A 143,257-nucleotide genomic window follows, 5' to 3' on the forward strand; every position below is an offset into this window, starting at 1 on the left:
TGGGGGGATGCTGGAGCATGACCTCCTCCAGCCCCCTCCACCTCCCTCTCCCCACCCCAGGCCTTCAGCACTCTATTGTTTGTGTCCATGGGTTATGCATATATGCATACAAGGTCTTCGGTTGATTACCTCACCCACCCACCCTCCCCTGCCTTCCGTCCGAGATTCTGCACTCTGTTCCATGCTTCCACGTCTCTGGATCCACTCCGTTCATCAGTTTGTTACTTTGGATCCACATGAGTGTAATCATGTGATACTTGTCTTTCTCTGACTGACTTATTTCACTTACCATGATACTCTCCGGGTCCCTCCATGCTGTCTCAAAGGGTAAGAGATTCTTCTTTTTTATTGCCCCATAGTATTCCATGGTATAAATGTACCACAGCTTTTTCATACACTTATCTACTGATACACTGGGTTTTGAACCTAGGCCCTTCTGTCTCCAAAGTCTGTACTCTTAGCCATTATGCTTTGCAAGTAGCCTATGTACGTTTTGTTTACACATAATTTCAAATAAGTAACTAATAACCTATATAATAAAAGGCTAGTATGCAAATTGTCCCCACAGACGGGAGTTTGACTGACCGGGAGTTAGATGTGCGCTGACCACCAGGGGGTGGCGTGGAACATGGCGATGTGGCGCTGTTAGCAGGTGGCAGTGGAGGCACTGCCGGCCCTGATGGGCCCGGATGAGAGAGGGACCTCGGCAGGATGGTGGAGCAGGTGAGTGGGCGGCGCCAGGCCAAGGCAGGTGCAAGCGGGGGCCCGATCACCCCACTGGTCGCCCCACAGATCGGCCCTGATCGCCGGCCAGGCCTAGGGCCTCTGGTATAAAATAAAACAGGGTGCAAACTGATGTAAGTTGTACTTTTTAATATAAAAGGAGGTAAGTCTAGTGCATAGAGTAAGGTATTTAGATAAATGCTTGAATACGAGGAAGAAAAACATCAAGAAAGGATGAAGTAGGAACACACACAGATAAAGATTGATTGCTTGGTTGATTGAGAGGAAAAGAGAAACTGGGCAAAGAAGTTGGAAGCAGTCAGTGGGAGGCGTGGGGACCAGAGCTGCAGCCCTTCTCACTCCTGCCAAGAGTCCAGTCCATCTGGGACTCTCCAACCCAGCCGGATGCTCATTTTTTCTGGTACTCTCAAAGCCAATGTTGCCTGTCCTCCTGGACTAAGAACTGGGACACATGAGCACCTAACCTTCCCCCTCCCGCCCCCCCCCCCCCCCCCCCGAGGGCAGCCCTGGGTGAGCAGGAGCTGTGAGTGAAGAGGAAGGCATGTCTCAACATCTGTACTGCCCCCAGAGAGGCTGGGAGGAGAGCAGTGGGGAGCACAAGAGCCTGGAAGATGGGACGGGGGAGAAGTGCCTCACCAGACTGGCCCATGGTCCTTTCTGTCCGGGCTGAGCCAGGGGTGGCCATGTGGGTCTTAGCTGACAGATGTTAGGGCAGTCCTACTGGCAAAGGGATAGGGATGCTGCCACCTCACTCTGCCTCAGGAAGTGCTGCACAGTTAGGTTCTATGCCAGTTAGCGTGACTACCCACATGTGAGCATGGGGTGGGGGCAGGGAACCGCTGGAGACTGAGATGAGGGTGGGAGGGAGCATGGCAGAGATGCCAAGAGAGTGGAGGCAAGATCGTGACATGGGTGGAGGAAAACCCCTTTTGTACTTGGGTGGTGGCACCATGATAAAAGGGATCTGAGTCACCAGGGAAGGCATGGAATAACTGGGATGGGTTTATACACCCAACTCCCTCACTTCCTTTGGAGTCATTTGGTTATTTTCAAATTCTCCACCCGTTGCCGGCTCCCCATCTCTACCCGTCAAATCTGTTCTTGTGTGTGTGTGTGTATATGTGCTCAGCTGGCTCTAGGTAAGAATAAAATGAGCTCAAAACATAGAAAATGGTGACTGACAATTTTTGATCTATAAAAACGTTTTGATTTTTTTCCATATGGTTCAACATGAAAGGGTAAATTAAGTATCCAGGTAGAAACCCTTCATAAATGAATGAGTTGATCGTTGCTCCAGCTCTGTAATTGTGCTTCTGGCAATTAATTTCAGTCAGAGGCTCTGTTTTGAGACAACTTCATTGCTATACCCAGGGCGACAGAGGATTCAAGACAGTGGGTCAAGTTAGTCGCCGTCCCACAGATGGCTACCATAGATTTAAGGACCAGCTACGTAACTTATTGGGCCTGGTACAAAATGAAAACATGGGTCCCTTGATGAAAAACTAACTGAATGTGGGACCTTGTGTGACTGCACAGGTTGCATGGCCAACAAGGTCAAGATTACCCATTTGCTTTTCCGATCCAGCCCCTAACCCCTCTACCCCCCAATTGCTTTCCTCAGGATCTGACTGATGGCATATGGAATGGCAAGGAACTAGGGAAAGAATTTAACTGTGGGTAAAGCAGGGCCAAATCAAGAAAGCAAGCTTTGGCCTGGCCAGTGTGGCTCAGTGGTTGTCAGCTCATGAACCAACTGCTCGATTCCTGGTCAGGGCACATGCCTGGGTTGTGGGCTCGATCCCCAGTAGGGGGTGTGCAGGAGGCAGGCAATCGATGTTTCTCTCTCATTGAGGTTTCTATCTCTCTATTCCTCTCCTTTCCCCCTCTCTAAAAATCAATAAAAAAACATATTAAAATCTATTAAAAAACATATCGAGTGAGGATTAAAAAAGTTAGAAGGTTTTAAAAAGTCATTCCATAATGATGCCTAAATAGTTTAAATGATTTAACACCAAAACGTGGGGAAACGCTTAATGAGTGTCCCCAGGCCTGACGAAGAGTTGGGGTCACAGGTGAGCAAAGTTCTGAACTGCCCTCACCTTCTAGGTGCCCTCACTTGGCCTCCTATGAAGCACCAGTGAGGAGCCCACTAGGTGAGCTGCCCAGCCCAAGGGTGGGTGGCCAGAATCCCAGGGTTTCACATATGCAGAATCACTTCCAAGCAAAACACATTTATTCAGTACCGTACCTTCAGTTTCAAGTTTACTGACAGATCTGCCAGAGATTGACTTTCTTATAGGAATTGACGCCCCCTGCTGGCATGCTACTAACTAGCATGGGTACTAAATTGTTCACTCTCAATGTACCCAAATTGGAAAATACACACTTGGGATTTAACCTTGAATAAAAACCAGTGAAAACAGCATGACTCATGCTGCTATGAGTTATATATGGATTCGGTAATAGGTTGAATTTTTAAATGTTTCATGACTCCCAGGCTCCTAATAAAAATTATTCTTTCAGTTCTTTAGCTCAATTATAGAAACAAGGTTAACATTTTGAAATTCTGAATGTCCTGATGGAATATTCCTCCCATTTCAGAATGGAGTGGTCACAGTAGGCTTTACAGGGAGGTCACGTGGTCCAGGGAGAGGATCCAGGTTTGGGGATCAGACAGCCTACGTTGGAATTCATTTACAATTTGAGTGACTTGGAGTAAGTCTTTTAACTTGGAACATGTCATTTAAGTTGCCACCTCCTGATCAAGGAGGGTAAAAATATCCACCTTCAAAGTGGACACCAGGGCTAAAGATCATGTGTCCGAAGCACATGGAAGCATTCAGCTAACCATTGTTTTTGTTACTATATTATTCAGAAGTGGGTCTAACTTGGGCTTCAAGGGATGGGGCTCCTGGACCCAGATTCTATGTTCCCAGAGGACAGAGGCTGCATCTGGAGTCCTGTGTCTGATTCAGAGAATTCACCCCTGGGTCACAAGGGCAGGGTTCACATTGGGCACTTGAGTCTCTTTCGAACCACACAAACATGATCTAGGTGCTGTCGTCATGCAACATGCCTCTCGCTGGGCATATCTGGATAATTCTACCTCTAAAAGGTATTCCAAGTTCCTTTATTTCCACCTCCATCCTGTTAGCCCAAGCCATCATCATCTCTCACCTGAACCAAGCAAAGCTCTCGTCTTTCCACTTCTACTCCTGCCTGCTCAAAACCAGAGGGACTTATATTAAAAAAGATAAAATATAATCTAATCAGGCCACCCCACCTCCTCCTGCCTGCCCCCCACCTTGCTTGTAATGCCAGTCCCACCTCCCAGCTCAATGCAATTTGTTTTCTCTGCAATCACTCCTTATGCCCTCTTCTTCCTCTGGCTACTCCTACCCATCCTCCAGGTGTTGGCTCACACACTCAAGGAGGGTACAGGAAATACCCCATTTCCTTCAAGTCTTTTTGGCCTCACTGTACAGTGCTGAAGCTGTAGTCATGGAGTGTTTCTTTCTTTTTTTTAACTTAAACTTCTTTTTTAAAAATATATATATTTTATTGATATTTTTACAGAGAGGGAGAGAGATAGTTAGAAATATCGATGAGAGAGAAACATCGATCAGCTGCCTCCTGCACACCTCCTACTGGGGATGTGCCCGCAACCAAGGTACATGCCCTTGACCAGAATCGAACCTGGGACCCTTCAGTCCACAGGCTGACGCTCTATCCACTGAGCCAAACCGGTTTCGGCTGGAGTGTTTCTTTCCTTCTCTTAGGGTCTCACCAGCATTTAGGATGCTCACAAATGACCTGGAACATGAGTGAGGACCTCTACTGTCTACCTGGGTCACTGCTCCTGTCCTCACTGCCAACGCTGAGGGGCCCTTGGAGGAGGTGACTCCAATGCTGCAGGATCTTGGCTGGAAGACTCAGAATTGAGCTTCAGGTCTCCTTTGGGGCACCCCAAACCATGAATCGCTGAAGTCCACCATGTCACTGGATACCACCAGTGACTGGGCACAGCTTTCTACTCCTCCTAAGAGGCTCCTTCTCTCCTTCCCTGCTTCCCAAACAAGGGGTAGGCTTGTTTTGGGGCATGTCTACTTTCTGCTATGGACAGGAAGCATAAGGGGCCTGGCCACTTCCTTGGAGAGTGAGAAACTTTCAGAAACACAATTAAACTTCAAATTACTGCTATAAAAGCGACTTATCATAAGATCTACCCATAATGGCCCAATCTGAATCGGGTCCCCCCAGTCACACCTTATACCCTATAGGACCCAGTAATGGGCCCAGACCTGCTTTCCCTGGTCCGTGTGCCCATTCCCTGGATACTGTTGGCTTCTCAGAGCTGCACTGTTCTCTGGAGAGCCACATCCTCTGACCAACAGGCATACTGCTAAAAGGCCTAGCCTCTGGTCTCAAAGTGGGACAACTCTTGATGCCACCACTTTCATAGCTGCTGTGGGGTTTGCCTTAGGCTAGACTTCAGCTGAAGTCACACCTTTGCTCATCTTTCCCCTTACCCTACCCTGCTGCTCCGGAGCACAGCAGCCTCTAGAAATCCTTTGCAGAGAAACTCTGCCTCAGGCTTTGCACCCAAGTGACATCCAATTTTTCTTCCTAGAATGTCACAATTTGAAATTATAGGTTTGTATGACTTGGTTCAATGCTTGTTTACCCTACTAAACAAAGTCAGAGGCCATATTTATTTTGCTCACTATTGTATTCCCAGTGAGAAGCCAGTGCCTCCCACACAGAACACACACATGCTTTCACCTGTTTGGATCACAGGAGAGTTGTTACACAAGGTTTCTATTGAAACCCCCCAAATCAGCTCACTTGTTTGTGATTTACTTCTTCCTCCTAAGAGCTAGGTAAACAGAAAGACCCAGTAAAAACAGGATGAGAAGAGATTTCAGTTACTCAGTGTTTTCACTTTTTCAATGATGGATACAGAAGTATAAGCCAGGGCTTCTTCCCAGAGTTTATAATCTAGACAGAGAACAAAGCAGATACCACTTAATGGAGGCAAATAATTCCAAGGAGATAAATATAAGTGTTTTGCAAAATATAAGTTTTCATACAAGTTATAACTAAATACTGACTCCATGGTGTTTCAGTTATACCTCAAAGGGCTCTGAGAAAGTAAATCACCTTACTAGATATAACCAGTGGTTCATCTAGCCGAAGATCCTTTCCAGAGGCATCAAAAGTGGTGGGGAGAGCAGAGGGAATGTCAGATACTGTTTAATTTAGAAATGTACCCAAGGTTTGAAAACATCATGGGGAATCTCAGGCATCCCAGCAGTCAGTGAATGGGCTTCTGAATGTCTAGTACATCTCCACACCCACTCAGACTGCTTCTCCAAGTGGGATACATGGGAAGTTAGTCATTCTCCTTAGCCTAGCTTCCTCTCTTAGCCTTTTTCTCTCCTATCTTCAACCACCTGTCACAGGACACACACAAGCAGATGGGAAGTGTTAGACTCGGACAGTAAAGCAAAATTAAAGGCAAATGTTTAACCAAACATGTTTAAACACAAGCTAACACATGAAGAACTTCAGGTTCAAAGAGCCAAATATTCTGCATTCCTGAGAAATCTCAACCCATTTCCCATTCTGGTATTTCCACATTGCACTTTGCTGCCACAAATTAAGTGGGTGTACATTTTTGAGTGTTGGATCTATCACTAAAAGATTTCAATTAGGAGACTAAAAGAAAACATTTTGTATCTCTATTAAAAAAAAATCTGTCCATGAGAAGGGAGCTAGGTGTCAGTTCCCTACGGGGGGGACATTCTCGTGCAGGTACTGTAAGGCCAAGTCGGTCCACTTCATCTCTTGTTCTTTAACTGATTCCGTGGTGCCACCGTTGTCCTGCTCAGGTTCAGGAAGCTCATTCTGAAAAGGTACAGTGGATATTCAGGACGACAGTAAATGTACATTAACAAACCCCTTAAAACTCAAGAGCACATAGGATTAAACCGAGTTCCTAGAAACAGGTAGCATAATTGGCAGAAATGTATCCTAAAGAAATAGCTGAATAAAAAGGTGTAAGGAAGTATCATTCAGGTCCTCTCCAGAAGGAATGATGGTCTTATGGCTCTAGCATTTGTGCAGGAGGCCAAGGGCACAGCTTCTGGAAGCTACCAGGATCCAAGCCCACCACCCCACCTTGGGTTACTCAGGCAAGGTATTCAAACCCTTGGAGCCTTTGTTTCCTCTCTGAAAATGAGAAATGTAGATATCACCTCCTGGGACTGCCGTGAGACTAAATACTGTGATTTAGATCAAGTGCTTAGTACTATGTAGGACATCCATGTTCAAGGAATATTTGCTATTATTAATGGCTGGGAAAACTGAAAAGAGTCTTTTTTAAAATTCTATTAAGGGGCTGCCTTAATAGAATATCACATTTGCTGGCATATTCCTTAAGCACAAGAAATGTATTAAGAAACTACCCTGCACACAGCATGCCTAGATTATAATGGAGCTAAGTGGGGAGCAGTGAAAATGTAGCATAATATGAGACTACCCCCTAGTGGTGGAGCCAGGCAACATAAAACTTGGCAAATGACCAATGCATATCCTGCCAGCATTTTCTTAAAATGGTTAAGCCATAGGCCACACTTAGTGTAGAATCTAAAATAATTTCCATATATATATATATTCATATTCCCCAGATTTATTGAGGTTTATTTTACATATAACATTCTGCAAGTTTAAGGTGTACAACATGATTTGATACACATATAGTGTGATACAATTAGCACAATAAGGCTAGTTAGCACATCCATTACCTCATTTTTGTATGTAGTGAGAACTTTTAAGAAAGTTTCCTTATATTTAAATGTAAATGTATTACTACCAGGACTCTGCTTTGTATCAGTGTTCACTGATACCAACATATTTCTTTTTAATTATCTGAATTTATGTTTCTTTTAGGGTTAGCAAACTGTTACTATCCAGACTTATGATTTTCCAGTGACTCAAATTTTCAGTATATGAATATAATGTTCTTCTCCTTTAGAATTATGTTCAGTATATATAAAATGATTTTTTTATAATATGACATGTATATGGGGATCAGATAAATCTTGCTCTATAAATGTTAAGAATGAAATTCAAACATACTGGTACAAACTGAAAGGGACTATCACTTATTGTAAAGTAATAATACACTTAAAGTTTGGTTCCAATAATTAGTTATAGCTGACAAAGCATAAAAAAGTCCTTGCTTAATGAATTATTTAATTCAGAAGTAGGCAACTTTGCTTAATTTCATCCCATCTGTGGTATGTATTCTAAAATGATGTCGTTCATTTGGTCACAATTGTCCCTTGGCAATGAATGCCAACATATAAAATTGCATATGAGCTTGGAAAACAAACACAAAGTATCATAAATGCAACCATCTATTATGGTACACTGTAAGAATGACCACAATTCTTTGCAGCTACTCTATGAAAAGGCAGTGTATTTTCCCATCCCTCACTCTCTTTCGAAGACTTTAAAGCTCTGAGCCTCTGCACAGTCCCCACTGCTGGAGTGCCCTTGTCCACCCCCACTAAACTGCTGGTCCTCCCTTATGACCAGCTTAAACATTACTTCTCTCTGTGGCTTCTCCTGCTGCCCAGCAGGCAGCGAGCCACTTCCTATACTACGGTGGCTGTTCATGACCCCCCTTAAAACCCTTATTATAATAATTACTTATTTTTGTGTGTTACCTCCCTAGACCCGCAGGGGCAGAAACTGTATCTTATGTTTATATAATCTGGCACATAGAAGGCTTCCAAAGACATGCTTGTGGAATGAAAGAAATCGAAGTTCACGGGACAGGATCTGGAGCCTCACAGACCCAGGTGTGAAGTCCAACTTATCAGCTACCCAACCCTGGGCAGGTTCTCCTCTCTGATCCTATTCCTTTCCTGTAAAATGGGGATAACAGCACCATTTTGCAAGGCTGTTTCAAGATTAGAGATAATGTATGTCCAATTTCAACCTCCGTCCATGGCATAAACCTGGTTTTCACTAAATGGCAGCTATAATTCTCATGACCCTCCCTTTTGACTATTATTCTAAAGTTGAACTAAGCTGTGATTTATTATGTGATATGTGTATTACTCATTGAACATATTATCATCTTATTTTTAAATGAAAACATTGGTGAGTTAGATTTTCTTTCTCTGTAATAGCAGCAGCATTCTATCTGTAAGCTCTATCTTATTAACAGCTCTTCTCAGGATAGTTGGCATACTTGTAAGAAAAGCATTCCTTTATGACATAAATAGGATATTTAATAAGCACTTATACAAGCCAAGCTTTTAGATCATTTATTACTTAAGGTTTAACAAACTCTTTGCAGGGCAATTTCATAGAGAGCAGACAAGTGTATTCCAGGAGCCTATTGATCCAAAGGCAAAAGAAGAAAAGCCAGATTTTTTTAAAAATTATTTTCCAGGGAACTTAGGATAGGTGTATGTTCTAAGAATGTGAGTTTTTAATAATGTCAATAAGCCAGCGATAGGGAAGAAATACCATATAGCTTATATGCCACTGCTTCGTATTCTTCCCCATCTTATGCATTAAACCCCATTACCTGGCTTACTGGCTTTGGTGTAATTGACAGAAAATGGCTCAGAAGGCCTGGGTTCCAGTCCTGAAATGACCCCTGAGAAGTTCACATCAGCTCTCTGAACCACATTTCTCTTCAAATAAAAAGTCTAGATGCTCTCCGGAAGCTTCTGGTCAGTGGACTCTACAGCTTTGATTTCTTTGCCTTACTAGTTTATCTGACCATTGATATTCTACCTCTACCAGGGCCCTCTAACCCATTCCCCTCGGCACAAATGACAGCCTACCAGCGGTATTGCCACATCCTCGTAGGGCAGCTTATCTTCTCGCCACGCATCATCAATCAAATCCAAGATCCTTCCATCTCTCTGTACTTCACTGTCCATTCTCCTGCAGCTCTGATCTTGTCAAATCTGTCAGTCAAAGAGGTTATTTCCAAAACACAGACTCAGGAGGTGATGTAATCCAGCACTAGGATCCCGGATCCCCCCAGCTTCTTAGCCTCGATGTGTCGTTTGGTATGTCACCCTGGGAAAGACTCGTCTTCTCATCTGGGTCTGGTGACAACTTATTTATATATAATCATAGTCCCTCCTTTCTGTTTCCCCTCCAGCTGATAAATACTTTGTAGCATACACTGAACATAGGACGTGGCCCAGACCAGTGTCATGTGACAGGAAGGCAATATATTTGAGGGCCTCTGTTATAAGGCCACCGCACATCTAGAATGCAGCTTTTCTTTCCTAACTGGCACATTCACCGCTCCCTTTCAGGATGCCTTTGATGAGTCCCTGACTCATAAGCAAGTTTCCTCTCCGGTCGTTTCCTGCACCATTTTGTATAAGAGTCACCACCTGCCTTGCCTCGAATGTTGGCATTCTTAGCCCAAGAAGCTAAATGATAACATTGAAGTGGGTTATACAAAGTGACCAACCACAGACCTGACAGAAATCCTCGGCTGAGCTTGTGAATACATGGCCTCCTATCTTAAGATGATGGTACTCAGGCTGGGCCCCGAAAGCAGCAATAGCGATAGGTCTCCATGCTGCTTGTTGTTCCTTCCCTTTGGGGTGACTCTTAATGCTGCAAGCCCTTCAATGCCTGGTCCAGATACTTACTTCTCATGCTGATTCCCTCTTTTTTACTTTCCCCTAAACAGATATAGCCAGCTTGGAAGGTACCTCTGGGTTCCTTGTTTCCAAGTTTGGGCTATTCTTCATCACAGGTATCACCCTATTGTGCTCCTGCTACAAAACAGCCATCCTGATGGCCTGTGAGTCAATGGCAGCAAAGGTACTCTCAGTCACTCCCACCTTTGAGTATGAAAACTCATACAAGAAACGATCTTTGGGAGAGGAATCCAACTCCTTCATATAGGCCTGTGCTTGTCTCCAACAGTATGACTGCAAGATTGCCCTGATACTTGGATAATAATTATGGAGGCTGGGATGAGGGGAAGGGTTTTTACCCCCATGACAAGGATCCAGACGAAACTGAAGCAAAAGGTGCACCAGTGAACCAGATGTCTTAATGTTTCACACAAGAATTAATCCAGTATTACCCAGTAAGTAACTCAAAACAAGGCCCCCATCTTTAGAAAATTTACACACAGGGGGTCCTTACCCTCAGTTACAGTTATGTTTCTGGAGTCCCTGTCCTACAAAAGCCCTCCCTTTTCCTGCTGCCACACCTTTGTCCTTGATGCCCTGGTCTATGGGATACCCTCCTCCCTATTCCCTGCTGTTCAAAACCTGATTTTCCCGGGCCCACAAAGATTCTACCTTTTTCGTAAATTTTTCTCAACTCACTCCAGCTTCAGCAGCATTCTGCCCTTGAACACTTCCTTCTTGTTCTTATTATCCACTAAACATATTTGGTTGGCTGTGCGACAGATTGCTCAGGGATTATCACCTCCAGTTGTTAACGTGTACATTTTGTATCAATGACTCAACACATCTTTCCCCTATTTGGCCTCAATCTTTTTTCACCTGTCACTCTTTCAAACACCTCTAACCCTATCATACTTTCTGTCCTCTACACTTCAAAGCCTCTATCCCCCATCACTAACCTGTACTTTTCCTTTCAAACTCAACGTGGGCCTAAGATCACCCGGGTCAACACCCCATGCCTAGAGTAAGGTGCTAAGGTGTTTTCCCTCTTAAGGGGCTGGAAAGCACTAAGAGAGGCATTGTCCAGGACGCGGCCACTGGCCCAAGCCCTTGCTACACTGGGCAGAGTTAACCACTACCAGTTTCCTGAACAAACTTACACGTGTGATTTGTCCTGATCCTGAAATGCTCGTTCCTTTCTTTTCCCCCCGAGCTGGTCTAAAAAACTTGGTTCCGGCAGGAGGCCTTCTTCAAGCCCCCGGCTGAGCACAGCAGGCGTCCCCTCCTTCCCCTTCTCCTAACCCCCCGCAGATCCCAGCTTCTAGCTCCCGGTGCGCACAGAGTGGTCCCCCACTGGGAGCTGGTCACACCGCCGGTTCCACACTCTTCCCAGTGCGTGCGTTCGCCGGGGCAGGGGCGCGTTTTATCCATCTCTGAGTTTTATAAATACTTAGAAGGTCAAAGCCAGAAGGTCTTTCCCCTCGCTAGAAATGACCCTCGCAGGCCACCACCATCGGTACGGGTGTGTGAGGCCGCCCACAGCACCCACTTCCGGCTTCAGGCTGGAGAGACCAAACGTGGATGCGGGGGAGGTACAGGTCCCGGCCCACCACGCAAGTCCCTTTCTACCCGACCTGGCCAGCGGCAAGGGCAGTGATGAGGAGGATGGAGTGAAGACATCGGCCTCGGCCGATGGGAGTGGAGGGGAAGTGTGACGCCGAGGAACGAGCTCGTTCCCACTCTCCAAAACCGAGGCTAAGGGGCGCGGGAAACCCTTACCGACCCACGGATGCGCCCGCTGCCGCCGGAGCCCGCCCCTGCACCACGTGGCCGGCACACCTCTTCCTCTGGTCCCCGGATGTGGGTGAGCCCATCTGCTTGCACGGAGGGGAGGCCAGGAAGGAGGTGGTTCCATTAAACGTAGGGGGGGGGGGCAGGGGGCGGAACCAACGTGCGGACGGCGGAGGCTGGACGTCGGGTCGGGCGTGACGCGCGCGCGCGCCCGGCCGCAGGTAACGGCGGGAAGAACTCGGGCGCGCGCGGGCGCGGTGGCCCCCTAACCGCATGTGCGCTCGGAAGATGGGCGAGGGGCGGGCGTGTCCTAGTCCGGAGGCGGCCCTGGCCGCGGCGGAGCCTTCGGCGGCGCGGGTCTATGGCCCCGGGCTGGCCTCCGCGGCAGCCCGCCGGCCGCCGGGCCCGCCTCCGCCGCCCCGGGCTCGCCCCGGCGCCCCGCCCCTCGTCCTCGCCACGTACGGCAAGCGGACCCGCGGAGGCGGACATGGCCTTGCCGGGCGCGCTGTCGGGGCCAGCCAGGTGGTCAGCCCTCCCCCGAGGCCGGGCCGGCGGCGGGCAGCGGGGTGGGCGAGCTGCTCCCGAGCCCTCGGCTCCCCTGGACCGTCGCACTTACCCTTCCTGCCTAGCCTGCCCCGTGTGTTTAGCTAGCTTGCTGCTGGCATTGTTGTGATTCGGCCGGTGATGCCGCTTCAGTTCCCGTGGGAAGTTTGGCAATTTAAAACAAGTGAATTCGTTTAAAAACATAAATGTTAGTACAGGAGGGTCTGAAGTTGGGGAACCCTGAACTATAGATTGCTCCATGCAAATCGTGGATGGGAAGTAAATGATAGAGTGAGGGTGTGAAAGGGATGGTTCCCGGCTTAGGGACACTTTAATAATGGAGATATCGAAGATAGTAAATGTAGGTTTGTGGTTTTTCTCATGTCCCTTACAACATAAGGGAGTGAAGATGAGTGAGAATTCAGTGACTAGTCTTCATTTTAATTGCAGTACACTTTTTTTTTTTTCACAAAGTAGTTTTTCTTGAGCCTTACATCTGATTCCTGAAACTTTAAGTGTTATTCCTTTTAATAAATCAATGTTATAGGGAAGGTACCCTATAGTTTCACATGCTTGCACTTAATTATAAGAAAAGGAAATCCTAAGGATCATCAGCTACAACATGTTACCTGCAAATATTAACGCTTAGTGTATTATTTTATTATTTGGAATGTAGATTTGGAATCATCTTTACATCGACTTTTACCCTGACCTTCTTGTCCTTTGATTATATATTCAGTGATCAATATAATCCTATATAATAAAAGGCTAATATGCAAATCGACCTAATGGTAGAACGACCAGCCGCTGTGATACTCACTGACCACCAGGGGGCAGACGCTCAATGCAGGAGCTTTCTCCTGGTGGTCAGTGCGCTCCCACAGGAGTCCTGAACCAGCCAGAAGTCCTGAACCAGGCTCACGGCCGGTGAGCGCAGTGGCAGTGGCGGGAGCCTCTCCCACCTCCACGCCAGCACTAAGGCCTGTGGGGAGCAGGCCTAAGCCATCAGTTGGAAATCCCCCAAGGGCTCACAGCCTGCAAGAGGGTGCAGGCCGGGCTGAGGGGGGGGGACCCCCCCCCCAGTGCACGAATTTCGTGCACCGGGCCTCTAATGTAGTAATAAAGACAGTGTAAAATGTGTTAAAGATTTATAAACATTGTCACACTCACTGCCCTTTAAAATGTATGTAGATTCAGGTTTTAAATTATAATAATTATTTATGTCTATTGTACTGATTCAATTTTCCTCCCGTTGAAAGGAAGACTGCTTGGTCCTTCCTGTTTTCCGTAGTAGAGGTGGCCTATGTGGTCCACTCTCAAAGCTTCCTACTTTAAAAAAAGGTCCACTTGATTTAAAGTTCAGCTGAAGCCAGCATTGATATTGGTTTCAGACACTGAATTTTTTTATTTTTATGTTATGTTAGGATTGTTTTTTTTCTCTCCAAGAGCTAGGCTTATATTTTTTAGTTTTGCAAAACCACAGTACTGTCATCCACCTATGAAAATAAAAATTCCATAATGTCAGTATTCAGTCTGGGTTCAGATTTCCCTACTGCCCCTTAAATGTCTTTTTATAATTAACTTGTTTGGGTAAAAAATCCCATAGAGATCCACTTGTTGCATTTGACTGATACACCGTTTAAAGCTTTTAAATCTAGCGGTTCCCTTGCCTCCCTTTCCCCTTAACATTCTACATTTAGCTAATTGCAGCTGCATGGTATCTTTTAACTGTTTAACATGTACATCTGTTTCCTTTATTTTCATTAAACTAGTGGATCTAGAATTATACTGTCCACTATAGTATTCACCAGCCAGCTGTGGCTATTTAAATGAGTTAAAATGAAATAAAACAAAAAATTCAGTTCCCTAGTCACATTAGCCACGTTTTAAGGGCCTGTAGTCACAGGTGCCTTGTGGCTACTGTTTGGTGTAGATAGAAAATATTTCCATAATTGCAGAAAGTTCCATTTAACAGCACTGATCTAGAAGCTTGATCAGATTCAACCTTGATTTTTTTTTGGTTGTGGTAGGAAGGGGGGGCATGAGGGAGGAAGCTAGAGGAGCGGGGAGGGGGGGCCCAAGGCCATGTCCTAGATGGTGCAGTATACCTCCTGTTGCATTAATTATTAGAGAGGCACACAACGAATTGTCTCTTTTTGTGATGTTAAGATTGAGCAGCATAGTGGGTTCAAGTGTTGTCAGCCCCATCCATTCATCATGAAATTCCCTGTGAGCCTTTCCCTTAAAAGTGAAGTCTTCATGGATTTAGATTGCCTACATCCATTATTACATTAGGAGTTTAATATGGTGATTTTATAATTGTATCATTCCTTCAGTATTTATTAGCTGGAAATCTTTCATGAAGAAGAACTTTCTCCCATCAGCTATTTGACTACCATCAGTTGTTTGAAATACAATTTGTACAGGAGAGGCAAGAAAAATGCTTAATTCTTTCCCTCTATTTTCAGACTACAGTAATGAGTTGGTGGCCTAACAACCTCCAAAGGTAACCATGAGGGTTTTTGCCTTTTTAAGAAAATCATCATGAACTTAATTGACTTGAATATATTTAAACTGTTTCAACCTATTGCAGTCATTTTTTATTTTTTGGATGCTCAAATTGTCCTGTCTTTGGCCAGTGGTGGCCCCTTTAAGTTGGCTCCTGTAGACTTTGATGTGACTCGTGGTCTCTGATAATTTCCTCATTTTCTGGTAAAACATGTTCCTGGCCCATTTATGCATTTCTGGCCATCAAGAAGCCTGGTTCCTTTGAGTGGGAGATGGTATTGAGAGACCACAGTCTGGGTGCTAGAGGTACTCTTGTTGCTAGGTTGGTCATTAGTTCTAGGTTTGCAATGGCCAGAGTTAGGAAATAAAATTTTTGAAGAGATATATACAGAATTCACACTGATATTTCCAATTTAATTTTAATTTTATAGGTTTTTTTTCTATATTTGATTTTATATTTGTATCTTTTTCTCTTTTGCTAAAAATATTGGTATCTAATGTCATTAACATAATTACTGTTTTCTTATCCTATATTTTATATATAACTGTTTCAAATTAACATCACCGATTTTATTATCAACAATATGATTCCTGAGTAGTGCTCAGGATTTCTTTGCAATTCTTTTTTATCCTTACTATATATCCCATTTTTTTTGATATATACAGTACAATTATTGCATTTTGAAAACATGAAACAATTTGTTATATTGTTAGGTTGTCAACCTGATATCTAGTTGATAGTTGGTTTATTTCATTTTGTTTTCAGTTTTTCAATCTTGCTTTTTCCCCATTTGGATTTGTTTTATTATATGTAAAACATTAACATTGTTTCTATAAAACAAGTACCTGTAAAACAAAGTACATCCCTCTTTTCTCCACCTGACTCCCTTTCTCATAGGTATCATATTTACTAGTTTTGGGTTTATCTGTTCCTAAAAACAAATGCATCACACACACACACACTCCCTTCTTAGATAAAAGATGGTATTCACATATACTGTTTTGTATCTTGCTTTTTTTTTTTCAACCTAATATATACCTTGTAGAGCCCTCCATAGAAGTATGTAGAGATTGTTATCCCTTTTTACAGCTTCATAGTATTTTATTGGTGGATGAATATTCAAATAGTTCCCTGTTGATAGGCATTTGTGTTTTTTCCTACTATTGCAAGTAGTTGTGCAGTGTATATTCTTGTGCATATGTGACTTCGTATTTTTGCCAATGTGTCTTTGGGATAGTTTCCTAGGAGTGGCATGTTTTGATCAAAGGGTAATAAATGCATGTATATCGGTTTTAGGTATTGCCAAAATTTCTATAGTAGTTGTACCTCTTTATATTCCTACATACAATGTACGTGGGTGCTTATCTTCCCATGCTTCATGAGTGTATATTGTCAAACGTTTACTTTTTGGTTACTATAATACAAAAGAAATGCTAATTCAATGTAGTTTAAATTTGGTGAGCAGGGTCAAGCATCTTTTCATATGTTTAAGGTCATTTGTCTTCTGCCCATTTTTCTATAGATTTCTCCCTCTACCCCCATTTTAGGTTCTCTATATATTTGAATAATTAAGCCTTTATGATAAAACTTTCAAATACTGTTGTCATTTGTCCTTTAACTTTGCTTATGGCATTTTTCCCATGTAAAAATGTATTTTTTAAAAACTATATTTTTATTGATTTCAGAGAAGAAGGGAGAGAGAGAGATAGAAGCATCAGTGATGAGAGAGAATCATTGATTGGCTGCCTCCTGCACCCCGCTTACTGAGGACTGAGCCTGCAATCCAGGCATGTGCCCTTGACCAGAATTGAACCTGGGACTCTTCAGTCTGCAGGCTGACACTCTATCCACTGAGCCAAACCGGCCAGGGCAAAATGTATTTTTATTTACTCAGATTTCTCAGTCTTTCCTCTTATTCTTTCTGGATTTTGAATCACAGTGTAAACAGTGTTTTACACTTTTATTTTGGAAAATTTCTTTGATATTTTTGATATTTTATCTGCTGATCTCCCCCTCCTCCCTGCCGCTCCCCCCCACCCCCCCTGAATCCCCACCTTAAGTTTAATAAGTAGGGACCTTTCTGGGCAGTGGTAAATTATAAATTATATTGATTGTCTTTTGGACCAGCCATAATATATCTGACAGAGCCATCTATCTTTATAATCATGGTAACACCAAGGCAGGTAAGGGACAGAGCATTATATTCACCTTTAAATGAGAGTTGATGGGTAGACATGTCCCTTCTATTAGTACACATTTATTTGTAATTCTACCCAGAGTTTTTTTCTTCCTGTGCCCCATTTTGTAAATAATTTTATCTTGGCCATATACTCTAGATATTTTTCCTGATCTGTAAAATGAAGAGGTTAAATTGGAGGTCTCAGATCCTTTCTAGCTCTTAAATTCCCAGAAATATGTTAATGAATTTCAAGGATTTGCCCATTATTAGTTATCCTATTTGGATTATTTCCCCATAAAATTTAAAGTGAAAGCCTGCTTCCCAGTCTTGATGAAAAAGCTTGTATTTCCTTTAATCATGCTATTCCAGATTTCACTGATTTAAAACAGCTTTGATTTCAAAGGATAGTTTTAATTAATAACTTTTGTTTGTTGATGTCTTACTATAAATGTAGAAATGACTAAGATTGCCGTGTAACAACTGTAGAGCTATACAGTTTCCATTGAACCACATTTTATGTTAGTGGCCAGGAGTGGCAGATTACCAAACAGTAATTACTTAAGTTTGTATTTAATATTATGAACAAAGAATAGTTAACTTTACATAATTATCACATGGCACAGGCAAAGTAGAAAGCAAAGTAACATTGTGCATAGAGTTGAATGAGGGTCAGATTGGTTATGAAAGGAAGTAGTGATATAGCTATGAGAAACTGAAATGAGAAAAGTCCACAGAAAATCTAAATCCTTGATGTTTACCTGATCCTAAGGAACGAGAATAGATGGTGTTGACAGCTACTCAAGCAGATTGGTGAGGGTATTGTTAAAGAAACACATTATACGTTAGTAAGATTATTTTACACAAAGAATGCTGCTGCTCCCCCTCACAACCTACCCCCACCTTTAAAAAGAAGGATCTCTTTATCTTAGACCATTATTTTGAATTCTGAAATAGCAATTTTCCTCATTTTCACTATTGTGCTACTGCCACCTGGTGGCCATGGTAATGATGTCATACTTAGTTTATATTTTTTCCTGTATTCAGACTTTTTGATTTGGTTTGATTTGGTTTATTGCCAAGAAGACTCTACTGAACCAAAATAAGATATGAAGGTATTTTAGGATCTGGAATACTGTAAAATATATAATATTATACATTGGCTGAGACTCAGCAGCCACACTACCTATGTTTGAATCCTAGGACTATACTTTGTAGTTTATCATAATCAAGTATTTAGCCCTCCGAGTCTCAGTTTCATCAGAGTAATAGCATCTGTCTTTTATGAGTGTTGTGAAGAATTATATAATATATACAAGGCAAAACAGTTGAGTACTCGTTGACTTTTTGCTTCTATTATAAATATTGCTAATTAAGTAATGTCACCCAGAAAATATATCAATGTATTATATCTAACTAAATGTGTATTATTAATATATATTACTAAGTATATTAATGTTTAAGAATAACATGACCTAATGAAATATAACTTTACTAATGATAATTTTGAATAATAGCACTTTCCTACACACTTAATAAATACCCATGTATAGTTATCAGGAGCAAGCTAATTACCCTGAACATTTAATTGGCTACTAGAATTCCATGGAAAAGCTGGAGGAAACCTTGGCGATTATAGTTCGTAGTCCTCATTTTACAGATGCAAAAACTGAAGTCCAAGGACACAGCTAGTTAGTTGCAGAGCAGGATTGCATCCTGGGTCTCCATCTGCATGGAGCTGGGTGGACCCTGCCCTGCCTCTCAGTTCCCTAGAGTGGACCAAAACAGAATCTGGGCTGTGTGGGAATTGACCATATCATGGTTTAAAAGAAAGTAGAGTAGAACATGAAAACCTTTCTCTTTACGTTTTTATTTTGTCTAATGAAGGACAAACCAACTAGAAAAAAATCCTCTCTGCCGTATTTATGTATGCATAGTTTAACACTCCTGATAGAACTTTAGAATTAGATGCAAATAACACACAGTGGCCATATTTTCCAGTTTTCTCATTTTCCTCTGTGCTTTCAGGAGAATGCCTCTTCTCTACATTTTTATTCTGGGGAGAGAATATTCTTGGTCATTTTTTTTCTTTTTATATAGGACTTTTAATTCCTTGAAAAGGGTCATATCTTTCATCACTATATATCTAGTGGTTAATGCAACACTGAATTCTTTGTTGAATGAAAGAATCCTTAGAGAAATAGAATTTTTAAACAGGGCATTAGGACAAAGAGGCAGAACCTCCACACCACAATACTTGGAAATTAACTAAAAGATTAACTCAGGACTGAGTCTTTGAAGGTTTAAGGAAAAAGCATTATCTCAGGAGTGAGAAGTGATTTGACATGACTAATATTTTGAAGATTTGTGATAATAGGGAGAAACCTACAGTAGGTATTACTACTCATGGGCACTTCTGAAATTAAAGGCGGTCTTTCCTCCTCATCTTTCTTTCTTTATGTTATCTTTCTCTTTCTATGACAGTCTCTTCTGTCTCCCTTCCCTTCTTTCTCTACCTGACCCTTCTCTGTAGCTCTCCAGCTGTGACCACTTTGCATAGGAGGATGGATAAAAGGGAGGGGAACTGTCATAAGTTCATCCTGTTGAAATGCTACACTAAGCTCTGGAGCTGCCGGGATGAATAACATTGGCTTTCTGTCCTTGAGGGATGGACAGTAAGGAAAAGGATGCGTCCCACTGTGAAAGAACCTGTTAAGGACTAGGAAGGATGAAATGTGGAGGAGGGAGGCTTTCAGGGGAGGGCGGGTCTTCTAAGAAGCGTCCAGGGTTTGTCCTCTTGAGGTTGAATAGGCTGTCCTGTGATGGACCAGGGAGTTCAAGCTCAGGGAACTGAACCTGTTTATGATATCTCAAAAAACAACAACCCCCCCCCCAAGCTACACCTTTTCTCTGACGTGTGTGACCCCTAATTTCTTATGTATGGGGGTTTATGTCAGTGTCCCTCTGCTTCTAGCACCCCACCTCTACCCTTGGCCCACCCTTACGTTAGGAAGTAGGCATACAACAATGAAGCATTTGATTTCAGGCATGCAGGAGAGTGTTAACAGCAGGTAGATCCCTTTAAGTAATTTTGTTTTGGTCTGAATGTATTTTGTCCCAATATTTTTGGAAGTTATATGCCCCTACAGTCATCCTAAGAAGCACAGCATTTTCTCATTATTATTTGTATGCGTTCATTCACATTCTTGTTAGTTGGAATGTTAGAACTTAAAAAATGAATTTTCCCCTGACTGATATTTTTCCTTTTCCAGTTGCCAAAACAAAGGGGATTTGGCGATGGAGGCTTTGTTGGAAGGAATACAAAATCGGGGGCATGATGGGTAAGTTTGCTTTTGACTTGAAGCTTCTCACTGAATTTAAACAGCGTATTTGAATGCTGCCTCTGACCATTTTGTGCTTTGGGTACAGAAGCAAAAGTGTTGAACTAAAGCTAAGCTGATTCGTGTTGTTTGTAAAGAGCGTCTCTCTGGGATGTTGGCCTCATCTCAGCAGTGTGAAGCTGGACACTTGCCTTCAGCCCTCTTTACATTTTCTACTCTTAAAAAGCAAAAGTAGAAGTACAGAGGTTTTGTGACACTAAGAGCAACTTTTTTTTTTTTTTTTTTTTTTTTTTTTTTTTTTAATATTTAAGCCTTAGTAGTTGTGGCTCTCTCTGACCATTCTTGGAAGCCTTTTTGCATCCCTTACATCTGTGTCCACTTCTGTCCCTAAGTCTGAAATATCTGGCATCCCCTGAATCTTTGCAGGACATCAGTAAGTTTACAATAATCCGATAGGTTGCAGCAAGTTTCTCATAATAAGGTGGGGAAAAATAATTGAAATAAGTCTGACTCAAGGACGAATTTCTTGAAACAGCTCTTAAAATTGTATTATCATTTTCCCAATAGCCTAGTTGCTTCCAAAACTTTTTATTTTGACTGAGACTGTGACATAAGCTGGCTGGGATTCTTCCTGAAAGCTTCCCTAAAATATTACAAAAGTGCTAGTTATTGGTTGTCAAAGTCTAACTTACAAGCCAGACTCAAAACATCAATTTTGTGTTTGACCCCAAAACTTAGGCTTTAGGTTGGCTGTTAGAGGAAGATAAAATATTTTGTGGGATAAGTCATCACCTTAATATGAACATTAAAAGGAAAGTCCTGTTCTTTGCTTCTGATAATTTATTTATTGGCATTGTTTTCCCCCAGGTAGATTTATGTCTGCTATATTTTTGCATCTGAAAGATGAAAAGCCACTCTGACATGTCTGTTTTAAGGGTCTGTTCTTATTTATAGGGGATTTTTGACATCCTGTGAAGCAGAACTACAGGAGCTCATGAAACAGATTGACATAATGGTGGCTCATAAAAAGTCTGAATGGGAAGGGCAGACACATGCTTTAGAAACGTGCTTGGACATCCGTGAGCAGGAACTTAAGTCTCTTAGGAGTCAGTTGGATATGAAACACAAAGAGGTAAAGCAGTTGATTTACTCTTACTCTTTTTGACAATTTGGCCTTTTACATTAAAAATATTTCTTAAATATTTGTTGAAGAAAGCATTTTTGTGTCTTTAGTTTCTATGTTGTCTTGTAATTCTAGTGGTTTCTTTTAGAAGAAAAATTCATTGTGAAAATGTCCCAAAATATTAATATTTATTTCAATGGTCATGTTACTTTGGTCACGTATAATAAATACATATATAACTTTTTTTTATTGTTTAAAGTATTACATATAGTAGTACATATATCTCCTTTTTTTCCCCCCATTAACCTTCCCCCAGCCTCCCCTACCCTCTGTTACATGCCCTCATCTCACCCGCCACCCCCCCCCCCAGTGTCTTGTGTCCATTGGTGTGCTTATATGCATGCATACAAGTCCTTTGGTTGATCTCTCCCCGCACCCCTCAAGACTCCCCAGCCTTCCCACTGTAATTTGACAGTCTGTTCAGTGCTTTACTGCCTCTGTATCTATCTTTTTGTTCATCAGGTTATAATGTTCTTTATTTTCCATAAATGAGTGAGATCATGTATTTTTCTTTCATTGCCTTGCTTATTTCATTAACATAATGCTCTTCAGGTCCATCCATGCTGCTGCAAATGGTAAGAATTCCTTCTTTTTTATAGCAGCGTAGTATTCCATTGTGTAGATGTACCATAGTTTTCTAATCTACTCATCTGCTGATGGGCATTTAGGCTGTTTCCAAATCTTAGCTATGGTGAATTGTGCTGCTCTGAACATAGGGGTGTATATATATCCTTTCTGATTGGTGTTTCTAGTTTCTTGGGATATATTTCTAGAAGTGGGATTACTGGGTCAAATGGGAGTTCCATTTTTAGTTTTTTGAGGAAACTCCATACCGTTCTCCACATTGGCTGCACCAGTCTGCATTCCCACCAGCAGTGCACGAGGGTTCCTTTTTCTCCGCATCCTTGCCAGCACTTGTCGTTTGTTGATTTGTTGATGATAGCCATTCTGACAGGTGTGAGATGGTACCGCATTGTCGTTTTGATTTGCATCTCTCGGATAATTAGTGACTTTGAGCATGTTTTCATATGTCTCTTGGCCTTCCTTCTGTCTTCTTTTGAAAAGATTCTATTTAGGTCCGTTGTCCATTTACTTATTGGTTCATTTATCTTCCTTTTATTAAGTTGTGTAAGTTCCCTGTAGATTTTGGAGATTAAACCTTTATCAGTGATAACATTTGCAAATATGTTCTCCCATACAGTGGGCTTTCTTGTTTTGTTGATGGTTTCTTTTGCTGTGCAAAAGCTTTTTATTTTGATGTAGTCCCATTTGTTTATTTTCTCTTTGGTTTCCATTGCCCTAGGAGCAGTATCGGTGAAGAAATTGCTTTGGCTTATGTCTGAGATTTCTCTGCCTGTGGATTCCTCTAGTATTTTTATGGTTTCCCATAAAAAAAAAGGACTTATGTTTAAGTCCTTTATCCATTTTGAGTTTATTTTTGTATATGGTGTAAGTTGATGGTCTAGTTTCATTTTTTTGCATGTATCTGTCCAATTTTCCCAACAACATTTATTGAAGAGACTGTCTTGACTCCATTGTATGTTCATGCCTCCTTTGTTAAATATTAATTGAGCATAGTGGTTTGGGTCAATATCTGGGTTCTCTATTCTATTCCATTGGTCTATATATCTGTTCTTGTGCCAGTACCAGGCTGTTTTGAGAACAGTGGCTTTGTAATACAGCTTGAAATCTGGTATTGAGATCCCACCTACTTTGTTCTTCTTTTTCAGGATTGCTGTGGCTATTCGGGGTCTTTTTTTATTCTAGATGAATTTTTGCAGAGTTCTTTCTAGGTCTGTGAAATATGCCATTGGTATTTTCATGGGGAGTGCATTGAATCTATAGATTGCTTTAGGTAGTATGGACATTTTAATGATATTGATTCTACCAATCCATGAACATGGTATGTTCTTCCATTTGTTTACGTCTTCCTCTATCTCTTTTTTCAGTGTCCTGTAGTTTTCCGCGTATAGGTCTTTTACCTCCTTAGCTAAGTTTATTCCTAGGTATCTTAATGTTTTTGGTACCATGGTAAATGGGAATGCGTTTTTAGTCTCTCTTTCAGTAAGTTCACTATTGGTGTATAGAAATGCCATAGATTTCTTGGCGTTAATTTTGTATCCTGCTACATTGCTGAATTCATTTATTAAGTCTAATAGTTTTTTGATGGAGTCTTTTGGGCTTTTTATGTACAATCATGTCATTTGCAAATAAGGACAGCTTTACTTCTTCTTTTCCAATTTGGATTCCTTTTTATTCTTCTTCTTGTCTAATTGCAATGGCTAATGCTTCCAGTACTATGTTGAACAGGAGTGGTGAGAGTGGGCATCCCCGTCTTGTTCCTTTTCTTAGTGGAAATGTTTTAGTTTTTGCCCATTGAGTATGATGTTGGCTGTGGGTTTGTCATATATGGCTTTTATTATGTTGAGGTATGATCCTTCTATTCCCACCTTGCTGAGAGTTTTTTTTTTTTTTTTAATCAAAAAAGGGTGTTGGATTTTGTCAAATGCTTTTTCTGCATCAATTGATATGACTATGTGATTTTTATCTCTCAGTTTGTTTATGTGATGTATCACGTTTATTGATTTGCGGATATTGTACCATCCTTGCATCCCTGGGATAAATCCTACTTGGTCATGGTGTATGATCTTTCTGATGTACTGCTGGATCCGATTTGTTAGAATTTTGTTGAGGATTTTGGCATCTATGTTCACGAGGGATATTGGCCTGTCATTCTCTTTCATTGTGTTGTCTTTATCTGGTTTTGGTATTAGGGTGATGCTGGCTTCATAGAATGAGCTTGGAAGTGTTCCTTCCTCTTGAATTTTTTGGAATAGTCTGAGGAGGATAGGTTTTAGTTCTTCCTTGAATGTTTGGTAAAACTCCCCTGTGAAGCAGTCTGGCCCTGGGCTTTTGTTTGCCGGAAGCTTTCTGATGATTGCTTCAATTTCTCCCATAGTTATTGGCCTATTGAGGTGTTTAGATTCTTCCTGATTGAGTTTTGGAAGGTTGTATTTTTTAACAGTCCTTTGCATTTCGGTGGGATCTGTTGTTATTTCTCCTCTTTCATTTCTGATTTTGTTTATTTGGGTCCTCTCTCTTTGCTTCTTGGTGAGTCTGGCTAGAGGTTCATCAATCTCGTTTATCCTTTCAAAGAACCAACTCTTGGTTTTGTTGATCTTTTGTATTGTTTTTTTGGTCTCTATGTCATTTATCTCCGCTCTGATTTTTAATATTTCCTTCCTTCTGCTTACACTGGGCTTTTCTTGTTGCTCTCTTTCTAACTCTTTGAGTTGTAGGGTTAGGTAATTTATTACCATTGTTTCTTGTTTTTTTGCAGTAGGCTTGTAGAGCTATGAACTTCCCTCTCAAGACTGCTTTCACTGTGTCCCATAGATTTTGGATTGTTGTGTTTTCATTGTCGTTTGTTGCCATGATGTTTTTTATTTCTTCTTTGATCTCTCTGGTAACCCAGTCATTGTTTAATAGCATGCTGTTTAGTCTGCATGTCTTTGATTTTTTTGGATTGTTTTTATTGTAGTTGATTTCCAGTTTTATGCCACTGTGATCTGAGAAGGTGCTTGATATGATTTCTATCTTCTTGAATTTGAAGAGACTTTGCCTGTGACCCAATATATGGTCTGTCTTTGAAAATGACCCATGTGCACTTGAGAAGAATGTATATTCTGTGGCTTTGGGGTGAAATGTTCTGAAGATGTCAATTAATTCCATCTGGTCTAGTGAGTCATTTAGGATTGATGTTTCTTTGCTGATTTTTTGTTTAGAGGATTTGTCCAATGGTGATAGTGGGGTATTAAAGTCTCCTACTATGATTGTATTGCTGTCAATCTCTCCCTTGATATTCTCCAGGAGTTTTTTTATGTATTTGGGTGCTCCTGTATTGGGTGCATATATGTTTACCAGAGTTATTTCTTCTTGTTGGATTGCTCCCTTTAATATTATGAAGTGGCCTTCCTTATCTCTTTTTATGTCCTTCATTTTAAGATCTAATTTGTCAGATATAAGTATTGCTACCCCAGCTTTTTTTTTCATTTCCATTCGCCTGATAAATCTTTTTCCATCCCTTCACCCTCAGTCTGTGTGTGTCATTTTTTCTGAGGTGGGTTTCTTGTAGACAGCAGATATATGGGTCATGTTTTCTTATCCAATCCGTTACCCTATGTCTTTTGATTGGGACATTTAATCCATTTACATTTAAAGTTATTATTGATAGGTACTTGTTTGTTGCCATTTTTATTCTTTACCCCTGTGTTCCTTCTTTGCTTCCTATTTCCGTTTTTTTTTGTTTTTTTTTTACAGCAGATCCTTTATCATTTCTTGCATTGCTGGTTTTGTGGTAATAAACTCCCTTAGTCCTTTTTTGTCTGTGAAGCTCCTGATTTCACCTTCAGTTTTGATTGATAGCCTTGCTGGGTACAGTATTCTTGGATTCAGACCCTTCCTTTGCATGACTTTGTATATTTCATTCCATTTCCTTCTGGCCTGATGTGTTTCTGTTGAGAAATCAGTCACTAGCCTGATGGGGGATCCTGTGTAGGTAACTTTCTGTCTCTCTCTGACCGCTTTTAATATTCTTACTTTGTCATTGGTGTTTTCCAATCCTATCTAATAAAAGAGTAATATGCAAATTAACCACCATTCTGCAACACCCACAAGCCACTCCCACAAGCTACACCCACCAGCCAATCAGGAGTGAATATGCAAATAAACCCAACCTAGATGGTTATGGCCACAGATAGGAGGAGGGAGGCTTGGGTTTCCCCGACAATGGAGGAAGACAAGCTTTCCACCTGCCCTTGCCAGCCTAGGCCTCCACTCAAGGCTACAAAGTTTCAATGATAGAAGATACATAAATCCAAACATAAATGGCCGCAGTCATGGAGCTAGAAAGAGCAGGAGGCTAGGGTTGCCCCCAGCGATGGAGGAAGCCAAGCTTTCCGCACACCCTGGCCGGCCCAGGCCTCCACTTAAGGCTACAAAGTTTCAATTATAGAAGATACATAAATCCCAACAGAAATGGCTGCCACCACGGAGCAAGCAGAAGGCTTGGCTCCGCTCCAGGCTACAAAGTTTCAATTGTAGAAGATAAATAAACCCCAGATACCAGGGCCTCCACTTGGGTCGCCAGGGTGCTTGGCCGGCCTGCAAATGACCACAGACCCCTCGCCCATGCCGCCCCACACCCTAAGGGAACCCCCACCCTGATCTGGGACATCCTTCAGGGCAAACCAGCCAGCCCCCACGCATGCACCAGGCCTCTATCCTATCTAATAAAAGAGTAATATGCAGATTGACCATCACTCCAACACACAAGATGGCTACCCCCATGTGGTCAAAGATCCTGCCTCCATGTGGACACAGGATGGCCACCACAAGATGGCCAGCAGGGGAGGGCAGTTGGGAGGGACCAGGCCTGCAAGGGAGGGCAGTTATGGGCGATCAGGCCAGCAGGGGATGGAAGTTGGGAGGGACCAGGCCTGCAAGGGAGGGCAGTTGGGGGCGATCAAGCCTGCAGGGGAGGGCAGTTAGGGCTGACCAAGCCAGCAGAGGAGGGAAGTTGGGGGTGACCAGGCCTACAGGGGAGGGCAATTAGGGGTGACTAGGCCTGCAGGGGAGGGTAGTTAGGGGCAAACAGGCTCGCAGAGGAGCATTTAGGCATCAATCAGGCTGGCAGGGGAGTGATCAGGCTGGTAGGCAGAAGCAGTTAGGGGCAATCAGGAAGGCAGGCAGGCGAGCAGTTGGGAGCCAGCAGTCCTGGATTGTGAGAGGGATCCCAGATTGGAGAGGGTGCAGGCTGGGCTGAGGGACACTCCCCCGCCCCCATACACGAATTTTGTGCACTGGGCCTCTAGTTTAATTATAATGTGCCTTGGCGTCGGTCTTTTGGGGTTAATTTTGCTTGGGACTTTGTGAGCTTCTTGGATTTGTGTGGGGTTTTTCTTCCCTATATCAGGGAAGTTTTCTTTCATTATTTCTTCAAACAGGTTTTCTATTACTTGCTCAGTTTCCTCTCCTTCTGGCACCCCTCTTATGTGGATGTTGTTTTGTTTCGTGTTGTCCCAAAGTTCCCTTAGGCTCTCCTCCTGCTTTTTAATTTTTTTTTCTAGAAGCTGCTCTATTTGGGTATTTTTTCCTACCTTGTCTTCTATCTCACTGATGCGGTCCTCTGCTTATTCTAGTCTACTCTTGATGCTTTCTATTGAGTTCTTTACAGCAGCGATGTCATTTTTCATTTCTTCTTGGTTCTTCTTCATTTCCTCTTGGTTCTTACACATATTTTCGAATTTGTCTTCCATTCTTTTCATCCACCTCATGACCATTTCTCTGAATTCTTTCTCTGACAGGTTGCTTGCCTCCATTTCGTTTACTTCCTTTTCTGGTGATGCCTGCTTTTCTTTCATATGCAGGCTATTTCTTTGTCTCCCCATGATCTCTCTTCTCTGGGTGTCTGGTTATGTAGCTCTCTCTCTCCTTATCCCGGGCGAAATCTGCCCTTTCTGAGAGGGAGTGTAGAGCTCCTCTGAATCTGCGTGCTTGCGCCACTTGGGGACCGATGTTCTCGGGTTCATAGCTGTTTGGTGGGTGCCATAGTTGTAGATTCCCAGGCTTTTCAGGCTTCCGATAACATCCACTTTCCCCTTCAAGATGGTGTGGTCTCCGCGTTTGAGCTGGGCGCTCCGGGAGGGAACCCAGCAGCAGTGGGGGGGGGGGGGGCTGCCTGGTAAGGGGAGTCCTGTCCAGCAGTCCCCCACCATCTCCTGGAGTATAGCTGTCCCTCAACTCACCAACGAATACTCCCCGTGCAAACACACACTCTCCCTTTGTTTTCTCACTCACTATCTTGCAGTCTGCTTTCCCGTTGGCAGCCATCTTCTTTCCTCTGTCCATATATAACTTCTTTATGAAAATGTGAATTATGTCACATGATCTTTGTATAACCTCCATCCTATATGTCTGTATTAACATTCACTGAATTTAGTGAACATTGTTTTTGGTCTCACTGTATGCCTAGTATGAAAAAGTAAGCCCACAATTCAATAATTTGCCTCTTTTGGTTAGATCTAAAACAAAATTCAGAAAATCCTTTTTTTTTCTTCTAAATTATATTTTCCCTTCTTCAAAATTAGGGGAAAAGAAAGAACAAAGGAAAATAAAAATTACTTGAAATCTCACCACCCACAGTTTCTGGTGATTTGGGGGAAAAGTTTAACATTTGCCTTTAGCTGGTACAATAAAAGTACACTGAATATTGGAAGGGAAGCAGAAAGCAATTATATAAGTGCAAGAATTGCCTCTGAATTTCTGGCATGGATGGCAATCTCAGAAGGATTGGAAGAGTTGTAGGGAAACACTGGTCCCAAGCCCCCCTCTGATGAACTTTACTGTCTGTGGGATCACCACTCATTAGTGCTGCTGTTCAGTTTATTCAGGTTTTTTCAGGTGCACTTCTGTGAGCGGTACACTGAAATTGTGACTCTATTGATGCCACTTACCAAGAGTATTTTAGAATATTTCACTTAGCTAGGAGAGAGCTAGGCTTGATGAAAGTATGTTATACTTGTCAAGTGACTCATTGTTTGGCCATTTGCACTTTAGGTGTAAATTTGGCCATGTCAAATTTAGCCCCTTGCTAGACTGGGATTACTTTAAAATTTGGATAGAACTTGAGAGTATTTTAAAATTACATCTCGTGCAAAGATATAGGTGGTGAAAAAGTACATGGAATCATATTTGTTTTATTGTAATTTAGGTAAGGTCAGTGCTACTTATCTGGTAAGTTGCTTTAACTACCACTTCTTTGTTCTCTTAGAGAAAAACAAAAGTAGTTCCGATTAGTTAAAGTAATAGTGATATCCTAGTTAAGAAAATCTCTCCCTCTCCCTCTCTCTCTCTCTCTCTCTCTCTCTCTCTCTATATATATATATATATATATATATATATATATATATATATATATATATATATATATATATCCAAGCCATTTATTTTGGTATAAACCCATGAAAGAAATTCCTGTGTGTGTGATTATGAGAATATTTAGTCACTTTGAAGCTGTTTGAACTTAATTCTGTAGCTTAGTTTGGATGTCCAGGGCATTATTGCTATTTTTTCATACTGTAAAGAGAAATTATAGGTTCCATGTTAAGAATTTGAAGATTACAGGTTTGTCCTGGCACATAAAAGAAATTTAGAATTGTAGCTGTCTGGTCAATTTGCCGCTTCACTGAATGGGTTGCTGAAAGTAGATTAACTTTCTAGAACTAAAGTGCTTTTACCAAACACTAGTAATGGGAATCTGTTCCATAGAGTTTGTCTGTGAAATTGTGTTGAGCCCTGGCCAGTGGCTCAATTGGTTAGAGTGTTGTCACATACCCAGAAGGCTTCAAGTTGGATTCCTGGTCAGGGCACATACCTAGGTTGCAGATTTGATCCATGGATGAGGCAACAGATAGATGTTTCTCTCATATTGATGTTTCTCTCTCTCTCTCAAAAAAAACCCAAAACCAATAAACATATCCTCAGGTGAGAATTAAAAATAAATTGTGTTGGTAATACCATGTTCATATTCTACTTTGAAGAGTAAATGACATAAGAACTAGAAAATAGGGCTGCAAGTTTTTTTTCATTCGTATTTGTTTGCCAACTGAGAAGCAGTTAGTCCTGTGGTATAAACCAGTGCTGCTCTGGTGATGGGCCCATGATGAGAGCAAAAGCTTGCAGCAGAATGTCAATCAGTGCATTGCATCCTTCACTTCATAGAAGGTTTTGCTATAGAAAAATGTCAGTTGCACTAAACCATGTGTTTCGTGACACAGTTGATTTACATTCTGCCTCAAGCTCCTGGTACCTGCTGGATTGCTGTTGAGACTAGCGCCAGCCCATCTGCAGGTCATATGTGGAGGAGTACTAGTATAAACAGCCCATTTTGATAGTGAATGCTTTATGATTTCTGATTATACTCTTGGGACTGGGTTGTTTTTCACGGACATTTCTGCTGCTGTTACTTTCTCACGCCCCACAGAGCAGGTAGACTTAATGAAATGAGTAAGGAATTTGGAGTCCTGGCTCTGCCTCTTTTCAGCTGATTGGCCTTGAACAAATAATCTAACTTCTCTGAGCCTGTTTCTTCATGTGTAAAATTAGGATGAAAACCCTAAGCCCCAGTGTTGTTGTGAAGAGTTACTGTTTAAGAAAGCACTTTGAAAACTATAATTTGTATCTAGAATCTGTTATTTCAGCTTTTTTGTCACCCACGATGACCGTTTCAAACCTTGGCTCCCATTTCTCTACCTATGCCATCCCTCACTCTCAGCATTTAACCTTTTTTTTCCCCACCTTTTAAGAAACTTAAATATTTTGAGTGCCAACTATGAGCCAGACCCTGGTACATAAATAAACAATATTTTCCATTTAATGTTTATATTTGCCATATTCTACACTAATAAAAGAGTAACATGCTAATTGACCATACCTTCATGATGCCTACCAGCCAATCAGAAGTGAGTATGCAAATTAACCCAACAAAGATGGTGGGTTAATTTGCATATGCAGGTGCCAAACGGCCAGGGGCAGGATGCTTGCATTCCACACCACCCCAGCCACTCCGGGCCTCTGGGCAGTGTGGGAAGGTGGAAAGGTGGCTCCGGCCAGAGCAAAGGTGGTGCCAGCAGCCAGGGAAAGGAAGGCCCATTCTTGCACAAATCTTCGTGCATCGGGCCTCTAGTGTATAATAAATACAAAAAAAAAAAAAAAAGATTCTACAAGGCTTATAGAGGAAAACAGAAATTATCTGCCCAACCCCCTGAACCTAGGATTTCTGCTTCTCTGAAGCAGTCATTTCAATACCTTTAATTCTTTCTTTTGTATTCTCCTCATGTTTCTAAGTAACATTTATACTCACACTAGAGGCCCGGTGCACGAAATTCGTGTACGGGGGTGGGAGTGTCCCTCAGCCCAGCCTGCACCCTCTCCAATTTGGGACCACTTGAGGGATGTCCAACTGCCCATTTAGACTCGATCCCGGTTGGATCGGGCCTAAACAGGCAGTCAGACATCCCTCACACAATCCAGGACTGCTGGCTCCCAACTGCTCCTTTCCTGATTGCCCCTAACCACTTCTGCCTGCCAGCCTGATCACCCCCTAACCACTCCCCTGCCAGCCTGTTTGCCCCCAACTTCCCTCCTCTGCTGGCCTTGTCACCCCTAACTGCCCTCCCCTCCAGGCTTGATCACCCCCAACTGCCCTCCCTTGCAGGCCTGGTCCCTCCTAACTGCCCTCCCCTGCTGGCCATCTTGTGTCCACATGGGGGCAGGATCTTTGACCACATGGGGGCAGCCATCTTGTGTGTTGGAGTGATGGTCAATCTGCATATTACTCTTTTATTAGATAGGATATCCTAGTTTTCAGGTTTAGCTATTTATCTAATGACTTTCTACTATGAAAATTAAGGGTTTTGCTCTCTTCCATGCAATTTTCATTTCCTCATCCTGCCAGGATTGTATGTCTTAATTTTTGGTTAAGTTCAGTATTCAGTATTTATGTCATGAAGATGGTAAATCCTATTCACAGCTGAGTCAGATAGTATAATGATAATTAAACTTCTTCTTGTATATTTTTTGTTTTCCTGGGAATTAATAATTGCCTCATTTTCATTTGCTTTTTAAAAATGTACCTATCATTGATTCTTCCCAAATTCTCTGATACAAATGTAAGTCTTAGTGTTTTCAGGCGTATCAGGTAAAGTATTTCTTTTCTTTTCTTTTTTTTTTTTTTTTGAGCTTGCCATTCTCAAATATGAATAAGTGACTCTCTAGACTAGCAGTATAGCTTCATCTTGGAAACTCTCTTCACTATTATTCTGGAGCTTTTATACATTTATTTCTTCATCTTGGTAGAACATACTTTTATATATCTGAAGATATCATTATTCTCTTTTCACATCTGATTAAAAGTTTGATTGGCTGTAGAATTCTGCTTGAGAAGTAAATTTCACTCGGGATGTTTTTAGTTAAATGTGAATCTTTCAGACTTCAACATTTGATAATGGCAGACTAGGCAGTTTGGGCCAGTTCACCTTCTGAGGACAAATAACGTTAGATTAAAAAAAAATGCTTGAAGTAGAGTGCTCATAAGATAGTGAAGGCCAGGTCTAGGCTGAGCTAGAGGTCCACAGAGGTGAGTTCCAGGATTTGGGGAAATTATTAGCTGAAACTAGAGAAGGCAGTTGAGAGGATAGAGACTGAATCGGTTTTTTAAATAATTTCAAGGGGTTAGGAAAATAAAGGATTTGATGTCTAAGGTGGCTCTGAATTCTTCTGCATTTTCAGTCGGGAACCTGAAAGGAGTAAGGATGGGCCAGATGTGGAACAGGCCCTCTTCAAACTGCTACCAAAGTGCAGACATTTAACTCTGTCCCAGCATCTTCCCATATACCTAGAGGTTGCTGGTTCAATTCCGGGTCAGGACACATACCTGGGTTTTGGATTTGGACCCTGGTTGGAGCACGTATGGAAGGCAACCAATTGATGTTTATCTTTCCCTCTCCATCTCGCCCTTCTTCTTTCTAAGTGTGTCCTCTGGTGAGGGTTAAAAAAAATCTCTGAATTAGTTTAAGATGATCCTAGAGTGCTACTGTCCCCAGGCAGCGCAGAGTGCTAGGGCTTCTAGGAACCTGGAAAAAAACAAACTTACATTTTCTCCAAAGGGAAGGAAAATTATCATTCTGGGTCTTGAATTATTTCTTCAAATAAGTTGCAAATATAATGCTTGATAACCACTGAGATAGTAACCTCAGGCATATAAGGAGACAGGACAACAACAATTTTAAAAAGGAGGGGCAATAAAATATAGAAACAATCCAAGACAAAGTTAGATATGGGCACTGCCATGCTTAGACTTTACAGTAGTTAGAGTTACTGTGTTCAGAGAGACAGAATATTAGAGCAAGCAATTGGAAGAATTGGAAACTATAAAAACAACCAAAATGAATATTGAGAAGTAGAATAATTGAAACCAAGGTCTTAAAGATTGAGGTAATTAGTAAACTGGAAGAAGCACAAGAGAAGATGTTTAGAATAAAGTAGACAAAATGATAGCAAATGTAGAAGAGAAAGTACAAGAAAGAGGATACAGCGAACAGGTCTAGAATGCTTTTGGAATCTCTGAAGGAGAAAAAAGAGCGGGAATGGGCAGAAGCAATATTTGAAGATAAATTGGCTGAGTTTTGCCAAAAGTGAGGAAGACCATGTATTTAAGAAATCCAATCATCTCAAGCAAAATAAATAAATATTTACCTAGATTGAAAACTAAAGACAAAATAGAAATCTGAAAAACAACCAAAGAAAAAAATAAAACCAAAAGTTATCTACCAAGATAAAAAGACATTATTTACAAACAGTTCCTAACAGTTGACTTGTCAGCTAGAACAGTGAAAACCAGAAGACAGTAGAAGGTTCTCTCCAAAGAAATGACTTATTTTCTCTGCCAAACCAGAAATCTATACCCAGAATAAAAATGAAAGGGAGATATTTTCAAATCAACAAAAATTGAGAGAACTTGTCGCTGGCAGACCTGTACCAAGGAAATACTAAAGAATGTTCTTCAGGCAGAGGGAAAGTGACCCCAGGTGGAAGCTTAAGAGATTAAGGAGGAAAGAGAAGGAAATAGTAACTATGTGGGTAAAGCTAAGGGAATATTGACTGATATAACAACAATAACCTTTTCAGTTTAACATGTGTAGGATTATGATGGCGTTTAAGTCATGTTTGGGATAAATGGAATTAAAGTATTTCTATAGTCCTTTGGTTGCCTGGGAATTGGTAAATCTACTAATTAACATTAGATTTGTTCAATCATAGACACATGAGAACCATTAAAAACACATATTAACATGTTAACAGTATACTATATCTTCCAAGCTATAAGAGAAAAATGAAATGATAAGAAGTTTTCCAAAGAAGTCAAGAAAGGAGAGAAAAAGGAACACAGAGTTTATTAAGTACAAATAACACTCAAGATACAGATGTAAATCTGAATAGGTCCATTCAATGTAAATGCACTAAATGGCCCAATAAGAAGATAAAAATTGTCCAACCTGATAAAAATAATTAAACTCCATTATTTGGGGCTTATAAAGGTACAGCAGAGTTGAAAGTAAAATGTAAAATAAAAATATATTTCATGTAAACACTTTGAATAGAAATATTATATAGGTATATTCATATTAGAAAAAGTATACTTGAAGCAGAAGCAATGAACATTACTCAGGTGAAGAGAAATCCTTCATAATTATAAAATACGAAATTTCAGTACATATAACTGTAGCAGACATTCTCTGTGGCCAGTACCACATCTTCTTTGTCTCCCTCCTGATTTCATCTTGGCTATTATGCAGCTCCTGTGCACTGCCAGCATCTCACTACACTATGCTTCTCTCTCTGGAGCCTTGGAAAGCTGCTCAGGTGAACCTTAGAAGTGTGGGGATGTTAACACTCACAGGGCAACTTTTAAGCAGTGGAGGAACTGGAATCGGTGCATAAATTCTCCAGCTTACCATCCTTTAGATAGAGGGACAATTCTGAAACACGTTCTGTCTGGTTCCCTGGTGAGTTCCCAGTGTGATTTAGGCGCAGCTGCTTAACTGCAGAAATCGACTCATTAACACACCGTTTTATTCCTTCCCTGGGTCTCCCTTTCCATTTCCTCACTGTGCTACCTGGGATCACTTCCAATACTTGCTCCGAAGTCTAAGTATCAGGCTATGTTTTGGGGGGAACTCAAACTAAGACAGCTCCCCCCTGCCACTAAGTTTGTAAGTAATAAAATAGTCTTAAAAGAAAGTTCTTTCACTCTCCTTTATCTGTATGCAAAAAGACACAGAACTACAAGGAGAACTAGGATAAGTGACAGTTGTAGCTGGGGATTTTAACCTGCTCTTCTTAGTAACTGATGGAACAAGAGACAAACATCAGTGAGGATATAGACTTGACCTAAGTTATACATACAGAACATTTCACAAGAGGACTGTGGAGTACACGCTCTTTTATAACACAAACAGAACTCTTTCCAAAATTGACCATTTTCTGGGCCAGAAAGTAAATCTCAACACACAGGGTATGGTCTCCGAACATAGTGGAAACAAATTAGAAGAAAATACCTAAAAATTAAAAATCCTTTGAAATATTTTTATAAATGGTTTTCTCAGTTTATTTGCTTTTTAACTTTAATGGGGTTTAAAAAAATAATGAATTTTTACATTTTTACATATTCAAATCTATTCTTTATAGAATTTTTACATTTTTACATAGTCTAATCTATTCTTTTTAAATGACTCAGTTTTAAGCTCAGAAAGTTTCATCCTACTCCAGCAATCCAGTAAATATTCACTTAGATCTTTATTAAAGAGTAGTTTTCTCTTTTCTATTTTATTAACTACATTTAATCATTCTTCCAGTTTGAACTTCAGAATCCCCTTTTCAAGTTAAAAAAAAACTAGAATTTTTCATTGGAATTGCATTAACTTTTTGTTCTTATAAGAATTTTTTTTTTTTTTTTTTTTACACTGAAGTATAATTGAGCTATAACGTTATATTAGTTTCAGGTGTGCAATGCAATGATTCAATATTTGTATAAATTGCAAAATGATCACTGCAATAAGTCTGCTTAATCTCATCATCATACATAGTAACACATTTTTTTTTTTGTAATGAGAACTTTTAGAATTTTAAAAAAAATTACCATTCTATATCGTATTTGAGATTACTCCTGATCCTCATTCTTCCTCTCCCTCCTCACTTAGATGAAATTCTAACTGGAAGAGAGGTCGAGAAACACTGAGGAATATTGATGGGGGTGATGGCTAGGCATGAACTAGTTGTGGCTGGTATCAAATCATTTGAAATGGGTTAGGATAATGTCCTTGCTCTGGTTGGTGGAACTGATTTCTCTGAACTGGGATACATGGGAAAGCAGGTGCAAGTCTCCTACTGTCTTTTCTGTCTGACATTACTATTTTGCATTTTGATTTATAGAACTTATTCTTTTTTTTTTAAAATATATTTTATTGATTTTTTACAGAGAGGAAGAGAGAGGGATAGAGAGTTAGAAACATCGATCAGCTGCCTCTTGCACACCCCCTACTGGGGATGTGCCCGCAACCAAGGTACATGCCCTTGACCGGAATCGAACCTGGGACCCTTGAGTCCGCAGGCCGATGCTCTATCCACTGAGCCAAACCGGTTTCGGCTATAGAACTTATTCTTGATGTCTCAGATTTTTTTCTTGTTCAATATTCTTAGTTTCCAAGGCTCTTATAACTTTGTGTCTTAATTTTTTTATGTATTGTATTTTTTTTTTATGAAAAGGGTTAGGGAGAATAAATCAGACAGTGAGAGCAAGTTTTCATCTAAACCTAGAAATAGAACAGAACAGTTGTTTGTTTTCAATTTTTTTTTTGGCAGTGTTATGGATCATTAAATAATTAGATATTTGACTTAACTGAGAAGTGGGGTAATACTGTATATAATTGAGAATTTGTGTTTACAAATAAGTACAAAGGTTATTTTCTATTTTTATGTTTCAGGGATATTGTTTCAATGCTAATAATGAACAATGCTACCACCTGTCTACTTGTAGGTTGGAATGTTGCGTCAACAGGTAGAAGAACATGAAAAAGTCAAGCATGAGATGGCCATGGACTATAAGCAGGAGTTAAAGAAACTACAAGAAGAAGTGAGATTTGATTCTGTTAGGAGTTGTATCATTTTGTCTTATTAACCTTGAGAATTTTGTTAACAGGCTAGTTTCTACTTTGTATATATTTCATGGGAGTAACAGGGGTGGGAATTGATTTCTATGTTCTTAAGTCCAGGCAAAGAATCTTGCCTAATTACATGTTTGGTACTACCTAGAACAGAGATTCTAAAATGTGTTTCTCAGTTGAGTACCTGAAAGAAATAGAGCTATTTTTGTATAATACTGTGACATATTGATACCAAAACCATACTAAATATTATTTTTGAGTTAAATCAGTTACTATATTTTAAGTATTGGAGGATCCAACAGTTTTAGAAGCATTTTGGGATAAATAAGAGAAGTAAAAAAATTCTGTTAACTCAATTTTATTCTTCAGATTGGAAAAAATTACTTTTACTTAATTCCAAAATACTTCTCTCCTGCTTACTATTAGTGTCTCACAGGAGAATGGCTCAAGAGCCTCAGCCTGGCTGCTTTTATAGGAGGCGGGATGAGTTGTGGGGCTGTTAAGTACAAGGCTTTTGTAATAACAATTAAAGTTTTGTTAAGAAAAATATTTTCCCTTTATTCTATCTTTGACTCAATGTATTCTCTAGTGTTTATGTTTTCTATGTAGATTTGAGTTGTTTTGTATTTTAATTTGCAAAGCAAACATGCTCTTAATCTACTTTCAGTAGTACTACTTAGTGCTATTCTTGCTTTCACAATACCAATTTGTTCCACCACCACTGTTTACAAATTCTTAAATTTTAAGTCTAGAAATAACTGTGTCTACAGTTAGGCAGACTGAAGAGAAGTTATGAAAAACTACAAAAAAAGCAAATAAGGGACTTCAGAGGAAACACCAAAAATCACAGGGAAGATCGATCTGAAATTGAGAGGTTAACCGGAAAAATAGAGGTACGTTCATAGTAATAATTTCTTTTTAGTGATTGTCAGCCTTCTTGGAGTAAAGTGCTGTTTCTAGTAGCATTGGTTTCTGAAATCAATTTTCTACCATTTCCAGGACTGCTGCCAAGCTATTTCAAAGGTCGGGGGTGATCTATACATCCTATCATCATATGGTTCCCTGTGGTTGACGGGGTTACTAGCTACCAGTAATTCTCCACAGGGCAGTACCACCCTTCAAGGGCATTTGGGACTATATGCAGACATTTTTTGGTTGTCAAAATGACTGGGAGTGAAACTGGTATTTAGGGGACAGGGACCAGGGACAATAAACATGCTGGGAGCTGTTCCATACAGGAAGGATTGCCATAACTAAAATGCTAATACTGGGAAACATTGACCACCAGTTACTAGCAGTCTTTGGTGGGCAGTGTCCTCGTCTTTCTTATTGATGGGAGTAGGAGCTTAGTAAATGTTGAAAGCACACGGCTCTTCTGTAGAGAGTACTCTGCATATCAGATTGTTTATCCTCAGTTCCCATTTAGATATAGTAAGCCATTTACTTCCCTCTTTGCTGACTTTATTGTATACTAGTAGCCTTGCACACGAATCCGTGCGCCAATAGCTCTCTGCCGCCCTCCTGTAGCTCTCCGCCCACTGCCCTATCCTCCTATATCTCCCCCCCACCCCATAGCTTGCTCCCCTGCCCCCTCCTGTAGCTTTTCGCAGCCCTCTTGTAATTCGCTGCCCCACCCTCCTGCAGATCCATTAGGCGGTTAGTCATTACGCCTCAAGGCATAATGGATAATTAGCATATTCCTCTCTTATTATATAGGACTAGAGGCCCGGTGCACGAAATTCGTGCACTGTGTGGGGGAGGTGTCCTTCAGCCCAGCCTGCACCCTCTCCAATCTGGGACCCCTTGAGGGATGTCTGACCACCCGTTTAGGTAGGATCGGGCCTAAATGGGCGGTTGGACATCCCTCTCACAATCCAGGACTGCTGGCTCCCAACCGCTTGCCTGCCTGCCTGCCTGCCTGATTGCCCCTAACTGCTTTTGTCTGCCAGCCTGATTACCCCCTAACCACACCCCTGCCAGCCTGATCAATGCCTGTTTCCCTGCTGGCCCGATTGCCCCTAACTGTCCTCCCCTGCCGGCCTGGTTGCCCCTAACTGCCCTCCCCTGCAGGCCTGCCCCCCCTGCAACTGCCTTCCCAGCAGGTCTGGTCCCCCCAACTGCCCTCCCCTGCAGGCCTGGGTCCCCCCCACCCCCCAACTGTCCTCCCCTGCAGGCCTGGTCCCCACACAACTGTCCTCCCCTGCAGGCCTGATCGCCCCCAACTGCCCTCCCCTGCAGGCCTGGTCCCCCCCAACTGCCCTCCCCTGCCGGCCTAGTCCCCCCCCAACTGCCCTCCCCTGTAGGCCTGGTCACCCCCAACTGCCTTCCCCTGCAGGCCTGGTTCCCCCAATCCCCCCAACTGTCCTCCCCTGCAGGCCTGGTGCCCCCAACTTCCCTCCCCTGCAGGCTTGGTTCCCCCCAACCCCCAACTGTCCTCCTTTGTAGACCTGGTTCCCCCAAACTGCTCTCCCCTGCTTTCCTGGTCCCCCCCAACTGCCCTCCCCTGCTTTCCTCATCCCCCTCAACTGCCCTCCCCTGCTGGCCTGGTCTCCCCCAACTGCCCTCATCTACTGGCCTGGTCACCCCTAACTGCCCTCCCTGCTGGCCTGATCACCCACAACTGCCCTCCCCTGCAGGCCTGGTACCCCTCAACTGCCCTCCCCTGAAGGCCTGGTCCCCCCCCAACTGTCCTCCACTGCAGGCCTGGTCCCCCTCCAACTACCCTTCCCTGCAGGCCTGGTTCCCCCCCAACTGCCCTCCCCTGTTGACCTGGTCTCCCCCAATTGCCCTCCTCTGCCAGCCCGGTCACCCCTAACTGCCCTCCCTGCTTGCCTGATCGCCCACAACTGCCTTCCCTTGCAAGCCTGGTCCCCCCCAGTTGCCCTCCCTTGCAGGCCTGGTCCCCCCCAACTGCCCTCCCCTGCAGGCCTGGTCCCCCCAATTGCCCTCCCTTGCAGGCCTGGGTCCCCCCCAACTGCCCTCCCTTGCTGGCCTGGTCACCCCCAACTGCCCACAACTCCCTCCCCTGCCAGCCATCTTGTGTCCTCATGGGGGCAGCCATCTTTGACCACATGGGGCGGCCATCTTGTGTCTTGGAGTGACAGTCAGTTTGCATATTACTCTTTTATTAGATAGGATTGTATGGAGTCCCTGAAGTCCTTAAGGGGTGTGGTGAGCTAACATTGCCAAGAGTAGATGAAGGAGCAGCATGGGGCTGACACTCTTTCCCCTGGAATCTGCCATGCCCCTCCTCTGTCACTGCCATTGGTTCTCTAGTGCACCTAGGAACCACTCAGGGCCCTCTTCAGGCTCCCAGAGATGCTAATCCAGTACTATGGCACAGGACCCAGGAATCTGCATATTATCCAGCTCCCCTAGCTGATTCTAATTTGAGAAACGTTGGTCAACATCTTTGTATGATTACTTACAATGTTTCTACTCAGAGCAACCTGTTAAATGATAATGGCCAATGTATTATTACTACCTAGAATTGCAATTTCTGTTTAATATTCTTCTATATCTCAATATTTTATACATTTGAAGAGCTTAGAATCTGAGGACTACAGAGATACTGCTTCCTCTCTGGCCCTCTGGCAGTGATACCTGGGCTTCCCTCGCCCCCCCTCCAAACGCCTCCCAGATTCCTCATTACTACTTCCTGACCAATCTCTTTTCTTTCTACCTGGAAAACCCCATCTTTGATTTTCATGTCATCAGTCTATATCACCGACCAATGTACATATAACCACAGTAGTCATACAATGAATGCATTGTCTATTGCTCTCACATTGAGTGGGGCTGGGATTTTGTTTGTTTTGTTAGCTATTGTATCCCTAACACCTGGAACTGTACCTGGCATATATGATCGAATGAATGAATGAGCGATGATCTGACAGTTGGTTAACAATAATTAACCCAAGCTAGCATGAGATTTCTGGAGTTGTAGGTTCTGGAGGACAGTAACAGAAAGACTTGAGTTTTCATTCCCTTTGATTTGCCCTGTTTTCATAAATATTGGGCTCATTTTCTTGATCATGCAACTCAAAGTTACTATTGATCTATCACTAACTTTGGCTATCATATCTGTTAAAATTTGGTACAGATTTCCCTTGTTATTCAAGTGTTTGCAGTTGTTCTGTTGAGAAAGTAAAAATTTGCATTTGAAAGGATATTGTGTTATCTGGGTCTATTTGGTTCCTGAGTTTTAGATACTGAGAAATAAGAATTGGGCTACCAAAGGACTTACCCAAAAGTTTATTTGAATCTGTTCAATTCTGGGTTTGGATATCAAGACTTTGGATAGCACCCTGGCTGGGTAGCTCAGTTGGTTGGAACATCATCCCATACACCAAAAGGTTGTGGGTTCAATTCCCAGTCAGGTCACATACTTAAGTTGTGATTCGAACCCAGATAGGGGCGAGTACAGGCGGCAACTGATCAATGTTTCTTTCTCACACCGATGTTTCTCTCTCTCTTTCTCCCTCCCTTCCTCCCTTTCTCTAAAAACCAATAAAAAAATATCCTCAGGTGAGGATTAAAAAAAGAGAATTTGGCTAGCAAGGGATATCTGTAACCATATTTTGAAATTTTAGTTATCTTAGCATCAGTTTTCTGAAAAGTCACTAAAAAATTATAACAGCCTTTAGGTGGCAGCAAATCTATGAACATCTCCATGAACCAGTATTAGCCTCTGGGTTTCATTCTCTTCACTATTAGGGTGTTAAATTTAGAAAGACAGATACCCAGACACACAGTATGTAAGGAATTCAGTATTACTCTACAGTCCTATCAGCTAAGTGAGTAATGGGGCTCCTGCTGTGGGGAAAGGTGCATGTGTACCCAGGGACGTGGGGGAAAATTAAAGGAAAAGTGAATGTGGGAGGTATGACAGCAAGGGGAAGCACTTAGAAGTACTTAATTGCCTCTTCAGGAATTTCGTCAAAAATCACTGGACTGGGAGAAGCAACGTTTGATTTATCAGCAACAGGTATCGTCTCTGGAGGCTCAAAGGAAAGCTCTGGCTGAACAATCAGAGATAATTCAGGTAGGATGTAGGCATTTTAAAAGAATGCGAGGCAGAGAGGTTTTGATTAAATTAGAACTAGCTTGATGTAATTCATGTGTGCTTACCCACATCCACTGTGTCCTCATGCCCACTTGCTCCTTTGCCTTCTTCCCTGACTTCCTTTCCCTCACTCATGCTCTCTCTCTTGCGGTCTCTGTCAACTTCTTGCATTCTCAGTCTCGCTCTATTCTCACATTCATGTTCATTCTCCTAATCTTGGTCTCCACCCCTCTCCCTCCACTTTTCTCTTTCTACCCCTGTTCTCTTTGTGTCTCTGGCTTACTTGTTCTGGCTATTTCTGGCTGTGTCTTGCTCTGACTCTGGTAGCTGGGGTACTTGAGCTGAGGTACCTCAGCTGGGAGCTTCAGCAAGCTGCCTGTTTGGACACAGTGCTAAGTATTCACACTGCATTGGTGTGCACACTAATTACAAGCAGTATCTTTGTGGCAATAGAAACACTTTTTAGAACACTGGTACAAACCGCTTTTTAATGAAGAACTAATGGCTTGAGCAAAACCAAAATATAGCCACCAATTTAGGAATATTTCTTTTTGGGACAATTTCAATTTGTTTGCTTTTTCAATTAAGAACTAAAAATATAACGGGAAACATTAAAGGAAATGAATATTTGTGACCATCTATTATGTGCTAGACACTATCCAATGCCTCTTCTAGATGCAGTTCTCTAGAATATATAGTTATATGTTATCTGTTTTATATGATAATTTGTTGAGATTGGTAATTATCTGTTTTATACAAGGAGGGAATAGACTGAATAAGTTAAGAGAACTGGAAGGAAGCTTTTTAAAACAAAAAACCTGCTTATTCTCTGATTCAAGTCTCAGTAATGTATTTTTTTTTATTGAGGAAGGGAGAGGGAGAGAGAAACATCGATGTGAGAGAGCATTACATCAATTGGCTGCCTTCTGCATGCCTCCTACTGGGGATATTGCCCAAAACCCGGGCATGTGCCCTTGACTGGGATGGGATGAGACTCAACTGGCAACCTCCTGGTGCATGGGACAACGTCCAACTGAGCCATACTGACTAGGGCAGTGGTCGGCAAACGGCGGCTCGTGAGCCACATGCGGCTTTTTGGCCCCTTGAATGTGGCTCTTCCACAAAATACCACGGCCTGGGCGAGTCTATTTTGAAGAAGTGGTGTTAGAAGAAGTTTAAAAAATTTGGCTCTCAAAAAAAAATTTCAATCATTGTACTGTTGATATTTGGCTCTGTTGACTGATGAGTTTGCCGACCACTAGACTAGGGCAATGTATTGGCCTTTGACATCCCCCTGAAGTATCAGCCTGCTGATAAACTACCACTGATGGCTCTGCTGTGAGTGACTCGATTGAGAATGTGGGAGGTAATTTATTTTCAAAGCTGCAGTAAGCTACGTAACCAGAATGAGCCAATAAAATCCTGGATGTCTAGACCTGAGTTTTTTGACATGAACTAAAGTACTAAACAAATACAAATACACATAAGATATCGTTATATTCTAATTGTAGCCTTCAGGTTGGCAAAAAAGAAAATTGAGCTTTTAATAGTTCTCAATTATTCATCTATAGAGTATACTTATTATTGATTGCAGACCCTTTATTTTCAAATTACTATTGTGATTACTCTGCATAATTAAAACTTCATTGTCAGTAAAAATGAGATTTTTATATACTAAAATTCAGCTAGGGCTAGAATAATAGGCCTTTAAAAAGCCAACATTTGTTTTCTCTTCTAAGGGTATTTGAATTATTCTTCATACTTTTATTTAAGTTAAAACATGTTCCTTATATTTCTCTTTCTCCCTTAGCAAACCAACCAAATGAAATCTTTCTGTGATTCATATGTAGCAGAGCTGTATGGTCCTCATTTAAGAAAAACAAACTTTTAAATAAACGTCTGTATACTGTTATCCAGCATTAATAGTTCTCATTTTGCCAGTTTTAAAAATATTGTGGTAAAAAGCACGTTAAAATTTGCCATCTTAACCATTTTAAAGAGTATATAGTACAGAAATGTCAACTACATGCAGATTGTTGAGTAACAGATCTCTAGAACTTTTTCAACTTGCAAAAAACTAAGATTCTGTATCCATTGAACAACTCATTTGCTAATCTTGTTTCAGCCTTTCCTACTTTTTATTTCTGGCTGGAATATTATAAAGTTTGTAATAGACATTGTCTTATTTCCCAACAAAAAGAATAAAAAAAAACCCATGCTTTTAGTATACCAGTATCACATTAGCAGAATAAATAATAACTTCTTATGTAATTTAATATCTGGTGTGTTCAGATTTCCCCAGCTCTCTTTTTACAGTTCTATGCCCAAATTGGAATCCAATAAAAGTTGACAAATTGCATTTTGTTCATTTGTGAGTTGCTTTAAACAGTGAGGTAGAAAATCTGGGAAATTAGATAAGTAGATATCAACATACTTCCCCCCAATTTAAAAAAATTTTTGATGTAAACTTTTTTCTTATGTTTCTTAACATTTAAAAGTGGAGCTCAGAATAACTTCTCACTCTTTGATTTATGTATTTGCTTGAGTTCTTTTCTTTTAGTCAGCTATTAAAATTACATAATACATGATCATTTTAGAAATGTAAGAAAATGTAGATGAAATGAGAATTAAATAAAGTTACCTATGATTTCATCCTTTAGAGATTTACTATGATGATTATTTTGGAGTAAATTTTTCCAACCTTTTCTGTGCTTATATGCAGTGTACATTGCATTCATATACATTTGGTAAAAAAACATGTATATGTATCACAAGGGAGGGATAGTGATAGCAAACTTTAAAATTTACCAAGAATGGCAAAATGGTAATTGTTGAAGATAGGTGATGGAATATATAGGAGTTCATAATTTTATTCTCTCTATATTTGTACTTGGAAATTTTTTTATAAAACAACTTTAAAACATAGAGTGCTTACTCTGTGACAGACTGTATGCTAAGCTCTTTATAATACTGTATTTTATTTTCACAAGTTGAAAAGTTTTCTTCTTTTAAATATGACATATCAATAAATGTGTGGTCAGAATGATTGCATAGAAGTTCAGTCTGCCATTAAATGTACCATAATTTATGTAACCAATTCCTTGTTGCAGAACATTTAGTTTTTTTCTTTTCCACTCTTGTAAATAGTGAGTGTTGGAGAAGATCCTTATATAAACATTTAGGAGTACATGTTTACTTATTTTCTTAGGAAATGGACCTAGAAGTGAAATTGCTGCATCAGAATAGTTGTACATTCTTAAAGATTTTAACATATATTGTCAAAGTGCTTTCCAAAGATGTATTGATCTAGACTTTCACCAGCAATATTTAAGAATGTACATTTTCTCTCACTTTTCAATATTAGGCACTATTACTTCTTTTAATTTCCCCTACCTTTAAGCTTATCTTTGCCAGTCTGTTCGGTGAAAAACCATGGTGTCTGATTATTCATTTTAATTTGTATTTCTTTAATTATGCATGAGGTTGAACATTTTTTCATCTGCTTTTGGCCATTTCCATTCTTTTTTAAATTGTGTCTTTTGCTCATTTTTCTTTTAGGATATATCTGTTGTCTTAGTCTTTACCTATTTATATAAACTTTAGAATCAGTTTGTTGATATCCATAAAGTAACTTGATGGGATTTGATTGACTCCACAGTTCACATTGAGAACTGACATTCAGACAATATTGAGTCTTCCTATCCATGAACATGGCATACCTTCCTATTTACTTATGAATCACATCTTTTTTGATTTCATTCATCAGAGTTTTGTAGTTTTTCTCATATAGACATTGTACATATTTTGTTAAATTTATACTTAATATTTAATTTTTAGGTGTTCATGTAAATGATATGTTTTTAATTCAAATTTCACATGTTCTTAGTTGGTATGTAGGAAAGTGATTGACTTTTGTATGTTAACCTTGTATCTGCAACCTTGCTATAATTGCTTATTAATTTCAGGAATTCTTTTTGTTGATTTTTTCAGATATTCTACATAGATGATCATGTTATCTGTGAACAAAGATAATTATGTCTTCCTTCCCAATCTGCATACCTTTTGTTTCCTTTTTTTGCTTTATTGCATTAGCAAGGACATCAGTGTGATGTTGAAAAGGAGTGGTAACAGGGAACAACCTTGCCTTATACCTGATCTTAATGAGAGAGCTTCAAGTTTCTCCATTAAGTATAATGTTAACTGTACAGTTTTTCTTTATTTGTTTTTTAATTCTCTTTTATTTTTCAATTACAGCTGACCTTCAGTTTTATATTAGTCCCAGGTGTACAACATAGTGGTTAGACATTTATATAATTTACGAAGTAATCCCCCAATAAGCCTACTACCCACCTGACACTATGCATAGTTATTACAATATTATTGGTTTTATTCTCTATGCTGTAGCTGTACAGTTTTTATAGTCTTTATCAAGTCAAGAAAGTTTTTATCATGAGAGGTTTTTTTTGTTTGTTTGTTTGATGGTGCTTTTCTTATATCATGAATGGGATATATTTTTGATGAGCTGATGCTTTATGTTTTTATGAAAGTAAAACTCAGTTTCATTTTAATTTTCCTTATTCATTGATTATTCTTTTATCATTTCACTTTTACCTATTGGTAATCTGTGTTTCTAGGCTCAGCTTGTCAACCGAAAACAGAAATTAGAGTCTGTGGAGCTGTCCCGCCAGTCGGAAATTCAGCACCTGAGCAGTAAGCTGGAGCGGGCCAATGACACCATCTGTGCCAATGAGTTGGAAATAGAGCGCCTTACCATGAGGGTCAACGACTTGGTTGGAACCAATATGACTGTTATACAAGACCAGCGGCAAAAAGAAGAAAAATTGAGGGAATCTGAAAAATTGTTAGAGGTGTGTTTTAAAATTGCTATAATTGGGGAAATGTGTGTATGTATGTTTCGAGAGAGACTAATTAACCTAGAACTATTCCCAAAATCTGTGGTTTCTTCCCTATTCTGTAGCCGATGGATCAGATATTGATAGTCTTATTAATATTATGCCTGTTGAAGAGCTTACAGTCTGATTCCCTGGTTTCCTTTTCTCTTGAAATAGAAAAATTGTAATAACATCTGACTTTTTATCTGAGTATTTTGTAGGTTCTGCAGGAAGAAAAGAGACAGTTGAAGGCAACTCTTCATTCTCAAGAAAATTTCATCCATGAGACAAAAATGCAAAAGGAGACTCTACAAGCAAAATTAAGAGCAACCGACATTCAACACACAGTAGAGGTCATAAGGTATATTTCATCTTATATTTCAGTTTTAATGTTGCATATTTATAAATTTGTGTTTGATTATATTATGAGTTTTCTTAGTTTTAACCTTTTGCACTTGGATGTTGAGATTAAAATTACTCTTTGAATGTATCAATAATTTGAAATATAAAAAATCCAAATAAATAAGTTTGTATGAAAAGAAACTCCAGTTTTTTATTCTACTGCCGCGCTTTGTAAAATCTGGGGTATTTAAAAAATTAAATCCCGAGTAGAATAAAGGAATCGAGAAAAAAGCAAGCGAGTGCAAAGGGTTAATTTCTGAGTTAAATTTTTGTAAAATATTGTGTTGTTAATCTTTTCTGCCTTCAATTTGGGTCCATAACCTAGAGACTCTGATGTTTAGAAAGTTAGGAACCGCTTGGTTAATCTGTACCCATGGCCAAACTCCAAATATGAAAGGAATTATAGGCCTCATCTCTTGGAAGGCCTCCCTTCCTTGGTAGATTAGGTCATGATTATTAGCTGTTTATTATCGATAAGCCAGCTATTGAGATGGCCCTTTGAAATTTTTTCTAAAACTGATTTTATTTCTGAAATGAATTACTGCTGTGATATTTGCATTGGAAAAGATATAGAAGGAGCTGCGCTCATTTGGCTTGATTTAACTCTGGTGTACATTTCTATTCTTGCCAGAACTCTCCAGTAATTTTCTAGTTTCTTTGACTCAAGGTATCAAGTGTCAACAAAGTGATTTTTGTCATTTTTTCTTTTCCCCTTGAAAATCAGGCCAAGTTCCAGTTGGGAAAGGAGTGAACTGTTGCCGACATTTTTGAGAAGCATATCTCTTGCCTCTTTACTCCTCCAGTGTCCTTTTCCTAAAGAGGAAACAAACTGAAGAGTCCCAGAGAGTTTTGTTACCATGAACAGTTGGGAAATGTGAACGTGTTGCGTGTTATTTTTGTTTGCAAAGATAAAAGGCCTTTAATAGTCCTCTTGTATCCCTCCATAGGTCACTGGAGGAGTCTCAGACTGAAAGGCAGTACACCACGCATGAGCAGGACTTAGACAACGTGCTCTCCCAGCTGGATTTGACCCACACCAGTGAGGAGCTTCTGCAGGCAGAGGTGACTCGTCTGGAAAGCAGGTGGATACTCGTATACACATTTCAGAAATGGCCAAGTTGTTAAAAATGGTATTGATCATCATATTGATAAAGTACTAATATAACAGTGAAAACACAATTTTTTTCCCTCTAGCATCCACAAATGGCCTAACTTCTTATTTCTTTGAGAAAACAGAAGCAATTAAAGGAGAACTTCCTAACCTTTCTGCCACCAAATGTACCAGCCTGCCTGCATCTGTGCCCATAATCTGTTGCGGTGGCTTAATTGATGGGTGACATGTCTGCTCCTAAGACTCCACTTGTGTACTGTTCACAGTTTTTTCTCTCCTCTTTGCATCATAAAGTTCTTCTCTGATAAATATTTTTTCCAGTGGTATAAAATATGCTTTAATATTTCCTATCTTGGGGGAAAAATTTAAACTTTCCTTTAGTCTTATATCCCTGTCAAGTTACTTCCATATTTCTCTGCTCTCTTTCAAAACCAAATTCTCAAAAGGGCTGTCCGTGCTGACTGTCAGAACTTCTTCACCTTCCACCTATGTGGAGCCCCTTCCTCTCCTCCAGCCAGCTCGTGGAACTGCCTTGGCGAGGCACACTGGACACGCGTGTTCCTTCTGTCTGTACTGAAATGCTGTTGGTATTTCCCTGGGTGTTAATTTAATCCTGACTTGTGTTATTCCATGCCCAGCTCACTTGTATCATTGTCACACTGGTGAACTCTTTTGTTTGTCATATCTCTAGACTTTTTGACTGGGGAGAGTTTGATATTTTATTTTAAACACGAATCATGGTCATTTGTACACTAACATTTTCTGTATCTAAAAGGTAAAATATATAAACTATTAGCTTTTAGGCAAACAAACGTCAGAAAATTATTGCTTTACCCTTTTAAGTTTATCTTTAAGTAAGACATTTTTTGTTTTTACTTTTATTTCTGTTTTTGGAAACTACCAAGTATTTTCTTTACATATTAAATATACATGCCTACACATATCCATGTAGTTTTTGCTTTATTTCTTTTTCACCCTGGAATACTTAAGACATTGCTGGTTATCATTATTGAGGTGTTTATGTACACTTTAGATTGAATAAAATAAACGAAATCTTCTTCTTTTTGACAGTAGAACTAATTTGACATTTTTACTGTAGCTTTTCCAGTAATTGGCTTCTGAGCAATCTGTTGCATGTATGTGTGTTTTACTCTGCTCTCCTCTTGCTCTGACATGCAGGGTGACCTGGGACACTTAGCCTCTGTAGGCCCTGACTTCCTCACCTGTACAGAGGACAAGGGTGTCTCTGATCTCTCCAACTCAGTGTTTGACATATCAAGTACCAAATAAGTGAGCACTGTAGGATTTTCAGAAATAGGTAAAATTGGAACGAATGGATACAAACACCAGTGTTCAGTGCTCAAACACTGGATTTAAAAAATTCTTTTTTTTTTTTGTATCTAAAGGCAACTAGAAAAAAGAAACCCTTTTAGATAATTTGTGTTGTTCAGTTTGAATAAAATATTACTTAATTGGAGGGACTTAAATAATTGTTTTTGTATTATTGAATTTTAAAGATTGTTTTTTTAAATAACAGCTTATCTAATAAGTTGGCTTTGTTGCTGAAACACTCTAGGTAGTTATTAAGCACTTATTGAACAGTCTGGAACCAAACGATCCAGGCGCTGAGAGGATGGTGGGCAAAGCCAGAAGAAAATAAGAATAAAAAACATTATTTTAATCATAGAATTTGTAGTTCGAGAGACAAAATATACACATTAAAGGACCTGAGAGCAATTTAAAGTAGGTAAATTTTTAAGTCCGATACCCAGTGTTTGGCGTGCAGGAGGTAGCCAATTCTTTTTCATCATTGATGTTTTTATCTCTCTCCTTCCTTCCTCTCTGAAATCAATAAAAATACTGGTTTCCATTTGATGAACACAGGTGAATGGTAGACGGAAAGAGGGATGGAAAACTAAGATGTGTACACATTAAACTCTAACATTTGTATACATTAAAATCTAACATTGGAGATTGCATGTAAACCACCATCAGCATTTTTTTATTAAATATATATTGGACTGTCTCTTGGCCATTTAAAAAAATTTATATATATATATATATATATATATATATATATATATATATATATATATTTGAAAAATAAAGTAGATTTAAGGTAGAAAACTTGCACATTCAAGCTATAAAAATGGAAAATAGACTACATTTAAGGTGATTAGGGAAATGACCAGGAAAACGCTGGTCTGATTCTTGAAAGGATGCTGACCGTCCATTGCCAGGCAGGAGAGGAAGCTACTTCGTGGTCAAGGGGATGTTCTGTGCAGAGACAGGAAGTCAGGTACAGCAAAGGGCACACAGTAGAGAGAAAGCCTGTTGACTCAGAAGGAAAAAGATTTTATTAGTAGAAATGTGCAGTGAGGTAAGAGAGGTATGGTGCCCATGAGGTTCCTATACCTGATAAGGGATTGATTCTTAAGTAAGGGTGACAATTTGGAACTCTAAAGAAGATTTTTCTGATAGCTGTGTGTAGAATAGCATTGTAATTAAGTGTAGAGAGGATTTAGATTATGATGGCAGCTCCTGTACAGCTAGAAAAGGAAAATTAGCTACAATATTTAGCATGTTGTAACCAGTTAAATTTTAAGCAGAAGGAAAGACTATAGGTAAATACAGAAACACAAGTATTTCCAGCCCTGGCAAATTTAGCTCATTGGATAGAGCATGGGCCGGCGGATTGAAGGGTCTGGGGTTTGATTCCTGTCAAGGGCACATACTTCAATTGCAGGCTTGATCCCCGGCCCTGGTTGGGGTGCGCGAATGCAGGAGGCAATCAATTGATGTGTCTCTCTCACATCTATGTTTCTCTGTCTCTCCCCATTCCTTCCAACTCTCTCTCTCTAAAAAAAAAAAATATCTCCAAAAGTTTGAATTGGATTTAGCTGCCTCAGGTGACAAGGAAATTGAAAATGAGTTTTAATTTGGGGTGGGAGGTGGTGTTTACGAACATGTCTTGGATATCAAAAAGGTAATTTAGATACTTCAGTTTGTGGGTTTCGGGGTTTTGTTTTAAATATGTGATCCTATTTTTGTCATACAGCTTGGAATCTGTGAGTATAACATGTAAACAGCTGAGCCAAGAACTAATGGAAAAATATGAAGAATTGAAGAAGATGGAAGTACATAACAATGAGTACAGGGCAGAGATTAAGAAGGTAATTGTACTTATGGATTGAGTTCTGGGTTTCGGAGGTTATAGGAGTTATTTTTAATAGGAGAGAAATGTAGTTCAAGGGGCCACTTGTATTCAGGAGTAGATGGTGGTATGGATATGTCGCTTCTCTGTGCTGACTGTAGTTAATATTCTTGTTAGCTGTTGAGGTGTGCAGAGCTGTTTGTCTCTGCAGTAATGGGCCCTGGCTGTCCTGCTTGTTGACTCAGATTTTTTATTACTTCTTTGAGGTTACTTCTAGCCCTTCTTCTCTTCTTATCTTTCTATTATCGTCTATGGACCAGGAAACCATGTGAGCAAAATTTTTAGATTTGTAGCTAACAAAAGAATGAAGGTCCCAGGTGCTGTCCTCTAAATAATGTGTGCATGGGCTTTGATACTGGTTCTCAGTGTTTGAATAGGAGGGACAGTTGTATCTGTCCAGTTTTGAGATGTAAGTGATTATGGGTATTATGGGTATAATTAGCTGACCTTCAGTATAGATATGCAACTTGGTAAATTGCTAATTTTCTGCAGATTTAATCTAGGAAACTATTCATGTTTTAAGGTAAAAATTATGTTATTTTAACTATTAATGTATTTTTCAATCTATATGCTTTCTCTTAATGTTTTATGTTTTCCTTTCTGTTTCTTTGTAGTTGAAAGAACAGATTTTGCAGGCTGACCAGAGTTACAGTTCTGCACTCGAAGGAATGAAGATGGAAATCTCCCAGTTAACTCGGGAGTTACATCAGCGAGATGTCACTATTGCTTCTGCCAAAAGTTCTTCCTCCGACATGGAAAAGCGACTCAAAGCAGAGATACAAAAGGCAGAGGAAAAAGCAGTTGAGCACAAGGTGATACTCTAACAGAACCTCATTTTACTTGAAGTTTGTTTTTGAAGATTGAATTTATTAAAGTTATAATTTCCATAGTATTTAATTCGGTAAATTTTTATTAGACACCTGCTTTGAGCTGAGACTATGCTGGGTAACGAGCATTCTAGGGAGGACTGGTGGGGAGGTGAGACTAGACACAGACAAGTGAGGAGGCTGTTGCTGTGGGGTGTGGTGAGAGTGTGACATGTTCTCCGTGACAGATTAGAATACAAGTGGGGCAAGTGACAGTGGAAGGGACTGGAAAGCAGGGGCTAGCTCCTGAAGGGTCCCGTCAGTCGTGTTTAAGAGTTGGAGTGTGGCTTCAAGTAGGATAAAAGATCTCTGTGGTCATCATGCGGGGAAGAAGCAAGGAGGCAAAGAGACCACCCAGATGCTGTTCTAACAGTAGAATGGTGGCCTGAGCAGTGGGCAAGGGAGGTAGAGGGAAAGGGATGAATTCTGGAGATATCTATTTTTGTATTTGATTGGATGGGGGTGGGTTGGGGGTGAGTTAAAGAAAGATGTCACTGGATTCCAACTGAGTGGAAAGTGATGCTCTTTAGTGAAATAGAGAAAAGATAGCAAGAAGTTAGGGGGAGGATAATGAATTTGTATGAAAGGTATACAAAACAGGGAAGCTGGTAGAGGGGACATTGGTTTGGCACATTTGGCTTGTGAGGAAGGCTAGACTTTCACATGGAAATTGCTAATAGTCAATTCCACAGAGGGCCTGGAGTTCAAGATTAAAATCAGGATGAGACATTTAGCTGTGGAAGTATTTGCATGAAGTTGGCATTTGAAACATCCTGAGAGACTTAGATTATAATGAGAAAGCATAGAGTATGAAGGGCAGAGACTTGAACCAAACTTAGGACATTACTCATTTAGGGTAAAAATGGTGTTGGCATGAAGCTAAAAAAATAAAAAATAAATAGCAATAAGGAAGGAAAGTTTCACTAAGGAAGCAGGAAGCCAAGGAAGGCAGGACTTTTTGGTCGAGCAGAAGGACAGGAGAATGAGGACTGAAAGTAAGGTATTATTTTTTGAAAAGCGTGCAGTCCACGTGATGTTGGAGGTAGAAGCCCAATCAGAGGAAGCTAACACAGGGAGGGTTAGAGCTCTGCTAGTGAACTGATTCATCTTCTTAGAATAATATTTTAATCACATGTATCTTGATTCATCTTGAAACACCTTTAAAAATATTTTAAGAAAGTATATATTAATGAAGAATATAACTTCACCTAATGAAAATTACACGTGAAAACATTGTGTAAGATGTACTTGATTTGTTATTTCTGTGTATTTGTGTTTTCTGCTTTTTCCTTCTCAGGAGATTTTGGATCAGCTGGAGTCACTCAAGTTAGAAAATCGTCATCTTTCTGAAATGGTGATGAAACTGGAAGTGGGTTTGCATGAGGTACATAAATAGAAACGAGTTTTTCTGCTACCCAAGCCTTTAAAGAAAACACTTTGTAAATATTGATATTGTAAAGAGAGTTAAGATCAAATATGAAATGATCTTTCTGCAGAAACCTTCTCAAATATAGTGATGGAAGTGAGCCAAACTTGATTCTCTCCTCCAGCAACTGGAAGATAACTTTGATATTATGCACGTGTTAAAATACATTTATGTATATAAAGGATTTAGCATAGTGCTTGGCACTTAGTAAGTACACAAAAAGTGTTAGATGCTATTATTATTATAATTATTACGTTCACAATATATTTTCATTATAAAGTATATCATCTTGTTAATAATTTAGTTTTAATTACATTTCTATAAGAAGGAATTAATTTAATCAAATATTCTAAAATCTTTTATGTTCAGATCATTTTGCTAGATGATGACACAAGGATGAGTAAGAGAATTCTTCTCTTTAAGACAGGGGTGGGGAACCTTTTTTCTGCCAAGGGCCATTTGGGTATTTATAACATCATTCATAGGCCATATAAAATTATCAACACAAAAATTAGCCTGCTATATTTGATCAAACATTTAATTACCCCAATGCCTTGGCAGGGCCAGACCAAATGATTTTGTGAGCCCTATACGGCCTGCACGCCGGACCTTCCCCACCAATGCTCGAGATTGAAAATAGTCTAGTAGAGAGATAAGAAATGTGTTCTAGCTCCTATGAAACCAGAGAAAGCATGATTAACTAACAGTGAGCCATAAAGTGTTAATGCTCTTAACTATTTTGTTATAAATTCTTATAACTTGCAAAATGACCCATCTATTCTAACCCATCTTTTTTTTGATGTAGGTCAAATGCTCAAGGACTATAGAAATCCTTTTTTTTTCTGTACTTCCAAGAGAATATATGCCTCCAAAGATGCATGGTTACTCAGTGCCCCTATTTGCTCTCATGTAGTTCTAATTTCACAATTACGGATTATGGGGGCTGGGTGGAAGGAAGTGCAACACACTAGATGACCACTTTATTTCAACTAAAAGAAAATATGGGGAACTATTTTTATAATCTTTTGGGAGGGTAAGATTCTCTTAACATCATGAAACCATAAAGAATTTACAGTGTAAGGAATTTTACAAAATAAAAATGCAAAATTTCTGGGTTGCAAAAGATCCCATAAAAAAAAAAAAGACTAATAGACTGGGAAAAACAATCTATAAACAGACAGATGGTTAACATAAAATACTATATAAGGATTTCATACAAAGATAATAAAAGATAATTCAGTAGAAAAATGATCAAAGGACATAAATAGATAATTCATAGAATAAAAAAATCCAGAAAACAAGGAGAGCTGTTCAACCGCCCTAATAATCAAAAAATAAGTAAATGTTTTATTGCTTATTGGGTTGACACTGATGTTTATAAACTCATTAATATAGCCAGTGTTGGCAAACACACAGGGAAGCAGGCCCTTTCATGCTCTGTTAATGAGAAAGTGAATTGATAAAGCCTTTCTAGGAGGCAATTTAGCAACATCCAACAAACTTGTAAATATATATAGCCTATATGTCAATTGGTTGCCTCCCATATGAGCCCGCACCAGGAATGGGATCCCAAGTCATGTGCCTTTCTGAATTTGATAGTTATTGCTAAATAATTCCCCAGAAAGGTCCTATCAGTTTTCATTCCCAAAGAACCCATCCTATAGGAGCAAATGTGCAGAAATGGTCATTTTATTGTTGTTTGCAATACCCAAAAATGTGAAATAAACTAAATGTTAATTTTTAGAGGGATGGTTAATTTGTGGCTTCCTATACTATGAAATATTATGCTTCCACTATAGGTGGCAGATGAAAATAAGCCTCTAATCTAGCTCCCTCCTCCTAGCCCTCTAAAACTATAATGAAAGGAATTACTTTAAAGCACAATCTTACAAGATAGTAAAAATAGGAAAGGAGACAAGAGCTAAATATCTTGTGAGGGGGAAGATGAAGGGAGGGATAGAAATGACTTTATATGCCCCGATAAAGCCAGTACTAAGTTAGCAGTGGAGAGAGCCAGGAGCTAACTGGTTTATAACACAGAATCTTCAGAAGGCCCAGGAGTTGGCAATAACTGATTGATAGAATCTTCTCTCATGCAGTGAGGACCTGTTCACATATGAGTTGGGAACTCTCAGGGGCGCTTAAGCCTGACCATGACCAGAGATTCTGTTCAGCTCTGTTTCTCCTGAGACCTCCACCGAACAGTAGTAGTACTGCCCTTTCTTTATACAGCCAGGTGTGTGCTTGCTGCAGTTTGTATATTGCCTTTTACATTCACTTATCTGCAATTGTTAGTAAAATAAAATTTGGGAAAACTTAAAAAGATGCCTGGCAAAGGCAAGCATTATCTTAAAAAAAAAAAAAGTATATTTGATGACATCAGGCATCAGACTCAGGCTGGTGAAAATCCTGTCATAGTGTAAATTCCCTCTGGTTTTGAGGTTACATGCAAATATGTGTAATAATAACTATTCTTAATATGTACAACATATTAAGAATAGTTATTACAAATTGTCTTTTTGTATTTTACCACCTAGGAAGGTAGAATTGCTTTTACAAATGAAAGTTTGGGTTAAATAACTATTTTTTAAAGATTTTTTTTATTGAATTTGAGAGAGAGAAACATCTATGGAGAGCAAAACATGAAGCAGCTGCCTCCTGTATACCCCCTACCAGGGATTGAGCCTGCAACCCAGACCAGGAATCAAACTGGCAACCTTTCGGCATGGGATGATGCCCAAGCAACTGAACCACACTGGCCAGGGCCTTTTTTTAATCCTCACCCAAGGATAGATTTTTATTGATTTTAGAGACAGAGGAAGGGAGAGGGAGAGGGAGAAAGATAAAAACATCGATTGGTTGCCTCCGTATGAGCCCGGACCAGGAATCAAAACTGCGACCCTTCTGCGCATGGGCCAATGCTCCAACTAACTGACCACACTGACCAGGGTTAAATGACTATTTTAGTAAATCAGTTACCTTAATGAGAACAATAACTCTGGTAAATAAATTATTTACCACATCTTAAAATAGTTTTAAGTTTCCAGTTTTGACAATAGTATGCAGTTTAAATCCTGTGTTCTGCAGATTCTTTTAGGGGATGGATTTTAACTGGCATTGACAATTTATTGAAAGATTTTGTAACTCATTGTCACTAGTGGTACACAGATAGTTGAAAGGTTGTAAAGTTGATGCTTTTGTTGGGTAAATTCTGTATGTCAAACTACTCGTGACCAGTTTATTTAAAAAAAATTCTTTACAGAAAAGACCAAGCTAAATGTTGTATTAAACTCCAGAGATTACCGTAATTTTTCAGACTGCTAATGGAAATATTTTTTCATCAGAAAAAATAAATAGTCCAGACACCTCCCACCCCCCAGGTACTATGTTACTAGGCAATAACATTTATGATAAAAACTCAGACCAGATCAGAGTAGTAATTCCCAGTTTGTAGTTGAGTGCTGCTTTATCATGTCCAAATATATTTCACATACAAGATTAGGTGCCAATGTTATATAAAAATATCTAAGCCTAAAGAGTATTTATTTAAAAGTTGTCCCTGCTGGCCAGAATTCCTTTTTGGAAACTTCTGTTCAATTTCTTTCTTTCTGTCTGTCTCTTTGTTCTTGATGTTCTTCCACAGGAGTTCCAGGGCTATTCAACCTTCTCTTTCTTTTTTAATATATTTTTATTGATTTCAGAGAGGAAGGGAGGGAGAGATAGGAACATCAGTGATGTGAGAGAGAATCATTGATTGGCTGCCTCCTGCACGACTCTTTTTGGGGATCAAGCCCACAATCCTGGCATGTGCCGTTGACCGGAATCGAATCCAGGACCCTTCAGTTCACAGGCTGACACTATCCAGCCAAACCAGCGAGGGCCAACCTTCTGGTTCTTGAAGAGCCCATGACTGCTATCTTGTTTTCTCTGTTTCTGATTCTCACCTGGAGCTTTCCTCCCGGCTAGCTCTGAGCCTCCTCCACCTGTGCATCGTCCTGACAGCAGGAAGGCCCTGTGTGCTCCACGTGTGCGTCCATTTACTGCAGGAAACAGAACCTTTTCTCTCTTGTCCCAAGAGAGCCAAAAGCAAATCTTCACTTTCCCCAAGTAAAGGTGTAGATGAACTAGTTACAACGAAAAAGAAAGTAATTTTCCACTGGCAGGGATATCACAGATCACAAGTATTCTTATACAAATTAAGTGACTCTAGTATTCTTTTTTATTAGGCAAAAGGGATTTCACTAGCAGACCTCCAGGAGAATTATATTGAGGCATTAAATAAGTTGGTGTCTGAAAATCAGCAACTACAGAAAGATTTGATGGATACCCAATCTAAGCTGGAGATTTCTACTCAGATGTGCCAAAAAAACCATGACACGCTCTTAAAACCGACACACAGCAGAACACCTGGGTTCAAGAATACCGAGTTCAAGTAACATTTCTTCACAGTCTATTAAAAATGTGTATCATTGTGATATAGTTCTCATTTCTTTGAGAATCATTTCTGACTTACCGATATTAGATCTTCAAAGGGCTGTATGTTTAATTCCGAAATACAGCGTACACAGAAAGGCTACTGTCAGGTTAAAACCTGGAGGGGGCTATAGAGCGCTTCCATGGGTATAAACAACATCCTTATTCCCTTGAGCCTTTCATGTTGCCTGCCACCACCTCAGTCCCACTTGCCCCATAAGTTGGTTTTTTTAGAAAAAGCTTGCTTTGTATTTTTGGTTCGTTACAAGCTGTTACCATAAGTCAGCCTTCAATGAAAAACCACCTGGCGTCCGGCCTTTCTACATGGTTTACATATTTTCTTCCTCAAAGCCTTTGCTGACACCTTCATTGCTCTAACCCTCCTTCATCCCAGATAAGGGTAGGTGCCTTCTTTTTTTCAACCCTCACCCGAGGATATGTTTATTTTTTATTTTTTTTTAGAGAGAGAGAGAGGGAGAGAGAAACATCGATGAGAGAGAAAAACATTGATTGGTTGCCTCCTGCACCTGACTTGACTGGGGATCAAACCTGAAACCTAGGTATGTGCCCTGACCAGAAATTAAACCCACGGGATGATGCTCCAACCAACTGAGCCACCCGGCCAAGGCTAGGTGCCCTTCTTATGCGCACAATACCTCCCCTTGTCCTGGCACTAACCACACTAGGTACTCTGGCAACTTGCTTGCCTTCCTTGCTGTGTTGTGTGTAAGGGCAGGGGCCTGGCAGTGGGGATTGGGCATTTGGAACCTGAGTGAGTGAAAAACACCTGGTCTCGGTGGGCTGTTTATTTTACAGCCTTCTCTAATTAGCCTTCTCATTTACTTTTAAGTGAACTGCCTTCAACATTTCTGTTTTAAATGAGAAAAATTGCTCCAATTTTTACTTTTGTTTCCTAATCTGCTATCCAGGCCATCCCATGGCCAGCACAGGCATGATGGAATGAACACTGAGCACTACAAAGCAGGCCTTCATTCTGCACGAGGACAAGCACCGGATAGGGTAGAGTCCGTGGCCAGGGCCCTCAGCTCCCTGAGCTCTCACCTGAGCCCTTCCAGCTCCTGCAGCTCTGTGCCTTCCAACTTTCTGTACAAAGCTCACTCTCTGCCTTCAGTGCTAGATCCAAATGACGTCCTTTTTTCTGACACTATCTCTGAGAGTGTAAATGACCGAGAGGCGTCTATGTGTTCGGTATGGAAACTTCCTGATCTTCTTAGTTTATTAAGGTTGCTTAGTTTGATTTTATCTTTTATATTAAGGGGGAATAGCATGATATGTTTTCATTTTGTTTTGTTTCTTACTGGTTCTCTATCTTAAGTACTAAATACCCTTTATTATTCTCATTTATTTCTGTCTGATGGTTTTGCTTATGAAGACACATTCAGCCATGATTACTTTGCAGAATACATCTTAATTCTGAAATATAACCTAAGTTCTAGATATTCATTTGGTTTTACCCTAATTGGAAATTCCCTTCCTTTCTTTTTTAGAGAGGGTCAATTTGTATTGGAACTGTTGGTAAGGAATGCCTCTGGATGGCAGGATAGTCCTCAGACAGTGAAGCAGGAAAAGGGAACTGTTGGAAAGGGCAAGGGGGTAGGCAGGGGTGGAGGAAGGAATTGCATCTGACGTGTCGGAGCCACACAGTGGTGGCCCTGCCGGCAGAGGCTGCCCTCTGACACTGTGCTGGCCCTTGGTTCCTGTGCAAACGCTGGCATCGTTTTTGCCTTCTGTACTGAAGCACTGGCCTCGGGCCATTCATCCCCATCATCGGTTTCAAAACAAATCCCCAGTTCACCTCTATGTAATTCTAAAGTCCAAAACAGTCCTGAAACCTAACTTTCTTACTGAGTTTGGCAGCAGAACCTACTTGGCACTAAAACCTGACCTGAATTGATGTGATGTGATTTTATTTGTTCCATTAGCATTTGACTTCAACAATATCAGTGTGTTTGATTATAGAATGTTACCTCAGACCACTAGGGAATACAGTCGGTCTCATTAGTCATAGATTTGGTATTTGTGAATTTGCCTCCTTGCTTAAAATATCCATAAACCCCAGTCTATAGAAGTTCTGCCACCTCATTCGTGGACCAGAGCAGAGCTATGACAAATCTGCGTGACCCGACTTGCACATTCCCAGCTGAGGTGGCCACGGCGGCCCTGCCCTCTTGCTTCAGCTCTCCTACAGCGCACTGTAGCAGGAAGCTCGGGCCCAGGGAGCAGGGTTTGAGTCCCAGCTCTGGCATCGTTAGTGGGCTGGCCTCCAGCAAGTCCCTAACCACTTCTGAACTCATTTTGTAAAATGAAAGTAGACTCTACCAGGATCAGTTGCTTTTAGCATGATAATTCATATGAGATATGTGTGTGTGTTTCCCCAGGGGCAGTGATTCTGTATTCGCTAATTCAATTGCTTGAGGTGCTTTATAGAAAACAACTGCAGCCGATGAGGCTCTAGTGCCTGTGGCCTGTGTTTCCTTTCTAAAGTCTGAGGTCTGAACTGTCACTGAGCCCAAGAGTGTCAAAAAGGAATGCAGACAGAAATTTTGGAGGAGGGAAAAATAATTGGTTTTAACCAGTGTCTAATATTTTATAGGTAGACATTCTGTTCTATAAAGTGAAAGTAACATATTCAGAGTTCAAAAGTGGGTTTGAATAACAGGCATTAAGTGTATATTTTCTTTTGGGGTAAAGAGGATGTGCAAGTGTAAAATGAGACATTCTTCAGACCAGTAATTAACATCTTATATAACACTTTACACTTATACAATTTGGGTCAGAACGGAAGAAATCTGTGCTATTTTTTGCAGAACTATTTTTTAGAAATATTCTTGCGTTAGGATAAAAACAAAAACAATCTTAAGAGGAAGAAATATTCTTTTAAAATCACCTCTTAATATTTCTAGTTAGAAAATATCATGCATAACATGTCTTAGAAACAGACCATTCCACTTACGTATGTCAAAATCTGCTTCTCCTCTAGTGTACCACGGCTGTGTCTCCCCTGGGCTCAATAGCTACAAGGTTTTTGGAGGAGGAGGAACTGCGGTCTCATCATATACTCGAGCGTCTGGACGCCCACATTGAGGAACTGAAAAGAGAGAGTGAAAAGACAGTGAGACAGTTCACAACCTTAAAGTAGCTTCTTCAGAAAAACCACAAACTTGGAAATAAAAACAAACACCCAAGAGTTACTGTCATCTGAAGTAGTGGCTCTTTAAACATGGAGATATACAAATCGTAGCGCTGTTATGAAGAAATCTGAAAGACGGATCCTTCTCCAAGGCATTTCTACCGCATGGTCTGTTTGAAGAAACTTTCCCAGCAACTGACTTGTAAGAATAAACCACTTTGCTAGACTTGTTTCTCATCTATGTTTATTATCATAAAGTGATACTTTCTCTTACTGACTTAAATGTGACTAGCTATAGGCTAAAATAAAGATTTTATGGTACGTGTTAAAAATCAAGTAACTACAGGTACGTTTTTGAGGGAAGTAGGCAGGAGTATGGATTCAGTCACACTGATCTCATTGATGTATTGGTTTTGCTGCTTACTAGCCAGTGGGACTGGTAATATGCAGGGTTGGGCTGGAGGAATATAAAAGGGTTAAAGCACTTTGACGGGAAGGCCTCTTGCTCACAGCACAAAGTATGGGAGGTAGAGGGAGGGACGGGTTGGTTCTAGAGAGTGCTGCCCATGGACCATCCCATGGAAATGTCCCATTTCTAAAAGGATCAGGTAGGAAACAAAGATCTCAATGTGCAGCAGGGATTTGAAACCTTGGAGAGTTGATAAGATCCACCTGATAAGATCTACCAAGGAGGGAGTGGAGAGAGTAGCAGAATGCCATGCTTGAGGCCCTGAAGGGTGGCAGCGTGTGAGGATCATAGGAAGAAGATGAGCAGAGAGCTAGGATGTGCAGTTAGAGACAAGGCGACCCGCAGTATACTTGCCAGCTCAAGGACAGGGCGGTTGTGGTCCCCTCTCCAGTGGTGCTTTCCTGTCAGCATATAACCCCCTGTGAGTGTCCTTTCTTTAAAACTCCTCCTGCCTCCCTGTCTCCTGCTCCACATAGTTGCTCCTCTTCACCCACATGTCTGCAGTGACTACTGACACCCCTCACCTCCCACTCTCTTCTTAACCCTCTCCAACTCCACTTCCATCCCCACCAGGACGCTGCTTTCTTGCCCTTGAGGTCACCAGAGCATTATTTCACACAGTGGGCCTCTCCCTCTTCGTCTCCCGGTTTCTATGACCTTACACTCCTGGTTTCCCTCCTACCTCACTGGCCACTCCATCTCATCGTGGTTTTCTGGCTTTTCCTCATCTAAAGTTCCCCCTCTACCCTGGACCAAGACATGGGTGTTCTCACTCAGCATACTCCCCTAGAATATTCCATTCGAGTCTCGAGCTTTGACTACCACCTACAGGCCAGTGACCCTTAACTTTCAAAACTAATGTGGAACTCTCCGCAGAGCTGCTGTCTTAGACGCCTGCTCATGGACTATCTTCACCTGAATGTCGGATGAGCATCTCTGCATTCTCCAACATTCCATGCCAGGACAGTGTCCTGTTTGCCCATTGCTAGGAGTTATCCTTAATCCCTGCCTCACTCACACCTCCATATCCAAACCTTTGGGAGGCCCTGTCAGTGCTGCCTCCAAAAATCTCAGATCAAAACACTGTCTCTTCTCCACCGCCATCACCTGATCCAGGTTAACCTATCTCTCACTTAGATTCTGGCAGGAGCCTTCTAACTGCTATTACTCCTACCCCTGGCCCCAACAATTCATTCTTCTCAGCCTCCAGAGTTATCCCTTAGGAATGGAAATGAGCAGTGTCACTGCCGCCTCCCTTGAAAGGTCCCTTACTGCACTCAGGATAAATCTGAATTGCTTGCCACAGCCCACAAGGCCCCCATCACCCACCACATCGTCCTTCTTTCCTGCTCCAGCCACGCTGGCCTCCTTGCTGTTTCCTGACCACAGCCAGCTTCACCTGTGAGGGCCTCGTGCTTGCTGTTTACCTGGACTCCCTCTCACCTGGCCCGTGATTGGCGTTTTCTCTCAGCTCTGCACTCAGAGGTCCCCTTCCCTGATTGCTGCACATGAGACCTGCTTCGCCCAATTTCTCCAGCTCATTCCCCGAGTTATTTCCTTCTTGTGCTCACCCCTCTCTGAAATCATATTTTTATTTGGTTTCTGTTTTTATCGTTTATTTCTACCTTAGGATTAGGCTCCTTGAGGACAAGGACTTTGTCTCATTTGTAGTAGGGTCCCCATCCCCAGCACCAGCCCAGCACTTGGGCGGAGCTCAAATGGTTTGAATCAGCAGGTAAATGTCCTTTCTCAGATGCATTAAAAAATTTTCCCTTCGTGCCTCTGCACGTGTTGTGGGTCAGTGTCCTCTCTCCACGCACTTTGACGTGTCTCCGTTACCTTGCTTCGGAAAGCTTTCCCACACCCCTGCCCAGGCCCAGGAAGACTCTCTCCTCATTTCTCATGTGTGGGCTGCTCTTTGAATTTTGCCTCTCCCACTTAATAGAACCTCCCTAAAAGCAGGGGCCAGGTCCTGCCCAGATCCTAAGCTTGATGCCTAAGACACAATTATTACTAAGCAAGTACTGGATGGATGAAAATCACTACCCTCCTGGGCTTTCTTGTTCTAACCTATAAAATGGGATCATTACCTCTTGGGGTTGGGAGGGTTTACTGAAAATATAGTTCTGGCCTGACCAGTGTGGCTCAGCCATTGAGCATCAACCCATGAACCAGGAGGTCAGGGTTCGATTCCCGGTCAGGGCACATGCCCAGGTTGCAGGCTCAATCTCTAGTAGGGAGCGTACAGGAGGCAGCAGATCGATGATTCTCATAATTGATGTTTCTATCTCTCCTCCCTTCCTCTCTGAAATCAATAAAAACATATTAATATATATAGTTCTGACTGGGCTTTGCAGACTCAAAAAATACTGTACCCATGTGGGTTGCTATGAGGGGATTTCTGAGTTTCAGACTGTCCCAAACTTCTGCTTAAACTATGCAGGGTCCAATCCCTGCTTCTGAAATTGTCATAGGACACGTTGACGAGGAGACAGTGACAGACTCTCATCATTGGAAATACCTTAAGCATCCTGAGGTCCAATGTACTTCCTTAATGTACACTGTGTTGTTTAAAGTTGAAGCAGTTAACTGGTTGTCTAAGTTTGACAGAGCATTTGACTGTAATCTCTTAGCTTCACTTTTCAGAAAGATGATGCCAAATATTAAAATATGTCAAAACAAAATTTGAGTTCGTTTCTTAATACACATTTTAGAAAGCCTCTCAGTGAGAGGTACCTGCATGAGAAGAGAAGATGGGGAGCTGCAGTCTCCTTTGGCGTTTACAGGTAATGTTTTGTTGGGTGAGTTATGCCTCTTGGCCTGGACGCCTCCTGACGTTTTGTCTGGATTTCTGTGCTGATTTAGCCAAAGAGGACCAAGTTGGGTTCCCATTGTGGGATGGACACCAGCTTTGCATGGAGCCTCATTTAATCTCAAGTCTAGGATGCAGTGGAGGCCATTGTCCCCAGGTGACAGGGAGGATTTAAGTGGCTTGCCCAGAGTCCTAATGCCCAGGGTTGTCCTAGCAGAGCCTAAGGATAGAGTGTTGACTGCAGGCAGAGGACCCAGTTCCTAATCCTAGCTGTGCCATTTACTTGCCTTGTGACCTTGGGTAAATTAATTAACCTCTCCATGCCTCAGTTTTCTTATCTGTAAAGTGGGGGGAAATAAAAAATCATACCCAACTCACAGGGTTTTTGTGAATATTAACACGTGGAAAGCTGTTAGATCAGTGCCCGGCCTAATAAGTGCTATGGAAGTATCTTGAATAGAAAAAATACAACACTGTGTTTCTGTTATGTCTACTTAAAAAAATCCTACCTTCCCTCTTATACGCAGACACACAACACCTTGTAAATTATGGGCGAGGATTATCTGCTTGCAAAACACCCCGAGTCTAGTACCTCAAAGCTGCAGGTGAGAAAAAGAACTATAAAGTAAGCTCTGTCACTGAGAACACATATCAAGCAAACAAACAGTTGTCATGAATTGCATTCAAGCGAAGAATGGCAAGGCTAGAAAAAGAAATGCGTTGACTTGTTCTAGAAGCAGTTTGAGGCAGAAATAGAAAAATGCATCAAATGGGAACAAATGGTGGATTCAGGCCAAAGGGGAAACAAGGGCCGTAAATGTTGATCCGCAGGCGAGCATCAAGTCCTGTCCAGCTGCTGGAGGCAGGCAGAAAAATGACCTCTGAGCTTCTTGAGAGCAAAAGCAAACCATTATGACTTAAAAGCATTATGGCGCCGCCAGATGAAAGCAGACTGTGGGTTCAGGAGAAGCATTTCCCTGCGCGTGTGCTGCACTGGGCTGGGTGTGTGAGCACGGTGTTTCCATAACTGCTAGTAACCGGATGTGGAGAGCGGCCACAGCGTTTGGACAGGTTCAAGCTTCGGACTAATGAGAGGGCACAGTTCTCTCATGGCCACGTGCAAGTCCCGGCTTGGAGGGCAGAGCCCTCCCAGCACAATTAGTGCCAACAGCTGTAGTTGTAAGCTTGAACCTATGGTCCGAACACGTGGCCCCACGTGCCTGAGTGATGTGGGCTTGATAGAGTTCAGGTGCATGTAGTTGAGTAGGATTGAAACCCCCAAGAATGTTGTAAACATCTTGACCACGCCCTTACTTTGCCTCGTGGAATCTGGCTATAAAATAAAGACACGGCTTGTGGGCGCGGTCGCTATCTCTCAGAGAAGCAGCGTCCCACCGAGACCCAGCTTTTATTCTCTTGTCTGTCTTTTCTAAGCCTTTCAGCCACCCCCACTCAGGCTCACCCTTGGCTGTGCCGGCGCAGCACAACCGGAGGGTGTGTGCAGCTGCCTGACAGTTGCTTCAGTACAGGCTGATGGCATAGACTGAGGTGCAGTTTGGAGGAAGCCGTCTTGAGAGGGTTCCGAAGCTCTCGTGTCCTGGCTTGATCAAGGGGGAGGGGGGGCATTTAGAAGAATGGTGGGCTGCAATCTTTTGTAAAGGCCATTTCTCCACAGTGCAATTTTGATACTTCAAATAACACAGTTCACTCTCATCCTCCCCCCACCATGGGAAGCTAGAATAGGAAATTTTATGTTGTCCATTATGGCCACATTCAAATGATTTGACAATCCGATTGGAAGAAGCTTATATTCCTCTTATGAAAAGAAAGAACCTAATCAAAGCGATGTTCGAGTGGTGTTAGGCCCAGGGACTTCCTTATATTAAATGCAATGTATAAATCTGCATATGTGTATTTCTCTGAGGGAGAGAGTCTACAGTTTTCATCAGACTCCAAGATATCTGTGAGCCAAAACAAGATTAAGAACCACAACGTTAGGGACTGGAACTCTCCCAGAATGGTGTTCTGGAGAGAGATGAGATTGCAGGAGCCCAACCAAGTCCATTGAGGCTGAGTTTTAAAGTGAACAGTCACTAAAAGGTGAAGGAATGATCAGTAAGTGCACAGGGTTTCCTGTTGCCATTATGAAAATGTTCAAAAATCAATTGTGACGGTTGCCTAACTCTGACTGGAACACAACTAAAAACTATTCAATTGTACACTTCTAATGGGTGAATTACTAGTATATGGTATGTGAACTATAACTTAATTAAGATCTTACCAAAGAAAGACTCTGATAGGTAGCAATAACTACAAATCCAAGCTTATATTCAGAAATCATCACAGCACACGCAGCACATGCTGTTCTAACATTTCATATTTTCCACTCTGGGCTCACACTCCGGAGTGACGGTGGCAGCCATCTTTGGGGAGTGGCCATCAAGCTCTATCTGAATAAGTGCTGTGGGTGGGGGCTCCTGCACCCTGAGATCAGGTAGGGAGGGGCTTTGCCAGGGCCCACACTCTGCAAGGCCTCTCCCTCTAATAGAGCAGGGTCTTGGGCTGCCTGTGAGGGGAGCAGTTTCTAGGATTACTGAGGGTTCTGGCAGCCAAGCCCCTAATAACCAGCCAGGCCGAGCTTCTGGGCTAAGCACATTGTACGTAGAGGCTGCAGGAATGCTCAGCACCAACCTCAGTGGTGAGACGTGGACTGTTTACACGACGTTTGAGAGAGGGTTATAGACCACTGATGGGAAATGTGATGCGATGGGGGCTGTGCCCTAAGACTGCTTGGCAGGTCCCCCAACATCTCCACAGGCAAGGCTGGGCAAAAGAGAAAGAGAAGCCAGGCGCGTGACATGAGCCCACTCCCGTCTTCAGCTGTGGAAATGAAGCAGCGGCGACACTAGTTTGCCCAGAGCTTTCACAGAACAGCCATCCCTTAGGAGGCACCCAGTGTGGGTGAGCTCACTGCCGGTTCCCAGCGCTGTCCTGATGCCCATGGCACGGGCTTGGGGAAGCAATGGGGCCTCTGGGTGGGCTGTCTTATCTCTGATGAATAGCATGAGCTAAAACCAATCCCTGGACCATCCTGCAATCTAGGAGATGTGTCTCAGATCCTCAGCCTAAAATTAAATGCTACAAACAAGGCAGGAGTGTCTTCTACCGGTTCATCTCTCAGCCATGATTGAGCATAGTCTTTGCTGCCAGCAGGAGCATGGACTGCAAATGTGCAGGTCCCCATGGATCCCCGTAGTGAGCAGTGGCTGGGGCAGGGGTCCAGGGGCTTCCCTAGGGACATCCCTCCTGGTAGAGAGGCCCCTCAGCCCAGCACAGCACCCTGGCAGCAGCCTGTTCATGTGGGAAAAGGATGGGGAAAGTTCTAGATTGCTGGTAGGTTCAACCTGCCACCTTTGGCATGGGCTAACATTTGTAGGCAAGGATCTCTTTATTTGGCTCCAAAAAGGTTTCACACTAACACATTTTTTTAATAACACCAAGCAATTCTGGTATCTTCCCAGGCTAAGTCATTCCTTAAATCCACATTTCTCAAACTGTCTTCCAGAGATCCGAAATTTTTCAACATGTTAATAAGTGTTCCTTAGAAATATGCCAAAGCAGAATGGGAAAGGCTATGCATCGTAAGCCCCAGGGCCCAGGACCAAGTTGGAGCTGGGAGAGCTGCCTCTCTTCCTCCCACAGGCCAGATCCCTCCATCCCTCTCCCTGCTGGCCTCCCGGATTACTTCCCAAGTCCCTGGGAGCTGGTGGCCTGAACTCTAAGTTCAAAACTTAGAGTTTTGAACCTTCCGTGGGCCAGCGACTTCTTTGACAGTGGTGGAGCCTATGGATCCCTGAGAATAATGATTAAGTGCATAACATAATATTAAAAAGAAAACCAATTATATCGGCATTCAGTTATCAAAACCTAAGAAAAACAAATTTGTGATATAATACGTGCCTCTGTTAATTCATTAAATAACATGACCAAGCAGCAGGTCTATCCCCTCCTATGCTTTGAAGCAAGGATGCATGAAAATAATCCTTTGAGGTGTCTGCCACACTGAAATGAAATATGAAAAGATCTGATTTCCATGGGAAGAAAGCCCCAGGTCTGCCAGCACTGCTGTGGCGCATGGCCTGGAATCCTAATGGAATAAAAGCTCAAGTTCAGGGAGAGCTATTGAGCATAAGGATGCCAGTGTTTCCTATCCAAATTCACCGCGTCCTAAAATCTGTCTTTGGACCCTGTAGCAGGGAGTCCGTGGACTCCAGGTGAAGAGGCCTCGAGCTTCCTTGTGCTTTACCTCCTGTCTGGTCAGTCTGGCTGTCTGTGAACATTCACGTGTGTAGAGGGGGCAGTACTTGTGCTTAGTGTCACCTGTCACATTAAGAACGTAGTCTTTAATGGATGGGACCACAAACCGACTCACACACATTCGGGGCACACCTTTGGGCATCTTGGAGAACTGGTGTTGTACATTAGACAAGTCAGAGCATTCCACCTGGGTTACTGGGGAGCCCTGGGGTCTTAGAAGCCCTTCACATTTGGGGCGGCCAGGCCAAGCCCAGGATGGCCAGAGCTTCTGGCTTGGAGCTCCTGGGAGAAAAGCCAGGTTTGGCTAAGCAACCCATAGTCTCTGTACATTACAAACCCAATGAATGACACACGGCATCTTGGGCTTGCTGCGCGTGACTAAGGGGAAGCTGGCCCACGTGTACATCTCCTTTGACACTGTGGACAATGGGCGGGGGCCCCTGGCATATTAGAGGAGCTGGAGCTTTGTGCAATCAAGGGGAAGTTTGCAGTCCCAGTGCAGCTGCCTGGGGACAGTGAGGGAAGGGACAGATGGAGGGTGGTTGGTGTAGGAAGGCCAGGTGGAGTTCCTGTGGGTGCAACTCTCGATAGCATGTCCACATCTGTCACAAAATCACCCAGTGGTCTGAATCTTTCTGGAATCTCAACTCATGTATTTTGGACCCTTGGCCTAAAGATAAATACCACAAACAAGGCCCAAAGTGTTATCCAGCCGTGGCCATTTAATCGCAGCTGTCTGCTGGCGTGCCCTGCTGCCTCTCGCCCCCAGCCAGCTGCAGGGTGACTGCTCCAATAAGAAATTCGTGTTTTGCTTTATTTAACACTAGATCTGAAAATGTTTGATTGGATTTAAAATCTACCCATAATACTACCAGAAACTTCCACAGCAAATTTGTTAGTGTCTGAAGAGGAATTACAATTAGAGTCTTTAAATACAATTTGTATTGATGTAATTTTCAAATTAATGTTGTAATGAAACTTACCACTACTTAGCAAAGTTTCTCATCACAGCAAATTAGGAAGAATTTAAAGACACTGTTCATTAAAAACATCGTGATCAGAAATTGCAACAATTTCAAGCATAAATCCTGATATAAAAAGTTAAGGTCACGAAAGAAAGCTCAGAGTTTTCATTAACGTTTCTTGAAAAGATAATATTGGAAGTTTCATATGAATCCAATGTCTTTCCTAATACTTGCATTTTATTTTTATCATCATAATTAAATACTGCAGAGAGAATGTAATGAAATTTGTTCCATATGGACACCCTTAAATCCTCTTTCGGTTTTCCCCAGAGGGCTGTGTAAATACTATTGTCTGTGCTTTTCAGGGGAGGCCCTCAAATATTCAGCCAGGAGGTGAGAGGACCTCGTGGCGAGGACCTGAGAAGTTGTAGGCCAGCCCTTCCACCTCTTCCTTTCTGCCTCAGCTAAAATATTTCTGCAGTTAAAACCCATTTTGATTAACGGTTAAACATATGTGGGTTACTCAGATGACAATTCATCCATTTATTAATTCATTCATCAAATGTTTAATCAAGCAAACCCCTGATCTTAGAAGACTGAGCTCCTGCTAATTCCCCGAAGAAGCCACACAGACCCCAGCTCCCTTCACGCTCCCAGAACCTCTGACAAGTGCATAAGGTGGACACACCTGCGCTTTTAGCAATTCGCATTACCGATGCTCACAGTCAGCTCAGTGCCAGGGCGGTGGGGCCCAGTGGAATGAGTCTGAGAGCGGAGAGGAATGCCTCAAAGCTGTCTAGCCACTCAGCAGCTGTCTGCCCTTGGGCGGTTCTTCCTATGCAGACAGCGGACTCTGATCCTCCCTCAGCGAGGCTGCTACCCGCCCGGTGAGGCACTGGATGGGGAAGAGAATAAAAAAGCTGTAGATGAGGCCTCGGCGGTAGCATCAGGCATGGAAGAGGGCAGCTGTGGGAAAGCACCCGCTCAGGGTCAGCAGCTGACCTGGCCTCGGTCTGGGAGCCCATCAGAGGGTAAGAAGGGGTCACCTGGATAGTCAAGTCAGTCTGTCCAAAGGTGGCCTGCAGCTTGGTTTTGTTTGGAGGTTTTCACAGGCTTCTTGGGAGATGCTGGCCAGTCAGATTTTAATGCGATTTCCTGATCGGCACTGATTAACCATTTGTACGCCATAAGCGTCTATAGACGCAAGCGGCCGACCGTTTTTAATTAAATTCAAAACATCGTGGCAGTTAACTGGTTAACTTTTTTTTTTTTTTTAAACATTGTGCAGGCTGAACAGCAAAGTTTGCAACCTCTGGCCACACCAGTGTTGGGATAATAAAGATGGGCTCATCACCACAGGCAAGGTCCCCAGGGAAAGGTGTGGGGAGGGCGGCGGGAGGAGAGGCCACTTGCCTTGCCTGCAGGGTTCCCAGGGACACGGATGCCACAAAAGCTGGCCACGCACCACGTGTGCGCTCCATCCTCCAGGGAGGAAGGGCTCATTTTGCAAAGAGTTTGACTTCTAGGAAGAGCGAAGCCCATAAAACTTCTGGAAGAAAACAGGAGACCATCGTGAGCCTGGGTTAGGCAAAGGTTCTTTTTTTTTTAAATGGTGGCGTGGATCATTTCTTTTCCCTTGGGTTTAAGAAATGCCAACACCTCATCATCTATGCTTCAAAGCTTACGTAGAATAAAAGGTTTCTGAAAACTGCTTTGTGGCGCCTTCTAATGCCATACCCTTCCTTCCGTCTCCAGGAGCAAACTCTCCTGGTGACAGTGCTGACCCTTCACAGCCTTTTTGTGTGTGTATGTCGTACACCTGCGCTAAGAATACATAGCACGGTTTCACGCATCGTAACTGTGTTTATATACACTAGAAACAATTAGGTAACGAGCTTGAAATTGATACCACTTACCACATCATAAATACACACCTGATAATACCAAGAAGTATATCTAATAAAAGATATGCAAGACCCCACAGAAATCCACTGCACATCACCGAGAGAAAGTAAGAATTGGCTCCCTCATTCTCCGAGGTGGGAGACGGGAAAGGGAGAATGGGGTTGGAATGGCATCAGATGTCCACACACTGTCCGACGCACCAATATTCATAACGTGGACATCATTATAACCATGGAAATATCAGGATGTAGTGGACTATAATTAATGTGACTTTTTTGTATAACTCTTCCACCATGGAGTTAGCATTTGTTTTGTTCTCTGCATACCGTTCACCAAATAGTCCCCCAAACTCCTTAATGTCACTCCAAAATTCCTCAATAGAGTCACCTGCATCAGGTGCCCAATTTAGGGGTCCCCTTTTATTGTCTCCTAAGGCAGGCTTCCGGGGCGGGTCTGCCCGGCTCCTTTCTAGATGGTTTTGGTCCTTCCTGCTGGCTGCACAGCCAGACACACCCCTGACTGCCCTCCTAGGTCCCCTTGGTCTCTCATTTGGGTAGGATTCCCCAGTCCCAAGCGGACTCTGTTCTTGGTTTACGCCCTCATTGGGTAGCGCTCTCTGCCAGTGAAAGGGCTCATGGGAAGCTCTAATGCCTTTTATGTCCTAGTCTTGAACATCACACACCTTCCTTTCTGCCACATTCTGTTTGTTAGTAGGGAATCGCTAAATACAGCTCCTACTTTAGGTGGATGGGGATTGTGAAGGGGCGGGGGCTATCATAGAATTTGTGGGCATAACGTTAAAGCCCCACATTTTATGATGTTATGAAAACCTGGTCATCTGTAACCAGAGGGTTGCTAGGGGGTCCTGGTTCTTTCACTGGAGTCCTGCTCACAGTACCTGTGGGTCTTTTCTTGGGTTGCTCAGAGAGGACTCTTCCAGTCTTTGCTTGGAGAGTATAAGCCAGGCGGCCAGGTTTGGGGTGTTAAGGTGGATAAAGGCTTGGGGGTGGTCTCACCACTCAGGATGCAAATTGTACCTATTTTTAAACTCTTATCTTTCTTCACGTGGTTTCAGATGTTGGCTTGCAGGCTTTCTTGAGTGGGAGGTTTTCCTCTCTCTGGGATCCCCTTCCCTATATCAAAGTTACAGCTGTTCTACCGGCTCCCAGACCCCAGACTAGAGCTGAGCTTTGTACCGATGGCTCAGGCTTCCTGCTGGGTGGTCCTAGGCTGTAATAGGTAAGATCATGAGCCAGTGGGGCCATTCCATATGAGGGAAGGGCCTTTTGAACAAAGGTGTCCAGTTATGGAACAGCGGCTCGAGGAGTGGTGAGCGCCTGGTCTCCGGGAGGTTCCAGGAGAGGCAGGGTGGCTGGTGTTGGAACAGGGTTTTTTCTTTTGGAGCCTGAAATCAGTGACATCCGTGATTCCATGAGGGGCCCGGGCCTTTGGGTTCTTCAGGGAACAGGATCATCCTCATAGTACGGTGACCACTGTGGTGTGGTGGGGATGACAGCCAGCCAACCCTCCCTGAGCACCTGCTGTGTGTGGGAACTGTTCTGTTCCCGGGGTGGGTGTTAGCTCATTCCATCCCCACAAGAAACTCAGACGGTCAGGCCCTGAGTATCACCCCCTTAGCTGCCAAGGAAGCTAAGACAGGCGGCGGCAGGGCTGGGGTAGCACTCTTCGCGGTGTGCCATCCTGCTGTGTCCCCCAGGGTCTGAGGCCAGCCCCCCAGCCTCAGGACGGCCAGAGCTCTGTGAGGAGGTCTCCAGCTGGCTGCAGGGCTTCCCCAGGCCAATCCATGTTTGCAGAAGGAAAGGGAGCCTTCGATCCCATAGTCGTGGCTCCTGACTGCGCAGGACGGCTTTCAGCCAAACGGGGACCAGCGGCTGAGAGGTCGTCTTTCCAGAGAGAAGCCCATTCGCTTCTTTTCTTTTTCTTTTTTCTAGAATGAATTGGAGTGACACTGGTTAACAAAATTATACCGATGTCAGGTGCCCAGTTCCACAACACATCGTCTGTACGCTGCACTCTGTGTGCACCACCCCAGGTCGGGTCTCCGTCCATCACTGTTTATTCCCTATACCTCCTCCCCCTCCCCCCCTCCATTAGCTTCTTGTAAAATGGTCTTTTAACGCTCTCGCTGAGCTTTAAAAATGTCACGCGAAGCTTTGACTGACAGTGGGCTTCCTCCCATGACCAGGTGACATCTTCTCCTCGTGTTTCTTCTGGGAGACGGGAAGGGGATCCGATGCCAATGAAATGGGTGCCCGTCCTCGCCCCAGACCCGTGGGCGGATGACCACAGAGGAGCTGGGGGGCGGGGCACAGCCTCCCAATGCCTCTGGCATCTCGGCTACGCTAAATTTTTCATAACATCATAAAATGTTAAATTTCAGATCCTCCGGGCGTTCACATACACACAGAGACATACACATCGCCAAGTGTTCACTGGGCAATTTGCGATTCTGCAGTCATTCTGCATTAAATAAACGTTTCCTCACTTCCCCGTATCACGGTTGTTTGTCCGTATGGGAGCTGCCCGGGCCCCTCACTCCTGACATCTGGGCTGCGTTAATGCTGCTGCCCCGTTGTTCCTGGTCACTCACCGAGTGGCTGCCCGCTGCCCTCGCTCCACAGGCCTGCCCACAGAACTCCCTGCCCCCCTAGAGGGGCGCGCCTGGGTGCCCCCCACAGCCATGGTGAGATGATGGCTGATTCCTTGTGTCAGGGAGGCAGTCAGCCGTCCCTTTGATGAAAACAAAGGATGCCAGCGAGCGCTGAAGGCAGAGGGTCCCTGGGAAGAAGGGCGCTCCTCCGATCGATCCGTTGCCCTGATTGCACGCGTGCCCAGCCAGGTGGCCACTTCTTTCTTCCTGGAAACAAACATTTCCCCCGGGGCCGAAGGAGCTCGCTGCCCCACTTTCGCTGCGTTAGTCAGCGGGGATGAAGGAGGAAAGAACTATTTAGCGGTTGTAACTCAACAGTCTTTTTGGTCAACAGCCATGTATATAAGTCCAGTGATGTGGTCATTCCTTTTTGAAACGACCAATTGATGTTCACTTCAAACTTACTGATCACTTATTCTAAAGGCAACGCATTGTTTGATTATGGAGATGAAACAGCAAAGGAGGTTGGCTCGGGCTCGCTCCTCCTGGAGCAAAATGTCTGTGCACGTGTGTGCTAAGGTGGGTACGTTGAGTGGCACCTCCTGGAGCCCAGAAGTGGTCAGGGGGCCTCCAGCGCATCCCTGGACCCACGTTTGCTGGTTGACTGGCTGTCAGTCAGTGGGCTAGGCTAGGTTGCTGGGAAGCCAGTGCTCGCCCACGGATCAGATCGGAACCACCTCCTTTGTTATTTTGGTCTTAGCCTGATTTGGCTGCCTCTAAGTCAGGATTGGCAAATGCATGGCATACCTCACCCTTCAGTGGAGGGGCTGTGGCTCGCTAGCTAATCACAACACTCTTTCCAGCAGAGCTCGATGTGACCTCAGAATCCTTAACCCAGTGCTCCAGGCAACAGCGGCCAAACATCTGGAGAGCTGGTGTCAGGCAAAGGCAAGAAACCCCTGGCAGGCCCTGTCCAGGTGTCCTTCTCATTCTCAAACCCTCGTGACTCGGCTTTGCCACTGGATGTGCCAAGAACCTCGAGGCTCCTGGTCTCTGACACCTTTAGGACCAGCCCTGAGGACAGCCTGGCTCAGAGAAACCCGGCTCTGACTGTTCCCTTGAGCACTGTTTTCTAAGCGAGCAACGCTCCTGGAGACAGTCCCACTTAGGGCGGGAAATGTGTATGCATTTTGCTCTTAAATAACCAAAGATTTGCCACTCCACAGCTCTTTCCTAAGAGAGCGTGTTCCCCTGGGGCTCAGGAGCTTTCTGCAGGAAGGTTTATTTGTTGGGCTCTGTTTGGGTGGGTGTGGGTGGGGCCAGCAGATGCCCTCAGCTCTATCCGTGTGCTTTTCAACAGGAGCACCAAGCTGAGGGTATGGGATCTCATTCAAAAGGGGTTGGGGGTGGGGGAAATCTGGGCAGGAACCCTAACTAGATTGAGAAAAGGAAATGCCATAAAACCATTCATGGCCCCAGGGAGTCCCTGAGCGCCCTCTGCTGCCCACCTTCCTGTGGGTACTCTGACTGACAAAGGGGAAGCCACCTGGCCGTGGTGCTCAGAGCCATCCTACACACTGTCGCCTGAGAGTGAGGACTGCAGCACCTGGCCTCAGAGCCCCCCAAAACGGAGGGGATTCTGGGATGTTTCCTGCCTCCCGATTAAAACCGGTTTTTGTTTGAAGACCTACCTTTTCCATCAGTGCCCGAGGCAAATGAACCCTTCTCCATAGGCGGGTGGCCAACTTCTGCTGGAAGGCTTTCAGGGAAACCCTGTCTTAACACGACCCAGTAGGCCGGGTGTTCACATAAGAGGCGGAGCCATGGGGCAGGTAGGTGGAGGGTTCCTGCTTCATAGGAAGCAGTCACAATCGTGTAACGGAGAGATGAGGGCTTGAGTTGTGGCAAAGGCTGTGCAATGGAGTGGACGTGGAATTACTAGTAGAAGAGTAGGTCAGATATGAGCCACAGCCAGCATAGACCAGATTTCACCATTGGGGGGCGGGGTGGGGAGGCGAGAGGAGAGATGGAGTCACTAGTGGCCACCAGCAGTTTAACTTAGGTACCTGGGGGATGGGGGGGGGGGCATTTACTGCATTGGGGGCCCAGGAGGAGTTGGAGGTAATCTAGGGGAGAAAGGTGACTTTGGTTCAGTATCTTTTGACTCTGGGATGCCTGTGAGACATCTGAGGGCGGACATCTCAGTTGCTGCCTGACTTTTCGCTTTCTTTAGTTCTGCTGGCAAAACCAGAGAGAAGCAACATTGTGTGAGGGGCTGTTGCTTCCCCTTTGGTCCAAGGCTGGGCTCTCTCCAGCCCCTTGCCCTCAGGCGAGAGAGAAGCCAGCAGCACCGTCTGCCGGGGGCTGCAGGGCCGGCCCTCAACGCAGCAGGGCCCTTCAGATGTTCCGCAACTGACAATCCCAGGTCCACCGCCTGCCAGCACCTGTTCTCCGAGACACAGCATCACAGGCGCTCCCGACTGGAAGGAACGTTAGAGGTCACCCATGCCGGCCCCGGGTTGGCATTTTCAGAGTGTTCTAATAATTCAGGAGTTCCTCCTTTTAGTCACGCGAAGACTGTTTCCTCTGACTCCCCTGAAGCTGCTGTCAGAGGCGGGGTCCCCCTGTGGCCTCCTTCCTGAGGAGAAGCATGCTGGGACTCAGGCTCGTGGATCTAGCAGCCAGGGCCACGACGGGGCGGGTTTGGGAAAACAAATTCTTTTTGTCCTTCACCGCACAGCGATGGGAATGGTCTCCATGGTTACGGCAGCTTCCTAGAGGTGTCTATAGATTTTCATTTGCTATATTTCCCTAAATGTCTAATTTATGAATAATCTGTTGAGGAAGCCTGCTGGAAAGTTTCTGCATGTATAGGACTATCAAGACATATATATTTATATATTCAAATAAAAAATACGGAGATAGGCATTTTGGGTAGATTTTTCCCCCCCCCTCTCCCACTAAAAACAGAAATTCGGACTGACTTTAAAAATTTCAAGTTAAACAAGATTCAATGAAAGAAACACTGCCTTCATGTTCTTCAAAGGCATGTGAGCCAGAGAGGGGCGGGAGCTAACCTAATTACGTTTTCTTTAATGTGAAGTAGCTATTTGCCTGACATGCCATTTGCATCTCACCACCACATTCAAATGGCTGGGACATTGATTTTCCCCCTCCCATCCCTAGGGCTTCCTTTGAACATGAAAGTGTTTCTTCCTCTGTGTGTGTGTGTGTGTGTGTTTCCCCTTCTTGTGAGAGCAGTGATAAGAATGGATCGATAATTACATTGTTGGATAAAAATGAATATAAATTTTATTGAAAAACAACACCAGCAACAATGTGGGAAAAGCATACTCAACAGCCACCGGCCCACACAACTCAATGCACGCATAATGAAAAGTAATCACCTCGGAAAGATGTCCAACTAGTCATTCCAAAGGAAAAGAAACGATCGACCTCCGATCGCCCGATGTGGGACACAGATGCACACCGCCTCCGAACAGTGCCCACAGCGAGGGAGGTGGCAGTACCGCTCGCCCTGTGTTTGCGGTAGGTGGTCAAGCGCGTTGCAAGAGGAACTGGTTTGGAGAGCCTGGTCCTCGCAGTTAGCGTGGCTTCTAACACGTTTCCACTTTCCAAGCCCTTTGAGAAGAGGATTTCACCGACTTTCTCGGCAACAACAGGAGGAAACAGTTCTTTATGTCTAGCCTAAATCCTTCATGCTTCAGTTCATCTATTTATTTCCCTTTAATCTCAGCAGGCTGTGTGTGTGGAGTCTGTCCTGGTGGGACAATGTAACATATGGGGAACTCACAAGGATCAGAATCAGACTGAAAACGGAGTCCAGCTGTGCTGGAGCCGCTTCCCAAACAAGCTGAAAAGAAGTTAATTGCCTTCGCGGGTGTAGCCCATTTGCTCCTGCACCCTCCCTCCCTCCCTTCCTCCCTCCCTCCCTTCCGAACCCAGAACCCACCGCACCTTTCCGCCTGTGGCCTGAGGGCTGGCCATCCTGGACTTGCCAGCCAAAGCTCTCTGAGTTTGATCGGCTTCAGTCCTTCACTGGCATAGTAATGAGTGTGGTCAAAGCTGTCCCATCTTGTTCTACGTCCAGTGTTCCTGTTTCAAGACGGGGATTTCCGGGCCAAGCACGCCCAAATCCTGTTATATTCCGTGTCTTCTCCCCAGGCTCGCTTCACAGCTTGTGCGTGGCAAAAATGTGCTCGGTGTGCACACGAGAAAGCACTGAGAAGCCACGAGAGAGCACCAAGTGAATTGAACACAAACATCTCAGCAGCACTTAACAAATTCTACAGAAAAACCCTGGTGAGAGGTTCAGCCTCGCGGAGGTGTGCAGCGAAGAGTTCTGCACGTTGGGCACCAGGGGGCGCCCGTGCCATTCCACCGGCTGCTGGGACTGAGAGCCGGGGAAACAAAAGACGGGGATTTGAATAAAAGACTTCAAAAATGCAACCCCAAATTCCACCCTGAGCAGCATGCGTGTAAAAATTCATGAACGTGGGATTTCATTTCATGTATTTTTACTTCAGTGGAAAAGAAATGCAGGTGATTTTCTGGCTGTGTCTACAGCTGTCTTTACAACGGGGGGGTGCCTGGTTAAATGAGGAGGGAAGGGCACGCGGATGCCCTGCAGGCACTTTGAGAGGCTGGGCCTCCGTCTCTGGGCAGCTCCCGTTTTGCTGGGTGGCATCCTCGGCATGGTCCAGAATATATTGATTGGGAACATTGCTTTTAAAGAGATGCGTGTCCTTCTCAGCAGGAGGCGGCCCGCTCTGGGTCCAGTGAATGACAGGAGTCATGGAAGGCACTTATTATTTTGATGAAACAGCACATTCCTTTCAGCCCATAAAATCAAAGGTGTGAGAAAAGGCTGTTTTCAGGGTGGAAACACCCCTCCTGCTCCCCTGTCGTGGAGCACAGCGGTTCCTTCTCCGGGGCCTTTGTGCATCCTCCAGGCGAGAGACATGGTGCTGAATGCCTGGGTGGCAGAGCCTGCCAGAGGGCACTGGATGCAGGCCAGGGCCGCTCAGCCCCCCCGTGGGGTACTCCCCTCGTGTCCCAGGGCCGCCAGCCTGGTGGGGGATGATGGACTGACGTGTTGGGAGCCCGGAACTTCAGACAGGTCTGGGTGAGGAGGCTGCTGCCACCCACCCTGAGCTCTGGGACGAGGGGCAGGACCCCTTTGTTTCCTGTGTAGCCCCAGCATGTGCCTGATGCTTATGAAATGCCCCCACAAACATGGGTGGAATTTTGCACAAATGTGAGAATGAAGGCAGAGGAGGCTGAGGATCCCTGGCTGACCCTGGCTGTAGCTGAGCCTGGGGGCAATTGGAGCAGCAGTGGGGGGAGGGAGGAAGTGCTGGGCAGTGCTGGCTCTCAGGGGCGGAGGCACTGAGATAGGCAGAGGCCACGGAGCTGGAGAAGCCAGGAGGTCAGCAGGGGCCACCTGGAGAGTCTCTGTGTGTCGGATGGTGTTGCATCAGCCATGCAGGGCATTCTCCATCCTTCCCTCTCCCCTGCCCCCGCAGGAGCCGGCCTTTCCACTGTTGCCATGGCAACGCCTGCCCGAGGTGCTGCTGAGGGCCAGCTGGACAGTCTCGGACCTGAGTAAGCAAGAGACCCTGAACTGTTCCCATGGAAGGTGGGACCCCGAGGGTCTGTCTTGTCAGAGAAAGGGAGGGAGATGGGATAGGGACGAGCACAAAAACTGCTCCCAGGGCAGGCCGAGGCCCCCCCAGCTGTGGCTTTGCTGGTGGGGACTCCTGGGGCCCGCAGAGCCCTAGTATCTGGGAGCCTCCTTGGCATTGCAGAGTCGCATTGCTCCCTCGCCTGGCCTCCCGCCCAGGTCTGTGTTTAGGGTTATCAACAAGGCTCCCCAGGGGCCAGCAGGCCTCTTGAGGCTCCCTGCGCAGGGTGCAGGCTCAGAGGGGGCCTGGAAGGGCACCCCCAACTGACCCAACTGTCCGGCAGGCTCCTCTGGGAGCACAGAGCCGGAGGTGTCGGCCCTCGCCTCAGCACTGAGCTGTGGATGTCAGAGTGGCCTTTGGCAAAGATCTGCCAGGATACCCAGGAGCGGGCACTGGCTCCTCCCTGCTTCAGTCTCCTCATCACATCTCTGTTGCCACATTTCCAGTGTACGCAGGGGGTGTGGGGGCCACCAGCCTCCGGCCAGTTGGGGGAGCTCCCATCCTCCTCACACCTTTCCCCCCAGGGCTCTCGAAGAGCAAGAAGCACCTAAGGAAGAGGCAGCAGGAATGCGGAAGATGCTCAGGTCTGGGGAACACATGATAGTCCGACCTGGGCTCCAGGAGCGGGTGAGACACTGTGAGGCCACTGGGAAGGGGCCGAGGATGGAAGGCCACTCAGCCTTGCAAATCACGTCCCTCTGGGGCCCAACAGAGCATGAATTCTCTCACCATCGCGTGAAGAGCGCTCGGCCTGGCCAACGCCCCTGCTTTCCCACATCAGCCCTACAACAGCGACAACAGCATGGATACGAGAGGGGGCACCTGGGCAGTGGTGCACAGTGTACAAGACCGTGGATTTACATAGCACCTTTTTCTTCCAAGGGGCCTTTGCCTCCGTCCCCTCGGCCATCGCCACAACTGAGCGAAGCCATCGGAGCACAAACATCACAGCTGCGGCAGCAGGGCAGGGAGACGGAGGCAGAGGCCTGGGAGTGATTCCACGCAGACTGCGTGGTGTCCAGGGCTCTCTGCACTTCCCTGGGGCCCCCCCCGGAGGGGTACGGGGCCCGGGCCCTCACTGGTCGTTCACTTTGTATTTCAGGATGTAGGAATAGAAGTTGTGGTTGGCGTTCTCCAGCACCATGACGTAGACTTCCTGGCAGCCGGCCGTGCTGCAGCTGCCCTCCCAGTAGCCCTCGCTGTTCAGGGTCAGGGGCCACGTGTCCTGCCCCTTCACCAGGGCTTTGGCGACCCCGTGCAGCTTCAGCTTGAACGGGACGTTCCGGTTGGCGGGAAGCACCCCCGACAGAGGCTCCAGCAGCTCGTTGTCCTGCCCCCAGTTACCAAAGCTCTCGGGGAACATGGGCCAGTTCACCTTGGTGTTGGAGCAGCACAGGAGATAATTGAAGACAAAGGCATAGTTGCCCGGTTCCTGCCTCTTCTTGACGAAGATCTTGAGGGCAAACTTGCCGGCGTGGGGCAGCTGGACCTTCAGCTCTGTCCGCTTCTCCCGGTGCAGCTGGAAGATGTAGCGCCGCTGCATCTCCTCGGTGATGGGGCCGTCGTCCCCGTGCAGGGAAGCCAGGACGCTGATGCCCTCCTCCACGCCGAAGCTGATGGAGCAGCGCCCATCGCTGGTGTGGATGATGGGGTCAGGGTGGGAGGGCTTCCGGATGCCCATCTGCTCCGAGAACCAGCTGGGACCCACGGGCTGGTGCAGCTCAGATGGCAGCCGGACCCCCGAGTCCACGTAGTTGCACTTGAGCGTGTACTCCAGTACGGAGCTGTAGATGTCAGAGTTGCCTTTGGCAAAGATCTGCAGCTTGTGGGTGCCCATGGTTGGAGGGTAGACATCCAGCTTCATCCCGTTCTTCTGGAGGCTCAGCAGCCCGTGCTCCTGCTTGCCATTGAGCATGAACATGAACAGAGTCGGGGCACAGCTCTCCATGGTGATTGTGGCCTTCCCGTTCACTGTGGAGGGAAAGCCAAGGCCAGGTGAGATGGGTTCAGCCCGTGAGGATGTGCTGGTAAATGTTTAACAACTGGCTCTCTGGATGAAAAACCCTGCCTTGTAGTGTTTGCCCATTTCCGTGGTGTAAATACTTTCACCATGATGGATTTTAAGTGTCCGATGTGATGTCACCAAACATGACAAAAGCCAACTGCAGCACCCCACTGGGAGGGTGCCCCTACCGCCTTTAGGAGGTTCTCTTTGAGGGAGTTGAAAGCTGGGGTCTCAAGAAAAAAATCTGCCCCCAGCCTTATGTGCTCACCTCCCTCATTTGATTCACGTTAGAATGAAAGCGGCATGGAGGCCTCGCCTGATTCCAGAGCAGGGGAGGGGCCCAGGAGCCAGGAGGGCCCGGGCCCTGGCTGCAGAGCCACCTCTGACCATCTCCTCCTCCAAGTCCTGAGCCTTGCTTTCACACCGCTCCCTCCAGCATCTGCTTATCTCAGCGACAACAGCTGTCACGTCAACACATCACCTTAAAAATGGTTTGGAGTGGCTTCACTCCTGGGGACTGTGCTCAAAGGGTGGGGCTGCTTCCCTGCCCCACCCCCCTCCGCCCCATGCTTCTCTCATGGGCGTGGCTAGCCATGTTTGTGGCGTGAAGATCCAGTGGGTGCACGGGAGGGTCTTTGGCATCAACCCTCCCTCTGCCTCTCCCCTTACCCTCTCAGGCACTGCCAACTCCTCACCCACCTTACACCCCCAAACCCCTCCCCACTGCAGGTCCCCTCTACCCATTGGGCTCTGAAATCTGGCCCCTGTCTCCATTCTCCAGTCTTCAGTGGCTTTCTCGGAGAACCCAGGCTGCAGGCCACACCTTCTCCAGCTTGGCCCTCTTTCCATTCCTCTGACTGCCAACGGCTATCATTCCTTCTCTTTCCATCACACTAATTGTGGGGTTCTTTGTGCTTTCTGCTATTTTCTTTTTCTATACGCTTTGTCTACGGCCTTCGGTACCTATGGGACACCGGTCCCAAGGTCACCTCCAAAGAAAGTGACCAAGAACAACAGAGGGTTGAAACCCTCTCCCTTCACTTCCTCTTCTCAGTCAGCTCAGTGGGCAGAGCTGTCTCCGCCCTCAACTGCTCATGGCCCCGTCCTGTTCCACCGAACATCTGAGTTGGTTGTGAGGTGCCCCTGCAATTCACGTTTGATGTGTGGGACACCGGCCGGGGCCTGCACACGGCAGCCTGAGGGCTCCTGGGAAAATATCCTCCCCCCCCCCCCCCCCCGCCTTTCCTGGGCTCACTTCTGCGGCCACCATCAAACTGCAGACCATTGCTGCAGCCTGTCCCCTCCAGCCTGGCCAGCGCCAGGGCCTCCTCCTCAGGGAAACAGGGCGTTCTCTCACATCCTCCAGGCACTGCCCTTCACCCCCAGAACCCTCTCACCTGTTCTTCCCCTCCACAGCATCCCCCAAACATGGGTAAGACCTGACTGCCAAGGAGCCTTCCAGACCCCCCAGATGAGGCTGAGCATCCTGAAGGCCCCTCTCCCGCTGTCTCCCTTTCAGGGAACTTAGCGCTGCTGTCAAGAATTTGTCTTATTTTAAAAAATACTTTTATTGATTTCAGAGAGGAAGGGAGAGAGAGAGAGGGAGATAGGACTATCAATGACAAGAGGGAATCATTGATCGGCTGCCTCCCATACGCCTCCTACCTCGGATCGAGCCCACAACCCGGGCAGGTGCCCTGACGGGGAATGGAAATGATAGTGGAGAAGAGCCCGTAAGAAGAATAGAGCCACAGCTGTTTAAGAATTATTCGTCTTACTAGCTATAGATAAGAAGGTTTCTTACAGGCCTGGGACACTGGAGGACGTGCGGCAAGAAGAAAACAGAGCTGTAAAAAGATAAGAGACACCTGGGGCCCTCGAGTTTGCCTCAGGAATGCTGACCATTCTCTGTCCCAGGAAATGGCAAGCTGTTTTAACACTACTGAAAATTAACTACCTTGTTATCGGACTTCAAGATCCCGGAAGGAGACACACAGACACACAGACCCCAGGCCCTGCAGCCATGTCCTCCCCTCCCCTGCCACCTCCCCTCCTGCTTGCAGCCTTTCTTCCTTATCCCTAGACGATCGCCAGCTCGTAGGAGGTGGGAGAGCAGATTTTCGTGGATGACCTGCTGCTCTCCCAGAGTGCCGGCGTATGTGAGCGTTCCTGGAATAAATGCTCACAGATGATTCAACTCTGTCTCTGCTTAATTGGCTCAGGTGGTAACAGGCAGCCCGGACCCATGGATTGTCAGGTTTCAGAACCGTGACCTCCTGGTTCATAGGTCAACACGCAACCACTGAGCCACACTGGCCAGGCATGAATTCATTCTGTGTAATGTCCGTCCTCCCTGCTGGGTGGGGGTGCTGTGGCCACGGGGCCCTCCTTTCCTGCTTGTCCTAGTGCCACCCGGAGGGTTCTTGGCAAAGGTGAGGGTTATGGCTGGGGAGACACAAATAAAGGGCTGGGGCCGCCTGGGGACGTAGGAGCCTGGGACCACCTTTGTCCCTTTCTCCCCACTCCCCCCCACCTTGGCCCTCTCCAGCTCTCTGCTCTCAGGGGCTTGCCACCCCACTGTCCCGTGTCCTCCTCCTGTCCTGCCTGTGCACCCCGGTTCCCTTCTGCTTCCTCCCCATCCCCACTCCTAACTAGCTCCAACCCAGAGGCAGTCTTTAAATAAGCATCACGAATATGGAATCGCATGCAGATTACTGTCTAAGACAGCAGCCCGCGCTGACATTTCTGGCAAAGGCACGTCCAGCTCGGTGGCACTAGTTAGATGTTGGTGCGCCTGGTGCATCCGTCCCTGTGGCTCCCAGGCCCACCTCAGACGACAGGCTCCCCACCTGCCGAGACCCCGGCAGCCCAGGCCATCCTGCCTCCGCTCAGGAGAGTGGCCTCCCCCTGTTACTTCAGCAGCAGGAGCCCCCAGGTGTTTGTAGTTTTAAAAAGTAAGCCGGGATTCAGCCTGGCGAAGGAAACCCTGGTGAGGCAGAGGGACAAGGCAGCTGGGACTAACACAACTGCCCCATCCCCCTGCTGGGGGCCCACCCTCAGGCCACCCCGTGTGACCACTAGTGTGAGCTCACTAGTGTGAGCACACAGGCCCCTGGGACTGGAGAGGGAGAGCCCTGCAGGCAGTCCTTCGTTGAGGTGTAGGGGAGCACTGACCGGGTGTGCTGAGCCGTGTGGTGTGCCCAGCCATGTGCCCAGCCCAGGGCCTTGGAGATGCATAAGACCCAGTCCTCTGGAGAGAGTCCTGCGAGGCCCATGACACGGTTTTGGGTCCCTGGAGCTGGCCCCCATATGCCTCATCATGTGCAGACGATGCTGCCATGGGGACGTGGGGAGCAAATGTCACGGCAGGCCAGCCATGGAGACCGCTCAGCTTGGGGTCCTGCATGCCCAGCCCCAGGGGAGCTAGCTGGAAAAGGCTGGGTCCTGTCCCAGGGAGGAGGGAGGTGGAGCAGAGGTGAGCAGAGCCAGCAGCATCCTAGGCACAGAGGAGGCTGCGCTGCCCTCTGGAGCCTGGCCTGGGTCTCCAGTCTCCGGTCTCTGGAGCTTGAGCTCAGAGGTTCCCGGAACATGTCCGTCCCCACGTACCAGGACGCCTGCTCTCCTCCAGCTCCCAGGACCCAGCTCAGTGGCCCCCTCCCTAAAAAAGCCTCTCCCCACCTTGGGTCCTGGGGGACCCCTGCCACTCCGGGCTTCTGGTTAGACCATTGACACACAGACACCGATTCAGCTGGGCCAGCCGTGCTCTCTGCCAGGAGTTTGGGAGGAGAACACAGCAGGGCAGTCAGGGCTGAGCTGCCCCCGCTGCTGGGAGCTGAGCGAGGCTCAGCCAGCGTGGGGGACTCAGCCCGTGGGGTAGGAAGGCCCGCAGGCTCCCTCCATGGCCCTTCTTGGTACACACTGGTGTGAGGAGGCTTCTGTCCCTGCACGTGTGACCAGTGGCTGCCTCAGTGCCCCCCCCCCCCCCCGAATGTCCCCACACATACAGCTTACACCGAGCTCACGGGCCTGGAAGGACAGTGCCAGGGGGGCCCAGGCGCCTAGAGGCACTGAGCAGGCTGCCCTGTCCCTGCTGCGGGTGCACCGCCACCTGCCCGGGGTTACCTGTTCTGATCACGGGAGTGTCCGGGTGGGCACTCAGCATCCCCTTGTTGTAGAACTCACTCTTGTGATACATGTTGTTCTCGAACTGCCTCAGCGACTGCGGGGGTTTCAGCAGCTGCCAGTTCTTGTTGTCCGGGAAGTGGTCCTCGATGAACAGGGCGGGATGGGTCAGGAAGTAGAACTCATTGTAGCTGGAGCGGAGGGAAAGCTGGTCAGCAGCCGCATGGGGTGCTCAGGGCCAGCTCTGTGGAGGGGGCGGCGGGGCCTTCCAGGGGGATCTGCGGGGCCTGCTTTGGGCTAACACCCCCTGTCCCCCCAGGAGGGGGCCTGCCTGCTCCCTGAATGGGAAGTGGCACCACCTCCAATCCTGACATGGGCGCTGGAGACGACCCCTCAGTGTCTGCTTCTGGAAACAGGAGCCAAGGCAGGATGTGAGAACCAATCTAAAAGGCCACAACCCACAGCTGTGCCTGGGAGAAGGGCCCCCTGTTCTCAGAGCCAGAGACTTGAAGGGAACAAAAGGCATGGCCTGGGCACCATGGGCGGAAGGTGCTCAGGTGGGCCGGCTCCATCACCCCCTGGTCTCCTTGCCTAAGCAGCTGCGTGGGAGCAGGCCTTCTGCAGTGTCTAGGGTGGACCCCACGTGGCTCTCTGGGGGTCAGCGATGGGCATCAAGAAGAGAATGGGGAGACTCATCTGAGATGGGGAGGCTTTACTTGGTCCAAAGTGAGCAGTGCCCGGAGCTGACAGAGGAGAGGAGGCATGTGAGTGCACAAGTCCTGCATATGTGTGTGTGTGTGTGTGTGTGTGTGTGTGTGTGTGTGTATGCACTCGTGGGCACACGTGCAAGCTCTTGCATTTGTCCCGTATGCGGGGCTGTCAAGATTTAAACTGAAAACATCAGCGAGAGAGACAACGCTCATTTCTCTGATGGATCCGAGCTGCTGATGGACATCACAATCCACAGTGAATGTCAGGGTCTTCGCTGAAGGCCAGGGTTGGCAGAGCCTGCACTCAGTGTGGCTCAGGGACCCTGCACACCAACAGCACCCACTTCCTGCAACACCCTAATCCCTTCCTTGGAGATGAGAAATGGCTGCATTCAGCCCAGAGAGGAGGAGACGACCTGGTGTCCGGGGAGCAGCAGGAGAGGGTGCGGGTATCGGCACCATGACACAGTCAACGGGCCAAAGGCCTGCAGCGACCCACGGGGAGTTACAGAAGGTCCCCAGCCCTGCCTTTCCTCACACGTGGCCCGCGGGCAAAGGCGGGAGGCTTTTAGCTCTTGGGTGGAGGGCATAATAGGGAGCCAGAGGAGTTCTGCCTTGTGCACCCCGTCAGTTCTGGGCCTGATAACTGGCCTGGAGCTGGCTCACTCTGGAGCTGGAGGAAGGGCTCTGGCCCTCCTCCCCTCCGGCCGCCTCCTTCCCCCTGGGATCTCCCCGTATCCCCCTCCCAGGATGGAGACGGGTACTCACAGGAAGGTGAATTTGGAGGTGGTGGTGTCCACCAGGCCACTGCCCCAGGTGCTGTCCAGCAGGTGCCACCTCCCTTCCAGGTACACGGCGTTCCAGGCGTGGTCAAACTCCCCCGAGAAGCTCTGCCCCGTCTGGTAGCCGAAGCCCTTGGAGTAGCCGGGCACCGTCATGCACTGCACTCCAGCGATTCTGGGGGCGACAGCGGGTCTGAGAGGCAGCTCTTCTAGGCTGTCTGCGCCACCCCCCACCCCCCAAGTCTGTCTGTCAGTGGCCCCTGGCCTCCGGTGTGTCTGCTGTCCCTGAGGCCCTGTGCGTCTCTTTTTCCTTACCTCTCACAGAGCCACATATATACAGCCTGCGGGCTTTTCTCTCCGGAGCAGGGGGCCGGACAGTCCTGCTGGTGAACACTGCCTACTGCCTGTCCTGCTGCCTGCTCCTCCCTCGAGACTAAATGTCTCTCCCCAGAGCCTGCCTGGGTGCTCCCCGCAGTGAGAACCGCCTCAAGGGCAAGGAAACCAGAGAAACGGTGGCCTTCTCGAACCAGAGCAGCTCCAAACGTGTGCACGACTGAGGGGCGGGGCCTAGGTGACACGGGGGCGGGGGGGGGGGCGGTGGGTATCAGGAGGTGTGCTGGAAGCCTGGGTGCAGAAGAAAGCTGAGCCCTACGCCGCCTGCTCAAGGACCTCTTTGTGGGAACCCCTGGGGCGGGCAGCCTGAGTGTCCAGCCCTGGCTCCAGGATGGTTCTGGTCCGACTGCCAGGCCACAGCACGCGTTAAGGTCATGACCGCGGTGGCCACAGGTTTGGAGCCCCCCACAGTTGTCCTTGGGGACGTAGAACGCTGATGGTCTTTCCAAGATCTTGGGCCCCTTTGGTGGTGCAGCCCCTGGTGCTCACACCTGAGCTGGAGACACTTTCTGGGGCCTGGACAGCGGGGCCTGGGCGCTGGCCACGTCTGGGAGCCTCAGGGATCACTGGCAAGCGCCAGTGTGGGTGTTTCTAGCTGAAATCCTGAGGCCCAGATCTGAGTGCTGGGGACCACCCCAAGGCCAAGCCAGAACCCGCAGAGTCCTGGGATGGTCGGCTGTCCTTCCTCTTCAGGATCCCAGGCCCCCAGATGGCAGCCGAGGGGGTGGAGTGCTGGTCTGACTGAGGGGACACCTGAGCTAGCCGTCTGGGGCCTTTGTGGGAATTAGAAAATGTTGCCTCTTCTTTGAGACACTTTCCTTTCGCTTGTGGAAGACGGGCCTAACAAATCCACAAACGCACGCTCCCCGGGGGTGCATGTGGCCCTCAGAGGGGGCTCCTTGGAGCATACAGGCTGCCCGCAGCGCTGGCCCAATGGACTGACTCTGCACTCCGGGGTCACCAGGCCTGGTGCAGGGAGGAGGCTCTGGTGGCGGCGTCCATCCATGGCCCAGGTCCACAGCCTCAGTTGCTCTAAGCCCGTGGTCGGCAAACTGCGGCTCGCGAGCCACATACGGCTCTTTGGCCCCTGGAGTGTGGCTCTTCCACAAAATACCACGTGCGGGCGCGCACGTACAGTGCGATTGAAACTTCCTGGCCCATGCGCAGAAGTCGGTTTTGGGCTCTCAAAAGAAATTTCAATCGTTGTACTGTTGATAGTTGGCTCTGTTGACTAATGAGTTTGCTGACCACCGCTCTAAGCAAAAGTGCCACAGAGCCTCTCAGGTACGGGGGTGAAACGGCCACACACTCACCATGAGAAGGGGGAAATTTCCCCTATAAAAATGAATGTTAATGAATAATTAGCAGAATGCTGGATTAAGTATTACTTATCGACAGCTACATATCATTTGTTGGGAGTGAACGAAGCGCGATGAGGAGCCTGCAGGGGACCACATTCCACCCTGTCTGGCGCTTCACCTGCACGGGATGAGCCCTGCCCCCCGCCCTCCCAGCCCAGGGCACAGGCCGCTCTGCCAGGGCTCCTGATGGGCTTGGCTGTCCCGCAGCCCCCGTGTCTGCTGCAGCCTCCCAGGGAACACACCGGCTGGGCCCTGCCGGAGGATTTTGGGAGCACGTGGGGGTCGGGGGCAGAAAGCAAGAGACACTGGATCCTGATGTTTAGATTTCCTGCTGGTAAAGATCAAAACCGACTCTCGGAGGAGCAGCAGGGCGGCTCAGAGGTTGGAGGCCCAGGAGGCAGGGCGGGGTGGGCCCATAGGAGGGGAGAGGGCAGCACGCACACCTGCAGAGCCCCTGCCTCACCTCGCTGCAGAGGAGGGGGCTGTGGGGCCGCGGGCCCAGGGGGCTTGTTCCCAGGATGAGGAGATCTGAACATTTCACAGTCTTAGAGCAAACAGCCAGCAAGAGGGGAGGTCAAAGCAAGGCCAGAGGGGTGGGAAGGAGGTCTGGGTGGGGGTTGGACCTCTACTGGAGGGCTCCACATCCTCTGAGAGTGGGTGAGGAGGAGAAAGCTGTGAAGAACATTTAGTGAGGTAAGGGTTGCTCCTGAAGCAGTGCTAATTGACAGGAGCCCATAAAACTCTGCCCTCAGCACATTGTGCATGAGAATGTGTGTGTGTGTGTGTGTGGTGTGAGTGCCTGTGTGAGGCAGTGTGTGCCCACATTCATGGAGGACGAGAGACAGAGGGGGAGGGCAGAGGGCAGAGAGAGAGAGAGAGAGAGAGAGAGAGAGAGAGAGAGAGAGTGCAAAAGTCACCTGGGATTCTGGGGGATTTAAATTTTCTTCTTTGAACTTCCCTATATTTTCTAAATTTTCAATAATGATTATGTGTTACTTTTGGAATTGGAAAAAATGCATACATCCTACTTGAAATTACTTTCTTCAGTGAGTTATTTTCCTTTCTTGCCCAGATGTCTGTGCATATCGATTTCGAGTACGTGTGGAGGGAGAGGGGAGCTGGCCTGTTTGCAGGGAGGGGCACTGAGTGGAGCTGCACCTCGTATACCTGCCCGCGGATGCGCGTCTGCTCAGAGCTACCTGGACACCTAGAATCAGGAAGGGAGGAGGCTCCACAGTGAAATGGAGCTGGTGCTGATGTGGGCAGCATGGCCGGTTCAAACTTGGCCTGAGGGTCCTCCTGGGTGATGCCGTGTCCCTGGGCTGTGTGCCAGCAGGGACCCTCCCATGGAGGGGCTGAAGTGGAGGTAAGATTTGAGAACCTGGCCAGGCTTGGGGTGCTCCAGGCTAGAGTGGGCAGTCACTGGGCTGAGCCAGGAGACCCCAGCTTTACCCCCAGCTCCCATGGTCACCTCCAGTGTGACCTTGCCAGGCTTATCACGGGCAAAAATAAAAGCTGACATTCAATGATCTCTAGGGATTGATTCTCCTCTGACAGGCCGAGGAGAAGATGGGAGGGCCGTGGGGAATGCCCGGGGCAGAATAAAGATGAAAAAGGAAACTCAGCTCTAAGCTTATGCCATGCTTGACTATGATATGAGGATATTTTATTATCCTGGCAGCAATGTGCATGATGAATTGGACAAAGCAGTCCTAATGTAAAGCATTATTGTTCATATTCCATGATTCTCATGCCAAATTGTGGAACTAGTGATTCCAGCTGCTGGTAGCTAGTCAGGATGACCCATGACCATTTCATGCCATCAAGAGATCACTGATGCATACACTCTGGGCCAAGCACTGCACCAGGCACCAGGGAATTACTATCATATCATATCATATCATATCATATCATATCATATCATATCATATCATATCATATCATATCCTACAATATAGTAAAATGTAATATTCCAAACAGTAAGCTCACTGGCTGCCCTGGAAGTGCTCATTGTTGGAAGTTGGAAGGGGGCAGATAGGTGAACCGTCACTAAAATGCTAGTGATAGACAAAGCCCCGGGAAACCCAAAGGAGGAGGGATTTGCTGGAAGGAGCTGGAAGGGTTTTGAAGAAGGGGCAGAGGCTGAGAAACCTCCTCAAGAGCTCAGGCCAGCTGTCCTAGAGCCCCAAATACCACCCGAGGAGACCTGTCTACTAGCTCAGGCAGGCTGCAGAATCTTGGGTTTTACCTTTGACCGTTTTGAAAATCCCAAAGCCAATGGTATTAGTTGTGGAGGATCCAGACTGACTGTCATTGTGTACAGAGATGGTCCAGGCCCTGCCATCGGAGCCATGTGATGCTGCTTCAGCTCCACATGGCCAGGCCCCCAGCGGGTGCACCCACCAGGCTCTGACCATCAGGAGCTTCCCTGGCTCTGATGCCCTCTTCCGCATGTCTGAACCCCGTGGGAAAAAGGGATGGAGGGCGGGCGGGAAGGATAGTGGTTGCAGGAGAGGCAACAAAGCCTGCTCTTTATTATTTATTTTTTTGGCATCTTGTTGAAAATATTGTGATTTCAAATAGTGAAATTAGGAAATATGGTTTCATTAACTTTAAGCCCAATGCCCACTTTCACTGGGCAAGCGTATGTGATTTAGAAGTCTTAGGGCCTTGCTGTTGCCGAAACGTTGGTTCTCAAGAAGGTTAATATCTTACTTAATAATAGACAAACATGTAAATTGACTGTACCTCCGCCACGCCACCAGCCAATCAGGAGTGATATGCAAATTAACCCAACAAGATGGTGGTTAATTTGCATACACAGGCACTGCTTGTGTCGTTGCCATGGCGATGACGCAGGTGTTCTGCCCCACCCCCGTCTCTCAGGGCCTCTGGGCAGCGTGGGAAGGCGGGGCCGGAGTGGAAAGAGGCAGCTCCGGGGCCTGAGAGGAAAGGGGCTGGGCCGGAGTGGAAAGGCGGTGCCGACAGCCAGGGAAAGGAAAGCCCATTCTAGCATGAATCTTCGTGCATCGGGCTTCTAGTTATTGCAATAAAGGGCAATGCTAAACTAGCCAACACAGATTTTGATTTCCATTCTGCAGCAGGACAACCACAACCATGACTTAAGTTTCACATTTTATGTGGTTGATTGTTGTAAATTTGAAAGTGTCTTTATATTCCTGTATCTGCTTCCCTTCCCCTTTTCTTTTTTTTTTTTTTAAATGTTTTTTAATTGATTTGAGAGAGAGAGGAACATTGATCTGCTGCTGCTGCCTCCTGCATGTCCCCTACAGGACTATGGCCAACCAATCTCTGAGCCACACCAGCCAGGCCCATTTTCCTTTTCTTACATCACCCTTACGGTGAAGTCAGTGAGTGTAATCACAGTAATAACTCTTTCTTGAAGGCCCTGTTTAGAGCCTCATGAGGTGACCTCAGGGGCCTCTTCTCCAACAGGAGAGGAAACAGAGGTTCCAAGAAGGAGGCTGACTCACCTGGGGACACACAGCCAGTCAGTGGCCTGTGCAGCTCCAGCACTTACTTGTCCTAATGCCCAGTTTGGGAGGCTTTGCCTTGCACCAGCCCTTTTGTTCACTAAGTTATGTTTTAATCTATAAATTTAGGGGTGGTATATAGAGCAAAATGAAAGGGTGGTTTGCTCTAGTGATGTAATTCATATTTGATGAATCTGCAAAGGTGGGGGACTTTAGATGTCTCTTTTGGAGGCCTTATAGGACAAAGTCAGATTTGGGGATAATTTAAGGTTACCCTGGTATCTATCTGCCTCTTTAGGAAGCTGAGAAGGCCACTCCCCAGTTTTGAGGCCTTTGGGGACATGAGATGTTTTGGGATCATCCAGGACATCGTGCAAGGCAGAAGCATGTCACTGCGCTTGCTCTCTGTGACAGCTGAAGGATGGATGGATGGAAAACTGACTGACATCTGATTGGTGACAATCAGTCTCTCAGCATCAAAGCCTCAAACTGGTAATAAGCTCCTGGCTTTATCGAAAGCCTCTGGAAAATCTGCTAGCTGGTGCTCGAGCTGTGATAACGGGGCAAGGGAATGTACTGGAGACTTAGGGCCAGGGATCTGGGGAATTAAACTGGGAACTGCAAGGAAATTAAGCAGAATTCATTAAGGCTGTGACAATTGAGGCAAAAGGAAAGACATTAATGCCAGATGATAGAAAGTCAGAAAGAAAGCGGACCAGCAGTTACAAGCAATAGCATCCACAAATAACCTCACCTCGGTTACTTGGGAAAGACGACGAGGAAATGAAGGATGTTGTGAAAATATCTGAATTCCCCACCAAATTACTTTATTAAATCAGTCTTTAATGAGGCCATTGCAGGGCGGCAGAGTGGACTGGCAGCTGTAACGATGCCGCGTGGGCACAGCTCTCAAGAAGAGAACATTCTGACAATGAGGCAGGGATAAATCAGCAACTGTGGATTACCTGTCTTCGGTTATTAAGGAATGAGCTAATGAATTTACCAAACCTTCGACAGTTATTTTAAAGGTAAGGGGAATTAGGGAAGTGATGCATAGATGAGGTTACTGATCTTTAAAGCAAAAGTTAAAAGAATTCAAGGAACTGTGAGCTATTGTTAAACACCCGGGCAACAACGTGAGGAGTCTTGCATGTTGGGGCCTAACTTTAAATGATGGAAAGTGTTGGAATGTGTTTTAATGATCAGCTGCAGGCCAGAACAGGGCCATTGTTAAGCATCTGGCCCAGGCCAAAAGCTGACGGTTTCACTCTGGGCAAGTGTCAGTTTCCTGAGTGGCTGGGAGTCCGCCTGGGTCTGTGGGAGAGGGCCACAGAGCAAAAGCACTTCCGTACTCAAGGGAGACAAGAAAGCTTAAAAACAACAATCCCAGAGCTAGGCCATCCACCCCAAACTGCATGTTCTTGTTGAGTCCTGCAGTCCTGCCAGCAGGCGGCACAGCCCGTGCACAGATGAGGACACTGAGGCGCTGAGGGGGTAAGTGCCCTCCCAAAGGCACGGAACGAACCCGTGGTAAATTAAGGGCTGGTGAACTGAGGACTGGGCGGGGGTGGGGGTGGGGGTGGGGGCTTTCTGGCGTTAAATCTGGCACTACTTCCAGCCTTCCATGCTCGAAAGCTTGTGTTGGATAGAGAAGGACATGTTCTATGACTTAAAAACCCCGAATGTTTTCAAATGAACAAATTCAGGTGAAAAGAATGAAGGTCTGGAAGATGCTACACACAAATAGAGCTGCAGACAGATTGATGGTTATTCCATATTTTAGAAGAGAATAAGGCCCATTTCGTAGAAGTTTGCTGGAATATCCTGTCTTTTCCTGACTTTGGGGGCCTACGGTGTGTAGGATTATGAGATGGGTGGTCACGGGGGGGCGGGGAGGGGTGAGGAAGGGAGGGAGGAATAGAGCGAAAGAGAGAGAGAGAGAGAGAGAGAGAGAGAGAGAGAGAGAGTCAAAGACATATAAGCCCTGTCGACATGTGAGAGGAATGAGAGGAAATGAACACAGGGTAGCACCTCTATGGGAGAACAAAGCCCAGGGAGGCATATGACACAATGTTATCTCTATGTGGTAGGATTCAGAGTAATTTAATTTGCTTCTTCTTGCTTCTGTGCACTTTACACATCACCTACAATTAACAAGTATATTTTTAATTTAGAAAACGTATTCAGTAAAAGCATAAGGCAAGACAGGAGCTTGTGGATGAGGTGTGCTGATGACGTCCTGGCGCGGGGCCTGGAAGGAGCATTAGGGAGCGGGGCGCAGCGAGCTCTGGAGGTGTGGGCGGCCTCAAAGGGCACAGGGCTGGAAGGGTGCTGAGGTCAGATTCTGGAGGACTTTACAGGGCAGCCTTGTTCAGGAACCTGGGGCCAGAGGAGCCTGGGCAGGGGGCTGGAGAGGATCCCAGCTCCTTAAGGGGCCCAAAGGCACGTGGGGGGACGTAGGTCTGGGGTGGGGTGAGAGTGGGAACGTTAGGGGTCATGAGGGCTGCTCTGGCTGAGTGAATGGGGAGTGGAGGGGCTGGTGTCCTCTGCACCGGACCTGCCCTGGTTGCCTCTGTGGTCGCAGGGGTGGGCCTTGAGGCCAGGGAGGGTAGGGGAGGGGCAGGAGGGGCAGGCACATGGCGATGGAGATGGGGGACGTGGGAGGCAAGCACTGGGGGTGAGGCCAGGAATCAGTTGAGTGGATGGATGTCTAGTAGAATAGGACACCTTGCAGCCACCTGCTACACTTGGTTTGATGGCTCGCCCCCTGCAGCCCCGGTGCCTGAGAAAACACACTCCCAGAGGCCTGCAGAGTGGACAGCGGCCCATCCCTCCCCTGTGGAGCAGGGGGGGGGGGGTTCAGTGGCCCCTGGGGCTGGCTGATTGTGTCCTGGGGAACCCAGCAGACCTCAGAGAGCAGGTACAGGAACTGGGGGGATCAGTGGGGCTCCCCAAGCCTTTAGTCTGTCTCAGGTCACCCAGACCTGGCAGTGATGACCCCAAACACAAATGGTTTCCTTACCGGCCACTCAGCCGCTGCCACCCACCCAGGACCCTGGCCAGGTGCTCACTCCCAGAGCAATGAAAACGGAGCCCAAAGGCTCCAAGACAGACGCTGCTTCCTAGTTATTCAGCTCTTCCAACAGACAGCTCCTCAGGTAGGAGGGTTTTCGCTTCCCCTGAGAGGCCCCCAGTGCCAGGCGTGGAGGACAAGCCTCTCTCAATCCCCTTGGCGTCAGCAGCCACTGTCCTCCCCTTCCCAAATCTGCCATTCTTCTAACCTTCAGCTGCACAGAGATGGGAGAAGGTGGAAAAAGGGCCTTTTATAACCAAATTATTTCTGTGCATTCATCTGCCATTATGTTAATGCATCGCGAAGCCTGGCAGATGGTACAAAGTCAATTATGCTGGTGTTAAAACGGGAGAAATTGACCTTTTCAGGACTCACTTGGATTCCCGAGCAGAGTTTGCAAACTCAGGTTTCAGGGCTGGCATGTGGGCGAAGGCACATAGCACTTTGGAAGGGGGAGGGACTCTCTGGTACCTGCACATTTTCTCGAAGAGCCCCGCGTAGCCATCACAGTTGGTCTTCTGGGTCTGCAGGATGTTGCTGGGTTTGAAGGCCTGGCGGTCCTTCTCCTGGGCAGCCTCGATGTCGTACTCTAGAGGGCAGAGTAGGAGGCCGTGAGAGGGGGTCCACAGCCGTGGCACAGCCCCTGCCCTCAGCTGTGTTTTCAGCAGAATTTGGGCTGGGACAAGCATCAGGCGTGGGGGGCTCTGCATACTTATCCCACCTCCACTCAGCTCTGCAGGCTGTTCTAGGGACGCTGCTCCTGTCCCTGCTGCAGCCCCCAAGGCCAAGGCCTCACAATGACCCACAGGGGGCACTGAGCTGCTGTCAAAGCTTGCCCCAAATAGAGAAGACTGTTGCCTACAGCCTGTCACTTCACTAACAAGAGAGCTGGAGGCCTGCGATGGGGCCCCGAGGCACAATGTCCACTGAGGACACGTGTGTGTATGTGTGTGTGTGTGTGTGTGTGTGTGTGTGTGTGTGTGTGCCGTAAAAATGTTCTACCAAATATTCTGTTTCTAATCCTGCCCCTTTAAGGCCCCGGCTGAGCTGCTGGGGTTGGGGGTGGGAGCAGGTGGCCCCTCAGGCCTATGGTCACACCCCCTACCTGTGTCAGGTGAGTTCATCCAAGCTGCCTCTCTACCTGCTGCTCTGGGAAGACAAAGGAAAAGCCCAGGGGCAGCGGGTCAGGAGAGTCCCCTGGTCCTTATGTCACAGGGAAAACACTGAAAGTACACCCACCACCTGGTTCTTCCATCGACTGCAAGGGGCAGCATCTATTATCGTCTTAGCAACCACCTGTGGGGCTTGGCTTGGCCAGGTCAGACTCCCAAGATGGTCCTGTGAAGAGCTGTAGGCGGCTGCACAGGCCCAGGTCCCCCGAGGTGGCTCTGAGAACCTGGACGCTGCGCTGAGAGCAGTGGCTGAAGCTGCTAGTACGGGAACAGGAGCAGGGAGAGGAGAGCCCACCCTTCCGGCACTGTGACTTAAGCAAACTCTGGTCACAATAACTCTTCAAACAGCTATGACTCCTCCCCAACTGATGGCCACCCTTTTGACAAATGCCCCACCCTGGGTTCTCATCTCTCTGGAGCAGTTTTACCAGGAAGCCAGGACTGAAGGAAGAGCCTCAGCTCCGGCCACTGGCTGTGGGCAGAGGACCACGCGGGACCCTCTACCCAATGACCCTTCATGGTGACTTTTATTCTGCTTGGTTAGTCTTAGGTTATTCAACCTAGCCATCTGGGAGCCCCAGTCCTCTGTCTTTCATCTCATTCCACACTCACTGGTGATTGAATGAGTCCCAGAGATACTGCTCTGAGAACAGGGCCTGTCAGGAATGGCACCAAGGGGTCCTAGAACCAGTAACACCACAGGTGTCCTACCTATATGGTGGCAGATCCAGATCCAGATGGCACGGACTCTCTCCAGGTCACTGTGGGCCTCCTGGAGCAGGTCGCTCACCAGCTCGTCCAGCCCACTCTTGACTGTCACCTGGGGGATGGGAGGGGTGTGCTGTGTCAGGGCCTGGACGAGGGCTGTGGGGAGCCCAGCACCCTGCCACCTGCAGCCAGTGCTCCCTTTCCTCCAGGCAAAGAAGGAAGAGGAGAGGCCCAGAGGGACAAAGCCTGGGCTGAGGGCAACTATTGGTGGTGGTGGTGGTGGGGAGTAGCTGAACATGATGAGTAGTGCTGACCAGCTGACTCACTGGCCCTAGAGCCACTACATCTTTTCTTTGTAGATTTTGGGACCAGCTAGGTGAGTATCTGGCTGGCTGTAGCAGCCCCTAGTCATGGCTAATATTACCCAAAGAAATCTACAGAGTTAACAGACTCTATATAAAATTCCAATAGCCTTTTTTTACTTTTTTTCTCCCCCCCCCCCCCGCCCCCGAATCCTCAAATTGATATAGAATTGCAAAGGACTGGGATAGTCAAAACAATTTTGAAAAAAGAACAAAGTTAGAGGACTCACATTTCTGTATTTCAAAACTTACTGCAAAGCTACAGTAATCAAAATGGTGTGGTACTGATATAATGGATCATATGGACCAAGGGAATAGAATTGAGAACCCAGAAAAAAAGTCATAATACATCTATGGCTAACTGATTTTTGATAAGGGTGCCAAGTCCATTCAATAAGGGAAAGAATAGTCTCTTTAACAAACGATGTTGAACAACTGGATATCCATATGCAAAACAATAAAGTAGAACCCCTACCTCACACCATATAAAAAAATTAACTCAAAAAGGACCAATGACCTAAGCATAAGACGTAACCTTTTGCACTCGGATGTCGAGTGTGACTCGACACGGTTAGCATTAGAATAAAGGAATCGAGAAAAAAGCAAGCGAGTGCAAAGGGTTAAAGTATAAAACTTTTAGAAGAAAACATGGGTAAATCATCATGAACTTGGATTTGGCAATGGATTCTTAGATATGATAACAAAAGCATGAGGTGCAAAATAAAAAATAGATTAATTGAGCTTCATAATAATAAAAAAAACTTCTGCGCATCAAAGGTCATTATTAAGAACTTGAAAAGACAAATTACAGAATGGGAGAAAATATTTGCAAATAATATATCTGATGAGGGTTTAATATCCAGAATATATATATCTGATGAGGGTTATATATCCAGAAAGAACTCCTACAACTCAACAACAAAAAGACAACCCACTTTTAAAATGGGCAAAGGACTTGAATTTACATTTTTCCAAAGATATATAAATGGCCAATAAACACATGGAAAGATGCTCAACATCATTAGTCAATAGGGAAATGAAAATCAAAACCACAAAGAGATATCACTTCACACCTACAAGGATGGCTGTAATAAAAAAGACAGACAAGAAGTGTTGGCAAGAATGCTGAGAAATTAGAACCCTGTACATTGCTGGTGGGAATGTAAAATGGTGCAGCTGTTGTGGAAAACAGTTTGTCTGTTCCTCATAAAGTTAAACATAGAACTACCATATGATCCAGTAATTCCACTCCTAGGTACATACACAAAAGAACTGAAGACAGGGATTCAAACAGATAATTGTTCACAAACATTCATTGCAACATTATTCACAATAGCTGAAAGGTAGAATCCACCACTCATGTGTCCATCAGTGATGAATGGATAAATAAAATGCGATAGGTCCAAACCATGAAATATTATTCATCCATTAAAAAGAATGAAGTTCTGATATGTGTTACAACATGAATGAACCTTGAAAACATGATGCTGAGATAAGCCAGCCATAGGAGGACACATATTGTATGATTGCACTTACATGACATATCTAGAATAGGTAAGTTCATAGAGACAGTAAGTAAATCAGAGGTTACCAGGGGCTGCGGGGAGGGAGAATGGGAACTTATTGCTTAATGGGTATAGAGTTTCTGGTTTTGGAAGTAGATAGTGGTGAATGTAATTACTGCCACTTATAAATTATTAAAATGGCAATTTTATGTTAGATATAGTTTACCACAATTAAAAAAAGGAACAAATTAGGTTTTCTCACAGGGGCCCTCAGGAGGAAACAGGGTTGGGGTTGCTGAAAAGGCAGTCCTGACCCTATTCAATCTTTCTAGAGAAGACGGGGCAACTGGAGGCTCAGTTGGGCCACAGTTGCCCACATGTCCCTCAGCCCCCACCCTAGGGCACTCCTTGACCTATTATCTCATGGGACTGCCCCACTGCTCACTGGAACTCCAGGACCCACTCTCTGACCACAAGGAGACCTCTGGGCCCATCTTCTGTCTCCCACTCGCCCGGCTGCTCTCTGCTTCTTTTTCTTCTATGCCCAGCACCAACTCCACGTCCTTGTCTTTGTCCCTCTCACCGGGCCTAGAACACATTGCAGGCCCACACGATGGCCAGGCTGACTCCTGATTTAACCCCAAACTTCAGTCCTGTGGCTTCTGGTCCCCACCCTTGGCCCTCCCTGGCTCTGGTTTTCCACTGCTCCATGGCAGTGTCTGCGGCCTCAGCTAGGCTCCTGGCACTGCCCTCTGAGCCTGGCCAGCAGCCTATAGATGACTTCCTGGCTTGCCAGCCTCAGAGGGCTCATCTGACGTCACAGCAGGTCCAGGTCCTTGGCGCTTCCAATCAGATTATCTGTGGTGAGGGTCCTGCTTGGCTCTCACGACCCCAGTGTGCCCCTAGGGCCTCAGCTCTTGCTCCTTCCCACCCCCATGCCACACGTGTCCAGGCCCAAAGATGTGAGAGCTCAGCAGCCTACACACTCCAGGGATGAGCTTGGCTATGGTCACAGTGGGTGCTGGCCATCTGCATCTATGGTCCTCCCCCACCCTCTTTCTCCCTCCCTTCCTGGGCGGGGGCTGGCATGGCTCAGTAGCAGCAATGCCAAAATGGGCAGGGAGAGGGCAGGACAGGGAGGTCTGCCAATGAAGCGGCTGCAGGGTGTGCAGCCTGGGGTGGAAGCATCAGGATTGTAGTGGGGTCGGGGGGTGGGGGTGGTGGAATGGCCTTTGGTCCTGGGCAGGGGCCTGCTGCCTTGGGCCTTTTGTCCTCCATCCATCACTGTGAAAGGCACTCCGGGCCATCCATCCAAGGGACTCGGGATACATTCAGGAGGGGCCTGGGGAAAGGCTGAGGTACCCTGGCTCGGGGCGCTCTGAGCCACACTGGAGCGCTGTAGGCAGCGGGGCCAGCTCTCCTACCTGTGAGGCATAGGTGTCCAGTTTCTCAAACTGCTGCAGGTCCAGGGGCATGGATTTCAGGCTGGACCGATCCCAGGGGTAGGCTGGAAACACAGGGGGGCTTGGTCAGCTGCTGAGACCTGCTGACGAGGGCTGCCTGGCCGAGGCCTCCCTGTCTTTTTGAGAAGCGGTGCCTGCCTGACTTCTGGCATGATTCGCAGAGCCTGAAACTCTGCTCCCAAGAGCTGTCTCTCTTAGAAAGGTCCCCTGGTCGAGTTGGTTTGGGGTCTTGGAGACACAGGGGAATGAGACAGTGGAGCAGGTTGTACGGTCAGGGTCACTCTGCTCCGGGAGGGTGCAGGTGGGGTCTCTGCAGGTAAGTGTGGGGGGCCGGCCATGAGCCTCAGCGCTCTGTGCATTTGCCCACACGTCCCTCAAGGGCTGTGAGAGCCCACACCTTGGTGCTACAGAGCCCAGAGGTGTGGTGAGAAGGTGAGGATGGGTGTCACGGCCAGCTCCGGTCTGAGCTGCTCCATGACCCTCGCTGGGCCAGCACTGGATGAGAGGCCATGCCAGCTGGTTAGGCAGCTGGTCAAGTTTAGCTGCCAGGAGCAGGCCGCATGGATCCTTCTGCATCTCCCCACCGCTCCTAGGTCCCTATCGTAAAGCTGTGGCCTCGCTCAGCAACTTAGCATTTTCCTGCTTCTTCTGCTTCTTCTACGAGGACTAAGGCATTTCCTGGACCCCACACCCCAAATTCTGCTGTCCTGCACAACCTCACCTTAGAGCTCCCATGAAGCCCAGTACCGTCATGGTTACCGCTCTGGTGCCGGAGCTGGGACTTCTCGTTTGCCATTACTTAGGGCACCATCAGTCCTTACCCTGCATGGTCCGAGTGCAGCCCTGGCCCAGCCAGCCCCTCAGAAGGGCACGGGGACATGGCGGCAGGCCCTCATGACCTCCCCCCCCCCCCCCCATTCCTCAGTGCCCTCTCCCTCCACGAATCTGGCTCCTGCCATTCTCTGACAAGGGCCATGAGGGTGACCTCAGTGGATAAGAAAGGGACTTGCACGTCGAACAATTTCTGCTCAGTACAGCTCTGCAAATGAGGTCTCCCTGCCCCCATTTAGAAGAAAGATGGCATTTCTAAAATGGGACTGAAAACCCTACTACTAGTTTTACCCTTTCTTGGTTCTGTTTTACAATATCTGAACATTAAAATTACCCATAATGATTTATGCCTCATTAAGTTTACCTTCTGAGCAGATTATATAAATCCAAATATGATTTTGCACAAATACATTTAAAATGCCAGTGGCATTAACAAGATTATTCTAATTTTAAAGCAAAACAATGGGACGAAGTGCCAACCTGTACCAAACCTTAGATGCCATCTGGTTTACTGAGGGGGAAACTGAGGCCCAGGAAAGGTGAGGGGGAAACAAAAGCAAGATTCGAACCCAGGCTGTCTCTCATCCCACGCAGGGTTTCTTCCTCTGCCCCACGCTGCTTAATTGCATGCCTCCGACCGTACAGGTGATTGGCATTCTATTTAAAGTTTACACAATTCTGGACTCTTGTTTTAATATGTTTCTCATAATGGGCTGCCTTGTTATTGGTGGGGTTTGTGCTTTAGCTTAGGGCTCCAATCTGGTGTGTGAGCTTTCTACTTCGCCCCCTGTGTCCATGGCAGACATTGCTAATCAATCACAATACTCCTCCCTCCCTGAGCCCAGAGGTGGCCCCTGACTCTCAGCACAGGGGCCCAGGGAGCCATTTTCAATCGATTGGAGACTCCCCCATGAGGCTAAATTAATTCCCGTCTCACAGAACGGCCCAGGAGAAGGTCCTGCAACTTACCGTGAGCATCTTTCCCTCCAGGCTGCCGGGGTCTTGTGTTTCCATTTTTATCACCTTGCAAACCTACAATATCCCAAAGATCAGGGGTAGAGACACTTCAGAGGAAACAGAAAGGCAAGCACAGACGATTCTCTGTGTGGGCCTTGCTTCTGACCCCTCCCCTCCACTCTCCTTCTCAGAGCCTTCTTGCTCCCATCCCCACCTCCGACCAAATTGCTGCTGGAATTGCCCTAGACGCCCTGGTGGGGCAGAAGGAGGCCTGGGAACCAGGGAAGGGTGACAAGAAAGGCACCTGCCGTCTGCGAGCATTTCCTCCGACAGCAACGTTTTGGATTAGTGAGCGGCCCGGCCCGCCTGGGGCCTGCTGCCCCTGCCCTCCTCCACACGCGCCTGCCACCCAGCAGCACAGCCGGGGATGCCGGGAGCACCGGCGCATTCGTGCCAGATACCCCTGGACGAGAACTGACCATGGACAGACATGAAAGTGGGGCGAGAGAAAAGCAGTTTGTGTGGAGCTGAAGCCCAGAGAGCAATTATTAAATTATTCCCTGGGAAGGTTCAAGGGCAACCACATCCTATAAATCCAGGACTGTTAAGGCAGGGTGGTTGGCAACAGTTCTTAGACTCCAAGGGCAACAGGAGAGGAACCCTTCCTGCTGATCTGAAAGCAGGTCAGGAAGATGAGGTTCCTGCTGGGACCTGGAGGACCTGGGGGTGGGGTGCCGAAGCAGCTGTCTCGTGCCCCTGAAGCCCACTGTAGGCTGTAAATATAACAACCGAAGGTTGCAGAGGTATGAAGGCCATTCTAGTAACAGTGGGCCTTTTCTTGCACCTACATTTTCCCCCATCTACCTTCTTTGGTAGAATAATGAGGGTTCAAAATAGAAGCTAGCCTTTATTGTGTACTTAGGATGCCTGGCTTGTGCTTTGTATTGGCACTGTACCTGGTACCTCTCATTCAACTTCACAAGAATCTTATGAGGGATGCTGAATTGCTTTCCTCCTTTTACAGATGAGGAAATTGAGTCCAAGAGGGAGGTCAAGCCACTTGCCCAAGGTCACAGGGCTGAGATCTGAACCCAGCCAGTTGATTCCCAGGGTCTGTTCTCTCTCCATTTGACTGTCCTCCCGAGATCCTGACCGCCGAGGGCTGTAGGGCCAGGCAGACTTGGAGGGTCTGCCTTGGCCCGCTGAGTGGACTCAGAGAGAACCTGAGTCTTGGCTGCTCTGTGGCATCTCTTCCTTGGCTGGCATTTCCCTAGGCCCTTGTTTAGCCACATGATGGACAGATACAGGGGGAAGTCTAAGAAGGGATGGAGGAGACATCGTGGGCCTGGGTCTGGGCCTGTGCGCACTGCACTGAGGCTGGCCACGTAGGGTGGGAAAGAGCATAGGCCTCAGTTGGACCTGGGTTCTGAACCTCTTCCCAGCTGGTCATGTAGCAGTTATTTCACCTTTCTGAGCCTCACTTTACTGATCTAAAAAGTGGATATAGCCCTGACCAGTTTGGCTCAGTGGATAGAGCATCAGCCTGTGGACTCAAGGGTCCCAGGTTCGATTCCGGACAAGGGCATGTACCTTGGTTGCGGGCACATCCCCAGTAGGGGGTGTGCAGGAGGCAGCTGATCGATGTTTCTCTCTCATCAATGTTTCTAACTCTCTATCCCTCTCCCTTCCTCTCTGTAAAAAATCAATAAAATATAATAATAATAAAAAAAGTGGGTATAACACTGGTATATGCCAAAGTTAATGAATGCAAAAAACTTACATGGTACCTTCCAGACAGTCACTAAATGGTATCTAAAAACAGTAACACTCCTGTGATGCAATTCATCTTTAGCTAAAAGCCTTGTTCACCCACACCACACTGCAGACACTCAAGCATAGTGATTACTGGGAATGGAGAAGAAATAGAACCCCAGCACGAAGCTGTCCTACCTCTGCCTCTTACCAGTGTGTAGGTCCAGGCTACCCCTCTCCTTACCCCAGAAGATGCCCAGGCTGGGCTCTGTCCAGTCAGTTGCCCTCAATCCTCCCTGCCAGACCTCCACACACAAGCAGCCCTGTACGTACGTACGTTTATCCAAGGAAAACTTCTTAAGCAGCTCGGGCATGGCGTCTCGAGGGTGCACCTCCACAGTCAGCTGTGTCCCTGGAAAGGAATAGGAGGTGACAGTCTCATCCCCATGATACTAGGAAAGGATGCCGTGTCTCATGACAGAGGTTTGAACAACAAAACACAGTTGGTCTGGGAGCTTTCTTTTGAACATACAGGCAATGCTTGTTTAAAAAGAACGAAGGCAAAACACAAGCCGACAGTTCCCAGGTCCAGGTAAGACGGAGTAAGCCCGTTCCACCTGGCCGCTCCCACCGAAGGCAGCCATAAACCTTGGAAAGAATGCACGGGGCAACCATTTGAGGACGCAGAAGAAAATGATAGAAGGAATACTGAGGAAGAAGATTAGGATTTAAAGCATCACCAGATTGGCAGTGCGGTTACCACTCCCTCTCCCCTGCGGAATTACTTAGGTGGGACTCAGCAGCAGCCCCAAACCCAGAAGGTGCACAGTGGGTGCAGGGAAAAATGCTCCCAGAGGAGCCTTCTCGTCCGGCCTGTGGAGTGAGAGCGAGAATCTCTAAGAGTAAGAGAGTGGGTGAAATACCGTGTTGTACCCCCCCCCCTTTTCTGTTATTTCCCCACTCAGCCCCCAGGAAATTCTATTGGTAGCAGTGCAGAGTGATTTTGGTGGCCAGGTAGGCACATAAAGTCTTGGAGAGAGGGCACGAGAGAAGCTAAAATTCCCAAGCGTGTGGGGCAAATTCTTCTTCTTCTTCTGTTTCTCTCTCTGTTCTCACTGACTGGCTCCAAAAGCAGACACAGTTGTGAGAGGTGCCTGGCAGAGGGGGAACACGAAAGCTCCAGCTTTTTGGCCAGAGGACTGGAAAGCAGGTTGTGAAGAGGAGGGAGCTCAAGAAAACAAACCCATAAAGTTGTGGATGAACTCTTGTAGTTACCCCTGAGTTGTGCGTACTGGGATCTCATCCTAAAATCATTATCACAGTCTTTGAGAACTAAACTATAAACTGACGAACAAAATAGATACAGAGACATGGAAGCATGGAGCTAACTGATGAATCTCAGAGGGAAGGGGGGAGGGGAGTGGGAAGAGATGAGCCAAAGAACTTACATGCATAGCCCATGGACAGACAATAGTGCTGTGAAGGCCTAGGGAGTGGGGGCCACGCATCAGAGCAAGGGAGTCACTGGCGGGAAAAGAGGGGATATCTGTAATACTTCCAACAATAAGGATGAATTTTTAAAAAGTAATAAATAAAATCTAAACTATGGGGTAGACTAAATGCTCAGACAGGCCACCGGGTGGTGCATGTACAGGGCAGAACCGTATAACATTGCAAAGGCTACAATCCAAAATTACTACCCAGCATAGGAAGACCTAGGAAAATCTCAACTTGAAAAGAAAAAGATAATCAACATATGCTAACCCCACAATGACACGGAATTTGGAATTATCAGCAAAATACTTCAAAGCAGCTATGCTCTAAAAGGTGAGGGCAAACAGTCTTGAAATAAATGTAAAAATACAAAGTATAAGAAAAAAAATTAAAGTTATGAAGAAGAAACAAATGAAAATTTGAGAACTGAAAAATATAGTTTAAAAAATTCTCTGGATATGCTCAATAACAGAGATGACAGAAATAAGATGTAATGAACTTGGAGATAGATTCATAGAAACTATACTATATGAATAACAGAGAGAAAAAGTGAACAGAACCTCAGGGACCTGTGGAACAATACCTAAAGCCGAGCTTTCATGTCCTTGAGATACAAGAAAGAGAGGAGAAAAGTGTGGTTCAGAAAAAAAATATTTGAAGAAATTAATGAGAGAATAATCAATGAAACTGAAAGCTGGTTCTTTGAAAATATTAGTAAAATTGATAAACACTTTAACCAGATTTATAAAAAATAAAAATAAAAAAGAGGTTAAGACACAAATCAGAAGCCAAGACACCAATATCAGGAATGAAATGGATGGCATCACTACTGATGATCCTAAAATTTAAATGAAAAGATACAGCAACTAGAATAGCCAAACCAATTTTGGGGAAAAAAAATCGGAGGACTCCAACTATCTTATTTTAAGATATACTATAAAGCAACAGTAATCACAACAGTGTGATAATGGCAAGATAGATACATTGATCAACAGAGTATAATAAATAATTAAGAAATAGAGCCACACGAATATGGCACATTGACTTTTTACAAAAGTGCACAGAACAATCCAACTAGAAAATGGGTAAAAGAACGGATATTTTGCCAAAATAGAAATGGCAAGTAAGCACATAAAGATATTCAACATGGTTAGCCATTAGAATGCAAATTAAAACTATAATGAAATATCACACTTATTTGAAGAGCAATACTAAAAATATAGTGATAATACTATATGCTGACAAGGTTGTGGAGAAACTGACGCTCTCATGCATTTCTGGTGGTATTGCAAAGTGGTACAGCCTCTCTGGGAAAGAGTGTGGCAGCTTCTTAAAAAACAAGACATATACTTAACATATGACCCAACTACTGCACTCTTGGGCTTTTATCCCAGAGATGTGAAAATTTATGTTCACACAAAATCCTATGTACAAATGTTTATAGCAGCTCTATTCATAATCACTCCAAACTGGACATACTCTTCAGCCCTAGCTGGTTTGGCTCAGTGGATAGAGCGTTGGCCTGCGGACCGAAGGGTCCTGGGTTCAATTCCGGTCAAGGGTGTGTACCGGGCTCTGATTGGGGCACATGCAATGTATTTCTTTCACATTGATATTTCTCTCTGTCTTTCCCTCTCTCTTTCACTCTCTAAAAAATCAATGGAAAAATATCTTCAGGTGAGGATTAAAAAAAAAAAAAAAGAAAGAAAGAAATACTCTTCAATAATGCTGAGAAACTCTTAGGAGTGATGGGAAGATGTGATTACAAAGAGTCTTACAAGATAATTTTGGGGTAACAGAACTGCTCTGTAATCTGGTTGTGCTGATGGTTACATAAATCTATGCATATGTTAAAACTCATAATTTAAAATAAAAAAAAATTAAAAACACCCAACCCGATAGAAAAAAGCCCAAGAAGAATTAAAACAAAACAAAAACCTGGATGATAAAGAAAGATACAAAATAGAAATTGAACATCCAAAGTAGGATTATTGTAAACATGTTTTTTGTAATTTGCTTTCTTGCTTAAGTCTTTACAAGTCAGTGAATACAGTCATATGTTTTCATTTTACATGGCTGCATAGCACTCTATTCAATACATGGTTTATAATCCATATAACCAATCCCTTTTCAATGGATAGTTAACTTTTCCCAAATGTTTTGCTAACATAAACAGTGATGTGATGAACATTCTGACACACACCTCTTTACATACTTTTCAAATCAGTTCCTTTGAATAAATTCTTAAACCTGGGTCAGAAGCTGTGAAGATTTTTAAGGCTTTTGCTTGATATTGGCAAGCTTTACCCATGGATGATTTTATCAGTTTATGATCACACCTACAGTGCAAGAGAATGCCCATTTTGCTCATTCTTGCTGTTTGATTGCTAAATTGGCCGCAGTACTTTGTACTTCCTCCTGTCGAGAGGTGTTTTGGTTTGGCCAAATGACTTGGCTTGGCTAATTAACATGTGGCAGAAGTGATGAAGTATAAGCTCTGAGCCTAGGCCTTAAGAGACTTTGCAGCTCCTGCTGTCATTCTTAGGATTCCAGTCACAACTGCCATGTGAATGAGCCCAGGCTAGCCTCCTAGAGGATGGGAGACCACATGGAGCAGAGCACAGCCATCTCAGGTGCGGCCACCCTAGACCAGCAGGTTTCCAGCCAACCCTCCAGCTGCCCACAACACATGAGCAAGCCAGCCGGGACCTGTTCTCAGCTGGGTGTGGCTCAGACAAGAACGCCCAGCCAACCTGTAGATTTGTGAGCTGGTAAATACTTACTGTTTTAAGCCCCTGAGTTTTGGAGTGCTTTATAATGCAAAAATAAATTACGACTATCCTCACTGACATTTGATTTTTACCATTTTTAAAAACATTATTATTTTGTTAATCCTCACCCAGAGATATTTTTTCCATTGATTTTTAGAGAGAATGAAAAGGAGAGGGAGAGACAGAGAGAGAAACATTGATGTGAGAGAGACACATCGACTGGTTGCCTCCCACATGTGCCCTGTACCCTGACTGGGGCTGGGGATTGAGCCTGCAACCGAGCTACGTGCCCTTGATTAGAATTGAATCTGGACCCTTCAGTCCACAGGCTGACGCTCTATCCACTGAGTTAAACCGGCCAGAGTCAACTTTTTATTAATGAACTAGAGGCTCAGTGCATAAAATTCGTGCATGGGGGGGTGTCCCTCAGCCCAGCCTGCACCCTCTCCAATCTGGGACCCCTTGAGGGATGTCCGACAGCCTAAATGGGCAGGCCTGGTCCCCCCCAACTGTCCTTTTCTGCAGGCCTGCCCCCCCCCCAACTTCCTTCCCCTGCCGGCCTCGTCCCCACCAACTGCCCTCCCTTGCAGGCCTGTTCCCCCGGCAACTGCCCTCCTCTGGCCTGGTCACCTCTAACTGCCCTCCCTTACAGGCCTGGTCCCCCCACAACTGCCCTCCCCTGCTGGCCTGGTCTCCCCCAACTGCCCTCCTCTGCCATCCCAGTCACCCCTAACTGCCCTCCTTGCTGGCCTGATCACCCACAAATGCCCTCCCCTGCAGGCCTGGGTCTCCCCCAACTGCCCTCCTCTGCCGGCCTGGTCACCCCTAACTGCCCTCCCTGCTTGCTTCATCGCCCCCAACTGCCCTCCCCTGCAGGCCTGGTCCCCCCCAACTGCCCTCTCCTACAGGTCTGGTTCTCCCAACTGCCCCCACCCCTGCTGGCCCAGTCACCCCTACCTGCCCTCCCCTGCTGGCCTGGTCACCTCTAACTGCCCTCCCCTACAGGCCTGGTACCCCCACAACTGCCCTCCCCTGCAGGCCTGTTCCCCCACATCTGTCCTCCACTGCAGGCCTGGTTCACCCCTCCCCCAACTGCCCTCCAATGAAGGCCTGGTCCCCCTCCAACTGCCCTCCTCTGCAGGCCTTTTCCCCCCCCAACTGCCCTCCTCTGCCGACCTGGTCATCCCCAACTGCCCCCAACTGCCCTCCCCTGCTAACCATCTTGTGGTGGCCATCTTATGTCCACATGGGGGCAGCCATCTTTGACCACATGGGGGTGGCCATCTTGTGTCTTTGAGTGATGGTCAATTTGCATTTTACGCCTTTATTAGATAGGATGATGACATCTAGTGTTTTTGTGCATTTCTTTAATTTTTAGTGTAGTATTTTTCATACATTTATTTGCCACTTTAAATTCTTATTTTGTGGATCGCCCCATTTCCAACTGATTTTTTTCTTACTGATTTTTTAAGAGCTCTTTTTATTAACCCTTTGCCTGCTAAATGTGTTACAGTAATTTTTCACAGAATAACAATACTGGCTTTCTTGTGCAGCTCAAAAACTTGCTCAGCATGCCAAAGAGAGTAATTCTCAAACAACTTTAAAAGCTACAACGTGGCCTCCTGAGGCATTACTTTGAAAGGGTTAACATTCATTTTGAGTGTAGTTTCTAGACTATTCACTTTCAAAGACAATCAGCTATGGCTTTACAATTACGACTTGAAGCATTTCAGAGTTAAAAGCATGCTTCAGATTTGGCCTTAGGAACCGAACCGGTGGCATCGCCATCAGCAGCAAAGACTCCCTGTGTGTCCTCCCGTGCTGGGGGAGGCCTGGGCCTGTTCCCCTTTGCCTCCTCACTTGCCCACCCGAAACACTCTCAGGTGTTTCTCCAAAGGGGGTGCCAAACTTCATTTGACTGCCCGATGCCTTGTGAAAACAAAGATTGAGGAACATGACCACTCTTTCCCCTTTTGCGGGTCCCAGTACACAATGCTCTGAGAAGCCCTGTAGCAGAGAACTCCACTGACTCAGTACTACTTTGTCAAAAACAATTTGGAAATGCTGGACTAGAACAATCTCCAAAAGCTTAAAGAAACTGCAAAACTGAACAACGTGGTTGATGGTTTAGGGCTCAACAACCAACCTCTTCCCCAAACTTCTCCTAATGTCCAGGTACTCCCCACCTCTCCCAATTCAGCCACATCTCTTTGTCAAAGAATGAGCGAGCTGAAAAGGGTGGGTCTGAGGGAGTCACACGCAGAGCGCACCACCATTTCTCATCTCTCGTTCCTGCACTTCCTGTTCTCTCTCCCCTCTTGGCCAGGGGCCGATGTCCAACATTCTCCCGAGTCCCACTTCCTGGCTCTCCCCCAAAGTGGTGCTGCTGACCAGCACCTTCTGAGCGAAACAGCACAGCTCCCCGCCTGCCTCATCTGTGTGGGAGCGAGCCCAGCTCCCGTTTCCGGTCTGTAAGGGCACTTCCGGGAGGCTCTCTGCTCCAGGAACTGAGCCTTGGCCTGGGCTTGTGGCCTCCAGGTGAGCAGCATCCACGGCACAGCCCCTGCTTCCTAAAGGTAGGAAATGGTAAGAGTTTGCAGACTGTAGCATTCCTGCATCAAATAACATTCTTAATTTCAGGAAAAAGATTAATTTGACCAATCTCCAATGATAAGGAGTGGGACATCATTTAGGACAAAATTTAAGGTACGCTCTAAAAACCTAAGTCTAGTCAGATACCGTTACACTAATTTTAACAGTCACCACCAAGCCCAGAGGGACTTTCGGTCACCTGGCTGGCGCTTTCATGACATCCCTCCCCACTTCTACCAGTTGTCACCCAAATTCCATTTCTGAAGCGCAGTTCTGGCTGTCCTAGTGCAAGTGTCTAAATGATTGTTTTCTGCAAGCCTAAGAAGTGGCTCCCATGGGCGTCTCCAGCTGCCGCTGGCTCTGGTCCCTTTCCCTCCCCCTCTCAGGAGCGGAGATGCGGCCGGCAAGCCCAGCAGGTCCACGGGCACGCTGCTCCGGCCTGCCATTCACCCAGCCAGGAGAGTCCTCCCACCCGACAGCTTCCCTCCAGGTCTCGGCAGGTTTGAATCAGGATTTGTCTAAAGGCCTAATTTGCTCAGAATTACTAATGCAGAGATGGCAAACAGATTTCGTGTTGTTCATTAACTCTGATTGGAAGTGGCTGCCTGAAGCATTGATCAGTTAGCAGAGGCTGCGTGTACACACGGGTGTGTGTGGGGAATGAGGGACTCATCTCAGATGGCTGCCTTCATTGACTGAAGGTCTTCATTAACTCTTTCCATAACTGGCTGCCACGTTTGCAACCTGAATTCTTTGCCTTGGGATATTTTCCTGCAGTAGCCGAGCATCAGCAAACCTCAGCTAAAGCGTTTGAAAAAATACCCCTAAAACAGACTCTAGCTAGGTAGGTGGTCAAGAGACTTGCTGTGGTTTCTGCCCCGGAGTGCAGTAGTCAGCATTAGCGCAGGGCGTGGTGAGCTGTGGCACCCAGGAGCAGCCTGCTGGATGGTGATGGGGAGAGCCCGGCTCTGTGGCATGCTCACCGGGGACTGCTGGCCACGCTATGAAAGCCCCACTCAGCAGCTCTAGTTATGAGATGACAACTGAGCATGCCAGAGCTCAGGGAGAGGTCACCGGGGCCCCGGCCGGCGTGTGTGACGAAGGGCGCCTCTGTGGCCCTAACTGACCCGGCTTCCGCTGGGCTCTTGAGAACACAGGGCCACTGACGATTCCTTCTGCAGAGCGGCGCGCCCTAGGGGGGGTCCCAGCTCTGGAAACAGGGTGGTGTGACGCTAGTGCATGCATGATCAAAGAAGGCAGGGGGTCTGCAAGGGGATAAGGGCGGAGGACCTGAAGGACGCACGCCTCAACAGAAAACTAACTCCCAGAGTCATTGTCCAGGCCTGAAGTTCAGGGGCGCAGTAAGCACGCTCTTCTCATTCAACCTCACACCTGTTACAGACTAATCTTCTGAAGCCCCTTCCATGCGAAGATCCACGATTCCAATGGTCCTTTGTCACCTATTGTGTCAAGTCTTCCACTGAATGACAAGGTGAGGAGGAGGGGGAAGCTGGACCCCTCTGAGTAACAGTTCGGACTGAAATTTTGAACTTCTTGTCTGGCGGGAAAGTGGAGGGGGTGCCGCACCCAATCGTCCCCACCAGATTGGTCCCTGCCCTGTATGGAAGGGGGCGTGTGGTGGAGCAGTTATGCCCACTGGCTTTGGAAGCTCCCAGACATGGGTTTAACTTGCGGGCCTGGCCTGTGCCAGCTGTGTAACTTCAGGCAAGTTACTAAAATCTCTCTGGTCTCAGTTTTCCCATCTGTAAAATGGGAGTGATAACCTACACCGAAGGTGGTTGTGGGGTTAAATGAGGTGACCCCTAAAAGGGGCTTAGGTCCCTGACTGGCCCACACCGAGTGTCCCCCTGGGGCCCTGCTGTTACTGTCATAGAAAGAGCTGCCGAGGAAGTTGCACGGGGGCCCACGTGGTTCCCAGAACAGAGCTCACGAGGCTCAAGGCTCACTGGATGAGTAGGAGAGTGGCACACGGAATACTGATGTCCTTGGTCACTCTGATCCAAAATAGCAGGCATGTGGTTGCTTGGCCTTGGCACCAACCTCAACAAGGCCCCGTCTGAATTCTTCATGTTCTTTCCCTAAAAGGCGCCTCCTGCAGCTCCTCCATCTCCATCCTCAGCTCCCACACCTTGACTCCTCTCTTTCTCTTATACCCCAATCCACCCCAGGGAAGCCTCTCTTGCCTGGATCATCATGCTGCCATCTACAGGGTCTTCTGGCACCCACCCTCACGCACTTCTGTTTATTCTCTACTCTTTGGAGGCTACCCTGTTTAAAACCGAGGGGTTTCCAATGGCACTCAGACTAGAAGCCAGCATACTGCGGGTAGCCTCACAGGTCCTGCAGGGTCTGCCCTGTGTCCACCCGCCCCACGCCCCTCAGCCACAGTGACCTGCTCTCCGCTTCCAGAACACACCGGGCCCTCACACCCGGCTCCCTCTGCTGGAAGCTCTTCCCCAGACACCTGCACGGCTTGCTCCCTCACCTCCTCCCTTACTTGAATGTCACCTTCTCAGGGAGGTCTTTTTTCAACTATTCTATTTTAAATTGTCCCCTGTGGTAGGCTCCATAATAGCCCTTAAGGATATCCATGTCCCAATTCCAGGAACCTGTGAATGTCACCTTATGCACCAAAGGGGACTGTGCAGATGTGATTAAGCGAAGGATCTCGGGTTAGGAAGATTATCCTGGAGTATGCAGGTGGGCCCAGTGTAGTCACAGGGTTCTTATAAAACAGAGGCCGAGGAGGATTTAACTACTGATATGGAGAAAAGGCGATGTGACAATGGGAGCAGTGGTTAGAGTGATGCAGCTACAAGTCCAGGGGTGTCATCAGCCTCCAGAAGCTGAAGAGGGGAGGAACAGGTTCTTCCCATGACCTGCCTGACGACACTTGGACTTTAGCTCTTGAGATGGACTTGAAACTTGGGGTCTCTGGAGCGATTTAAGAGATTGAACATGTATTAAGTCACTGACTTTGTGATAATATGTTACAGCAGCTGTAGGAGGCTAATACACACCCATGTGCACATACACCCACCCCCTATTCTCCTTCCTGCTTTATCTTCCCCTCCAGCCTTATCTGACTCCCTTTGTTAGAGTCATCTGTCTCTCTCACTAGGGTGTCAGCTCCATAGGGACAGGAGCCTCTGTCTGTTTCCTTCTCTGATGGATCCCCAGTGCCTGCATCAGGAACCGCTTTTTGTGGAATGAATAGGTTAGAATCAGTGTGAACTCTGGCTAATGGGTCAGTATCAGTGTGAACTCTGCCCCTAAAGACAGGAAGCCCTCCTCTCTCTGTGACCCAGGCCCCCACAGGGCCCTGCCCGGCCCATCCATACCAGTCTACACAGGGCTCCAATCCTCATAGGAGGACACAGCTGCCCTTCTTCTTGTCCCCCTGGAAGCCTTGAATGCTGGGAGGTGGCAGGCGAGTGGCACACATGAGCCAGGGTGCCAGGTGCAGCTCTGGTGACCAGCCCACCCCTGTCTGTGGCACAGGGAAGGCAGTGCAGTGCAGAGGTCTGACCTTAGACCAAGCTCTTGGGATGGCAGCATCCCCAGCCTCAACTTTCTCCTGTGCAAACAGGGATAACACCAGGACCCCATCAAGGGGTGTGGCCAGAACTAAGCGAGACAAATGGTCGCTAATCCATTCTCATTTACGTGAGGTAGTGCTTATTCTTGTGCTGTGGCCAGCTGTGTGCTGCTAGTCCAGAGAAACGGTAAGGCCCAGGCTTGTCCTTGAGGTGCTCAGGGCAGGTGGCAATTCTTAGTGGGCCCACCAAGAGGCCCTGGGTCCTGTCCTGGAGCCGCATTCTCAGGAATTCTGGCCTAAAGGGGTACTGAAACCCGCATGGCCAGGTCCTTCCTGCACAAGTTTCAGGGGACAGTCCCCCGAGGACCCTAATCCTCCCGGGAGCCACCACTGTCCCCTCGATGTCGTTAGATAATCTCCTTACTGGTTAGGACAACGGGGCTAAGAGCACTGGTGATGAGCTCTTAGGGCTGAGCCTATGGGAACGCTCAGACCCAGGCCTTGAGTCTTTAATGCAGAGCAGAAAGCTGAGGCAGGGGTGGGGTCTCTAACCTGGCCTCACCTCCAGCCTCATTGGTGGAGCCCTCCTGCTCCACATGAGCCAGCGGGGGAGACGGGTGTTGGGGTTGCGGGGGGGTGGGGGGGGCGGCTGTGGTGAAAGCAGAGCTTTGAAGGTTAACAGCTCAGGACTTGGTGGTGGTTGGCGGGAGGTCAATTGCCCAGCTCTGAGTCTTGCTGGCCATTTGATCTTGGACAGATGTCAACCTTTCCAAGCCTCAGTTTACTCATCTGTAAAATGAGGATAGTAGGAGTACCAATCAAAAAGGATTGTTGTGAAGCTTAATTTATATGAGAATAATCATGTAAATGGCTTGGCAGGGTGCCTGGCACAAGGTTAGCACTCAGTAAATGACAGCTATAGCGATGGCAATGAGGGTGATGATGATGATGATACCAGTGGGTTCTGTGGCCCAAGGTCTATTTCTCGATCCCATGATACCATGCAGCCTCTCATTGCTTCCCATGGGTTGTAAGAAGAGGGAAAGGGGGCTCCAACATCTGTGGAACAGAGAGGACCTGCTCCCCAGTCTGAGCTCCACACCCGCTGTCTCTGGCACACGGGAGCTGGAGAAGGGGTCATGACGTGGCGAATTCCTTACCTTGGTTGTCGTAGGAAGTGATGACCTGGGTCTGCTGAGGATGCTGCTTCTCTGCCAGGTTTCCTATTTAAGGAAGACAGAGGAACCTGCCGTGACCACTGGGACCACAGTGGAATCTTCCCCGGGCAGAGCGGGGAGCTGCTTGTCTGCAAGAAAGGCAGGCTGCTGGCGGCCCAGGTCATCCCAGGCCTGGCCTGAACACAGGCACACCCGCCTGCACAGCCCCACAGCGTGCACGCGCGGGAATCGGCAGTCACACACCTGAATGCAGAGGCACACGACTGGAAGCCCTGTGCACACACCTCACACCTCCCAGCAGGTGCCAACACAGATTCTTTTTTTTTGTGTGTGTACTTTTACTACTAGCTTCTTTTGATTTTTGGAGTCTGGTTTTTAGTGTTCCTCATACTTTTCAATATACCATATTTTCTGGCTTATAAGATGACTTTTTAACCCAGGAAAATCTTCTATACGCCCAGTCGTCTTATACGCTGGAAAATACGGTATATCCAAACTTTTATACTATTATGGGAATGTAGTTCTTTGGCCTTTTTTTTTGAGGATACTAATGCGATTCTCTTCCTTTAAAAAAGCTTTTATTGAATTTATTGGGGTGACATTGGTTAATAAAATTCTATAGGTCTTGGTGCACAATTCTATAATATGCCATCTATATGTTGTATTGTGTGCTCACCACCCAATAGAGAGTCTTGAAAAGAAACTGGGGATGCCTCCATGGGTTAAGTAACCATGACTTCAGACTTTGGTGTCGCTGGCACGGTCTTCAAAGTGCATGGGGATGCCTGACATTCCCACCGTTTAGCAGAGCAGGCTGAGAGGTTCCTGTCCTGATTTTACAGCTAAGGGACCTGCAGCTTGGACTGGTTAACTTTTGCCAGTCTCTGCAGCCAGGGAGCATCAGACCTAGGGCTTGACCCTAAGCCTCGGGGCTCCTAGCTCAGCCTCTTGCCTCCCTCTGAGAAGAATGGGGCAGCCTGCCTCTTACTCCAGCCCAGGAGTTGGGGTGATTTGCAGTTTGGTTCAGTTGCACAAACACTTGCAAGGCAACCGCTATATGAAAGCGCGCTACGTGTGCTAGTAATGTTTATGTCCCCGGGACACGGAGCTGTCCTCAGGGACTAGTGGGGTCAGGCAGGAGATGGCCCGTTCCTGCTAGAGGCCATGAGGAGGAACCCACAGGCTTCTTGGGGAAGCACCACTTTTCCTACATCTCTCCCTTTACAGATGCTGGGGTGGCCTGGTCTTGCTGAGGTTGCCCTTGAATTTCTGCTTCAGAGAGGTGGGGGAAGGAGCTGGGAAGGCCGGGGTTGTGGCAGCCAGGGAGGTGATGATGATGATACCGGATGAGACCCACTGCTACCACTTGGCCAGCCATCTTCTCGCCTGGCCTCCACTGGTCTGCGGAAAGGCTGTCGGGCCTGCCACTGGAAGTGACCACTGGGACCAGTTTCTGGGTCTGGAAACAAGCCTGACTCTGGGGCACTGGCCTGACCAAGTTCCATTCAGATGCGTCCCTCGTGCACCCACCCAGATCTGCTGCTCAGTGCTCCCACGCCTGGGTCCAGGCAGAAGCCAGTCATGGTGGGTGGTGGGGCCCTGAGCTGGGCTGGGCTTGCGATCCACCTGGCAGGGTCTTGCCCTGGAGAAACCTGCTGGCTCCAGCCTTCTGTAAGCAGGCCAGCCAGGACCCTGAGCCCCCCGGGCCGTGATAGGTTGATCAGCTGAGGGCCAGCTCCAGGCCAGACTCAGGCTAGGGGACAGGGAGGCCACCTCCTACGGGCACAGCTGGCTGTATTTCGGCTGGCCGAGGGAGGAAACAGGATCTGGGAAGGGAATCCTCAAGGAGGCGATTAGCTGGCATAGCTGTTGTGGGGTATTTATAGTCAGGGCTGCACAATTGGTTTCCCTGTAGCTGTGGGGCGTCAGTCCCTGTGCTGCTAGGCAGACTTCAGCCAGGACCAAGGAAAGCAGCCAATCACAGCAGGGGAAGCCCGTTGCTGGGCAAGCTGGGGTGTGGGGGTGGCTTGGCCCTACACACCAGCTGCTTGGAAAAGTTGGAGCCCTCCAAACTCCCCTCACCCTGCCAACACCCCAGCCCAAGGAGTGCGCAGACCAGCAAAAGGGGGCACATGTGCCCTTCTGGATCAGTCCCAGGTTCAGCCACATTTGTGCACACTCCCCCAGCACAAGCCATCAGCTGTTTCCTTCTCAGATGAGCACGCCACCCAGTTTCCAAGGGCTGGGCAGGAGGGCCTGCTGGTACCAGGGCTGGGTGCCTTAAGCACCAGCAAGGCAGATATGTGCTCAGAATCTCACCATCAGAAAACAGAGAAAAGCCATACCTTTAACTTCTGCATGCATGCAAGTGTTTCATTTAAACAATAAAATAAAATTTTACTTTAAATTACATATATTGGTGGAGTGGTCTGGGTTCGAGGCCTCTGTGAAGCCTCTCTTCAGCCCTGCATGTACCTGAAACTCTTCGTTTTTGCAAGAACTACTTTAATCATCCTCTTTTTTGGCTGACACATTCTACTAAGACCTTTTAGAAGAGTCTTGTAGTAGTTACCGTGTCCCTTTGTGTTTTGTTGTATTTTCCCACTAAACTTCCCCCAAATCAGGAACCCCAAAGATGATAAAAAGAGGAGCAATATAATTCAATGCTCTCCTGATGTAATAATGTGCCCGAGAAGCCATAGGATGAATTTCAGACAACCCAGGCAAGGTAAGAGGGCTGCAACAAACCACTGTGGCCCGATTGTCCACTTGCCCGTGGGCACAGCGGCCAGGCACACAGGCCTCCATGGGCTATGTGTTTCTGTGGCCAATAGGTCTCTGGAGGTCTGAGTTTTATCTTAATTCTCACAAGCCTGCAGCATAGTTTTGCTAACTTTGGTGTCTGCTTCAGTAGAGCTGTGGCAGCAGGTGCATCTCCCATCAGATGGCCCCACAGCAAGGTTAAGGAAGCCACCCCACCCACCCATGCCCATCAGCTGGGACTCGGCGGGTGGTCTCTAGAAGTGCATGTCATGAGAATGACTCATCCCCATGCACAGGGCAGAGGACAAAGGCACGCTCTTCACCTCCAGGACATTGAGGCTCAACTGCAGTAAATGGTGTCACGATTACAATCATTTTAATATGGCCTCATGAGGGCAGGGGTTCTTGACTGTATTGTCTACTGTTTCATGAGGACATGAGTGAGTGAATTTACACCCTTCTCTTTTGTTACTGTCAGAAGAATGGCAAAGAAGAGCTGTTTGGTCTTGTTCAATTGGGATTCTGTTTCCCCATTTGTGGAGGGAGGGTCATAGAGGGTGGTTCCTTCACACTGGCATTTGGTCTGTCAGTTATCTGACCTGGGGTCTGACTGAGCCCCCTATTGGAGTTCTGGGTGGCGGTCTGACACTTATTAGAATTCTCACACACCCCAATGCAGTTACACTGATGTTTGTTGCTGGAGGCTGGCCTAATGAATCTCTGAAGGGCTCAGAGTAAGGCTTCGTAGAGTTGGTCCATGCATAGAATTCCCAGGTCCTGAGCTTGCAGGGTGACAGGCACCTGGCACCAGAGAGAGGAGGCTTTGGAAGCTGACTTCTCTCAGATTTTATGGTCGTCTGTGTCCCGGGCCAGCAGGTAGCCACTGGCATCGCCCAGGCCTCAAGGCAGGACGCTGTCCTCTCTATTCAGAAACAGTTTCCAAAGACGGATGCCCTGCAGGACATGAGCAGCCACACCTCTGTGGGAACACACCCACCTCCCATCCCGAATGACACCAGTGGACACGTGGGTACAAAAGCGTATGGCATTGCCCCCATCCAGCCTCCTGGAAATCAGGGGACCTGATGCCAGGGAAAACTTTCCAGGGTCACAGTGGCCCCAGATGCCTGGCTGAGTTACAAGCAGCCACTTCTGAGTGGTTAGGTGACTAGAGCCAGTCTTCAAACAAATGAGACCCAATGTGTCCAGTCATTTCAAAACGTGTTGAATTCCAGAAACTAAAAAGAAAAAAAAAAACCACACAAAAACAACGAAAAGGGAGAATTTACCATACAGGCTGTTTCCTTCTATTTTCTGCCATTTCTGTATTCCGTTTCCGCCACCTTGGAGTCCTGTGAAATAACAAGGACTGGCATGAGGCTCTCTGTGGTGCAGAGACCCAGGCCCAGCAAATGATGTGCTAGTTGTGTACACATCTGGATTGGCGTGGGGCTGGTGGAACGTGGCTCTCCAGGGATCTGAGGGAGGCTGCCCACGGATGAGATACACTTAGGAGCATGAATGCAACCATTCATATTTTAAACATTTAAAAAAAATATTAAAACAGTAGTTTTCAATGGGGGAAGGTTTGATTATCAGAATCATTGCAAATAGAGATGCCCATTTTTAACTCCCACATCTCCACTGCATAAATATGGAAGGATTATTGTCAAAGACATTTGCCATTCATTTTGCCTGCCTATTTCTGTATGTGGTAAATCTCCCACTTTCAGAGTCTTGATGTGGGATGGGAGTGGGCAAACACTGCCTACCCCTATGGGAACTGAAAGTAATAGTAGCCTGCTCTCCCAGCCTCCCTTGCAGCGAGAGCATGGACATGTGTGGCCTCGGCTTAGCCAGTCAGTGGCACCTGTGTCCAATTCCACCTGGGGACCTGGTGAGGCAACAGGAAAGAGAATGGAAGCTTTCTCTACCTCCGGTGACAGTTGGAAGTGGTGGCTGCAAGGTCAAGCTCCTGGCACAGAACTGGCATATGTTCTGGCAGTGGGAATAGCTGCAATAAAATCAAGTTCCTGGTGCGAAAAGAGCACCTAGGGACCCTTGGTGGCAGCGAAGGTCCCCTCACCAGAGCAGCTTATGAGGCTGTTCCTGGAAGTTCAGCCTCAAGCCTGGTTCTCCAGCCCTTTCCACCGCTCCAAGGCTCCCTAGTCCCTCCCTCCTGCAGAGCCCTCCACAGTCAGTGTCTGGGACCTACCACCTGGAAACCTCACCAGCACACCTTTGGAGAGGAATGCATATGTCACATCAGCTTTGGGGATAAAACCTAAAACTTTGAAGCTCTTTCAGTCTTGGTGCAAACAGCTTTAGGCCACCTTGTCCACTGCAGGGCCTCCAGGCATGGTTTTGAGAAGCACTGCTCTAAGGCATGGCCGGGAAAATGCTAGGGCCCTAGAGGAAAGGGGAGAGAGCACCTGTTGGCCTTGCAGCCCAAATTCCTGGTGCCACACTCCTTGCCTCCTGTCCCTTTGACTATTTTTTGCCACAAGGACACAGCTGAAAGCCCCTAAGTCACATCCTCAGTCAGTCCTCTGCATGGTGACAGTATTTGAGCTCAGGCCAACCTTTGCAGAGTGGAGGACCTGGAGCTGGGAGGAGCCAGGAGGAGACTCCTGGAATTGGGCATGGGTGAGTTCTGGGTCTGTGCACCAACAGGAGGCCTTGGAACAAGCTAGACTTGCTCAGCATTTCCCCTCCTTAGGCTGCATGGGCTTGCAAGCCGGCTTAGCCAGGGGTCTCCTGGACAACACCCCTGCCCAGCAGGCCTCGGAGGCTGTGCACGCCCCCTCTCCTCTGCTCCGGTGCAGAGCTGTCTGACTGAATATGAGACACAGGTCTCTCCACTGACATAGGGTCTGGGAGAAACATCTGTTAGGAAAACATTTGGAGAAAAATATCAGCAGAAAGGGCTCACAAGCAGGGTCTTTTTTCCCTGAGCCACAGTCATTGAGTGTTGAGTGCACCGGTCTGGAGTCCTGCAGGGTTGGTGGTAGGCGTTTGACACCTTGCGGAGCAGTCCAGATCCCAGACACTTCTGGGGCTTCACCCTTTCTTTCTAGTGACAGAGCCTTTAGGAGAGACGTGATCAGAGCGGGAGAGGAGCTAGGGACTCATGGGCTGGTCTAGAGATGGGCCTCGTGGGGGCCCTCTGGCTGTGCCACACACGGCGGGAGGCCTTCTGGTGTGTGTAGGAGGAGCAGTCTCCTTTCTCTGAGAAAGCTGACGGCCTCGACCCATTTCCTCATTGCAGATATCCTGGGTGGGCATTTTCCCTTCTTCTAGGAGCAGCTCTGAGAACCAAAGAACCAAGCAACCCAAACAACTGTTGGCCCCCAAATTGCTACTGAGACTAGAGTACCTGTCAACATCCTCAGCTCTCCAGAATCCATTCCCCCGCCCCCCTGCTTGCCTCCCCAAGGGGTCACCAGGAGCTATGGGACAGCTCTAGCCGGTGTGGCTGGTGGGGGCAAAGCCATCCATGGTGTCATTGCTTCAACACGGAAGAAGGTGGCAGATGGACGTTCAATGTGCAAGGGGGCTAGGGGACAGAAGAGCTGGGCAGACTCCAAGGAGCTCTGGAGCTGGAGGGGAGGCGGGAGGCAGAAGCCACTTTGCCGGGGCTCAGGCATCCCTCTCAAAGCACTGGTGCACAGTCAGCCCAGTGCATGCGCACGCCTCTCCGCCAGGGTTCCTGGGGCCTTCCTCCTAGACCTGGGACCCAGAGGTTCCCAGACACCTGAGGGGCTTCGTTAACAATTATGTGTCTGTATCCCCCTTCACGCTGTGTCCTCTCCTCTGGAGAATACAGAGGCACGGACCTGCCTCCCACAATAGCTTTATAAACAGTCACTTTGTTTTACCAGCCTACACTTGGCCAGAAAGTCCGAAGAAAAGGAAAATTAGTAGATAAGGCGGGGACAGCAGATTTCAAGCCTAACCCTATCCAAGCCTGTGTGCCCTTTACACCTCTTATGCCTTCTGTGGAAGAGGGGGAGAGGGCTTAAGAAAGGGAAACCGAGGCTGTGAGTTGTGCAAGGGCTCCAAGGGGGCTTCCCGTCTTCAAGTCTGACTCAGCACCCAGATTTCCCTGGGATCCTTGCTCCCTGCATGTGCCTTATGGGGAGCAGGCTTTGGGCCACCCAGGAGTCAGGCCCGAGGCTCTGGCCCCCTTCTTCCCGGGCATCTTCCAACCCTGAGCTGCACCTTTCAGAGAGTGGTTGGAGGAAACTGGCTGCCTGGGTTGACGGAAGCACCGCAGGCCTGCACAGGAGTCAACTCAGGGCAATCACGGGGCTGCGCGTTGCCAGGGGACGCCAGAGCCACAGCTTGGAGGCGCAGGCAGCCATGGGGAGAGGGTCGTGTCGCTGTGCTCGTTCGGGGGCGTGAGGGGCGTCCCCAAGGCGGGCGGGCCCTGGGGTGAAGAGGCCGAGGTGCTAGGACCCTCTGAGGGTCGGCTGGGCGCGCGTTACCTCCTCTGCGCTGCGGCAGCGCGCCCGGGTCCGCCTGCCGGTCCGAGTGCGTGCCCTGCGCGGCGCGCCGTTTCTCCGAGTGCACGATCAGCAGCATGTCGATGGACACGGTGTTGCTGTCTTTCTTCAGCTCCATGGTGCCACCTCGTTCCCCGCCGGCGCGCCGCGGCCGCTCGTAAGGCTGCCTGCGCTGCAAATGGCCCCGTGCGCGCTGCTGCCCGGCGCGGGAGATGGCGAGGGCGCGGGAGAGGGCGCTCCCCCACCACCTAGCCGCTGCGCGCTTCGTTTCGCTGACTCTGCCAAACACGCCATTAGGCCCGCCCGGGAGGGCGCTCCCCTAATGTAGCGGCTCTAAGTCACCTTTGAAAGGAAATCCCCAGTTGAGCCCAGACCTGCACCGAGGCCACCGGCCCCAGAGCCTCCCGTCCTGCACCCCTGCCCGCCGCTGTAAGCACTTGTCCCTGGCGCCAGGACTGTTTTCTGGGTGGCTGGTGCACCTCATTCCTGCCATCTCGGGGTGGGGGGTTCCCCAGAGGGCCTGAAGCAGACCTTCTCCAAAAGCCATGGCAAATACAGAATCGCACAGTGCTGTCAACAGTGAGTCATTTCAGAGGAAGGAAAAACAGGGCTCCAGATTGCATTGCATGGTGTGGAGAAATTGGCCAACCTCTGGCCTTGGCCCCGCTCCTTCCTGGGGTGGGTTTTGGAGACTGACAGCTCCCTCTCTAAGAAGGAAATGGATGGGGTCTTGGGATCATAAGCTCCCCCTTCCCCCCTCCCCAATTATGGCCCTACCAGAACTTGGAACATGCCCACTGGGCATCAACCCAACAGTTCTCTCTGGCTTGAAAACCTCAACATCTCTGTTCCTTCTGGAAGCCTGGATCCTGCCCGTGGGGAAAGTGGGAAGGGGAGAGGAGGAGGCTGGGCCCAGGGAGCAGCCTGCTGCTGTGGCCAGGGAGCTGGACCTGAGAGCCCTTCTATTTTTAGCGGGGCCTGGCCTGCCCAGGCAACAGCAGCAGGGCCTTTGGCTCCAGGTCCTAGGAGTGTTTACAGCGGCATCTTCCTGATAGCCCTTGGCATGGGCGGCCCACCTCGCCAGAGCCAGTCCCCTAACTTGAGTGTCCACCATGAATACATGCTGAGCATATGGAGGCCTTTCTTTTTGCCTTGGAGCATGGTCCCCTTGGAGGCAGACTGTGCTGCGCAGGCCTGGGTTCCAGTCCCAGCTCCACTCCTCATTGCCTGTGAAACCTTCGGCCGGCTCTCTCCCCTCGATTTTCTCACCATATCACAGGCATAATTCACATTCTCACAGGGCCATTGTGAGAAAGACGTGCACCTGAGATGCCTGGCTCATAAGAAATGGTCTCCAAATGGTAGCTGTCATTCTTAGCTCATTTGAAGGGTGAGGAAAGAGACAGGTAAAGAGGCAAGTCAGTGATGGAGCGGGGTGTCACCCAGCTGTACCCTCAGACTCAGAAGATCTCTCCCCTCTGACTGTGGCTCACACTTTGGCTGCCTGTAAAGGCAGCTGCCTCATTGCATCACCACCACCCCCTCTCCCACTGGGCATCTGGTGAAAAGAGAGGCCACTGGCTTCTGACACTGTTGAACTGGAGTCCTAGAGAGCTGAGCTGAGGACCAGTGGAGGTGGGTGACGCCCTAGGCAGGTTTCCTCATGCAGTGAGTCCTGTCTTCTCTGCGCACGGCTGAGAGGCTGGCTGAGCCTTGCTCAGATGGCTGGGGAAGTAAGATCTATGGATTACGCAAACCCCCTGGGGTCTTGGAGATTGCTCAGGCAGCTCTCTCATCTCAGTGTACCCCATCTCACTGGGACAGTGTGGCCCACCTCCTTCGAGGGTGCAGATCCCAACAGAAGCTCCTTGGCAGCACCTTTCCTTAGGAGGGGGCTGAGTGGGGACAGTGGGGACCCTGAAGCCCCTTTACCTGAAATTTGTGTTCCCACCCCCCACACATACTCCCCTGCTTCAGAGGGTCTCACTTAGGATCTAGCTCCCCATGATGCCCTTCACAGAGCTGCCTCTGGAGGGGTTGCTGAGCAGGGCTTCTCCTCTGTGGCACTGTGGACATTTGGGGACCCAGTAATTCTTTGTTGTAGGGGGATGTCCCATGCATTCCTGAGATCTCATGACTAGAACCCCAAAAAACCACTTCTCTCTTTCGACAACCCAGAATGTCTCCAATCATTGCCAATATTTCTGGGGGACAAAATGCAGTGAGAACACTGCTTTGGAACAAAGCCATGAAATAGGGGTGGTGTTGCCTTAACTGCTCTGGGAGATGCTGCCGCTCCTGGATCCTGATGCTGCCCAGAACCTGGAGCCACTCCCCAGGGCTCCCCCTATGGCCCTCAGCCCAGCTGCTGGCTTCCTGGGTCTGCAGAGCGGCTCCCTGCCAGGAGCCTGGGCAGAGAGATGAGATGCTCGCCTCACTGCCCACCTCCTCCTTTTGACAAAGTGGGCAAAATGGCTGGACTGCTGCCTTTATCCTCCATCGCAGGTGATGATCAGGCATGCCCAGCTGTCACTCACACTGCCCCCACCGCTGTGCTTAAAGGTGGGATTCGTCAGCTGTCTGACTGGTTCTGAGCCACGAGCTGACTCTGCGTCTCGGAGAGGGGCAATGGGCAGCAGGGGGAGGCTTGCTCCTAGTAGATGAGGCCGTCGCCAGGGAAGGGTGTGTTCTGATGCACATTATTGTCTTTCCTCAGAAACAGGAGTTCCTCGGGGGCCATCAGCCATACTCTTTTTCCTCTCCAGAGATTCCCAAGAGGCACTTGGAGAGTGGGGAAGGGCCTACGGTGACCTACCCAAGGTCGTCTCATAGGTAGCAGCTGACACCCTACCTTGCATGATTCCAAAGCTCCTGTGCTGAGCACCCTCCCCCATGACCATCACACGCCTGTGAGCTGAGGCTGCTTAGCGCCCTGGCCCAGGGTAGAGCAGCCGCCAGCCTGCAGGGAGGATGGTCTCAACAGTCCTGATGAACACAGCTTGAGCCAGGGTCTAAGATCTCTGCCGAGACTCTGGGAGAAATTCTTTGAGCTCAAGCCTTTGGGGACAGGTTTCCCAGGCTGTGTGGCCCGAGTGGCAGAGAACTGCTGGCAGTGGCAGTAGTCACAAGTTGTTGGTCAGGCGCAACCAGCTGCCTTCAGGAGCAGTGAGGTAGCCCGGGGATGCAGGGGGAGCTAGAGGTCTGCCATTTTCAGAGCCATGGCAAGGAATTTTGTGCTGCAATAAGCTCCATAGCATGAGGGGTGCTCTCCAATTCTGCTCGGTTTGCTGCCAAGCCCAGGCAGCAGCTTGTTCTTGAGGCCCTATTACGTGCAAGGACATTATGGTGAAGTGGCAGAGTAAGCACAGGGGAGGGGCACCTGTCCTTCCCAACAGGAGGGTCCAGGAAGGCAGGCTACTAGGTGGAGCTGACCTCTGAACAGTGGCCTTGGGGATGAATAGGTGGGAGAGAGCCAGGGAAGAAGGGCGAAGGCTTTCCAGGCAGAGGAGTAGCCTGGGGTGGGGTGGCAGGGCTGGAGGTGAGGGAGAAGATGACATGTTTCATGAAGCGAAAGCAGGGCGGTCTGCTTGATGCTGAAGTACAAGGAGAAGGGGTCAGAGGGGAGCCAGAGAGCTGTCAGAGAACTGCAGTGGGTGGGGCTCCTGCTGCCAACCTGAGCAGTGATGGGGATCTTTGTCATCCGGGACAGGAGAGCAGAGAGCTCACGATGGGGAGGGGCAGGTCTGATGCAAACCATGCCACCAGAGACTGTCCTTCTGGCGAGGGTGCTAGGCAAGGGGGAAGATGGGATGACAAGATAGTCAAACACCACACGAGCTGTGCGAGAAAAAGAGCCTCTGGGAGTGTGGCACGGGTGCCTGGATCACGTGGTGAACGGGGCTCAGAGTGAGAGCACAGGCAGGTGCCAGGTGCTGGTCAGAGCAGGTGGCGAGATGGAGGGCAGACCCAGCTCAGTCCTCAGGCTCAGGTGAGTGGGCCATGCAGCTCCACCGGGGGCCAGTGACACAGGGACTCTATCACACGCATGCAAAAACTATGTAAAGAAGAAAATGAAACTACCTGATCCCACCATCTAGAGATAATCACTTTTAAACATTTCATTATTTAGCATTCCTTCTATTACAACAACTATAATTACTACAACATATACAATAAATGTGTGTTTGTATATGTGTACCTATATGTGTGTGTGTGCATGTGTGTGTGTATGTATATATAGGTGTGTGTATATTTATTTAAAAAATAAAGTTGTGATCACACCATACACAGTTTGGTATCATGATGTTTTTTTCACCCAACATGTGTAATGAATAGTTTATAAAAAAACACTCAAAACCCAATTTATTTTTTTTTTTTTTTTTTTTTAATTTCTTTATTGATTAAGGTGTCACATATTTGTCCTCATCCCCCCATTCCCATCCCACACCCCTCCCCTTGGATGCCCCAACCCTCTGTTGAACTTAAGCATTGGTTAGGCTCATATGCATGCACACAAGACCTTTGGTTGATCTCTCCCCCCTCCCCCCACCCTCCCCTATCCTCCCTCTGAGGCCCGATAGTCCGATCGATGCCTCCTTGTTTCTGGTTCTGTTCTTGTTCATCAGTCTATGTTGTTCATCATTTCCCCTAGATGAGCGAAATCATGTGTCACTATAGATATACTTATAAGAATTGAATGTGCGACGAGCAAAAATAGTTATGCTGACAGGCAAATGAATCAGTCTGTAGTGAGTTTCTTTCTGGACCAACAGTTCTTTTGAGACCCAATATCAATGTCCACCGGTTCCCTATGAGTACATGTCGGCACTGACCCCTCAGCTCTGGATGGTGGACAAATGGTGGTAATGCAGGTCCGACTCCCTCTGGTTTGGTCTCGGCTGGACCCAGGGGCACTGCTTCACCCGGATCCAGGGGCCCACGGCCTCGCCCGGACCCGGGGCCAGGCTCACCCGGCTCCAGGGGCCCGCGGCCTCGCCCGGACCCGGGGCCCAGGGCTCACCCGGCTCCAGGGGCCCGCGGCCTCGCCCGGACCCGGGGCCCAGGGCTCACCCGGCTCCAGGGGCCCGCGGCCTCGCCCGGACCCGGGGCCCAGGGCTCACCCGGCTCCAGGGGCCCGCGGCCTCGCCCCGACCCGGGGCCCAGGGCTCACCCGGCTCCAGGGGCCCGCGGCCTCGCCCGGACCCGGGGCCCAGGGCTCACCCGGCTCCAGGGGCCCGCGGCCTCGCCCCGACCCGGGGCCCAGGGCTCACCCGGCTCCAGGGGCCCGCGGCCTCGCCCGGACCCGGGGCCCAGGGCTCACCCGGCTCCAGGGGCCCGCGGCCTCGCCCCGACCCGGGGCCCAGGGCTCACCCGGCTCCAGGGGCCCGCGGCCTCGCCCGGACCCGGGGCCCAGGGCTCACCCGGCTCCAGGGGCCCGCGGCCTCGCCCCGACCCGGGGCCCAGGGCTCACCCGGCTCCAGGGGCCCGCGGCCTCGCCCGGACCCGGGGCCCAGGGCTCACCCGGCTCCAGGGGCCCGCGGCCTCGCCCCGACCCGGGGCCCAGGGCTCACCCGGCTCCAGGGGCCCGCGGCCTCGCCCGGACCCGGGGCCCAGGGCTCACCCGGCTCCAGGGGCCCGCGGCCTCGCCCCGACCCGGGGCCCAGGGCTCACCCGGCTCCAGGGGCCCGCGGCCTCGCCCGGACCCGGGGCCCAGGGCTCACCCGGCTCCAGGGGCCCGCGGCCTCGCCCGGACCCGGGGCCCAGGGCTCACCCGGCTCCAGGGGCCCGCGGCCTCGCCCCGACCCGGGGCCCAGGGCTCACCCGGCTCCAGGGGCCCGCGGCCTCGCCCGGACCCGGGGCCCAGGGCTCACCCGGCTCCAGGGGCCCGCGGCCTCGCCCCGACCCGGGGCCCAGGGCTCACCCGGCTCCAGGGGCCCGCGGCCTCGCCCGGACCCGGGGCCCAGGGCTCACCCGGCTCCAGGGGCCCGCGGCCTCGCCCGGACCCGGGGCCCAGGGCTCACCCGGCTCCAGGGGCCCGCGGCCTCGCCCCGACCCGGGGCCCAGGGCTCACCCGGCTCCAGGGGCCCGCGGCCTCGCCCCGACCCGGGGCCCAGGGCTCACCCGGCTCCAGGGGCCCGCGGCCTCGCCCGGACCCGGGGCCCAGGGCTCACCCGGCTCCAGGGGCCCGCGGCCTCGCCCCGATCAAAACCCAATTTAAAAGGCTGCTTCATCACCCGTTACATCCATGTGCCAAAATCCATTTTTTTTCCATTTGCTTACTGTTGGATTTTATTTTGTTCTGCATTTTCCATTTTTATAATTAATGTGATGATAAACATCTGTATGTTTATACCTTTGACTACATACTGGTTATTTCTTTAGAGTAGATTCCAGGAAGTGGACTTTCTGAGTCCAAGGTTATACAGCTTGATATATATAGGTATCTACATGTCTCTATATGTCTCTATATATTTCTATCTATCTATGGTCAAGTAACTGTCTGGAAAGATTGTGCCTATTTACAATCTCACTAGCTGTATATGTCACCGCCCCGTATGCCATCACAAGCATTGAATACTGTTGTCACATAAACCTTTGCCAAAATATAATAGTTATATGGCAGCTCTTTCAAATTTTTAAAAATCTCTACTGAGATTGGACAATATTTTTTTTTTACCTAAATTTATGTGTTCGCGCAGGCGCACATGTGCAGTGATTTTTTTGCATTCATATTCTTAGTTCTATTTCCTACTGGAATGTCACAAACACTTAAATGTTAGTTTGAAAAAAGATTACTCTTCCAAACTATTTCGGACCATGTTAAGCTTTTTGAGGGCCAGGTCATGGTCTCCCTCAATCCTATCCTCCCCATTTATCCCTCTCCCCGCACTACACACACACATGGTGCCTTCTATGTGTGTTGCTTAATTAATGTTTGAGTCAAATTGGACAGAATGAATGCTCCCAGCCAGCAAGACGTCTCCCTTTAGCCTGGAGGTGTAACAGCCTTCCGCAGATTTGGAGCGTTTGCTCTTCTGCGTCTTTCTCTCAGGCCTTCAGGGAGTGGAGGAGTCGGAGGTTAAATGAGGACAAGCGGCAATAAAGGCACCTTCCCCCGCTGCTGACAGAACCATCTGGAGCACGAATTTGGGGAGAGCTTGGTTCTGACAGCACTGCTCAGCCCTATGAAGCCACCCCTCACCCCACCCCAATCGGGAGCCATAAGCTGGGACTTTTCTGTTAAACACAATTTCCCTTCTCAACCTTCCCATATGTCTCTCCCCAATCGGCCCGTCAGCCACTCCCTGTTTCAGTATTTCTGCCCATGATGCTTTCATCGACTTCCTCTACTTTCCTGTCCCTAGCTTATTTCACCCCCTCCTCTTGCCTTTAACGATGTGCACATGTGGGCAGCCCTATATTCCAAATTCCAGGTAGTTTGAATTTTGGAGTCTTTATACTCGATGGCCTTTTCCTGTGGATGGAGATGATGAAAATCAATTTGTCTCTCACCACCACTTCCAAAATATCTCAGGCCATGCCAAGAGAGGTATCCAGTGGCACATGAAAGCCCATGGAGAGATTACCTCTTTAGCTTCGCCAAGTGTTTATTGCAGCCATTGAAGTGCCCCTTGCATATTTCTCGATCCGCAGCTCTCTCTCTCATGCAAACAAGGAGTCCTCACACCTAAGGCATGCTCCAGACCTCGTTCCCTGGCAGTCGCTTCCTTCTGTATAGAATTCTGCAATTTCATGCCCATGAACTCACGTAGTCCTCGACATAGCCCAAGGCTGGGCTGTTGCCTTTATGCCCATTTTATTGATAAAGAAAGAGAGGGTCAAGAAATCTATTCACACGGTTTTCCCAGCGAGTCAACCCTGTTTCTTAGATGGGCCCAGTCCTGGCACCAAGCCTAATACACTTGCCATTCTGCATGTTTTAGTGAAAGGGGCACAGATGTCTTTTCCAGGAGTGGGCTGAGACGGGGGTGGGCCACTCGCAGGGCCCAGGGCAGTGCTCTGAGTGACATGTGTCCCCTGGGAGAGAGCCCTCACACCTGGGTGGTGGGAGGTTGTCTAATGAGGTGGTGTGGAGGGCCACAGGAAATGGCTTTGGAGTGTCTGAACCAAAACACAAATGAAGTCAGAACAGCCTTTCTGATCATGACTGTGGACCCCAGGGGACTGTCCTCCGGGGGCTGGTGCTCATGTGCCCTGAGCAGGACAGGCCTGATGGCCTGGATCCCAGGGGGCACAGGGAGCCAGTTTTTCGTGTCTGTGCAGACTCCAGCCTTGCCTGCTCCTGGGGCAGAGCCTTTAATAGGAGCCATGGGTATTTTTAGTCTCACGTGTGCAGGCACAGGACACGGCGAGCTGAACGGGAACAGCTAATAAGCCACGGTCCGCAGGAGGTTGGGAAGGATGAGACGAGGGGAGGGCAGGGAGCCTGGTGGAAACTTTTGCACATGCCTCGTTTGCAGAGAACTCTCTTTCCATAATTCAGAGAGAAAGATTGAGGTCAGGGTGATTAGCACAGCCCCAGTTAGAGAAACCTGAAAGTAGAGCGTGCTCACCTCCCCTGGCCTGCGGGTCCCCTCCCCGCAGCCCGGCTCTGCCCTCCGGGTGAGGAGGTTGGGCAGGAGGGATGTTCAGCTTTAGGGCTTGGATACAAGGCTTCTGGGATGGGGCTGGGGTGGGGGTCCTTCTAAAGGGCCAGATTCAAAGCTGATTTGTGATGTGATCCTCCCAGCCTCAGGGGATAGTTGAGCGGTATCAACTATTACCCTGATTTCACAGGTGCAGAAATGGAGGTTCAGAGAGGTGCAGGCACCTGTCTCAAGTCACACAGGAAGTGGCAGAGCTGGGATTCAAACTTCATGCCTCGGATCAAGGTCGCTCATTGTTTTCTAAGACATTCCACATTCTCCCAAATGATGCTCAGTCATGTCCAAGACTCATCATCCATTTGTTTACCCACAAACATTTTTTCTGGGATTACTCAGTGTCAGGGACTCTGTCACTGAAATGAGGCAGTGAGGATGACACCATTGCTGGTCTCAATAGCTCTGGACTTAGTGAGGGCCACACAGAAGTGACTCCCAGCTGGACCTGAGCGAGGTCAGTGTGAAGTGTGCCCTGTGGGACAGGCAAACTGGGAAGTGAAATTAGCGGGTCTCCAGCCTTTGATGTTGAGGACAGTCAAAACTCTGCTAAGACAGTCCCCCTTCTGGGTAGTATCTTCCGAGGGTGAGACTAGGGCAATGGCCGGGGGGGGGGGGGGGGGGGGGGAGACAAGTGTGCCCTCAGCACTTTCTCCAAGGCTGCTGTGAGCATTGTGATGCTTGAAGCCTGGGCAGGGCTCACTAAGTGAGGGCTTGGCAAAGCTGGAATGAGGATAGGAGTACCAGATCCAGGGTCCTATCCCTGCTGCCATCAGCCACTCCCTCCCACATCCTTATGGTTTGAGAGAAGACAACTGAGTGAAAATATCGGTTTGAGATGTAAGCATTGAAGTGAGTTCATTGCACCTACCTGCCTCAGCCCAAACCCAGCCATGGCATGTGCCTCTGTCCATCTGTTCATCCATCCACCAATCTATCCTTTCACATACGTCCACCCCACCTATCCACACTCTCATCCATTCATCTCACTTAGCCATTTGTTCACTCATCTCTCCTTCTCTACCTGGATATCAGTCCTCAGTCCATCTACCAACCCCATCTGTCTATCCCTTCCATCTAACATGTTCCATCCATCCACTCATTCATCTATTCATCCATTCATCTCCCATCCCCATCAGTTACCAATTCTTTTAGTCCACCTGGAACCAGACACTGTGTTCCAGGCCTATGTCTGGTGTTGTGGAGATGAATGAGTCTCTCTCTTGAAGTCAACCTAGAAAACGTATACAGATCCACTAAGAAGGAAACTGTAGAATCAAAGAGAGTCCTGAGCAGAGCAAGAGAAAGAATACAGATGAAGGACAAGAGAGGGGGCTGAAGGAGGATCAGATATTTGACTCTTCTTCTGGGAAAAACACAATAGAGAGAAAGAACAAAAGAATGAAAGAACGAAAGAAAGAGAGAAAGGAAGAAAGAAAATGTATTGGGTACCCACTCTATGCTGAACCATGTGTTAGGTGCTTTTACTAGTCTTACTTAATTCTCCCAACACCTTCTGAGGTAGTTATCTGCATTGTCGAGATCAGGCACTGGGGCTCAGATAAGGCACCTACTTAATATGAGTAAACATTAGGCACCTACCCTAGGCTGAACATCCTTGCTAATACAGAGCATCAGAATGAGAGCTTGAAGTTAACAGGTCCGGGACAATTGAAAAGCATGCTATTGCCTGTTAATTTCTGGACTCCTTTAAGGTCCGAAGGTGTGTGTGGATAGGAACTGTGGTGGATTGGCTCCTAGGGTGCCCAGTGTGAAGGAGATTGTGGGGGTGTGCACAGCTATTGAAGTTTGATGCCACGTCGTATCTGTTTGACATGGGATTGGAGTACCAGATCCAGGGTCCTCCTGGGAGATTCCTGGCCCTGGACTCTCCCTGCCAGGATGCACCAAGCACCTTCAGGCCAGGTCTGCAGGCATTCGCACAGCCAGGCCAAAGACCAGCTTTACTTTGCTTTCCTGCTCCAAGATTTCCTTCTGGGGGTGGAGGGCTTGGGACGACTCAGTAGAGCCCCAAGGAGAACTCAGCGTCACCTCCCACCTGTTAGGGCTTCAGCAGTGTCTCCCTGAGCCTCAGCCCCGCGCCCCGCTGGCCCCCAGGATGTGCAGTTTTCTGCTGACACATCATTCTTGGCACTTGCTGAATTCACACCCAGTCTCATTGTTCGATGCCATCAAATTGTTCCCTGACTGTTGTGATGACTCTCTAAGGACCACTGATTGACAGCCTGTTTCAAAGTGGAGTGTTCCCAAGTGGTTAGCTCGGTGGCCCAAGCCACCAAGGGCTCTGGTGACAACTCGGGGTGAGGGGCTTGGCTGGGGTGAAGTAGCCCTGCAGCTTACCCAGCAGATGTCTTCTAGCAGCCGCAGAGCATGTGGGGTGGGGGGTGTGATGGAGGCTGGGCAAGGGTGCTATATTAATTAGAGAGTCTGGAATTACATAGGTCTCCTTCACTTGAGCCTGCTGCCTCCTACACACTTGTGGGTCTTCTGTTCTCTGAAGTCAGTCTGCCTGCCACTAAGAAACTATTTGCTCTGCCTTTGCCTACTCTGGAGAGTAGAGTTTGGGGGGAATTGGAATTCAGGTGCCCAGTTATTGGTGTGGGCCCAGTGGATCAGCACGAGCACGCAGGGCCCAGAGTGGCTGTGAAGGGGGTGTGTGGGAGGAGAGTGGCTGTTCTGGGCCTGCGTTACCTCAGCCGTCCTTCCTCCCCAGCTCTCTCCTCGGCATGGCCCGGCCACCCACCTGCCAGCTCAGCTGTCTCCTTGCTCACCATGTAATCCCTGCCAGGAAAAGAGGGGAAACATGAGCCGGGCCTCTCCCACTGCATCCTGCCCTCCCATCAGGAGGGACACAGGGAGGGGGCTGGGGACAGGGAAGGACAGGGCCCAGGCTCAGGGGGCCTCCTGGATGCACCACAAAACAAAAGCGTTCCCTCTGGAGCCCATGTGCCTGCGTGCACGCAGGGACTGTTCTGGTCTCCTCTGGCGACAGGGCACCCGCTAGGCCCCCTCAGACCAGCAGGGCCTCTCCTGCCTCCCATGGGCTATGCCTTGCCCTTCGTGTCCCTGGGTCTGGCGTGGACCCTGGAGTGGGGCGTTTTTCTTTTCATCCTAAAAAGGTCACCTAGGAACGAGTGAGCTCAATCCCAGCGCTGCCAGGCATGTCAGAGCTTCAGTCTCCTCTTGTATAATCCAGGGGCAGCCATGCCTACTGCTCCGGGTGGCAGACCGAGTGGGATGCTGCGAAGTGTGGCCCAGCACATGCCAGCACATGGTTGAGACGGCTCACCTGGCACTGCCTGAGCCTGGGACACAGCCACAGAGCTCACTGTCAGGGGCGCCTCTGGTACACTGCGCGGAGGAGCAAGGGCAAAAGCTGCCCCAGTGGGCACCTTACTGTGGATCTCAAGAACATCGGGTGGTGGCCCCTGTACCTGTGTTTGCCTGTGAGAGCTCTGCTGTCTGGACCTGCCATGTGTCTGTGTTTCCTGGAGCTGCTTGCTACCTGCTCCTTTAAGGCAATGTCATGCATGTGCACCTGTGTGTGCTGTGGGACCTTGGGGGAGTTATGTCACATCTCTGGGCCTTGGTTTTCTCATCTGAACAGTGGGTATGCTGATTCCTGCCTGGTGCAGCTGTTCTGGATGTGGCAGCTGGCCCCCTGCACGGCACAAAGTAAGTCAGGGTCCTGTGACACCTGTCCCCTTCCCCCCATCCAGGGCAGAGGTTTTACTCAGGCTTCCATGGGGTCTGCTCCAGGGTAAAGGGAGGGAATGGTGGGGACAGAGGATTAGCAACACTGATGCTCTCTGAAGACTGAGGCGGGGCGGGGCTGGTTACAGGTCAGCAGCACAAGGCCACTTCTGCCTCCCACTCCCTCTGTAGGTCTAAGAGAAATAAGGCAGAGGGCTTTAGGGTACCCCAACCAGCCTGGCTTCTTCTCTCCTCCCTCTTCAGCTCCCACCATCTTCTGGCCTGGGAGGGCATGAGGGTGAAGGCCTTGACCATGCTTCTCATTGAGAGAGGTCAAGGCTGGTCTGTGTCCATGGAGGACCCCTACCTCCCAGTGCTGCCCCCAGAAAAGATGGAGAAAAGCCCACTGAGTGCAAGGCTCCCCCACCGCTCCTTTGAGGCCAGGCCTCTGGCCCTGCAGCAGGTATTGGGCAAGTTAAGCCAGGAGCTTGGCCTCTCTCAGGGTTACTGGAGGCAGGCTGGGCCCAGGGCTGGGCCAGGCCCTGGATCGAAGTGGTGACAGCAGCCTGTTTGTGGCAGGACAGTTTGCACTTCCCAGGTGGTCGCTGAAAAGCCACCACTGAGGGAAGAGCCTCTGTGATGACATGAGCCTCTGGCCAAGGTCTGACAGCCATCTGCTCCTGGCCTGCAGCCTGGAGGCCTCCAGAGAGGGAGAAGACAGGGAAAGAAGCAGAGAGAAGCAGGGGACAGAGAGCCAGAGCCAGAGAGAGAAAGACACAGAGATGGAGAGGAAAGAGAGACACTCAGATACAGAGACAGAGGGGCAGAGAGAGGAAGAAAGGGCCACAGAAAGACAGAACGAGAGATATATAGGGTGGAGCAAATGTAGGTTTACAATTGCTTGTATGGAAAATAATACAATAATCCTATCTATTAAAGAGGGAATATGCTAATTGACCCTCAGGCAGTCACAAAGTCACTCATTTATGGATAATAAAGAACATTATAAACTTGAAAAAAAGATAGATACAGAGACAGTAAAGCATCAAACAGACTGTCAAATTACAGGGGGAAGGTTAGGGAGAGGTGGGGGAGATAAGAGATCAATCAAAGGACTTGTATGCATGAATATAAGCATAACCAATGGATGCAAAACTCTGGGGGGTGAGGGCATATATGGGAGTGGGTGGGGGGGGGCAATGGTAAGATATGCACACATATAATACCTTAATAAAAAAATTAAAAAAAAAAGAAAATAATACAATAATCCTGTCTATTAAAGAGGGAATATGCTAATTGACCCTCAGGCAGTCACAAAGATGGCGGCATCCATAGCCAATAAGGAGGGAATATGCTAATTGACTGCCCACCCTCAAAGATGGTGGCACCCACAGCCAATAAGTAGAGAATATGCTAATTGACTGCCATGCCCTCAAAGATGGCGGCACCCACAACCACAAGATGGCAGCTCCCAGTCCCCTCAGCCCCGCTGGGGCACCTGCCTCCAGAGTCCCGCAGTCCCCTCCTCCCCCCAGCCACCCAGGGCCGCCCGAGGCTCAGGTAACCAGGGCCATCCGAGGCTTGCACTGCCGGCAGTGACAGCAGCAGAGGTGTGATGGGGATGTCACCTTCCCCTGATCGCCAGGTTGCCTCCCACCCCTGAGGGCTCCCAGACTGTAAGAGGGGGCAGGCCAGGCTGAGGGACCCCTCCTCCAGTGCATGAATTTTCATGCACCAGGCTTCTAGTTAATAAGTAATAATACAAAGATAAACTCTTATTTCTCATACTCACAACTCTAAACCTACTTTTGCCCCATCCTGTATAAGAGGAAAGATAGAGAGAAAGAAGCAGATAGAGAATGAGGGAAATAGAGGAACAAGGAGAAGAGACAGAGAAGAGACATGGGGAGAGAATAAGGGCAGACATCCAGAGAGACAGAAAGAGAGAATCATAGAACAGAAGAGCAAAGAGAACAATTAAGGAACAGAGAGATGAGAGAGAAGGAGGCAGAGGACAGAGACAAAGGCAGGGAGACACTAGAGAATCAGAGAGTTGGGGAAGATGGACGTGGGGAGAGACAGAGAATCAGGGTGAGAGAGACAGACGAGGGGTACGTGCTGAGGTAGCTGGGGCTGTGGAGTTAGACAAAGATACCTCAGCTCAGGCTCCTGGTGGGAGGAGAACCCTCATGAATCAAGGTCCTTTCAGCCTCAGCGCATTCAAGGGGAAGGAGTCACACTTGGCCCTGGGCCCCTTAGTCCAGGCTCCTGACAGTGGTTCTCAGATGTTAGTAGGCAGCAGAACCACTGGGGAGCATAGTCAAGTTCAGGTGCCAGGACCATTCCCAGAGTCGAATATACTGGTCAGGGGGAGGCCAGGAATCTGCATTTCCAGCTCCTAGGAGGTTCTATGGTGGGGTCACCAATCACAGTCAGAGATGCTGCAGCAGGAGAGGCCAGGGTAGGTCCTTCTCTCCTCATCCCTACACTCCCCTCACTTTGGGCCCCTGGGTGGGCAGGGGCCAGGGCTGGGAAGGCTCTGAGGGAACTTTCTCCACAGACCTGGAGGTTTCTACATCTTTTGTTTCATCAGCCAGTGACCCCCAGGAAAAGTTGGGGGCCCTCTGTCAACCCCTGGATGGGCAGACTGGGAGTCGCCTTACATGGGTCATGATTCAGTCCTAGCCACTCTGTGCAGGTGAGGAAGCTCAGTGGCTGGGCCAAGGCAGTAAAGGGAACATGTCATGCTAATTTTTCTCCTGTTCTGGCCCAGGCTCTGCACTGAATATTATTTCACTTCATTCTTTTAAGTAGGGTAGGGGTCATCACTGATTTTACCTTAGGGGTGAAGATATGAGGCCCAGAGACGACGAACAACTTGCCCAAGATCACAATTCAACTCTCTGCTGGTCTCTTACCACTCATTGGTGAAAGTTCACCTCCAAGGCATCAGCTTCCTGCTCTTCTAGGTTGTCCCCTGACTCCTCCGGTTGCTACCCCCACTGTGGTGAGTGTGAGAGAGGCAGTGCCAAGCCCAGCCCTCACCCCTGGGAAGGCAGAGTGGGCTGGAAGTGTTGGGGGATGAAGTGAAGGCACCCTGGGCTCTCCTCTGATCAGATGTGGAGGAAATGAGCCAATAAAATGTACATTAGCATGAGGTTAAGTTCATGTTGGACTTAGAAATAGTCAGGCTTGGGTCTGGGAACACTCACTGTGTTTTCTTATTCTCACACTACAGCCACACCCAGGGGACTCTGACACCAGGTGTGTGGGGGTTCTGCCCCAAGTAATGTTCACACTAACTGTCTAGAGCTAGTGGAGACCCCACAGGTTAAAGGCGCAGCCCCATAAAGACTGTCCCCTACTTCAGGTGCCAATCAAAAGTACTAGGTTGCCAGGTTGCCCACAACTTCCATCTGAGTTGGTTACAAAAAGGTTTCTATTAACCCCTCCGCAGTTTAATAATTGGCTAGAGTGGCTCAGGAACCCATTGACTTATTAGAAAGAGTATTTGGGCGGAGGTGTGTTCAACAACCTCGAAGCTCTGCAGGCCTGGGTGTTGGGATTGTACGGAGGCTTCATCACGCAGCCACGATTGATTATTAACTCAGTTTTCAGCCCTTCTCCCCTTTCTGAAGGTTCTAAGCATCTAATTATGCTTGGTCCTTCTGGTGACCAGCCCCCATCCAGGAGCCCACCAACAGGGCCTCATTAGAACACCTGGCTTTCTACCACCCAGGAAATTATAAGGGTTTTAGGAGCTCTGTGTCAGCAACTGGGCTCAAAGACCAAACATTAGCAGGCACACACACAGGGTGTCCCTAAATAATGTATACACACTTCAAATAATTATTAATTCCACTGGATTAAGTCTGAAAAGGAAGAAACATCAATTGAGCTATTAGCTGTTAAGTGTGTATACATTTTTTTGGGGATACCATCTATACTAATAAAAGAGAAAGATGCAAATTGACCATCACTTTGTGATGCCCACCAGCCAATCAGGAGTGAGTATTTAAATTAACCCAACAAAGATGGCAGGTTAATTTGCATATGCAGGCCCTGAGCGGCTGGGGGTGGGGCGGCCGCTTGCACACGCACCAGCACCAAGCGGCTGGGGGCAGGGCGGGAATGTCCCCCACAGCGAGCGAGCGAGCGAGCAGACAGCAGGGCCCTGCTTGCCCCTGGCCCCAGTGGCAAAGGGCAAGCAAGCCCCCACAGAGAGCAGACACCAGGGCCTGCGGTGGCATCAAGCAGGCAGGTCTGCAGAGAGCAGAGAACCACGGGGAGCAGGCCTAAGCCATCAGTAGGACATCCCCTAAGGGCTTCCAGATTGGAGAGGGTGCAGGTTGGGCTGAGGGACTTCCCCCTCACCCCCCATGCACGAATTTCGTGCACCAGGCTCCTAGTATATATATATATATATATATATATATATATATATATATATATATATATATATAATTATTATGTATAATAAATAATATATATATAATTATTAATACAGCATAGCTTGACAATATGAAAAACCCAGTGGAACATCTGTCTAGTGGCTCATCTGGGAAGGGGATTCCCTGGCTCCAAATGTGGTGGTCAACAGACTTCGTGCTCCAGCCCCCGAGGAAGGACTTGCAGGGAGTTTCCCTACAGCAGAGCACAGGCCTCTGCCCAGACCCTCCCGTGGAAGCACCAGGAATGGGAAGTGTGGGTGGGCCGGGGGCTGCACTGTGAGGCTGCCCTGGAAGGAGACTGGGGCCTGTAAAAACGTGTAAATCCAAGTGTGCACTTTGCAAACTCTTGGGACGCTCTGACCTGCTGTTTCTCATGAGACCCTGGCCAGGACATGGGAGGCAGGAAGCCATGAAGCCCACAACCATGGGCAACCCTGTCCGCCCAGCTGTCAGCTCGGCAGGAGGAGGAAGTCGAGGATTGAGAAAGGCTGTCCAGGTGTGAGCCAGCCAGGAGGGAAGCTGCCAGGTGGCCCTTGGCCCCCAGGAGCTGGGCCCGCCCAGAGCAGGGAGCAGAACTAAGAGGTGGCATTATGAGTTCACTGCCTCCTTGACCTTCAAGACAAGCCAAGAACACATCCCAGAGCTGCTTTTAGCAAAGAGGGCTTTCCACACCTTCTGAATGGCTTTCTGCCTGAGCGGTGTCCAGTTAACTCTCCTGATAAAATCATTTCTGTTTCTTTTTTTAACTGAACTCAATGGCTCTTTAGGTAGACTGCCACTCAAATCTTGTAGATTTCCACTACTCTCTACTTTTTCTATGGAGTAGTTCCTTTGTTATAAAGCACATCTTTATTTTTTAAACTTAAATTTATTTTTAGTAAGGTATAGTTGACATGCAATATTATATTAGTTTCAGGTGTACAACTTAGCATTTTCAACATTTACATACCTATGATGTGATCACCACAATAAGTAATAAAGTATATCTTATTAACACATATCTTTTTTTAAAAAGTTTTTTAAAAAAAACATGTTTTTGTTGATTTTATAGAGAGGTAGGGAGAGGGATAGAGAGATAGAAACATCGATGAGAGAGAAACATTGATCAGCTGCCTCCTTCACGCCCCTTCCTGGGGATTGAGCCTGAAACCCAGGCATGTGCCCTGGGGAATTGAACCAATAACCTCTTGGTTCATAGGTTGACGCTCAACCAATGAACCACACCAGCTGGGCTTGATGCCACATTTCTATCAAGAGGCCATCATTTCCCTTCCATTTTCACCTCCACCTTCCCCACTTCTACCACCTCCACCCCCTCCACCACAATAACCATCTCACCTCCACCACAATCTTCACTTCCATTTTCATCTCTACTCCACAACCTCCACCACCATCACCATCACCATCTCAGCTTCACCACCATCTTCACTTCTGTTTTCACCACCTTCACCATCTCCATATCACCTCCACCTTTACTTCCACTACTACCACCCTCTCTACCATCTCTATTTTTACCACTTCCACTACCTTCACTCTCACCCTCACCACTAAAGGAATGTGTCCTATGTCTCAGAGACACTCTATCTTCAAAGTAGTAGGTAAGGAAAGGGAGTCAGACTGTGCTGTCAGAAGAGTACAGACCACAGATTCAGAGTAGCAGTCTTTTCCCTCCTCTTTGTGAGCCTGTTCTTGGAGTTCTGGCCAGATATCACATTGGAGAAATGTCCTGGCTTCACCA

At 47.2% G+C, this 143,257-nt stretch overlaps 3 protein-coding genes across 15 annotated transcripts; 1 reads left to right on the forward strand and 2 right to left on the reverse strand.

Annotated features, from left to right (window-relative positions):
* Positions 1 to 6,471: 6,471 nt before the first annotated feature.
* On the reverse strand, positions 6,472 to 12,309 carry ANAPC13 (anaphase promoting complex subunit 13). 4 transcript variants are annotated; one of them, XM_079795369.1, is made up of 3 exons: positions 12,213 to 12,309; positions 9,612 to 9,737; positions 6,472 to 6,651 (listed from the first exon to the last, which is right to left on the reverse strand). In XM_079795369.1, exons 2-3 carry the CDS (start codon positions 9,708 to 9,710, stop codon positions 6,526 to 6,528), a joined length of 225 nt encoding a protein of 74 aa, XP_079651495.1. In that variant the 5' UTR covers positions 9,711 to 9,737; positions 12,213 to 12,309; the 3' UTR covers positions 6,472 to 6,525. The 4 variants fall into 4 exon arrangements, with proteins under 4 accessions (XP_079651495.1, XP_079651496.1, XP_079651498.1 ...); XM_079795370.1 differs by lacking the exon at positions 12,213 to 12,309 and adding an exon at positions 12,068 to 12,208; XM_079795372.1 differs by lacking the exon at positions 12,213 to 12,309 and adding an exon at positions 11,773 to 12,051.
* On the forward strand, positions 12,088 to 65,424 carry CEP63 (centrosomal protein 63). 10 transcript variants are annotated; one of them, XM_079795358.1, is made up of 15 exons: positions 12,088 to 12,293; positions 20,725 to 20,793; positions 21,748 to 21,925; positions 37,632 to 37,727; positions 38,529 to 38,651; positions 42,689 to 42,802; positions 47,458 to 47,691; positions 47,937 to 48,076; positions 49,065 to 49,199; positions 52,287 to 52,401; positions 53,057 to 53,254; positions 54,606 to 54,692; positions 58,961 to 59,166; positions 60,137 to 60,416; positions 62,209 to 65,416. In XM_079795358.1, exons 1-15 carry the CDS (start codon positions 12,223 to 12,225, stop codon positions 62,365 to 62,367), a joined length of 2,205 nt encoding a protein of 734 aa, XP_079651484.1. In that variant the 5' UTR covers positions 12,088 to 12,222; the 3' UTR covers positions 62,368 to 65,416. The 10 variants fall into 10 exon arrangements, with proteins under 10 accessions (XP_079651484.1, XP_079651487.1, XP_079651489.1 ...); XM_079795364.1 differs by having other exon boundaries at positions 12,154 to 12,297; XM_079795360.1 differs by lacking the exon at positions 12,088 to 12,293 and adding an exon at positions 12,385 to 12,445.
* A 16,793-nt stretch (positions 65,425 to 82,217) lies between these two features.
* Positions 82,218 to 124,812, reverse strand: KY (kyphoscoliosis peptidase; the record flags this gene model as incomplete). Its single annotated transcript, XM_079795667.1, has 11 exons — positions 82,218 to 83,113; positions 87,270 to 87,460; positions 88,748 to 88,936; positions 97,554 to 97,671; positions 98,966 to 99,074; positions 102,254 to 102,336; positions 104,093 to 104,155; positions 106,170 to 106,244; positions 117,409 to 117,471; positions 121,479 to 121,541; positions 124,677 to 124,812. 11 exons carry the CDS (start codon positions 124,810 to 124,812, stop codon positions 82,218 to 82,220), a joined length of 1,986 nt encoding a protein of 661 aa, XP_079651793.1.
* Between the last annotated feature and the right edge of the window lie 18,445 nt (positions 124,813 to 143,257).

The sequence above is a fragment of the Cnephaeus nilssonii genome, assembly GCF_951640355.1.
Source record: "Cnephaeus nilssonii genome assembly, chromosome: 17".
Taxonomy (NCBI): domain Eukaryota; kingdom Metazoa; phylum Chordata; class Mammalia; order Chiroptera; family Vespertilionidae; genus Cnephaeus; species Cnephaeus nilssonii.

Coding starts and splice junctions, on each gene's coding strand:
- ANAPC13 (XM_079795369.1), bottom strand. CDS start 9,710: ATGGACAGTGAAGTACAGAGAGATGGAAGGATCTTGGATTTGATTGAT. Junction 6,652..9,611: donor AGGATGTGGCAATACCGCTG/GTAGGCTGTCAT, acceptor GTACCTTTTCAG/AATGAGCTTCCTGAACCTGA.
- CEP63 (XM_079795358.1), top strand. CDS start 12,223: ATGCGCCCGCTGCCGCCGGAGCCCGCCCCTGCACCACGTGGCCGGCAC. Junction 21,926..37,631: donor TGGATATGAAACACAAAGAG/GTAAAGCAGTTG, acceptor GTCTACTTGTAG/GTTGGAATGTTGCGTCAACA. Junction 54,693..58,960: donor TGGAAGTGGGTTTGCATGAG/GTACATAAATAG, acceptor CTTTTTTATTAG/GCAAAAGGGATTTCACTAGC.